Here is a 144,179-nt window from a genome sequence, read left to right as displayed (position 1 = left end):
ACTCGCAGGATCCGATCTGAAGCGCCGCGGCTTTGTTAGGTTTGTTACGCTAATGAGAGATATCGGCGGAGACGACCAATTTGGCGCGAGAAACAGGATTAATATAATATTATTCGATGTCAGTAAGCGCGGAGGTGTGTTATTGTTTTTAATTTGTTCATAAATTTATGACTTTAACTGTAGAGAAGAAGGTTTTTTAAACTTCCATTGTACTCTGATGAGTTTTAGCCAGCAATTCGTTGGAATCAGAATCACAGAGTGTAAAGATTTGATGTCATTTGCTACATCTTAACGCTCCCTCGAAAAAGCGAAGTCAATAAATATCGGTCAGATAGATAAATTTAATGATGTAAGTAAATATACGTGAATACATCTGTTTCCAACCGAAACTCCAATGGGTAATCAACGATATAGTCAAGATAAACAACATTTTGACTTCACGTACTTAAGCGTCAAAATGGTTGCTTCTATAAAATGTATTGTCTTTAGTGCGGCAATGTATATGAATAGGTATCCATCGTTTGATATTAAGTAGGAAGTTTATTTTTAGCTTAATATACCTATTTGGTCTTATTAAATTATACAACGGGACTTAATCGCGTATCTAAGTCCCGTTGTACAATTTAATAATGTGTAAAAATCGTGAAAGTTTAAATCAGTGTTATATTTGGTCTTAGTTTATAACTGGTATGTATTTTTTTCGAATAACACATGATTGATACAATCGATGACCACGCTTGGATGTCAAAATACTGACTTAGTTAGTTATAATATTTATATTGTGGCCACCGGGTCCGGCGCATGTCGCGCGTGCGACAGTTGGCGAGATCGCCCCCGCGGCAATTAACAGCTAATATACTCATTATCGACTTTTTGTTACACCTTTTTGCGATGTTTCAAACGCTCGCCATTTGTTTGCTATAGACGCGTGTTTTTTTATGGCATTAGATAAAATGTTTACATTCAACATTGGCTTGCATGTTTTACAATCATAATAAGTTTTTTAGGGTTCCGTACCCAAAGGGTAAAAACGGGACCCTATTACTAAGACTCCGCTGTCCGTCCGTCCGTCCGTCCGTCCGTCCGTCTGTCACCAGGCTGTATCTCACGAACCGTGATAGCTAGACAGTTGAAATTTTCACAGATGATGTATTTAGTTGCCGCTATAATAACAAATACTAAAAACAGAATAAAATAAAGATTTAAGTGGGGCTCCCATACAACAAACGTGATTTTTGACCGAAGTTAAGCAACGTCGGGCGGGGTCAGTACTTGGATGGGTGACCGTTTTTTTGCTTGTTTTTTTTTGTTTGTTTTGCTCTATTTTTTGTTGATGGTGCGGAACCCTCCGTGCGCGAGTCCGACTCGCATTTGGCCGGTTTTTTTTATATATAATTACTCAAGTGCGTGGAGATGTTTTTTACTCGTTTAAAAACGTACCAACTAATAAAAATACTCTTTTTTCGCCACTGGAGTAAACGATAAAAACTTATTTCTTGTAGCCAAACAGTGGTGAACTGCTTGGGAGTGAAAAAACTCAGATCGTCGAGGGCATATTACACATTACATTTTAACATCACAATGATATCTATATTGTCATTAAGTTATCATTCGCTCTTAAAGCTCAAGTCACGAGCGAAACGCAAGTACATATTTTTAGCAGAAAATACTTCGGTACACCGCGCTCGGTAGCTTTGCCGCAGGCTCTCCCACGCACCTGGTGTTAGCAGAGGAGCCCGCACGAGCCTTGGTACACTGCATGCCCCGAATGCCGATATTATAAGTGCAGCATTGTATAAAATATAGGTACCTATATATTATTACGAGTTATTACACGTGCCGTGCCACTATGGATAATGTCTTTGTTTTATTTCAACATTTATATTATTTATAGGCAAGTCTCCCGAGGTGAAGGTGACGTTCTTTTAAAAACCTGTAGGTAGATTAATGAGTTGAGTCACTTTTCTGGAGCACTTGGGCGCATGTGTTAACTTGATGAAGATAAAACACTATAAATAATTTATAATTTGGGTACTTGCAGATGGACTTATTTACGAATAAGTATTTCTGACTATCTCATCTGCAAATTACAGTCATAAAGCCTGAGTCGAATATAAATTAAGTACATTTAGATGCTTTAAGAAATAAAGTTAAGTGCCTCGGTCTTTCACTCATTCCTTAATCAACAGAGTTGAGTGGTATAATAATAAAACACTTATACTTGCTAATGCTGAATTTACATCCTTTCTCAATATACAATGTCTCAATCTTATCTTAAACTCGGTAGGTACAAAGTATGCTCTAATTATTTCATCGCTTTATAATAAGTTCAGAATTTACGAACCAGCATGACTTCACGTTTTCGTGTGCAGTATCCAAGTTTAAACCTTCACTTGTGAATACTAAACATTCTAATTTGAATATTAACTGTGTCGATTACACCCTTACACAAGCAGCTGGCGCGTCGGTATGTATAAATAAAGCAAATGTACCATCAAAAAGATTACAATCTATTGGTGCGAGCATGATGCATGAAGTGTATATCATATCAATATAAAAAAAATGTTTTTTTTTTTTAAATCTGAATACCAGTAGCTTTGCATTCAGCTTACGATTCCAGGGTGGTAATATGCGCGTTGCTGATTCAGAAACCAAAAATGTGCAGCTATATTAATGCGCAAGAAATATATTGCTATGTATTAAATAAATTGTTGTTCAATTTATTAAAATGGCTTAAAGCAGGTTCTTACCTTCAAATAGCATACTGATTTCTCACAAGAAACACAACACTGTATTTATGTACCCTTACCAAACTTTAGCAATAGTCCCATCCATTACCTCTACTAAAACTGATTCTATCTTTTTTAATAACAAGTTTTTTTTTATCAGCTGGAATAAACAAATAACCTTTCTTTCATAGTTTCACTAAGCATGGATGATCAGGTCATTGTGACCAGGGCGAACTTGCAAATTACAGTTAAACTAAAGGGCAGTGGTGAGACTGCGCCCGCGCCGCTATATAGCAAGGCTCTGTAATATTGGACTTAATTGCTCTTTTGTATACTACGCCGCGAAGGTGTTATAATTACTAACGACGAAAAGCGAAGGCGTTATATTTAAAAGGTTTGCGTGAGGTATCAAATGACATGTTATTATTAACCCTTTTTAGAACTTGTTGAACTATACTATAGTTTTACCTATAAGGGTTTATAGGTAATTTTAAGAACCTAGTACTTACAGCAAAGCCGTTTCTACATTGAATTATAATGATGATTTTTTTCGTTGACAAATAAACGCATAGTATTTTAAAACAACACGATTTAGTAATTTAATCAATATTTTGTTATCTGGTTTCAATTAAATTGTATTTTAGCTGACCCTTTAATTTTGTACTTGATTTTTGACCTATCTGTGTTCGTATGGAATTTTTCTCAGCTACGCTTGAATTATAGGTACTTACTTAGTTCTTTAATTAAAAGCTAGTAGCAAGATATACAAAACCTACTGGACAAACTTCTTCAATAAGACTCGGCGAGTGTAGGAATAAGCCACAAGACCGCGCGGGCCGCCAGTGTAGGGCTGCACTTACTGGCAATAAAAGTAATATGCGGTGCGCGTGCGCCGCCGCCGCCGTGAATCGTTTTACTGGAGATGCGCAGGGCTGCTACATATAGGTTAATTAATGTAAAGAAAAATATTCGGAAATTGTTTGCATATAACATTCCAAAATCTTTTTTTCGATGGTTGTGTTTTCGTAATGGGTAATGCTAAATCTAAGATTATTTACATACTCGTAATACGTATAATAGGACATTAAAAAACCACAGTTAAATTCTTAAGAAGGCTGTGTAGAGAATCAAAGCCAATATTTTTTAAGAAAAATTTAATCTGAGCAATCATAACATAATCAATTCATTTTAAAGAGCATCATGTAGCAATAAGCCCATTTATTCAAATTAGGTATTGCATATTACAGCAATAGGTAATACTTGACTCGCTACTTGCCAACGCTGACATAACGATACTTTTTGTACACACTAAACAGCAGTTTCTCACTGAACGTCAGCGAAGCTGGAACCAATGCTAAATCATATTTATTTCCAAGTGACAGCCCTGCTATTATCACGGACGGATCGAGATTTGAATATGCAGCGCTGGCGCAGCGAAAGAGGCCGCGGGGAGAGGAAGAAGGATAATCGAAGGGCACAGGTGCCGGGTCAGCCTGCGTGTGCCTTAGCACATTTGCATAATGGAAGTTCGAAGATTAATTTCGGGCGGTCCCGCAATTGATTGCTGTATAGGAATCTAAATATCGTCACTAACAGTACAACTTTGAACTTTACTTTCCTACTAATCTTTCCCTTTAATTTCATCTCTAACTTGTGGAATAATCTATGTATCGTAAACGAGGAAAAGGCTAATTGAGACTTTAGCTTCCAAAAATAACATCTGTTTACTTAAACGCCAAGAATGCCCCTTATTTTGTTTTTTTGTCTGATATTTTTACGGTTACGTCATTATCTAATAAAATGTCAGAGTCTTTGGACTTTCTTTGAGCTACAATAAACAGTAAAGAATTTGTTTTTATTATTTTAACAAACAACAGTTATTCAGAACAATGCAGAGAGTAATTCATTGTTGCGTCGAAAATAAATAAAAAATTAAAAAACATCTTTGATTCGGCGCTGTAACAACGACCGCGGTGAAAGCCTGGCCTTGAGACTGAGACTAACTGCAGTTAAACTGTTACCCATACTGTCGTATTCGAACTTCAAGATATTCACAAGAGACGACACATACTAGATCCATTCTAGATACGTTATAGTTTAGATTTCAACTAGTTCTCTTTTGCAGCGCAATTCGGGCAACCAATGTCACTTTTACGTTAGATAGAGTTAGATATCTATTAGATGTGAATTGGATCTCTAAGTCATATCTTTTGGAAATCGTTCAAGAGTATCTCCAGAATCGCGCAAATGTCAAATTTGACAGGTTAGATCTTAAACATATCGTTATCGCATCTTGGTGATGTCTAAAAGATATCTAATAGATGTCTATTTTAAAATCAGAACGGGCCCATAGTGTTATGTAGCTAAGCAATTGTAATTATCAGTTTAATATATTTGCATGGTTCTACTTAAATACGTAGCATCTTTGCATAACTAATTAGGTATAAGAACTTTTTTTATATGTACGCCTACATATTTAGTAGATCCAATATAGGTAGAAATAATATTAGCCAATTTAGAGGGAAAAAATAAAAATAATCATTTATGTCTATGAGACTGGAAATTGACAGCTGCTTTATGTTACGAAATACCTAGTTTAAATATAGCAGAATAAAATTACTACAAGTTTTAACAGTTTTAGACGCACTACTTTTTGAACGTGTCAAAGAACACCTAAGGCATAGTTTATTAATTAAAATTTGGCTAAAAATAATGACTAGACAGTCTTAAATCGAACGTGTAGGTATGAGTGGTCAGTAAACCCGGTTTTGTGGCGCCTGCGATTCGGTGGTTAACGAGTATGAACGCCATGCTCCAGCGCAATTAGCCACATTAATTTAAAACTTACTTTGAGTAGCAAATGACTAAAGAGTAAATACCGCACTGACTTATGGTTATTACGGTCTACCAAATTGAGTGGGTACGCTAAGGAGGACGGAGGATAAAATGCGAAACATAAATGAATTAACTACATAGGCACGCTTTAGAATATTAGGTAGGTAAGTACTTACTCACTTGAGTTTAAAATGGAGCAGTTTTGTATTTGAAAATTATAATTAATTATTTAATTTTCCACGGATTACAAAACATGAACCTAGTTTTAATTCCCTATTAAGATTAGGTTTATTGCAACAATACGTAATGCGTAGAATTTAATAGGGTGTTCGAAAAATCTAGGTAACTATCCTACCAACTATACGATAGTTAGCCAATATTGTAAACATAATAACAATTTTGATTGTTAAATAATGCACATAACAGTCCCTTCAGTTGATGTATACATACGTGTGGTACGTAAATGTATATATGAACTTATATCTCCATCTCCATTCAACTCTCAAAATATTTAGCTGCTGGCACGTTGCCACGTTTTCATATTCAATGCTCAAGAGGTGTTCAGCCAGTGGAAATATTTGTCTGCGACCTACAATTTCGTGCCAATTCTTAGTCTAGCAATAGAATATAATAAATATAATAAAGTAGAAATAAAATAAAATAGTGATAAAACAAATACAATAAAATTAAATAATATTTAAATGTTATAAAGGCTGAAATGTTCGCATTTTACCTGCATGTTGTTTAATGTTTATCCCTACATGCCTGCATGAAATCTTCAAATTTCGTTATGCTGCAGGCAGTTCAAATTTGGAGTCAAAATGTGAACCAGTCCTGAATGTTTTATGAAATCATGATACATAGTAGGTTACTGGAACGAATAAGCGCGAAGTGCAAGCGAATTAAGCGTCTCCGTTTCAGCTTGGGCAAAAATGCTTTTCTATGTCCGGCTGTTCCGCGCAAAAACAAGTAAGATAACGATATGAAATTATTGTGTCAATTCAGTTTTTTATTTCTTAATATGCAGCTCATATACCATACCCACCTGTAAGTAAATCAGTGTTGTATTGTATCGGTTTTAATAAATTAGAACACGTCTTGTTGAGTCGGCGGGGCTAGTGCCGGTCGAGGCGTTGCGCAATGTTTGACACATTTCGTGTGGTTTTTATCGCATCGCGGATGAATATTCATTCTCACGGGCCGAGAGGGCGGGAGGGGGGAGCGGGGCGTGGGAAGCTACCTGTCGCCCCTTAGGGCTGCCTCGAGTATGTTATTGACCAAATATTATACTTTCGATGTAAGTTGATAGCCTTTCCTTTTAGTGTACTCATGCACAGTTGGTTGGTACACTTATTTCGTTAATTCGTTCAAAAGTTAAGAATATTGGCAAAATAAATGTAAGCAATTCTGAAACAGGTTAAAACTACGTCGGGTCGGGAGCACTTTAGCAAAAGGCTCATGCAAGGAAGGCTCTAGAATGTCTTAACCCCCGGAAACAGATGAACCTTTACGATAATAAAGAGCTATTCAGTGAATCGAAAGGTAGGTACGTGTTCTTAAATAAATGGTATGATAATAATTAGCATAGCATCATACCGCGAAGTAGAGACCCATTTCCGATGTTTATTGACCTTCTTGTTTAAAAAGATTGTTTTAAAGTTTCCTTATAAATATTTTGTGTGGCACTATTTTTTGTTTAGTTAGCAAGTCCACGAAGAAATAAATAACAAACATTCACATAGACAGCCCTAACGTTAGCAGCTATCTGTCATCGCAACAGATCAACGTGTCGTCGGCGCGTCACATCAGCCACACATCTACATACCCAGCAATAACTGTGCTCTAGACACCTCCCTGGAATATGTAGAGCAGTAATATACTATCACGAGGTCAATTACCTGAATCACAGAAGTAAAACAAGCGTATTTTTTCTCGCGCCATCCGATTATCTATTCTGATAATTGAAACATAGAAGCAAGACTTTCTAGATGCCTTATTCGAGGATGTGTCTAAATTGTTTCATATTTTATCCCTCCTTAATTATCTAATCAATGGTAACGTTTACACAGTCATTGTCGATCTTTTAATACATACATATTTAAATAGCTATATTGGATGCATTGAAAGAACTCCCGTTATTACAGCGCAGCCTTGCCGCGGGCAATGTTGCCTCGCCGCGCCCGCGCCGGGATCATTTTGGCGATCATATTGCCCGGTCGTGTCCGCCCGTGATTTATCTGCGCGATACCGCCCTCCCCCATCTCCCTACGGCCGCGCGGTGCGTGTGCGCCGATCGCGCAGATATGATATAATTAAAATGCTCTGAGGTGCACGAGCGCGCGAAATATTACCATACTCGGGAGATCGGGATCGCGCGTCACTGAGCGCACGCACGGCGACGTGGGCGACGATCGATTAAGCGAAGATTATGCACTAATATGAAAATGTGCTCAAAATAAAACTTAGATCTTAATCTTTGGGTGATTTTAGAAGAAATAAAAGTAGCTAATGTATGTGTCATCGGTTAGGCCTTCTAAAGGCCCGACACACTTTTTTTAAACTGCTTTTGTTTCTTGGAACTATGTTTCAAGCTAATAATTACTGGAACTATTATAATATTGTAAGCTTCCAAATACTTAGTTTATACGACATGTGCTTCGATTTCGAGTATTAGCCTCGTGGCGCATACAAATCATCTATTCAGGGCTCCGGTCGTCCTAATTCGGCTAAATGGAGGCAATCACTGGACGCGCGATCACTTGGTATTCACGTCGGTCAACATTCGGCTCAGTTTATTCAACACCTGATCAAGAAAAAATATGTAAAGCAAGCGATCAATATTATCAATATTTTGTTGCGAATCCCCTCTAACACGAGAGCCTTATTTCAATGGGTTAGAGTTTAAATTTTACTGCGGTAAAGTGTAAGTAGTTGTGATGCGACGCGCGCGCAGCACACCTGCACGGGTCGTGCCGCGCATGCGCGGATACTACAGATTCGGGCTAAGTTTTATTATGTTCTGCTTAACTAGGCATCTAATGATCTTATTGTATCGATAAATCTTTATACTCGTCCCATCCCTCCTTCTATTCTGTTTCATTTAAAGGGTCACCAAACAATAAATTAGTAGCTGAATAAATAGATACACATGAAAGGTTAATCGATATAAAATATTATTTCAATAAATGATGACTTTGATGCTAGCAAGTCAAAAAGAGATATGTGTTGAAGAAAAGTAGTAAAGTACTAAATTTACTATTCTACATGAACTACCCAATTTCCACCTATTTAGGGGTTGAATTAAAAAAAGTTCTTAACGTTTGAGCTCTGTAAGAATTGAAGATTAGATATAGGTAGTTCCACGAGAGTTGAGGCCACGCAGGCCACGCACACAACAACACTGTCATGTAATGACATCGAGGATTTGAAATTACTGTTCTAATTTTGTACAGATAGCAAGTTCAACAGTGAAATGCAAGAAAGACCGAAAAGTTTCTTTAAACTCTTTTGTTAAGTATTATATATAGAACAATTTATCAACTACAAACAAAAAAGAAAAGAAAATATCATGACCGATTTTATTTAAATATGTGTGGTACCTCGACGATGGTACCATTGGTGGAGCGCCGGAAGCAGTAATCGAGGACCTGAAGAAGCTCATACCGGCTTTGGGGGAGATTGGTTTGGAGGTTAACCCAACAAAATGTGAGCTTTACTCGTGTGGTCTCATACCGGATTCCTCATTAAAGTCTTTGGAAGAGTTGCTACCTGGTATTGGGAAGGTGGATAAAGCTTCCTTATCTTTACTGGGGGCGCCAATATTTCCAGATGGTGTCAGTGCAGCTCTGAATACTAAGAGAGAGGCTCTTGAGGCAGTGCGAGGTCACTTGGGGTGCCTGTCGTCCCATGTTGCCCTAACTTTGTTGCGTAATTGTTTTGCCACGCCGCGGATGACATATCTTTTGAGGACCTCTCCGTCATGGCTTTATGTCAACGAAGCAAGGGAGTTGGATAGGCAGTTGAAGTTGACCTTGGAGCTGGTTTTGAACGTGGAGCTCAGTGAAACACAGTGGGTTCAGGCGGCACTCCCTGTTCGATACGGTGGCTTGGGGATTCGTCGCGTGGAGGATATGGGACTAGTGGCGTTTCTGGCGTCTTCATATGGAACTGAGGGTCTTGTCACTCGCATTTATTCTTTGGATGGTGGCAATTCCCCGGTGCCATTCGTAACCGAGGCGCTGGCAAGATGGTCGGTAACAGTCCCGGGCGATTTGCGGCCTCAGAACCCTACCGTACAACGGGAATGGGACGACGTGTGGAGTAAGCACGTGTACAGTTCTTTGGTGTCTGGTGCCTTGGGAGTAGATCTAGCGCGTCTCAAAGCCATCGTGGAGCCAGAATCAGGGGCGTGGCTCCATGCTTTGCCCTCACCTCAGCTAGGTACCATGCTAGATAATGACTCCCTGAGAATAGCTGTGGCACTCAGATTGGGAGCAAAAGTATGTGAGCCCCACCGCTGTGGCTGCGGGGCATGGGTGGCGGAGAACGGACATCATGGCCTGAGTTGTAGGCGGTGCGCTGGTCGTTTTCCGAGGCACCACTCTATCAATGAAATTGTGCGGCGGGCCATGGTTTCTGCGAACTTGCCCTGTGTTTTGGAGCCGCCGGGCCTCAGCCGCACGGATGGGAAGAGGCCGGACGGCCTGACGTTGGTTCCGTGGCGGAGAGGGCGCTGCCTCTTGTGGGATGCCACTTGCGTAAGCACCTTCGCTGCATCTCATTTGGGGCAGACCGTGCGTCGTGCTGGTGCAGCGGCGGAGACTGCTGCTAAGCAAAAACACGCTAAATACTCCGCACTGGCATCGGCGTACGATTTTGTGCCGGTGGCTGTAGAGACCACGGGGCCGTGGGGTAGGGAAGCCCGCCAATTATTTAGGGATTTAGGCCGGCGTTTGCGGGAGAGGGGTGGTGATCCTCGTTCTGGGTCGTACTTGGTCCAACAGGTCTCCATAGCAGTTCAGCGGGGGAATGCTGCAGGCATTATGGGGACCTTTGAGCCAGGTACGATGCAGGGGGGGTTATTTTAGGTTAAGTGTAGAATTAATATTTTTTTAATTAAATTGTGTTTTTTGTAATTAAATTTTTTTTTTTTTATTTAAGTAAATGGGTTATATTAATAAATAAAGGGCAGATATGCGTAATCAATCTTAACGAATCAGGTGAAGATATGCCAAGTGACGATGATTTATAAAAGGATTTATTTTTTTATTTTTTTGTGTTTTCATACCTAGTAAAAATATTATTAAGCGTTTTTATTTACATTCACTCACTCATTTCATTCATTCACTTTTTTGCAATCTGTACTTCATGTAGCTGTATGTGTAATCATTCACCTCAACTCTCGTGGAACTACCTATACCTATGTTTCCTATTTTCAACGGCCTTCAACTGTGACAGAATCATTCTTTTTTGTGTATAAAGGGTATTTTGTCACCATTTTGTTTGTATGTTGCGACCCCACCTGCGCGACCGGAAGGTGCCATTGAGTGGACTAATCTTTTACTTCCGGACTTATTTGACTTCGGACACTGCAAATTAATATTTTCTTTGATTCCATTTATTTGCTTCGTATGCAGCGTTCACTACTGACTAGGATCCATTAGCCGTTAATAAAATTAAATATTTATCCATAGCCCATTCTACTGGCTAACTAACGTGACTAAAGAACTCAAGATTTGCATGAAAGATTTGGAGGTAAGATGCCAGAGGATCAATTTTGGTTATTGATTTCAATGAAACAAAGCCTTTTCGAGCAGGTACGGTGAAAATACTTTTTTGTCATTCATTATACTACATACCTATAGTAAAATACTATAAGAAAAGGCACGGAAAGATGTATCTATGCTTCTAAAAAAATTGAACTAAAACTATACCGTACACCGGGGATTCACTAGATTAATGTCAGTTACAGTTACAAAATGATGACAAAATCAAAATGTCATTGACAATCAACACAACATGCCATCGAAAGCTAACAAACAAATACAAAGAACCGATGGACAAGCAGATTAGCCACATTACTATTAATGAGGGCTGATCACCATACAAAGCGTGCGTCATACGCAGGTGCTTCCTTCTCCGAAGTGTTCATAAGTAGGTATACTTTAACTTTACTTAAATAACCAAAAGGTCGTATGTTCAAATGAATGGTATAGTAACATATACGTTTTGGTTCAGCGTTGCTTAAGCAATGACAAACGCACGCACACTTTATACTTGATCAAGGGCTTGATGCTTTGGATATCATCAAGTGATTGATATGAGAGGTGTTCAGATTTTTATAATTTGTTAATCTTTTAATATTACTATGGTACGACCTTGATTGACCGAGCTTTAGCGAAGGTCTCGGTTTCGGCTTGGGCAAAAATGCTTTCGTACGTCCGGACGTTCTCCTCTACAGGTCACAATTTTCAACTGATAAGTACTCGTTAAATTTTGTGAGCAAGTTCGATGATTAAATAGGTAGTTTTTTTTTGTCGATTCTGTTTTTGGACAATTTTCAAAATGCCGGAGCCATACATTTATTACGTTTTAAGTTATGTTCGCGAGGTCTACAGCTCACAGAGCCACTAATATAGGTACTCATAAGTCTCAGTGCATCTCGTGCGCAACCATATGTGCAAGCAAGTAACTTTAAAAACATAAGGTTTGACTCTACCACCCTTGCTGGCCTACCACAATTCTCACTTCTACAGATAAAAGGCGGCCAGGTAGTAACAGTATGAGGGTTATGATCTGGGAGCCTAGCTGAAATGGCAATCGTACATCGACAAAAGCCAAACGAAAAGAACAAATGTATCGGGATAACACTTCTGTCGCGTGACTATTTCCATACATAATTTAAGTAAAGTTTTGATTTGAGTTTTCTATCAGCGTTTGTTATCTTTGCTAGCCAGATATTTTTTATGTAATTAATATATCTTATGATCCGCCTCCTAGACTGGGATTCGTCGAAGTCATTATATTATTGAAAGGAATGACACGTTCCCTTTGATTAAGAGTAAATTTAATAACTATGAAATATTGCAAGTAAGATCTCCCACGGGTTGTGCGTTAACGAGCGTAGTTAATGGCGAAAAAGACGATAAAATTCAAATATTTCGCGCACTCATAAAGCGCGCCGGCGCATCACAAACGCGCAATAACGTATCGGTAATAACGATATTAAAAAACTCATTCGATTGTTTACCCTGTTCTAATAAAATAAGGTACATAATTGAATAAGTTTTGAAATGCAGTTAGTTCACATGCGCCGAGCGCGACAGAGCAGACCCCCGCTCGCGGAGAGGGGTAATTAACCTCCGGTTAATAACTGCAACGCTATCAAAAGCACAGGCAAATTAAAGTTTAAGCCTTAAAGTGTGATTTTATGGCAGTAAAGCGGTGCAGCGCCAAATGAAGGACTGCACGTTTCCATTCGTACAGACTTTGAATTTGAACCAAAATGCAAAGGAAGTTTAAACTACGTATTTTAGGCATTTTTATATTCGCTTTATAATTTAAACGTAGGTGGTATGCGATAGACCTGAAATCGACGATCTCCTTTGGTACGTATTTGATAAAACCACTGGAATGAAACGAAAGTGGTGACACAGTGGTGAGACGAACAGTGCCGTTATCCGCGGGTCGCGGGAGTGGCGCGGGGGACGACCTTTTCGTGCGAGTAATCGTTCGGCCCGGCCTTGACCTCGACAGGTGCGCCTAATCGTATGCAACGCGTAATGAATGAAGTGCAAGCTGCAGCGCCATGAATGAGCTTAAATGTCACTTTGCTTGTGGCAGTCCATTGATCGCGAGGGATAGCGTCGGCGATGTCTATGAATAAGAACACTTTACAGGTGTCTCAAATAAAATGCTGTCTTTACGTTTAAGTTTCGCTATTCTATGGAGAGATCGACGATACTGTTGTGCCTGCTTTAAATAGTCATGGTCATAGTCATTTATTAACTGCACTACTTTTAATTTAAGGTAACTAAGTAGATATACCTATTGATTTAAATGGACACAATATTTACTCATTTAAAAAATAAATAAAACGGGACTGGATGTAAGCGTGAAAAAAATCCAGTCACAAACTAATCGAAGGTCGTAAATCTTGTGTGTAGGTAAAGTGACAAACTTATTGCGGGTAGTTCGCAAAACCCACGCAGCTATAGCTCGTGTTTTTTTAGCATTAGAAAGATCTTGCAAGAAGGTAAGCGATCTTGACATGTCTTTTAATTGAAAACGCTTTTTAAAAATCAAAAACTACCTATTATGTACTTATGAAAGCAAAAGAATATAAATGATCGTATTAGATTCATAATTGTTACATATTTGCCGTAACTTATTTTTAAAATGTGTTTTTCAATTAAAAGACACATCAAGATTGTTTACCTTATTTCTATTGCAAAAAAAAAGAACTATTGAAGATAAAATTCCTCGCCGGTCTGCCTATGGCCAACAACGTCATGTTCGAAAGCTCAGGAAAAATAATATATAACGGTAAGTGCATGCTATTAAGTCCTGTTTTTATTTATGTAATAAAAGTATCAGTATTGTTTAAGAGCAAGCTTTGTACCTACAAAAAAACCCTAGAATTGAACATAAGAATGCCCAACGCCTTTTTTAAATCCCAGTAAGTCCAGGTTCTTCTCAGTTCAGGCCCAGTAAGTCACTGATCGTAAGCGCGAGCGAGGTGGAAGTGCGTGCCCGGGAGCGCGGATATCATGTTTTTTTAATTTAATTTTCTTGTAGGTATGTAGGTACCTACGTTTAAATTAATAAAAAAGTAAATCAATATGTTCCCTCCAACATGATATTGCCGATTTTTAAAAGCAATTTTCCTATTTTTAGCGGTTGTGCATAATTTGTTACAAATTTTTAATGTTCATTTTAAACCTAATGGTCGTGATTTTTTTCTATCGAGCAAAAGTCAAAAACTCGAATCGATGCAGTCCCTCGAGAAAGGCCTCTTGCTAGTTAAATTTATGGCAGCCGTATTGTGATCTAAAAAATCGCTACGACTTTTTTAAAAATCCGTTTTCTGAACCTACTGCAGTCTTAAACACCTTGTGCAAATATGCATCCATTCCGGTTTGATAATCGTTCGCTCAACAATAGATACCTAGTGCGATACGATACGACAGTGTGACTGAAAATAAATCGAGCGAGGCAATCTGAGCGCGCATAACTCTTCAACCACTGGCAAGGGGATGAAAAAGATCGCACATGAACTACGAGTAATACATATAATAAAAGTACCAGTACCTATGAATTTATTTTATATTTAGTTACAGCAATTTTTGTCAATTCGGTAATTCATGTCATACACTAATGAAGATTTTATTCTATTTACTTAGTCTTTATTTAGTGTAATAAAATTCTCCATAAGAAAAATGTAATGCCCTTCAGGCCGCGACACTAATCCCACTCACACCTTAAGCTGTAACTGGCCCCAGGAGAGGCCAAACAGCGTAAATCATGCCAAAAAAAAAGCTTACATATTAAACGGCTGCACTGGGTGGATGCTGCACTGGGTTGATGCTACACTGGTCGGTGATCGCTTTAGCAGTCTTAAATTAAGTACCTGAGTCCATCATAATTTTATGTAACACATGATTGTCACAATACTAAAAGGACACTGGAAAACCGGCAAGGAGCCTGCTCAGAAATAAAGCACTATATCTTTACATATACGAATTGCTATTCAAAACGAATTTAATATTTCCAACAGCTTCCATCTAACACACTTCGATTTGACTGTCAGTGTCAATAACGTAGTGGTATATTCTCTTTGAGTGCATGTCAACCTTTATGTGAAATCATTAAAATGAAAAACCAAGTAGAAATAGGTCGTTTTAAAATATTAATGTTATAATTATAATTTATTATATTTATCTAAACTTTGACTGAAAAAAGTCAAGAATTATGACAATGTCAAAGTACCTTCAACCATGGTTCAACCAAATACAAGAAATATAATTAGAAAGTAAGAAAATAAGTTGTAAAAAATGTACAATGGATAAAACATTTAAAATAGGTAAGAAATAAAAATAGAAACATGCGTAAGTAAGTACCATTTAGCCAAATATACCGTGTGTTCCATGCCAGTTTCGTGATTATTGGTGTGGCGATGTGGCAGACACATTGTTACCGTCTTTGTGCCCTCCAGTTTGATTATTACGGTACTTGCACCTATTTATTGTCCAAGTACAGTACTGACCAGTCATCATCCTGTCCTAGCCGATTTCGGCCTCGGCGACTGGATATTCATTGGCTAGTGAGAGCGACGATCGCGCCCTGATAAACTATGGCTCTCTAGCTCTTAAACTCTTGTTTTTAAATTTGTTTTATTTGTGGTGCAATAAAGAAAATTTACTGAGTGACACAAAATGAGCAAAATGCGATTTTGCTCACTGTTTTTAAGTAGCAAAGTACCCTTGTTCGAGCTGCTGAGGTGAAAACTTAATTGTTGGTATATCTTAAGAAAACATAAGTGAATAGAGGTAAGTGATGAAGAAGGAATACATTTTTCGGGTTCTCTAATATGTTCTCACTGCTGAGGTGAAAAGTTTTGTGAACTACACGAGATCAAAGTTATTTACATCTCGTGCGCTTTTGAGTCCCTTACTACGCTCAAGATTCTAAATTAGATTCACTCGCTACGCTCGTGAATGTAGTATAGAATCTTTCGCTTGCACGGGACTCAAAATAAGCACTCGAAGAAATATCAAACTTTGATCTCTAGTTGTACAAATAACTATTTTCCATTATATTGGAGTGAATCAAGCTTTAACCTAATAGACTTAAATAAATAAAAATAAACTAACTTATCTATAAAATAATACATTTCTTAGACGTATAATAAAAATTATATCAACATTTATTCCTTACAATTTTGGTATTTTTACACCTATCTTGTAGGCATGCTCATTATTTTTGTGTAATATTTGTATGAAGTAAACTGAAAATTTTACCATGAGCCTACATGCATATTAATCGTATTATTGTGCCCATTAGGTAAATAGAAAACGTATAAGACTTCCTGATCAAATCCATTTGCTTATGTCGTGAAATATTTCTTCTCGAAGGGGTCTCATTATGAGTGAAAATTTGCTATAACAAAATAACTACTGCACCAATTGATAGTTATTATTATGATGTATTATTTAGCTTTATCATCGCCAAATAAAATTTCCCAGAACTGTTACGACAGGGTGCGTCACAGCACTGCAGCGTCACCATACTCGTAAAGTAACGACAATTTTAAACAAATGTCAGGAAATATGTGTGTTATTGTGGAGGTGGAGGTCGCAAAGGAGCGGGAGGGTGCAGCGCGGAAGCGGAGGCCTTATCGAGCTGGCCCCGCCGCCCGCACCCCTCGACCCCTCGCGCGAATTTACAATGTACGCAAACCCAGCCTCACACCACACCGCCGCCTGGCCCGTTCACTTCAATCTCCCAACAACGCTGAAATTGACACCCTGTCCGTAAATAGGTAAAGTATACTTTTCCGTGGCATTTTCTTTTATAGCTGTGTGCGTAAGATTTTCTCGCCTGGAAATTCTAATGCGCCGCGCGACTGCGATAAAAAATGAGTAGCTCGGGAAACGTGAATACATTACCGAGAGAGACGGCGGCGCCCCGCCCCGACCCCGCCGCTCCGCCCCAAGCTTATGTATTTTACACTACTTTATATTTTGATCCGATCTGAAGGGTGCTATGTAGTTGAAGGCTCGCAGGGTGGCGTTAGATAATGAGCCTGGCACGAGCGACGGCGTTAGACGCTAATTGCGCAGGAAAAAACCGACAGGGGACGGTTTTTCTACTGACACTTACTAATACTTAGAGTTCCTCAACCCAAATATATAAGTATACCCATTTTTAAATTTTTTCGAGGTTATTTACTATATTTAAGAATGCGTTAAGTATATAAAAAAAAATTGGGAAATGATACCGTACGTATGTACATCGAATACTGAAAATTGAGAAAACCAACTACCTGGGAGGCTTTTTCTTCAAAGAGAAATGTAATTTTTGACACTGAAAGATCATATTATCCAGAACAAATTCGTAACCTATTATTTCCATCAGAATAAGCCTCTACGGTAGAGGCTCTACCACTTTTTCCACAATACACTGATCTTATATTCGGATTGGATACAGGGGTTTACGAGCTTGTCCTTTCATTCAATATGTATATAAGCAAAAAAGATCTGCACCATTGGTAACATCCTGGGCATATAAACTTGAAGCCACAAAGTCTTATGGATAGATAGATATCCCTTAGATTTAATACATATTATAAATGCGACATTAACTCTACAGTCTACCTGTATGTTACCTCTTCACACTCAAACTGCTGCTGAACCGACTTAGAATAAATCTACGGCTACGTTCTATAGCTACGGAACCCGAAGGGTGTACGACACTTCGCGTCTGCTAGGATCTAACACCTGTGTTCTAACTCGCGCCCGCGCAGGGGTGGCTCCGCTAATAACTCTATTAGCGCACGCGGAACAGCTCCATCCACCCCAATTAATTTATTAACTTACCTAATAGACAATTATTCATGTTATGTTTATGTTATATACCAAGTGTAAATTAACTAAGTTATATTTATTGGCTATTGGAACACTGTTGTTGCGAACATTACTATTTATTACTTACTAGCAACCCGTCCCGGCTTCGCATGGGTTACACAAAACCTTAACAAATTAGTCAAATTACACACCTAAACCTTAACTTTCCCCAAAAATCTATTGATTGGTGAAAACCACATAAAAATCTGTTCAATCCTTTTCAAATTTATCGTGAAATATACATACACATACACTCAGACAGACGCGGCGGGGGACTTTGTTTTATAAGGTGTAGTGATTCATTCATTAGCATTTCTCTAAAAAACCGTAGGCGTAGTACCATGGTTCGTCAAATGATTATTTCGCTAAACCGAAGCTAATTTGTCCTTCATTTTATATACGACCTGTAAAATAACACTTTGTTAGCATAGACAACAAAACTTACATTTTATTTATAATTATCACCTCCTCCTTTTGCTACCTAACTGGTGTAAAATGAAATACTAAACAACTGTAATATCCGTTCATAGTATCAAATTATCAATCAAAGTTGTTAGCGCAATCCTTGTCGTGTGCGCTGCGCGGGCGCACGCGCCTTAAAGGGTTAACAATAGCGTAACCCTAACGTGTCTCGGGGTCACAAAAACTTGCCTCGGTTTGTATAGGGACCTTGAATGGCCACGTGGCTCGTCAGGTGGGTATCTAACGGTGTTAGACCGTTTTTTGCGGTTCTTAGTAAAGTCATTGGGCTTTGCTGGTAAGAAATAAAAAAGGATCGTGATAGCACCCCATTTAACACTTTCACTGTCAAGAACCCGTTGTGCAGTTTTATTAAAAAATTGAGGTATTTGAGACCGAAAAATGCATGTGAACGGCCGTTTTGTATTTAAAATGCAAGGCGCTTCTTTAAATGATTCTTCAGGTGTGGACTGTATCCGTATGGTCTTGTTGCAGAGAAGAACCGAGGGCACACGGCCATGGTTGGAGTACCCGGCGGCACGGCTGCGACGCCTGCTGACGGACGCCTGCGCACCGCGGCCGCAGCGCCACCAGCGCCCGCCGCGACACCATGCTCTCTTTACAGGTAAGAATAAACGATGGTCGGACAGCTACGTTATAACTGCCATATATTAGAACACAGTTCTTCGACCCTGTCTGCAGTGAGAAAGTTTAAGTTTAATTCAAATTTGGTAGGTTTCATATCTGTTTTAGGGTTCCGTAGTCCACTTAGGAACCCTTATAGTTTCGCCATGTCCGTCTGTCTGTCCGTCCGCGGCTGAACCTTGATCGTTAGTGCTAGAAAGCTGCAATTTGGCAGGGATACATAAATCATGCATAGCGACTGAACAATAAAATAAAAACTACTATTTTTTTGTTTCTAGGGTACAAAATAGGTTTGGTTTTTTTTTTACATTTTTTGTGCTTAAACCCAATGAGTATCGTTGGATAGGTCTTTCAAAACGAATAAGGGTCTCTAATAACCATTTTTTCATAATCTCAATACATACCTACATATTTTTGGACATAATCGCTCAGTAAGAAAAAATGCGTCCCCATTGTGGGTATCTATGAACCATGTATCCAAAAAACATGGAAAAAAATTGTAAAAAAGATCTCGATAATTACTTTCAACGGAAACTATAGCGAATATGATCGGCCCAGCCGTTTTTGAGTTATTGCAAGAAGTCTTCCCTTCATAAGTAGTAAAAAGACGTAAAAAGCTCTGCTAAGGTATGCTTGTAATGTACACAATACTTACTAATAGCCCCCGTTAAGCCTATTCTGACAGAATGGTAACAACCGAACCCTACAATGAGCATGGCCCAACACATGCTCTTGCCCGATTTATTTATTTATTTTGCAAATAAAAAATTATAATATTACATTATAATAATTATCAATATGCCTATTGTTTTAAATTTTTAAAATATCACCACGACGTCAACCAATCAATTTTTACTTGCGTTATAAAAGTCATAAACTCAATTATTGCAAAACTACTGACTGGTGTTTTAAAAAGTGGTTCATCTGGTAATACCCGCAATAACGGTTGGTAAACTACAACGATTTGGTTTGTAACTTAACTTAGTACGCAAACATTTGTTGATGGTTTCAGCACATCATCAGTTTTAGAGGTTGTTTTTGCACACCGTAGCCTCAACATTCAATAGAAACGCTTCAAACCTAACTAACTGTAATGCGTTAGGATAAATACAGTATGTACTTAGATTACTAGCAACGTCATTGGAACTTCAGGACTGCAATAACTAGTATGCAGGCGCAATATCTTAATCACAGTGATCAAACACCTCCGTGTTCTGAGAAGCAATCTCAGTACTGAGCTCGACCGTACTGGCTGCGTACGCGATGATCGTCATTGGCAAAAAGTGCCCGGAACAGTCCAGGAGCGAACGGGTTTGCCTCGCGTGGGACCCGCGACCCGCTGCTGCAAAAACTAGAACTTGCCATGTCGTGATTTGCGTGAGAACGGACAGTCCTGGGAAGCTGATGCAGGTCAAAATATGCAGCATAAGCAGGTACACATACCTTGAGAGTCGCAAAGGTGAACGATAAGACTTGTCACATTTGGCAGAACTGATACGTGGAAATCAAAAGTGTTTTGTTTTTCACCAATGTGCGTAAGTAGTTGAAATCTTAGATAGAGATATACACAGATGAATTACGTTAAAATAATATTTAAAGCAAAACACAGTACTCAAATAATATTCGGCTAACTAAATTCAATATCCTATAGTTCACAAAACCAGGTATTAAATTAAGGCCTTTGGTATTGTGGAGTTTTACTAAAGGTATCAGCAGCTTTCATTTACTAAGACCTGACGTTATAAAATGATACTTTAAATCTCCTGTCAGCCCAAAATATGCGAATATATGCTGGCCAAATTGTTAGCACAAAATTCTAAGTAATAACACTATTACACCATGTTTAGTGAGCTATGTTTAACACAACATAAACATGGAAAAATCTCGTGGTTAGAGGAGCTAACGAGAACGCACATTCGTTTCATAAAATACACCAGTCTGCAAGAACAGATGTGCAGCGTTTATCCCGTTTAAAATGGAAATAGATGGGCGCATTCAATTCATTCCATTGACTTCAAATTGGCTGGCATCAGCATCCAAACGAATCGTCATTATCCAATTAAGAGTTCAGACAACTAGCGGAGTATATACCGTATACGTTGCTCACTTCTTTATTGTATCGTATTGTGCAGAGAGCCACTATTAGGTAATCCTATTGATAATAGTATTGTTCGGGTTATATGAATATTTAGAGTAATTATACGAGTCGACAAAATTGTTTCAGAATTTTACGTTAGTGATTTGTACTAATATTTAAAGTAATTTAAGAATATACAGCGAAACCTCGATAGCACTAATCCGTAGAGAAATGACAAGGAAATAAATTATCATCATCATTCGAAACAGACGAAGTCGCGGGCAGAAGCTAATGAATGATATGATATTACTCTAGCTAGCACCCAGTGTATAAAATATTGTACATAGGTAGGTACATTAATTAGAAGTTTCACAGACACTTAGGAGCATAAAGGGCAGAGGTAAAATCTTATAAGACTTCGTATTCATAATGTAGTACAAATGTGAGTAAGTTGGAAAGGGAAACTGCATTTATAGTTATCGAGTTTCCACTGTATTATGATTTATGAAACTGAAATCATTTTTTTGAAGTGAAAACTTCTTTAGCGGCGCTGGGCAATTTTTGAGGTGGGGAAAAAATGATAAACTCGAGACAGCGTAAGGCGATCACGTGACCGTAAGCCCCGTAAGGTGGCCACTCATAATTTAAATGGCATTTAAATCAATAAAGAACAACTCAATGTTATTTGACATTTATGCTGCGGACTCCTTTTCAAGACTCTTTATAAAATAAAATAAAATAAAAATAAAAAAGCCTTTTATTTCAAGTCCAATTTGTTACACTCATTTCATTACAACAATATAAGTTAGCATTTATTTATAAGTATTTATTTTAGGTATAATGTCAATTAGAATTATTTATTGTTATTGTTAAGTCAATTTTCACATATTATAAATATACAAAGTATTAATTATTTGGACAAGAACCCCTCATCGGGTGAAGGCCTCCTCCAAGGACTTCCATCTATCCCTGTTTGTAGCTATATCTTTCCAGTTTATACCGGCTGTTTTATTTATGTCATCAGTCCAACGGCTGTTAGGTTTCCCGGAGCGTCGTTTGCCTGCAGGTCCTTTCCAGGTGGTAGCTTTCAAGGTCCAACGCGAGTCTGACAGCCTGGCAACATGTCCAGCCCATCTCCATTTTTGTGTTTTGGCGTGTTCGAGAGCGTCTATTAGTTTTGTTACAGCTCTTATATTTATATGTGGTATTTTTTGAACTCTTTTTATGTTTAGCAGGCTTCTCTCCATCGCTCTCTGGCATGTAGTTATTTTTGATTTGATTTTTGCAGTGAACAGCCAGGTTTGACTTGCATAAGTCAGTGAAGGTAAAATACATATATCCATAACTTTTTTCTTGATTTTCATATTCATATTACTTTTCAGGATTTCCTTTAGGCTCCAGTATTTATTCCAAGCTATTTTTACTCGTCGGTCTACTTCTTCTTCGTTTCGTTGACTACTGAATGATATCTGCTTACCCAGGTAAATATAGCTGTCTACGTACTCTAGTAGCGTTCCATCGACGGTTATGTCCTTTTGAGTGCTATTGGTCATAAGTTTTGTTTTTTGAAAGTTCATTCTTAGGCCGACTTTTGCACTAGCTTCATGTAGAGTTTGTATCATGTATTCTAGCTGGGCGCAGTGTTCTGTCATTAATATGATATCGTCCGCGAAACGCAGATGGTTCAGATACTTACCATTCATGTATATTCCTATATTGTTCCAGTTGAGACTATTGATTACTGATTCGAGTACCGCTAAGAATAATTTTGGAGACAGCGGGTCACCCTGCCTGACGCCTCTGTCTATTTGTATGTCTGGTCCTAGTCTGTCTAATTGAATTCTACTGGTGCAATTTTCATAAATGTGTCTTATTATTCTTATGTATGTTGGATGTACATTGCACTGGTTCAGAGCGTCCCATATAGAGGAATGTGATATAGTGTCGAACGCTTTAGCGTAATCAATGAATGCTGTGTACAACGGTCTTCGGTATTCTTGATATTTTTCTATTACCTGCTCCAGTGTGTGGATATGGTCCATGGTTGAGTACCCGCTCCTAAATCCAGCTTGTTCGCATGGTTGGCACCTGTCAATTGCTTCGCTTATTCGGGATAGTATGATTGAAGAAAATAGTTTGTATGTGCATGACATTAGACTGATGGGCCTGTAGTTTCCTATGTCCATTGGGTTTCCTTTTTTATACAAAAGTATTATATTTGACTGCGTCCATTGTTTGGGTGCTGTTCCTGTTTTTAGGATAAGACTTTTTACCTATGTTCAAATAATTTGAGGTTGTCATGGCAGTATGTAAATATACATGTCAATGAAAAAGTGTGATCTTATTTGAGAATGATAATAATATATAATAAATAAATAGAATACCTCCGCTAAACGTATGTATCGTGTTACCGGGCGTCGGTAACATAGTGAGGTGAGTTTTTACTTCTATCGGCACTCCCGGAGTGCAACCGTTGTTGCTTGTTTTAAATTTACCTTGCTAAACCTTGCAAAGTTGCAAACCATGGTACTATTAGTTAGCGATATAAGGTACCGTCCTAAGGAGGCACTCCATACATGTAATCTGTTGAGAAAATGTCTATTAAAATCCATACTCGTGTGTGTGTGGTAGGTACATCATTTCATAGTTTTTATTCTACAATATGCAGTCATGGAGGCCATAATAATTTGCTACCAATACCGAAGAGGTTTCTAGAAAACACAGTTTTTCAAAATTTTCCCACGAGGAAATTCATTTAAGTGGCTACATAGCCCATAAAGCCCCATATTGGATAGGAGCGCATTCCCGCCGGCGCGACGGCGTGCGCGGCTCCCACACTCGACTCGCGTATGAAGCGGTTACCCTCGGTAAGGAAGCCGAACCATTCCATCTCTCACTTTTTACTCCCCAACCAAATTAATGAATACTTATTCTCTTTCACCGGAATCGTTGTCCACTTTCTTGCCCCTGACGAATGAATATTTACGTCGTGCATAAATGCACGTGGCGGACCAAGGGACACAATACGCATTGTTAATGACGTTCGGATAGCCTAACCATACTAGCAAAAAATAACCACCTTATATTTCGTTATTGAACTGCAATATTTTAAAATCTCTCTTGCATTATGGTTTTAATACTCGTAAATGAGCATAAAATATGATTCATGACTCTGACGGTTCATGAGTCAAACGTAATTTATATACGTTAGGTGCCTATCATAATATCTAATACAGTCAGTACGTAAACCATAATCAGCGCTGGAAGTCGCCAGCTACATGCTGAGGTGAAACCATTTCGTGGCACTTTATCCTTTTATTCTCTGTTATATCTCTTGTTATATCTCTGTTATATCTGTTTCTATTTTGTGTTTGTGCTCACGAATAAAATTATTTCTATTCTATTCTATTCTATAATTAACAATCCTACTTTTAAAAGGTGTAAATAAAGTGACAATAATGTATTTACACAGTGATTTGAGTAACGATTGCAACAGCCTGCGGTGTTACTGCTGTAGCGTGCTTGGACGCAAGACATATCACTGTCAATTTCCATGATAAATTACGTTGATGTCGTTTTAGCATTATTGTCGCGATTAAGTAGAACGTTCAATCCGTCACTCATCTTATAAAGGAAATTGAATATAACATCTCCCACGTCCGCGCTGCAGCAGTAACGCCGCAACAGTATCGCTGTCACAGTCACCATCCAAATGGAACCTTGTTTAAATATACTCGTAACTGTCTCTTTTACACCAGTGAGTATAATAGGTAACTCTATAGGTACTCGTAATATATTTGGATAGGTATTTTTTTGCAGATAGGAACTCATTTTCAAAACCTAGATTGTTTTTATGACTTGGTTGGTTTATAATATATCTCTTTTTTTGTCAAGAGCTCGATCAGATCAAATCAAGTACAAAATGATTGCACACACAGCTTATGTGACAGCTTGAGTAACTGCCCTAGCTGGCAGTGTGGCACATGTCTCCGTGCTAATTGCAGAGTGGTGTCAGCCTCCGTTATCAGTATCTGTGCATTATGCGCCGGCGCAGCGGGTGCTCGGCGATAGAGCCGTCGTGCGCTCGCTCAGCGTGACATCTGACAGAAACCATACACATACACACAGGTACACTACTGGAAGTGACAGCAGTGTTGTTCGCATATTGTGACAAATTTACAATAATACATACTTACATGTATTTTTGACCTATGCTAATAAGATTGTCGAAACAGTTTTCCAAGGTTGCCCTTTTTTGCTGCTTGTCAACACAAACTTTTTAAGTTTCACTAACAGACGTATTCGAACACACGTATTTCGATGTACACGTCTAATATTTGACGTATCTTATTGTTCGAATACAGCTGTTATTATCTCCATCATAGAATTCTTAGACACAATATTTAACCGCTCCTGATGTCTACGTTTTATACGGAGTAGCTAATTTACCTGGTTAGAACATTACTCTACAGAGTCTACGGTCACATGCACGCTTCTGCCACATCGAGCTTCTTTAGCTCTTCGACTTGGCAATTCGGTTCTAACATAAATCTGCATGTCGTGCGGGAGCCGGGAACTGCGGGGTAAGCGGGCGGGGAAAGGGAGGCTGCCAGGTGCGGGGGCGGCAGATGGCGCTCTGACCCACATCTCAACAATGAGCATCAATGTGAACCTTCTGCCCTTGAAATAAGGCTGATAACCTGGAGTGGGGTCAACTGCTCGAGTAACAATGGCACACGCACGGTGTAAACAAAGGACACGCGTTTAATTCATCAATACAAATCGATATAAGAATTAAATAGTTTATTTTCGGTTATTTTAGTTTGTAAGGGTGTTGAACGGGGGTGGTAATAGATGCTGCTCACGATCTAAATATTTCGGGATCACAGTTATGAAGGACATTAAAAATAATAAATATTGCTGAGAGGTAGGTACTAGGTAATTTGACAATTGTTAAAAATGTTTTAAACGGTAAAAAAAAATATTTTTAATCATACCTAAACAAAAATATTAAATTATAAACGTCAGTATTTTAAAAGTAAAACTCATTTATACCTAAGTAGGGGAGCCGGGGGCTTAATGTAACAGGGGTAAGTAGTAACGCTTAATTTTGACGGGGAATTAAAAACATTTTAAATTTTTTTTGCTGAATGATTTTCTTATAACTCGAGGAATAACGTAAACACCGCCATTGCCCCGCCAGACATCGAAGCAAGTGGATGTGCATACGAGCTCTGTTACGACCAGGTATTGAAAAAAAATTACGGGGTAAGTTGTAACAACTCCCAGTTTTTCAAAAAGTGTCTGGTGTAAAAGATGCGTAAACATTTAAAATTATTTTGTAATCGGAATTAGTGCTTAGATAAATACTTTACAAAGCCTCATACTCAGAATCATAAATTTATACTATACATATTTTAGGCCTTTTTCCTAAAACTGTTACAACAAGCCCCCCGCTCCCCTACCCTTTGTTCGTATGGTTAGTGACACTTAACAATTAAAATAGCTATAACTCCCTACGGAGTTATAGTTTATTTCTCGGTATTCATAACTCCCGTGGGGACAATAGGTATAGGCCTTTGTCCTTCAGTACACCTGCATGAAATAAGATCTTTTTTGATCAAGTGTGATGAAATAGTTATTTTCGATATATCGAAAATAACTATTACTTATATACATATACCTACCTACATATTTGACTTCACATAAGAAATAAGAACTAAAGGGATTTTATAAAACAAGTCGTAAGACTTATTCAGAAACGTAAAATATGATAGTAATTGGATTTTTAGTATCATATTGTACTCATTCTTTCGAGTATCATTGCTCAAAGGAAGATATTGAGTGCGAAATACTGGAAGCGTTACTGGGGAAAATAGGGGCAGTTAATAGGTACGTAGGTGTCTTAACACGCATTTTTCCTGGGATTAAACTAAGCAGTCTACCGCCATAGCTACTCGATCAATCCCTGTTACTTCCAAAGAATAGCTATCCCAACATACTTACCATGTTGAGCTATTATATGGGAGAAGGACTTTTTGGACACAATGATAATGATCGGTAACAATGGTTTAATTGCATGGCAACGTCGTTGTGTTAAAGGAATCTATAAAGTATAATTCAGCTGAAATTATTAATTAAGGTTAATAAAATAACCTTCATATGAACCTTAATTAACCGTCTCCTTGAAAATTGTTACTTTCCTTTACTTTAAATCCATTGCTACCGATCACTGGTTAAAGGGTTCAGCTGTATTGATATAATTATGTTATACAGGGTGACCTTAGCAATTGGACAAACCCGGAATGCTCTAACGTCAGGAATGCTCTAACATTAATATTTTGTTAATTAGAACAAAAGATAAAAACATATACTTATTTTATACAAAAGTTATTTCCAATTAATTGACAACAAAAAGAAACCGGCCTTACCTATTGATTGGCAGTACTTTTGACAATTTGTTCGAAAATGTGCGGCAATGATGACATTTGTAAAAAGTCACAATCTTATTAGTGTCTTAAATAAAAAAGATAATCAAAAAGGTCGAAGAAGGTTTCATACTATTTATTTATTACCTCAGGACCTACTAACTCATACAGGCTGCTCCAAAGTAAACAATCGTAATTTGTTAATTTGTTCGTAACCGCTACACCGATTATATGATACTTTGTATACTGGTTCTAAATACCCTAATGCATATGTACATTTCGGCTTTGTCCAATGGCTATTCAGTACGTAAGATTATTTAGATACACTTTTTTTTCTTCCTCGCGTTGTCCCGGCATTTTGCCACGGCTCATAGGAGCCTGGGGTCCGCTTGGCAACTAATCCCAGTAATTGGCGTGGGCACTAGTTTTTACGAAAGCGACTGCCATCTGACCTTCCAACCCAGAGGGTAAACTAGGCCCGTATTGGGATTAGTCCGGTTTCCTCACGATGTTTTCCTTCACCGAAAAGCGACTGGTAAATATCAAATGATATTTCGTACATAAATTCCGAAAAACTCATCAGATACACTATTAAGACTAAATACCTACTTACATTCATGCAATAAAACTATTAAAACGGATTATATCGCGTACTTATATTGATTGCGTTTTTCATTTCATGAGTTATATCGCGGTAACCGAAGACAACATTACTTACATTCAATCTTATTTGCCAGAAAAAACCTCTACCTAGAATTGACTGACTAAGTATCAAATTATTTGTAGGTAAACACTGTTGAGATTTTGGATTTGTTTAATTGATCCTATCTAATGGAAAAAATTAGGTACGATCCTTTAGGTAGGTACTTACTATATTTATATTACTGAAACAGGCGATACAATGAATCGTAAATATTAATTCGTAACGTACCGTAAGTACTTAGAGATGATAGAGCCTTTTATCTATTTATTGTACCTACACGTATTTTGGCTCTAGCCTACGGCGCTGTCCTGATTGCATCGATCGCCGTGATATTCGTTAATGTGTAATGAGCATGTTAATTGTGAGCGGTCATGGGTTCAAGTTCAGAGGCAAAGGCTGTTGACCCCGCGCGCCGTGACGTCACGCCTCTCCGCCCGCCGCTCTCCTAATTTTCCAGCTTAACAAAAATAAATTACAAACAATAATCACCCGCAACGTCGAAATGATATCCCACCGAGTCATGGCCCGATAAACGAAAACACTCCATTCTTATATCGAAACGAACATGAATGAAAATTGTGAAGACTTTTTACTTCAGCACCGATTCTGGCGAGCAGTTTTTGCTGCGACACTTCTTGCTGAAGCATGATTGTATCTCGAGGAATGCGCTACCTACCGCAGCCTGGGTCCGGGTGCGGAACGGAGCGGGTCGGCGCGGGCGGGCGGACGCGTATGTAAAACTCCTCGCGAAGGAAAATCCATAACGGCACGCGGAAAACCCTTTTAATATACGGCACGTAAATAAGAGGCTCTTGCGGGGCGGCGCGGTGCGGCGGGGGAGTGGCGCGCCATTGGCCGGCGCCGCCCCGCCCCCGCCCGCGCGCGAAAAAAACCTCTGGAAAAAAGTGGATCGGCGCGGCAGTGTCTCACCGACGCGCTTAGTGGGCGGACGCTCGCTCCGGAGAGACGGCGCGACCCACGACCGGCGGCCGCGGCCGCGCCATGCCCGCGCTGGCTCTGCGCGATCAGCCGCTCGACTGCTCCATGCGCCTGCGTGACCTGCCTGCCTGGCCACCCGCGCCGCCGCGCGCGAGGGACCACGGTCAGTAGTGTGTGTCCAGTGCCCAGTGTTTTCAGTGAGACAGCCAGCCGCAGCCTGACCCGTGCACGGTAACCCGACCAGTATCGCGCAGCCACCCGACATAAACAAATAGTGCAACCCTACTCGCTTAACCGTCACTTTGACAGCGCGATTCTTTAGCGGCTTTGATCCCATTCTTCACGACCCCTGCCGCGAGTTGTATGTCTCTGGGGTCAGATTTGCGCGCTCCATTATTGTCATTCGCCCGACCCCATCGTTATACAAATTTAAACCGATATCAAATGTCTGACACAACATTAAACGTGCTGACCCTTGGCAGCAGGTTTACAGGTATGTCCAATTTTCAAAAGTGACCAAGGCGATTGCGAAGGAAATTCAGTGGCCGACAATGTAGTAAGTTATATAAAGTAGTTTTGTATTTAAATTGGCATTAAAGGATTTCAAAATTACTGTTTTTATTACATCTTATAAAACAAAGTCCACTGCCGCGTCTGTCAGTATGTATGTATGTCGCGATAAACTCAAAAACTACTGAACGGATTTTCATGCGGTTTTCACCTATCAATACAGTGATTCTTGAGGAAGGTTTAGGTGTATAATTTGTTTAGGGTACAGCCGGGGAGGGTCGCTCATTAAGATGTATTCCTTATTAAGGTGTAGGTACATAAGTATTTAGTAAGTATTAACACATATCCTTACATTTAAAACAAAAGTACACCGGTGTCGAAAGGATAATTCTTCAATATTATAAGATTTATAGGTGAATTAGATTCTCCATTAATATCCAACCTAAAACTATAAAATTGTATACCTAATATGAAACCTTTAAGTGCTTAAACTATGAACCGAGTTCATCTTAATTATCTTACATTTTGTATAGTAATAACACATTACATATAATACATACTTCAAATCAACGTACGCACCCAAATCTCGGAAGGTGTATTAACAGACCGGCGAGGGGCCATAATTAAACTCTGGCAACCCTTCCGACCCCGCGCAATATCAATATTGTGCGACAACAAATATCTGGACATAAAAAACGTCAACAAGTCGTTCGGACATAATCCTTTATCAGAAGTAACGCGGGTCAGGTGGCGCGCTGTAAGACGCGGTCCCCGGAGCCCCGGAGCCAGGGCTGCCACCCTCCGCAAATAATATTAACTCTCTCACTCCTTTGTCGCCTCAATTCGTGTGCAAAATGATTCCTTTGACACGCCCCGCATGCACTTTACCTTTTTATTGTGAACTGGAGTGTTGCTTTTCTATTTGGACAAGGAAGGGCTTCTAATAATAAAATTGGCTCCGTCTTATACGGTAAAAGCTTTAAACATTCACTCAGCCAGAGGGTGAAGGGATTTTTATTTGGTTTACTTATACTTGAATAACTTATTTATAATTACTTTGATATTATTTAAACATACGAATTACATTTTGAAAAATTATTGCAATTTGTGTTACCTATCCAAAAAATTTAAGTCTGATATCCTCTATTTTCATCTAATATGTTCATTTTTGTACCGCATACAACCAGCTGATGTTTAACAAATTGTATATGAATGAAGTTAATTAGATCCGAATGTAAACAAGTGACAAGTTGACTTTTCACTTATGTTTTTTTTGATAATGTTTCATATCCAAAAATATCACACTACTGAGGTCCGTCTGTCCGGATTGAGGTAGACATGAATGCCAAGAATCGACATACCGAGTGCCTATATTGCATAATTATGTATAAGCTGAGTTAAGCTCATAATACGAGTACAAATTTCTAAGAAGCGCCATACAGATTTTGAAAATCTGTTAGATATTGATTTCATATTTAATATCTTACGCTACTGATTTATTATTGCGAGTGTGCTGCTTCAGAGTGAATAGGTAACATACAGTGTGTGGCCTATAACGAGGGCGAAAAATTAAAACGTAGATTCTACTCCTCAAACAATAAAACTTTTGTTTACAACTTTTTGAAATTATGTAGTCTTAAAATTGTCCCTTTTTCAAACTAAATAATATTTTCAATGTACTTTAAATTCCGTCTAATTGACATTGCCCGTCAGTCTTGTCACCGTACAGGCATAATCAATTTCGTAATACATTGCGTGTTCGATTAAATTTAAAGTGTTTTAAAATACAAACCACAAGTTATTTTTAAAAGTCGCTGAACAAACATTGTCTAGTTTGAGGAGTAGAATCTACGTTTTAATTTTTCGCCCGCGTTATAGGCCACACACTGTATAATAATATGTAATTGGAATGTGGTGAAACTTTACCAAGAAATGGTTTAAAAGTGACTTTTCCAAACTAAGCAAAGCTAATATGTATTGAAAAATCGTTGGTATATGGTTGGTATATCGTATATGGCATAGGTATGATAGGTATATTTGAATATAATTTCTATACAACAGGCAATACCAGTATTATTGAACCTACCAGTTATCGATTATTAGGTTTGGACAGTACAGATACCTCTTGACGGTTTACTCGATTATTTTCAACTGAAGGGACACTAACATACAAACGTATGTGGAGGCCAACTCTAGTCATCATCTTCCTAGCGTTGTACCGGCTTTTTACCACGGCTCATGAACAGAGTCGAGGACAATTCTTAATTTAAAATCAAAATTTGCTGCAAAATTACTTTTTCACTTTAAATGATAATTCATATATATATGTATATGTACCTACTTACATACATTAGGGTAACTTCTCATAATCTAAGGAAGTAAGGAGTAAAAAAATGTGTAGTTAAAGTCTATTTTTTTATTCCGTAGACTGAAATGACATTTCTTAGTATGAACATCATGTGTCATCTCATACTATGAAATGTCATTTTAGTCTACCGAATAAAAAAATAGACTAGTAGTTAATACCGTTACATAAAAAAGAGTTCATCTTAGTTAGCTTTGAAGTAAGTAATGTTACAAACAATTAAAAGTAGGTGTTAGGCAAAACCACCCTCAAGATATTTTTAACCGACTTCAAATAAACGGGGGTTATCAAACCAATTTGGGATTTTTCTTTTAAATTTATAATATTGTTCCAATTTGGCCCCATTTTTGACAAGGTCCAGTTCTGATGATGAGGCAACTCCTAAAATTGTATAGCTATAATCAACAAACGAAGAATTTGCATTAAAAAAGTGATTGTTAATGAAGTAGAACTAACTGCTGATGAAAACCAGAACAGAATTCTTCAACAACGCGTAGTGTTTTGACGTTTGGCAATTTGTCTTCTTCGTTAAGTTTGTTGCAAGCATAGAGAAATATAGTAAGACAAGAGTGCTCATCAGTTCAGACTATTAATTTCAGTGTCTACAGCTATCATCGAGTAGCGGAACTATCAGTACTGCTACATCTATTGTCAAATAGCAGTAGGTACTGATAGTTCCGCTACTCGATGCTAGATGCTAATAGTCTTTTTTGTACTAAAACTGATGTATGGAGTGAGCACTCTATGTATTTTTTTCTCTATGGTTGCAAGTTAATGCGCAAAATTCTAACTTGATACCGTCATGTTAAACGCATCTTTAAGTATACCTAAGTACCTTTACCTATTACTTACTTGAGTTATATGTTTTGTACGTAAGTCAAAGTAGAAAAAGCGAGTGACAAGGAATAGAAATAGAGATATCTTGACGAACAATAGCTTTATTTTATAATGACGTTATCATCGCATTCACATTAAAATAACAATTGAATTGACGCTGACGATAATGTAAACGAAATGGTGGTGCTGTTTTCCATCAATTACGTGGTAATTTGGGGGTAATAATGTCATCAATGTGTGATGTCTTTGGCTGTTTGCCTTTACGCGTTATTACGCGTGGACGCCGCTCGCCGGCCTGCGCGCGCGCCTCCTCCTGGGAGCGTTGCGCTCTTTTGCCGCACACGCAACACACCTGCGTTAATATAATAGTAATTTGGCATTATTTCCCTATTAAACCGGACCTTTCAATTCCAGATTTTTTATTTTATTTTAGCCGCCACTTCCTGAAATGTTCTTTACCCGCCTTTTTATAAATGTCTCATTTATTAAGTTCAGTAATAGGTCATGCATGAGGTAAGCAGATATCTTGTCCTAGAGTAGCTACCTATACTCGTCGTAATGAATTAGAATAATTAGATCTACGACTAGTTGAATAAAAGGTAAGTGAATATAAATACAAAAACTTTTACGATATTAAAACACTCAGTAAAGTAGGTAATTTTGGTTACGGCGGCATCATTAATGTATTTTTTATTAAAATACTAAGCGAGATTATAAAGTGTCTAGCAAGGTAATTAAATTGTAAGCGTTATAATTAATAGTATTTTATAATTGTATGTCTGGGAATAAAAACTGTAAGCAAGTCATTGATAGGCACATAGTTACTAGTATGACATGAAAAATAAAATTGTAGATATCTAAGATTCTGCATAAGTACGTACTGCTGCGACTTATTTAAATAATTCTCGACCCAAATCAATTCAAGGTTGATACCATAATCACGCTATAACTTTCACAGCATAGTTCTCATAATTGTGAAATGCAAATGAAATTATAAGCGGATTGTTTCTAAAAAAACATTGTTACTTACTTCCGAATAATGCATCGAATATTTTATATGAACATGAGTTTGTTACAAGAATGTTTCAAAAGAAAACGTGCATTGATGTTTGTAAATTCACTCGATTGTTATAGGTAGCTACTTACTTACATAAAATATCACTAAGTAATGCCCGTTTTTCCGAGCTAGAATAGTTATAAGTATGGGTGCATCCATGCCACATTATAAAATAAACTTCTTGCTATATCGATTAATAATTGGTGTTTAACAAGTTACTGCCATCGTAATACCTACCATGTCTGTCTCCAGGCAAATACCCATTGAATTAGATATTTATATAAACTGACTGCTTAGTTTTTTAGTTCCCTTTTAATGATTATTAGATACTCGTACCTACTCGTAAAAAAATCATGTTCCTGACGGTTAATGAAACTAATACTGAAGAATGTCTTCAAATCGATGTGTATCATGCCTAAATAAAAATGTTGCCCTCAAAAAATGGTTCTGTAACCAAAATAGGTCTATCACCAAATAAATAGATGTGTAAGACTTATTGTTATGAACAAATAACTAAAAAGGTTAATTTAAACATATTGTTTATGGTTAGCGAAGTTCAAATCGACCCTTAACTCAAATATAAATTCCTAAAATTCCAAATTTATAAAATGGTGTTAATGTTACTGTGTCCACACTCCTCACGGATATTTATACTTGTATTGTTTTGCAGAATAACTCTATATAATTTTCCGAGTTTGTCGGTTACAGATATGTGCAATTGTGCATAACTGAATCAAACCAAACAAGTGAGATGTGTTTACTTGCTTTACCATGTAGTGTATATGTAGTACATATGAAATATAAATATTGACTATTTAAAATAATGCATGCACTCGGATTCTGACTGCTCTGGGATGATATCTGGTTCCTTTAATTTAAGACATGGATGGACACAAAAAGAATGCATTAATTTAATGTTGTTCTGTAATATTTCCGTTGTACTTTTGATGTAAATGGTGATCACTTACAATCTAAAATCAGCACTTAGTCGGTTGCCACGCTTGCCACGCTTGCGTCGACTTATGCGTTTCTGGCAAGATGTGTAGACGCAGCTTGGAGGCGTGCGTGTGCGCGTCGGCCCGCTCGCTCGGCGCTCTTAATGTCTCATTATACGTGTCTAATTAATTTCATGCTTATGCAGATTCGCCGCGATACACATCGGCCGGCTTCGTTCTCTGCCGTGTTATTAATGTTGACTACATTAAAAGCCTAATTATGATTTCTGTTTGTTTATTCAATTGTCATGCGGGATTTTTAATAGTTTACGACGTTTCAACATTATGGGGCCAATATATATAGAAATAATGGCTTATTAAAATAAAAGAGCTTACCTACTCAGGGAAGTCCCGAAGACGCGCCGCGCGACGAGCCGTGTCATGCGGCAAACTACTCGTTACTGACGTGTTTAATTTTATTACTTGTAGTCTGATTTTAAATAATAGATTAATGAGCATATTTTATTTCAGGTAATAAACTCATATTAAATCTAAATGCTTAGGTATTTAGATGTATTTAATCTAACTCCACACATTGGTTTGACTCCGAGAATAAAACCGAAATAAAGGTTTGTTCTTGATTTAACCTAATATAGAATAGTAGTAGGCTACTATCAGGTGACTTTCTTGCACTCCACCAGCCCAAGCCGATAACGTCACCTGATGTTAGCAAATATTTACCACTTCCCTAAAGTTAACTACTCTATAAAGCTCCAGTATCGAAGAAGTAAGTAAAATAAAACCTTAAGGGACATATGTATATTCTCTCTACAAAACCTCTTTTGAGTGTTAATCAATCAACAAGATACCTTAATAATATTCCTTTCAAAAGAAACACCGATAAGTAGGCTTTCAGAAAAACGGATGCCTATCGCCACCCCTTCACTCGAGTAGACTTAGTTTTGCACGTACATACTCGTACCGAAATGCTGAAATCTCTTCAAGCAGGCCTCAGTTTTGCGGGTAGACAACGTTGTTATTACCCTTCGGGCGTGCAGCAGCGTCCTGTGACGCGGGTCGAGGCGAGACAAGTGTTAACATTGAACGTGCTCCCGTTACGGCCGTATCGATTTTCGTATATGGGGCAATGTTTGTGTCCGCTACGAGCCATGTGCGTGAGCCGAGGGCGGGTGCGGGGGTGAAACATATCGGGGGGCGCGGGGGCGCCTAATTAACCACCGCCGGTCAACGACACCGACAGATTCTCGTCTCGAGAATCCGCGACACCAAAATAGAAACCTGTAATTCTGCGAAGCGATCTGTTGCTCGGTTAATCGCGAGAAAATCCCGAGGTGTTTTTATTGAAAATGTTTCTAATAGAGTCGTCAGTCTCGTCCGATTAGCATATCGTTAGGAATGCGGCTCACGCGATTTCGTGTTAACACAAATTATTGTAACTGATAACGCGTCACCGCTTCGCAAAAACACTCGTTGAAGAGAAAACAGTGTTCGCCTCGATCAGTAGCCACGCCTTGCGTGTTAGACCTGTGGCCAAATTTGGCTCGTTTCGTTTTCATCTGCATATTTTATGTAATTAATATTTCTATTTCTTTCCTTGCGTACAAGTCTAGGTAAAAACATGTAAAATGTCGTGTATTGAATGTATTGGCCACTCGAGAACTCATAATAAGCGACAATGTAGCGACACAACGACAATAAATGGTTTGTCGACGACGCTGCCCCTGATTTACATTCCTGCCGCGCATCAGCGAGCGGGGGAAGGGCGCCCTCGTTCTTTCTTTTCTCAAATTGGATTTAAACATTGTGAATTACCTTTCTTTGATTCGCGGGTTAGCCAAATGGGGACGATTTATGGAGTAGCGAGCAGGTCGGGTCCCGCGGGACCAGCGCGTTGCTCGCTGGCCGGCACTATTTCACGCGCGCGATTTACTGAGGGGGGCACCTGACCCCACTTTAAATAGAAACTATCCGCTCGTTTATTTCCCTAAGTCTAATGCGATGCCTACTAAGATAAGCTGAGGTCCGCCTTACATCAACAAAACACTGCCATGGAGCGTTGTGTTGTGCTTCTGTATTTTCTGCGCGACAGCGGTTACCAATCGGCTCCGCTTTAGTTTTTGTTGTGGATACCTCCGTCACACTTCAAGTGGCCCTCCCAAGACGCCTAATTCCCTTTCGTCAAGGTTATTTTTACAGATTTAAAGCTCGACAATATTCCCACAAAACTTGTATAGAGTACCTACTAATATGATTCCGTTTAAAGTAACTACTTAAACCAACTTAGCTGAAATGTGTTCTGACATAAATTCACATACCTAATTAATAAAAATGACAAAATTTTGCACAACTATCAAGTGGCTGGTTGCAATTTTGCAGACTAGTTGTCTATACTACATAATTCCATTTCGATGTAGAAAGCTTAGGTAAATAATGACCCCAAAAGTTCGCCAATACGTCGCCGACCAAACCGTCCCTTGGGTGACGTGACCCTTTAATTTTTCATCCGTTCGAGGGCAGACGGTGCATATCTTTGAGTTGGTGCGGCTGCTTAGTCGGTAGGTACTTGCGACACGCGATACACAACATGTTGCAAGGAAACACAACACAGGTTACACTTGTAACAATAGCACATTGTGCAACGAGGGGGGTAAGCGAGATTTTGTAAACGAGGTCTATTATTCACGACAGCCGCAGGCTGGGGTGAATTAAAGACTCGAGTTTACTATATTCTACACACAATGTTTTTCATCTTTCATCACACTAAGAACTAAATTTTATGCGAAATAATGATTAACCTTTTGGACGCCAATGACCGATATATATCCGCAGTGCGGATTCCGCACCGTAGGTTCAACGCCAAAGACCGATTAATCGGTCACAGACCACAGAGCAACATCGACCTACGTGCATATACATAAAGTTCAACTTCAGTTTTGACACTTCAATGATGTGGTGTCTGAGTAACAGCTTTTGTGTTTGGCCCGGCGAAAAGGTTAAATACGGTGACATTTCAAACTTTCGTCCGCCATATTTTAGGCATCGAAGGCACAGATTGAAAATTGTGTAAAAATATTTTAAACGGCTATTCAATTACATATTTTTAAACAGAAATGAAATGAAAGTATTAAACTATAAACGTCAGTTAAAAGTAAAACTCCCTTATACCTTGACTTGAAACAAAGTATTTTACTTACATTACAACCTACTTGGTTCGTATGAATTAAAGTCTATTTTTTAATTCGGTAGACTAAAATTACATTTCTTAGTATGAAATGACATTTTATGTTCATACTATGAATAAAAAAATAGATTTTAGTGACATAATTAAAAAAAAAACTAAAGCTATAACTCCCTAGGGACTCCCTAGGTTTTATTTTCTACAAACCATATTCCATCCCGAGGGAACAATATAGGGCTTTACCCTTCAGTACACCTGCATGAAACAAGATCTTTTTCGAGCAAGCCTGATGAAAATAAATAAATTAAGTAACAAGTAGGTATTTATGAAATAGCACGTTGCTATATTTACCTATTCAGAATAGGCAGACATGTTCTTGATCAGTAATTTTTACTCGAATTTTGGGCAAGATACGAGTAAGTCTAGATGCAGTTAAACATCTTGTACATTATGAAATGGACTAGGTACTCTTGCAATGAATCTATGTAGTAGAGAAATATTGTACAGATTTTTAATTACACCGGTATGTATAAATAATTTGAATCATACTGCGCACTCATAAACATGTTTATTAAAGTAAATTAATGAATATTATATGGTCACTCATTTGTTGAATTACCTTATGCTCATTACCTTCTGTCTCACTGCGCACACTGCCCGGCGCAAGCGCCACGTTTGTCCCTAATGACCATGACCATGGTGTAGGATAATTTATGGTCACCTTTGGATTATTCTATTAACTTTGAATACAGAATGGTCCGCCCCCGCATTTGACGATATGTGGCGATCGTTGAATTTGGCAAGCAACGGTCATCGGCAACGGCGCAGCTGCTGGACCACGCGTTGAGAGGTCATTGTGTCCGCACACTCCGCTTATTGCACCTTCACTAAATAGATGAAATCTATCACATTCGCACATTCAATGTTGGATTGTCAAAGTTTTTACATTAATATTGTGCCAATTGACACTTAATAGCGCTGAGTGTTTTTTTTACTGTCCCGTACCTAATGGTTTGGTTAAAAGCATGGTTAAAACAGGCATAGCGATAAAGTAGTTAGTAGATAAAGATGATTTTGCCTATTCTCGTTAGGTATCTCTGCCAGGTAATTTTCCAAGTTATTTTCATACAACGCGAGCTGAACATCATAGTCACACTGAACAACTTTCCTATGGGATCAATCCCATAAAGCTAGTGGTGGTTGCTTCGAAATCACATAATAAATGCTTTTCTGTACTATTTACAAGGTGTTTTTTATCAACGATTTCTTTTTTTTGATTCGATAGCTATTGTATCCTAGTTCTCTAATAGTCATATTTTGTTGCAGTGTCGGCGCGCGGTGACGTTACCAGCTACTTCAACACACAAATGGTGCTCGACCTTAACGGTAAGCGTATAGATTATATATTAGCACTTTCGCGGCCCATTTAGATGTCGCGAGCATTATCTAATTATGTTTTTGTGACTGCTCGCAGTCGGTGCTAGTTCCTGGGGTCAAGTCGATGCCGCTAGCTTTAGTGACACTTAGGTTTTAAAATAACTTGACTGATAATATACTTGTACTTATGTGTCAAATATTACCTTATCCTAATTGTACCTAAGTAACTTCTTTGTGTTTTTGTATGAATAATAATGAGTTTACTGCTGCTAATCTATAAGTAACAAGAGATAAAATATTCATGAATCATGGTAAAAGCACATATCTATAGTTGAATAAAGATTCAAGGGGTAACGAACCAGGAACAAGTGATAGTTTACTTGATTGACCCAGACATCGAATAAATTGTGTTCATCGTTATTGTAGCCAAGGTCTGACGTGCCAAGAAACAAACAAAAAATTATGACTACGAAATGTTCAAGACGCGATGAATCATACTTATACTGTGGATTGCCGCTATGTAGGCATACCTAATCAACTTGCACATTAAGTTAAGAAACACTAGACTCCGAAAAGATGTAAAAAAACCTGTCAATGGAACTCCTGTCTTTGTTCAAAGCGACCCATAAATGAAATGTTGATACTTATTATTTAACTGACTTTGAATGTACAAATATTTTTATTGGCCACTGTAGATACACGTACATACATTAGAAGCAATCGAAGAAAGCAATACCTATTGCTGTTACTGTTCCGGACGCTAATCCGCCTTCACGGAGACAACACGGCACATTTAAATTAATACCATTTCACAGTCAAAGCCATGGTCTAATAAAACATGGTCTTCTCTTCCCAGAGTGTCACTTGCCTACGTCACAATAACATTGCCACTTTATTTCAACATAACATGTTACATGGGTACATTATATCTATGGTTAATAAGTTAATTTATTTCTTTATAATTTAATAATTTTCATTTATATGTATTTTATCTTAAATTTTACAATAACACGTCATTTTTAATTATTCGTTAGCAATATCTTCCGATTCACGAAAGAAATTTCAGACGTTCGGGTAATTCTGTTTACACTACTGGCAACACAGGATAGCGCTGTCACATTTGACAATCCGCCATTTTGTCCCTGACCGACCGTCCTTGTCGAACGCGTGTTAATTGTTATTTCCTTCTCGCTCAGTGTCAGCAGTCGCAGTGTTTTCCAAACTTTTCACGTCGTAAGCTTCGTAATTAATGTTTTGTTACGAAAATGGTTGGCTGCTCTATTCGGAACTGTAAGAGTAGGAGTGAAAAGTGCAGTATATATTTATTTTATTTTACTATGTTTCTACATGAATAACTTAAAATTAATGCCGTTAAAATAATTTTCACCGTTGGTTAAAATTCTCCCACATTTTAAAGTTTGAGAACCTGTAAACAGCATGATGACGTAGGCAAGTGACAGTTAGGTCATTCGCGAATCTCGGAAGAGAGTACCAGGCGGAGTATATTATTATACCATGGTCAAAGCTTTTTGTACCGGCACATTTCTAATTTTCGTCAGGCGCGTTTTTATACGCGTTAATTACGCGCTGAATAGGCGGTGCGGCGCGGCGCAGTGCAACGCGGCTGCGCGTGCGTCACGCCGCGCTTTGTGCGCGACTCTTATTCAAATGCTGCGACAAAAAACTAGCCGCGATCGGTCACATCGCTGTAATGCCCTAATAACCATGTAACTCGACTTTTACTCTATTTTGACGACATCAAATCAACGCTTGCAATGCTAATGAGATTCCATGAGGTTGAATCGCCTATGTATGCCACTGGATTTTTTAATGATGACGGCTTTATTAGTAAAAACATATAAGTTAACTACACTTACTAAAAAAGGTCTAGGTAGGTAAAGGTAAGCACGTGCACACGTGTTGCCATTCAAGACAATATAATTACATGATCAAACGAACTTACCTTAAGTGAAGTTCGATCATGATTATACGAAGCTCCTTGTCCGAGTCGGATTTACAAGTAGTAACGCTGTCGTACAGCGCCTTAGTCACTATTTCAAAGCTAAAAAAAAAAAAAAACAAAACACCGTCGTTTTGACAGGTCTGAGGTACGTCATTTAGTTTAAAGCTATTCACGAACAACCCTTCTATGTGGGAATAAAGCCGCTAGGCTTATGGGGGGGTACGGGACTGCCGACTCGGACAAGGAGCTTCGTATAATCATGATCGAACTTCACTTAAGGTAAGTTCGTTTGATCATGTAATTATACTCCCTCCTTGTCCGAGTCGGATTTACAAGTAGATGTTTAAAGTTGGGTTGTGAATGAATAAACGGTATTAAATCGAGTAACATAAACATTTATTTTACTTAACGTACAATTAGTACAACAATATTAAACTTAAGAAAACATTAACTTCTTCATATTATTAATCAGTCTGCTTCTATTATCTTACTATTATAACTTATTAGTAAATAACATGGCACACCAGTATTTCTAATACTACACTAAAATACTTAATTAGAACGCCTACGATGAGGCGGTGTTCAAAACTGCATGACTAAAAGACGCTATAGAACCCGTGGTTGGTCTATTATAGTGTCTTGCGAAAGTTTCTGAACTTCCAGACCATCCTGCAGTTTTTTGTATTTGATCAACGGATATGCCGGATCTAAGGGCGGCAGAAGTCGAAGCATGTCTTGTAGAGTGCGCTGTAAATATGTTCACGTCAATACCGGCTTCGTGTAAAGTATTTTTTATCCAACGACTTAGGCTTTGTGTAGACGCCGGATGGTGCGGTCTTTTAAAGGTAAGTATAAGTTGATCGTAAGTATTCCTAATAGCCTTTGTTACATCAATATAAGTCCTTAGAGTTCTAACAGGGCAAATTTCTAAATTATTCTCATATGCTTTTAACTGTAACAATGGTTGTGTGCCACCTCTTCTAGTAGTTTTTATTATGTCCGGTATGAAAATATTGACTGAATTACTAGAGAACTTTATATTATCTAACAAGATTAATGATAAGGTTTGTACCCTATGTCCTGTAGTTAAAGCTAAAAGTGTAACTAATTTTTTTGTAAGTTGTTCTAAAGAAATATCTGCTGTAGGTAAACTAGTTAGATAGTTTAACACAATTTCAGGGTCCCAAGTTATATTATATTTGGGCTTAGTAGGTTTTGATCGAAATACACCTCTCATAAATCTCTTTATCCTATCATCTATTCCAATTCTGGGTCCCATAATTAGGGATAAGGCCGATCTGGTTGAATTTAAGGTTCCATAAGACGCTCCTGTATCAAAACATTCACTCAAAAATTTAAGGGTGTATGGGATGGATGCATTATAAGTGTCTAGGTTATATTTAGTACAGTAAGACCACCAAAGTTTTAGTGGTGAATCATATTGTCTAATTGTATTAGCTGACAATGAGTTTAACATTATTTGGAGTGCTGACGTGGGGGCACCGCGTCTCACGTACGCTTCCCTGATAGCAAGCCTGCAGCCAGGGTAAGCTGTTGATGCAGAGGATGAACTTGTCTGTAAGGAGACGATAATAGATTTCGGTTAGGGTTAAACATCAAGAGGTTGCCAACCACAAGGGTTGTAATAAGTGGGAACCATGGTTGGGATGGCCAATATGGGAACACAAGAATACCAGTAGCTTTATCCGTCTGAATTTTATGAACACATTTTAATACAAGTGAAAAAGGTGGAAAGGCGTAGAAGAAGTATTGACTCCAATTAAGGGTAAAAGCGTCTACTGCGAATGCCTCTGGGTCACATTTCCATGATATAAACTTTTTACACTTAGCGTTGATTCTAGAGGCGAAGAGATCAATATCTGGTTTACCTAATCTGTTTACGATTTTGGAATATGCTGTATCTGAAAGTTCCCATTCTATATTAATTCTTCTAGATTCTCTATCTGCTTCAAAATTATCTTTGGTATTGATGTAAGATGTATAGACCCAGATATTTCTCTCTTCACAGTATTGCCATATTTCTCTGGTTATTCTGTTAAGATGTGGAAATTGAATCCCTCCAAATTTGTTAATATAAGCTACAGCTGTAGTATTGTCAATTCTTAACAGTATTTCACAATTGGTTTTATTTTTTGTAAAACATTTAAGACCTAACAACGCTGCTTTTAACTCCAAAAAATTTATATGTTTTTCTTTTTCCAATTGTGACCAGGAGCCTGACGCTTTATTGCCTTGGCACACTGCACCCCAGCCCGTAAGGGAGGCGTCTGTATGTATCTCTAGACTAAAAATGTGCTGTTTAATTAAGTTACAGTTATTAATATTTCTGCACCACCAATTGAGTTCTGGGGTTATAGTTCTAGGAATTGCCATTACTGCATCATAATCTTCATTGTTTTTGAGTAACGCCAGATATTTTTCCCTTTCCAATAACTTGGTGTAAACCCAGCCATACGGTATAGCCGGAGCAATAGAGCTAAGTGACCCCAATAGTTGAGAAAAATCTCTTATACTGCAATGGCTTCTTTTTTGAAAGTCATATATTTTTCCTAATATCGAACACTGCTTTTGTTCAGGCACTGCGATTGACATATTTGACGAATTTAATTGAAAACCTAAGTACTTACACACTTTGTGTGGTGATAGTACGCTCTTTTCAAAGTTAATCACAAATCCTAAATCTTGTAGTAATTTACAAGTTAGAGAAACATTGTTTTTACAAATTGTCTCTGATTCACCAAAAACTAGAATGTCATCTAAATAACAGGTTAATATTACATTATTTTGTCTGAGGTAAGTACTTAAGGGTCTCAATAACTTGGTGAACACATATGGGGCGCTACAGAGACCATAAGGCAATGCATTAAATTGGTACAATTGTCCGTTAAATTGAAATCTCAAATATTTCTTGAATTTTTCTGAGATAGGTACAGAAAAATAAGCCTCTCGTAGATCTAAGTTTGACATGTAACAATCCTTGGTCATTAATTTACATGCTGTTCTTATGTCTTCTAATTTGAAATGCTCTGTAGTTATGTATTGATTTAAGTGTTTTAAGTTTAAAATAAATCTGTATGAACCATTACTTTTGGGAACTAAAAATATTGGAGATGTAAATTGATCCTCACTATAAGAACATACTGAAATTGCACCCAGGCCTTTAAGTTTATCTATTTCTTTATTTATTAAGAAAATTTCTTTTTTAGACCAAACTTGTTGGGCTGACTGGAATGGCGGTGGTGTGTGGCTAAACGGAATTTCATAACCCTGGACCCAATCTAGTATTACTTGGTCTTCAGTGAGTTCATGCCAATTATTTAAAAAATGTTTCAGCCTACCCGCATGTACCTGTTGGTCTAACGGCGATGGGTGTGACGAGACCGGTGACCCCTCTTTTGATCCCGCTGGTGTTGATGGTACTTCCGTGTTGGATGTGGACGATGCCCGCCACGTGCCCGCTGGTGGAATTGTTGTGGCGGGCCCCGCCAGTTTCCCTGCTTTTTGCTTGTAGGCTGTTGTTTAGAGGGTTTTGTATTTGTAGCACTATGCTGTGGTGTAGAATCGGCAGCCTTTATTTGGGATCCAGTTTTTTTAATAGCTTGTGCAGCCTTAATGTTCTCTGCACAATTAATTCCAAAAAGGAATTTATCTGGTTTAGAGTCACGAACAGCATCTTTGATGGTTTGGTCTGCTCCTGCGAGGGCAAAAAACTTCCTTGATGAAGAATCTTGATAGTAAATTTCGGCACATAATTTTGCTGCATCGTTAACCTGCTCTATAATGAGCTTAGAATTTATATCGCCCTTCAGAACGCTTGTAAGCGTTTTGCCTAAGGCACACATTACTTTTCCAGTCAAATTCTGCCGATGTACAATTCTCATATCTCTTTTGACTGTTATCTGTGAGAGAGATGCCAAAATTTCTGGATTAACCTTGGGGGCCTCTGCACTGTCAAAGTTTGATGGTGTTGGATATTTTTTGAAAATGGCTTCTTGTGCATCTTTTCCCAGTCCATTACTCATTAATTTAATCCAACGATTTGCCAGTTCTGGTCGGATTTCATCTCCCCGAACCTCTTTCTCTGCGCCCTCACTGCCGAGGGCAAGAAGAAATTCCTCTGGTAACTGGTTGTCCTCTATTAACACATTGTCCTCTGGCAACTCATTGTCCTCCTCTGAAAATTCATAGTACACCATTAAACTTGTGAATAAGGTCTATCCGCTGAGTGATAGCGCATAATTAATATTTTTGAGTTATGGGTCTATCCGTGTAATGATAACACTTCATGATGTAATTAATATACTTGTGTTAGTCTATCCGCTAAGTGATAGCGCTAATATATAGAAAACTAATATAAACAATCTTTTGCAAGGTCTACCCACATGTGGTAGCGCTAACTTGCAGTGTAAGCTGGCTGTCTGGCATTTAGTAGCTTACGTAAGTCACACCTTAACCCAAACGTTCAAAGTATAATGAGGAAATTTACATTTGCGTACCTGCAACAATTTCTTTTTCGGCGACATGTGGTTGTTTCTCGACGTCATCTTTCATAGAGAGCTCCTCCAATTTCTTCTTATAACGCTTCATTTTGCGTTTTAAATAATCTTCTTCACTTTCTTCGTTCCTTCGTTTCGGCATTTTGAATAATAATACAAACGCAATGGAGATTTTCACGAGAAAGAAAAAACCGACGCCTTAGTTTAAACTTCGAACAGATTAAACACGGATGTCAATAAAAAAGTCGTAAGATTGGCGCGCGCAGTGAAAAATAAATAAATAACACTACCAACATAACGGAAATACTGGAGAGAAGATTAAACGTCAGTAACGTCAAGAGGTTAGTTCCTGACCGATGATTTTTCATGTCTTATCTGTGCCCAAACACAAACGAAACAAGGGATTTGCTATTTCATATAAATGAACTTGAATACAACCAAAAACACGTAAAATTATTTACCGCAGAGTACACTCCTGGTGGAAACATAGTTATAAGCTTTTCTTACATACCTCTATTGTCTCCTAGTCGTCTTAACCAACGAAACAAACCTTATTGAAACTTTCATTCCAATCTTGAATATTACTTTAACGAAAACATGAATATGAAAAACAACACCAAAATATCACAAGATGGGTCATATTTATCGAAATCACAGAACATAGTACACAAATATTTGATAAATCGCGAGTTTTACGAAAAAACACAGTGACTCGGCGCATGCACTGAGAACGCAATGACGTACCTCAGACCTGTCAAAACGACGGTGTTTTGTTTTTTTTTTTTTTTAGCTTTGAAATAGTGACTAAGGCGCTGTACGACAGCGTTACTACTTGTAAATCCGACTCGGACAAGGAGGGAGTATAATAATACATCACGGACAGTCCCTTCACTACACCCTCACACTCAACCACTCTATTTACCTTATGTTTTAATTTGTACAGTACCCCTTTCACACATGACACACATACAATGCCCGTCGATATCTCATTCAGCAGCACACATCTGTCGATTAACACAAAACATCCAGACAATCTGCAGTACCAAGTTGACCGTAGAGGGAATATATAGGTAGGTACATGTAAATAGTAATACATATTATATCATGTTATGGTGGACATGTCTTGCGCACGGGCGCGTTGCGATGGGACCCGTCCCGGCGTTGCATCGTAACAACAGCAATAAAAGGATTAAATTTTACGCGACGTACCCTAAACGAAACTGTACATTTTGGTAAACAATGAAATATATAGATTAGATATATTATATATATGTAGTACCTATTTATGTAGAAATTTTACTTGGCTCAAAAGTTACGTTTTTTTTCTGTTTATTTCTCACTGCACCCACCTTGACGCTTTTCTGTTTGGCCCTATGGTTGACTGATAGAGAATGCCTATAGCGGCATTAAGCGTCCGCCTGTTGTACTCTTTTTTTATGTGCAATAAAGTTTAAAATAAATGAATAAAGATAGACGAAGCGCAGTCAAGAGGCGATTGGACGAGCACGGAGCTGCGGTCAACAAATTGCGTAAAAGAGATTGTTCACAATAAAATCAGTAATTTAATAAGAAAATTACGTTTAGATATTCGGTTGATTGGTCGGAATTAGTGACGGGTTGATAATTTAGCTTTCTACGGCACAAAGAGATCCATCTATCGATACCGTTTCAGTCAAATAGAACTGTTTCCAATTTCAGATAGGTATCTCGTTAATCGCGGCGAGTCGTCGCGTCGCCTAATATCTGATCATTTAACATTCTGACGCTCGTGCGCCGTAAGATCCGACCCGGACCGCGGGTCCTTATCTTCGCATCGACGTCTAATTCTATAGTAGAGCGTAAACAAGCTGATCCTTTTCTATTATGTATTTATAAAGCTCTGAAGTATAATTTGATAACTGCTTCAAAGCTCTCGACAAAAAGTTCTTCAAAGACAAAACGAAGCAAAATTTGAAATTAGATAAACAACGGTCAAGGTTAACCTTTTTTTTATAAAACAGCTCTTATGAATATTAATAGAGATAAGTTTTAAAGCCAGAAGAAAGAAACTTGTAAGTCATCGGGCGATTAGATCTCCGCCATGAGCGATGTCCACCGGTGCACGCGCTGTGGTCTGTAACGAATGGTCTGGAGAGTCTCTTTGTCCCAAACTGTACAATTAAGTCAAAATTTTTATGCAACTTTCCGCGTGTTATCTTCATCAATTACTTATACGTATAATAACTTAAAAGCAAGAGAAAAACCTTCACTGAACTACAAAGTATAGCGTATTGGCGCGAAACTTGACGGTACTAAATCATTACCCAATTTAACAATTAGTCGGTGCAATAACATATTACATTATTGTCGAGAAGGGTAATGTAGCGATTTGCAGGCTTGATTTCTTATTCTCTTCGGTCAACCTTGGGAGTACGTTTATTTGAATATGCTATTACAGCTAATTCATGCATAGAGCTTTTTTCAAAAATGGTACAAAAATAAAAAACGAGAAAGATTTTTTTTTTGAAATTTTTGTCTGACCATAAACTATGCATTTCGCCACAGCCTAAGTTTTTAAACTTTTAATCAACCTTTGCCAGCCGCTTTAAAAAAAAATAAAGTTGCTACAACGAGAATCCGCGAAGTGTCTACACGTACTACACTAAGAGCATGCATGCACATAATTATGTAGGTAGTTAAATATCTGCGTATAGGCATTAATAAGAACGTTACCAATGTTACCATGACTACATGTTAAAGCTGTAAGTCCTAGTAAAAAAAAATAACAGTTTACTTTGTTCAGTGTCGCCTCGTTTCGAAGCCTAGTTTGAAAGACTAAAAACGTCTTAAAAATATCTGTAACATAATTATAACAATTGCAGGAAAAATAAAACATCACGATCATACCACAAGGAACAAAAACCGGCCAAGTGCGAGTCGGACTCGCGCAATGAGGGTTCCACACCATCAACAAAAAATAGAGCAAAACAACCAAAAAAATAAGCAAAAAACGGTCACCCATCCAAGTACTTAACTTCGGTCAAAACTCACGTTTGTTGTATGGGAGCCCCACTTAAATCTTTCTTTTATTCTGTTTTTAGTATTTGTTGTTATAGCGGCAACAGAAATACATCATCTGTGAAAATTTCAACTGTCTAGCTATCACGGTTCGTGAGATACAGCCTGGTGACAGACGGACGGACGGACGGACAGCGGAGTCTTAGTAATAGGGTTCCGTTTTTACCCTTTGGGTACGGAACCCTAAAAACGATGATTAAGTATATTTACGGCGAGGCGAGGGCGTACATTGAATCTTGAACTCAGAAAAGGAGAACGCGCAAAGAGAATCCCGAGCGTTGCGAGGAAATCTACAGAGAATTCTGGCTGTAGAGATGGATTTAAGTGGATTTAACGCCCAGAATGAACATATTTTTTCTATCATGTGACACATACTTGGTGATCATACCTCTATCATAATATTCATAATCGATTACCACCGCCCCTATCATACGATACTAAAAACTCGAGGTAGCTTTTTTCCATACCGAACCAAATATTCAAATAAAATAACAAAGATTTGCAAATTTTGCGATGCTTCTAATTTTAATTGGACTTAATTGTCCTTTTATTTAGTAGGTATGTACGCAAACTACGCAAAGAAGGTAGTGCATGCACGCGGGAAAGTAGCGCGGATCCCAGAGTTCGAGCGTCAACGTGCGCACACACACACACACACACACACCTCGTGTGTGGCTTTATTGTTCAAGTGTTTACACTGACCATTCGGAACAACTACTCACTCCGCAACTCCGCCTGTAAAATATGAATTTGATAGTAATATGAAAATCTTAAATTGATTACATACATGTATGATTTTCTGATGAAAACAAATGTAAATACACAATATTACAATTCAGATTATACATACAAAAAAGTCCCTCGAATTGTCGATTGAGTTCCTCAACTCTATGTATACTTCTCTAGTAGGGTGATCTCATCTAATTGGGTGATAAAATTGAAATTTGAATAAAAGTCCATGTTATTATCAATCAATGTCTTTACTTTTAATAGGAACTGCAGACAGTCTTACTATTGGCATATTCAGACATTTAAATCTTAATTATAACAAATAATACTGTGCATAATCTTCTTTTTTTTATGCAGCCTGAACTTCGCTAATTTGGTGACAATAACCTTAAGTCGGTGATACGTACTACTCTAATTAGACTATAACCAAATTACACAAGTTTTTATTTTTTTTATCACATAATTAGGGATAACGAAATTTTATTATAATATATTTAGAAAACAATATTAATTATAAGGTATTAAAATAAATTGCTTGTTTAGATAAAACGTCTTGAGAATACAATCCACTACAAGAACGACACCTCCAGTCATTTTCAGTCTTTTCCTTCATTTTCTGCTTTTTTTTTTGTTTTTTCTGCATTCGATTCACCTTTATTTGAACTTTTCCTTCCTTTTTTTGGATCTAATGTTCTGAGAATAAAAAAATTACAATAATAAGTAAAAAAAATAACTCATGTAATTTGGTGATACAGACCCCCAAAATAATATGCTAACGTTACTTATGTATCGCCAATTTATTAATTATAGACTTTTCAATAATTAAATAATTAAAATACCGCATTGTAACTACATTTCACTCATTTATTTATTTCACACTTAACTTATGTACCTTGTTTTATTTGGTGATACCGTTGCGGCGTCAAACGTTTGAAAATGATAAATTTTTGACCGGCTTTCACAACATACTGTGAAAAAACTATGCAAGTTGTATTAAAAATAATAATTGGATATACCAAAAATAATATCCTTTTACTACTCTGTGCACTTTTTGTACAAATTAAGGCACTTTTAGTATTTAAAAACGAATTATAAACGGAGAACCAGTTTGTACAAGTCCGCGCGGCGCCGAAATGAGGTCTAGCGCGAGAAATTTGCAAATATTAACTATCTCGCTCTCTCAATTTGACCCACAAGAATGCAAACGGAATTCTACCTTAATACTTTGCCGTAAAGTCACATTTAAAAGGCCCTAAATCACTAGCTTTACTGGGTGTCATGCTTCAAAACTTGTATCACCGAATTAGGCGTGTCACCAAATAATGCGAGTTTACCCTACCTATACACCTTGTAGTCTAGTATGCGCTAATTCCTAGAGACACTCATCTCAGCGCATTTGCATGCGGCCTCCCCCGCGCCCGCCGCCCCCCGCCGCTACCTGCTCACGCGCATCTGCCATTTTTTTGCCTCACCTCGATCTCTCGATCGCCGAACAATCACTCGCTTGCATATTTCTTTCTATTTCCATTAGTTTTTGTCGCCGACTGCGTCTGCGTCCGACGTGAATAAGATTTTTTACTTTTTTCCAAATTTATTACTAAACGTGCGACGGATCACAATGACGCCATGCTAATGATAATGTTGATGTGCGCATTGTGCGGCCAGCGGACGCGCAGAGCGAAGGGCCTTGTTGGACATAATCGCTGGAGACAGGAGCTCCGCCCGCAGATTACAGTACTACTCTCGCCCTATATCTTTCCTATAATTGCAATGAAAGCTGCACTTTCGAGCAATCGATAGATTTAGTTTTAACAACACATTATTAATGCTTTCTAAATTTACCCTATTTGGTGCGCCGTCGTCGTGACGCGTCGTACGACAAAAACTCGTTGCACCATAATGCGCGCTTTATACTAATAGCATCAGCGACGTGACCCATTGATCCACCTTAACGGACAACAATAACCAAATTTAAATTCGTTTTTTACGTTGGCTATCGATCTTATTTCAATTTACACCGAGATGTGGGAGTTCCAGGTTTAAGGGCCCACAAACAAAACATTAACAGTATGCACGCTCCACGTATCTACGGCACACGCGCACGTGTAATCCCTCTAGTATTGATATGCTCAACATAACTGAATTCATAATTTCGAATTTAGATCGTTCTGATGGAATAAATAGGTTGTAATTAGGGTAATTGTTATACTCTTTATAGACTTCATTAATATCCAGAATATTTTTATAATGCAGAAGGTATCCACGCGGCTTTTTGCGGTCGATTAAGATCTTGGGTTAATTAGTAATTACATATGCGTGGGGTGCGTGTTTCATCTCCTGAACGATAGCTGACATTTGTTCTAATTGTGGACGGCTGGGGTATCCGCATCTGCTCAGATATTGGGACTAGGAAACATTACTGGTGTCTTTATGATTGAATACCTTCAAAGGATTTATAAAGAAATCACAAAAAGCCTTATTTATTGAAGTCTGCAAGAGAGATGACAATCACTTACATTTTCTTGACACTACTAATTACTTTCTATGTTTGGCAACTCACAACAATGCTGACCTTTCATAATGGAGGCAATAAGCGTATCTCGCCATGCGTGTTGCAGTATGCGAGCGGCGCGTCATGCGTGATTACGATCGCTGCACGCTGCGCGGCTACCGCCGTGAGGGCGCGGGCGCAGGTAGCTCTACCAGCTACCTGACCGAAAAAAATCGCACTGACCTCCATCAACCACACGTTGGCCAAATTTTTGTTCGAAGCTTTAATACTCGCAGTAACGTCCTATTTTACATAAGTACTGGAACATTCCTGAGACGAATACTTCTATGTATAAACAAAACATACATAGATATGTAATTGGATATTCTGTTTAGGCACTACTATTTATTTTGTCGACCATATTTCTATACGACTACTTTTACTAGTATTTTTACTTTAACTCTATGGGTAGAGTGACATGTGTCATCTCCATATGATTTATAACCTAAAACGCAAAATCTCGCAAAATTGTATTATTATTTTTTTATTAAATTTTAATTTGCCTAATGCATGATAGCTCAGATTTCCGCTAAAAAGTAAATCTAGAAAATGGCCGCACAAATCAACAAGTAGGTATACTTAGGAAATGTATGTAAGTGTTGTTCACATCGCTCTGTGTGGGGCCTGTTGAAGAGCACCATTTCCATAAAAATGCGTTTAGCGCATGCAAAGTACGTGGCAGGGAAATGCAGACTCACTAGCTTGTCGGCCTGGCGTTACTCATTGCATTTAAGTAGTCGTCCTTTTTACAGGCTTTTATTTAACTTGTCCTGTTAGTACCTATGTATGAATGTTATGTAATTTGCTAGTGTGGGTTTAGACCCACTTGGAAGCTAATTTTGTCCCATTTCCCGATTGCTGATTGAGCCGAAATTTTGCATAGGCACATATGTAATATTATGATGACATAGACCTGATCTGATGATGGAGACCGGAGGTGGCCATTGGAAACTCTGTGATAAAACAACGCAAACGAATTGTGTTTGAGGTTGTTAGAATTGTCTCGATGAGTATTATAGTTGGCTGTGGAAAGAAAAGTACAGTCAGCGATAAAATCTTGTAGATATGTACAAAAAATGATTTATTGTCAAAAACTTATTTACAAATTAATAATAGCCTCCTTAAGTAACTACTATCGTCATGTTTCCTCATGGATTGTAGTACCTACCTATAGATATGTACTTTTCTTTTTTCAAATAACCGTCAAACGGACATACGCAACGACATCGTCTATTCTAATATGTATCTGAAAAAAACCTAACGATTTGTGAACTATTCTCATTTCTGCGACACGCAGCTATTGTGTCCTTTTTAGCGGCATTCATTTCCATAACGTGCGTTTTATTCAAAACCACGTAATTTACGGTCTTTCGTGGCATTCGTTGCTTGATACAGCTCTGAGGGCCTACCGCGAACCACGTTCGATGTGTTGCCTCCCTGTCACACTTACGTACGAATTTACAAGTGCGACAGAGAGACAACACGTCGAACGTGGTTCGCGGTAGGCCCTCTGTGCAGAATTTGTCCTGCGCGTGCACAAAAAATATCGGGCGAAAATACTCGTAGTGCCGAATTGTGCGTATATGCAAATCCTTTGTTACTGATAAGTTTAAGCTAAATCCATCTCTTTGCCACTGTGGTTAAGGAATATAATTCATTGATTAGCATCGTACAACGGTGCGCAAAACATTCCTTCTCGATAGATTACCGCATGCGTTTATATGATTTCTTATGGTTCTAAGAAAGGTACGATGAACGAGCGAGCGGAGAGAACGATTTATTGCACACTATCCGGAACGTATTCTTTAAAATGTCCAAGTCCGTTTGTTAGAAACAAATATAGTACTTCTAGGTGATAGCATTTTATTTTGCAGCTGCATGTTTAACATGGCTAATGGCATTAAAATATAAACAATGTAACGGATTGACGAATGCCACGCATGGCGGCGCCCGGAGTATCAATTGCAATTAACAGCGATAACATCGACTTGCTATGACTATGGGCTTTGACTCGACAGCTGGATGATTCCGTCGTCATCGCAGTGAGGATTGGCTTCCATGGAATAAATACACCGTGAACCTCCACGAAGCTCGGTCAAACTGTTGTGACAATTACATACATATTTATCAACCAGCAGAAATGCCGGGGCAGCGGCGGACGCCCGAGAGCGAGCTAAGGCCTATAAATACAGTATATTGTTACCCATTTATCGAAATATTTTTGATTTAGTTTATTACAAAACAACGGATTTTAAAGACACGTAGTTTCAGGTAGATAGCCCCGACATAAATTTGTACATTGATTAGTGTTAAGTGCGATTTCAAACATTTGCTACATGCATTTTTTAGCAAAAATAAACTCTCACTTAAGACGAAAGTGGACGACCGCACAAAATTCATCTACCTATCTTCTTTGGATATTAAAATTATCGAAAATCATAGCTATGGTTCATATATGTACATAAAAATTACCTGATGTATAAATATTTTCTATAATGACAATATCCATAGAGGATAATGGGGATTATGTTTGTATGGAGAAGCGGTCGTCCCCTTTCCTCTTTACACTAATCAATGTGTTAATCTGGCCCTAAAAGCAAGTGATAAACAATAGGCAGTGTTGGTAGTTCTAGTTAATGATTAGTTAGTAGAATACAACTTTGTAGTGCTGGCTTATAAGCTAACTATAAAACCACTAGACCAACCCACTGTTTTAATATGAATAAAAAATAATGAAAGTGAAGAATATGAATAAACATCGAAGAAAGTCAAGGAAAAAAACTTCTGCGAACGAACCCAATCAACAACTTGACGTGCCTATTGAAAAAACCCTTCCCCTCCTGACCTTAGAATGGATACTAAAAATAGCCCTCAGTATAGAAGCTCTAACCCGTTAGTCAGCGTCGGGGTGCCAGCCGCTAATTACCGCAGTTAGCGGCCGAGGAGCGGGGGCTGTGCGGGCGCGGGGCTAAAGGTCCCGCGACCCTACACTCCAGTTACCGTGGTCCCGTTACTCGCCATTCACTGACATTTCGTTTTTGCGTTAATCGGGGGTGAATAATGCAGGCTAGACCTAGGGCATGGGGTCGAGTGGGGGTAGCGGCGCGGGCGCAGTGTGCCCGCGACCCTTGATGACGACTGATGGCCTCAGGTGAGATCTATCTTATTTATTGTTATTTCTTAAATTTTTCTTGATACGGAGAGGTACGGATGTTGGATCTTGGACTTGTGTCTGTCCGCAGCTCGCTGGGGCCACAAGTCTCTAACCAAATGTCATACTTAAAAAGGTATACAGCCGTTATGGTATTTAAGATTTCTGCACTAACTCTATGATTGCAGTTGACTTCGATTAGTAAATTCACGCAGTTTGATCATCGTCTGTGACATATAGGTATCTATATTGCGCGCTCTTGGTGTGGATTCTGATGCCAATTTCGGTTTCAGAACTCGTAAGGCTCCGAAGGCTCGCGTGAGGTAGTCCCGTAGAATTTACCGACGCCTACCCCCACTCCACCCTTCGCTGAATTTTTACGAGCGTATTCACGGTAACTCGGTAATTAAGTTTTAATTTTTTATTGCTTTCACCGAACACTATAATACCGAGGTCCTCCACGGTTCAGGGTACGTTTTACGGTTATTAATTGATGCGGCACTGCGGCGGGACAGGCGCGCATTTACAAGAATGCTTATTGTTTTTTTAACTTTTTAACGAATTAGGGATGCCCGCTAGAGGCAATTCGAGTCGGAGAAAGCACGCCGCAAAAAACTCGCGACAAAAGAAGAAACAGCTTTCTAATTTATTGACGGAGATTAACAAAACAAGGAAACAATTGGAATGCGAAAATTGCACAACCCCAGTTTTACGACGGACAATGCGTATCGTAAAAGACAGTCGGATGCGCGAGGGTTTTCCGTCGAGCCCGGGTTTTACAACGGACATAACGAGCGGACCGACACCGCTAGCGGGCCGGGCAGCGTCGCCTACAGCTAGCTGTCCCGGCATAACGGGACTAAGCTGCAAGTGTATAATTACCACATAAATGATTTTTAATGTCAATGCGATTGTAAGAACCATTAAAAACCTTTAATGATGACCAGTTTGGTATTGTTTTTTGCATCAGAATAAAACTTCTTGTGAATAAAATTATGCCTCGGGCTTAGCGAGATATAGCGTGTTCGGTCGATGTGATAGCATATACGATGTGTTGGATGCAGCGCAGGCCGTGATTGGATGGAGTCGTCTAGACACCGGACCCTCCCCGCTCCTCCCCAGTCGGGTCAAAGCTCTTACTTAAAAATATCAGCAATTTAAATAGCTGACGGTCACTCTCTGAACTTTGATCTGATCATACATAGTACGTAACTCTTAATTTATCGCAACAAGGCGAAAATATTCATAAGCATCATGATCATAATATTTTTATTCAAAATAGATTCTTACAGAACACTTTTTGAAAGTCAAAAATTGCCGTAAATGGTGCACAGATATACCAACAGCTTTATCTCCTCCTCTTGACTTTATAATCATTAATTGCCACTGTAAACCATCTACCCAGTTATTAAAATTCAGTAAATTATGAAATTGTATTATTCAATACATATGAAACGATCGCAGTCAAAAGCCGATGACTGAGTTGTCCAAAGTTGTGACTAAATTTATCGAATGTTCAATTGCTTTTCTTGTACCTTTTGGTAACCTCTTGTCCTTACACCACACTTGGAAAACTCATTTGGTTGCGCTAAAAATGGTAGCAATTAAACAAATCGCTTTTTGTCATCCTTAAATCAACGTGCTGCATTATCACAGCAACTCGACCGTAAAATGGTTGTTTTTGTGAATATAATAAGTGTCGCTATACATACCTACGGGTTTTAAAATAAATTATGTTTCTTTTCCCTTTATAAAAGGGTTGTCGTCTTCGCGCCACTTGCCAAGATGTTGAGTGTTGCTTAATCTCCGTAGATACTCCTATATCGGAACACATTAAATTTGTCGCGGCGAGCTCGCGTGTTGTGCCGCGACATGTGCGAGACCTTTCACTTCACTTGGGGAGAGTTTAGGGTTGCTAATATTCCGACATTTCTGGTTTTCGTACGGCTGCATATATAAAAAAAATATAGGTCAACCTATTCCGGTTTTAGGGTCTGTTATCATTGAACGGAATTATTTGATTCGCATGAGATCCGTGTGTTATCTAATCACTTAGTGGTTTTTTTTCACATATGCAAATAACGATCACTATTGAACGACACCAATTTATATTTTGTGTCATACCTACTTATAAATCCATTTACTCACACTAAGTAGCTGTCACTAGAAACAAGTGGTAACCCTGGAGGCCGAGCTGACCTTTCCCGGTCCCGTTAGAGGCACCTGCAGCACGTTACGGTCCCGCTATCGCCCTCTCCCTGCGCCCCCGCCCTAACTGTCGCCGCCGATACATATACATTATCACCTTTAACACTTTCGCTATCCGAAACTACAGAACCCCGGTCGCTGCCCGGTGCGATGTATGCTCTTCTATAGATGGTAAACTCGCTCTGAATGCTAGATGTTCCATACGCCTACCTATACAGTTTGCCTGCTCAATGCTTAGGTAATATACGCTGAAACATGTGCGTCCCTCGTAAAGTATGTAATTAATTGTCTCAGGGTCAGAGTCGTTAGTTAGTAAGACATAGTTTAGTGTTATTCCTATTTCTTTTCAGTGCACATACATACTTAATAGCCTGTATAGTTCTTGTTTTACTATTATTTATTATCGGCCCAGCTTTTTAGCGCATCTTTTCACAATTATTATGATTTATGACTTACTTTGTCTTATGAGGAAAACAATTCAATCGACTAACAGTGAGTTATACCTATTATACATAATTTGAATGGAACGAGTAACGGGTGCAGTAACGAGCTGCGCTGCGGTGCGCTGATTGCTCTCGTTCTGTTTTGGTGTTCATCACTGAGGCCTGTAGTTTGGGCGCCGCGCGCAGCCGCTGAGGTGTTCTAATGATATCACGCGCATGGTAATGCGTTGCTTATGGTTAGAGATGGGTAACTACCCGGGTAAATACCCGAGAGCGGGTATTTACCCGGTATATACCCGATATTTACCTACCCGCGGGTAAATACGCGGGTATTTTCGTTTTTCTTCTAAATTTGATGTGTTTAATGGTATGTGAGTATAAATAAGATTAATTTAAGTAACTTTTTATAATGTTACATAAAATGTATGCTCAAACTAATTACGAAAAGGTTGCTATGAGGTGAAGTTCGATTTTAACATATAATTCAAATTATGAATAACGTGTAAAATCATTCCCTGGCTTCCGGAAATGTTTTATAACGCTTTTAATATACATTAGAAAGATGAAAATAAAAACTACTTATGAATGATAAGAAAAAAAAATTGTGCAGTGTCACAACTTGGGAAGCTCATAAGTCAAATACAGTTAGTTTTAGGACAAAAATGTATATAACCTTTTTTGTAGGAAATTCTGTGTACTTTAGTTTGTACATACAACACTTTTCAATATTAATGACAGATTCCAAGAAATATGAAAAAGTTCACTTTTACCCCCCCTCCCCCCAACCATACCCCCCGCCGACTGAAGTTCGAATGTGTATTATCAACGTATAAGTATGATAATTTACTAAAATCTAAAAAAAATACTCTTATGACGGTCTTTTTTTAATATTTATCATAAGTGTACTAAAAAATCCTTAGTTACAACTGCAGGTTTCACTAAACCTTTTCATTTTAAATTAAACCATTAACTCGGTTTATATCTCCACTTTAACACAACTCGACATGTGCAATAAGAAATGAATCTACCCGTCCATTTGGGTAGATACGGGTAAATACCGGGTAGATGGGTATTTACCGGGTATTTACCTGGGTGGGTAAATTGGGTAAATACCCACGACCCATCTCTACTTATGGTACAGCCGCTGCCTACACTGATTGTTGACGAGTTATTAAACAAAATGGCCGGTCTGATTTAAAACATTTTTTTGGCTGATAAGTAGATATGTACTTATCAGAAAGAGATCTTTAACAGAGTTATGAACTCATAAAATATCGTGCGTGTCTCGGCATATGTCTAAATAGAATGACATTCAAACTACCATCAACATAATCTGGGTATGGTTAAATTACACCTATCAGTTTTATGATTCACATATTGGAATGATGACATTCGAACACGTACGCATCGTATGACTTCTGACGGCGAGCGTCCGCGCCATTACGCGGGGCGGCACGGGAACCGCTGCTGCCTCCTACATATTCCCGCGCAGAGTAGCAAAACTCAAACCTATGGCTAGTGCATATGGTCCAAATTACACTGCACGTAAATGTAATCTCTGCGAAGGTGTTACCGCATACGATAGAAATCAATTGGCGGCATATTGCTCGGCTTGGATATTAGAATACATTCAAATGCAGCGCGCACGCGCACACCCGCTCGCGCAGCCGCTGACGGCTCCCACGCGCCGTGCGAACCGCGCAGCGGCAGGCATGCGCGATCGCGCCTTGTCAATTTAAATTCATATTCCATCACGATGATCTGATTGGCGTGCGACCGCCCCGACCGCTACGAATTTCAATCGATTTTTGCGTTTCAGCCGGCGAGCCTTTAAAGGTTTTCGAAGCCTAATCCTTTAAGCAGCTTTCGGGACTTTGCATATTTTGCGCGTCAACGAGCTAACGGTTCCGTTGTCGCGGATTAGCGCGCGGGCGACTGACATGGGGAGATGTATACATGCGCGACGCGCGCGCACCTGCCGAGGGTCAAGGCCGCAGCGCAGCACAAGTGGGGCGTGATTCCATTAACTTTATGTGACATGTTACGAGTAAATATGCTATGCCTATTACCTATAGGTATAGTAATAATATCAAGATACATAGAACGTAAATATGTAATATCGGCGAGGCAGAAGAGCATCTCCGGTCATTATTTTCCAGGCCATGCCAGGCTGCGATCGAAAGTAATTTGGATTCTTCTTAAGGGTGCCAGTGAACTGTGAAACAATAAGATGCCAATGGACGAGTGCATTATTCCATTTGCTATTCGCGAGGGGCGCTGAGTGTGGGTCAGCGTTGCGCCGGGGGCGCTGTTGACACTGCAAACATCTTCTTCACATGTATCTAAATTAGATACTGTTATTTGCCTGAGAAGCCTTTATGTTTCTCTTTTATTTTCTGTATTAAGAAATCGATGAAGATAAAGATGTAATGCAGAAATTTATATGTCAATAAAATTTAAAAAAAATATATCTATTGCTTGTTTTCAAAACGTCGGTGAACCTTATTTTGTTTGCAACATCATTTAACAAATTAACTATCGGTTAACAGTGTATACGCTATAGTATGCAGCTGCAAAAGTACACGGCCACTTATGAATTCCATTCAAGAAGTGTTTAAGCGGTAGTAATCCAATGTTATAGGTAGTACCTATGCAATGTAATATACCTACGTAAGTACTTAACATCCAGATCTATCTAACCTATGTAGTTTTGGGTTCGACAGAGTACTCTTAATGACTTGTTAATGACTACCTATGCTATGCCAAAAAATTACGACAGCCGTGTACCCTTAACAAAAAGTTTTTTTTATTAAGACTTGTTATCCCATGGGACGGTCAACATTCGGGCGGAACTTATGTATGTAATGCAAAGCGATATTAGACCCACGAGGACTTCCGGAGTAGCGGGACATTCGTCATCCCTCCCCGCTGTCGTTTCCTCACACCCGCGAACCCCCCGGCGTCTCCCGCGTCATGTTGTTTTAAATCCATCCGTCTTGTCTCGAGAGCCCCTCTGCCCTAAACGTTGCAAGCAAACTTAAGTATACCGTCCCAGTAAAACTAGAACATGAGCAGCTTTTACCTTCTGTATTATCAGCGTTTTTCCAACGGTACCGATTCCAACGGCAAATAAAAGCTTGCACAAATGGACACCGGCCGTTTTCTCTCCAAAAGAGATTTATGGAAACACGTGAATATAAGATGTTATAGCTATTTGAAAATGCTTAAGCAATAGACAATTGAGAAATGGTGTGTCGCCGGGTAAACAATAAATCACTAATGGTTTTATACAGTTTACATAATTGAGTATTTCCTTTGATGACTACCACTGATTTCATCTACATGTGCGGTGACTGGGTAATTGTTGCAATCGCCTCTAATTGCGACCTTCCCGCCACCCCGCCCCCCGGGTCTCTGTATGCTAATCTGCTAATGGGGCGCGCGTGCCTTGCGCCTCATGCCACCTGTGATCCGTCGACACCAACTCACACCGAACCAAGAGCGATAATCTATGCACACATTCTCACATTCTGACACCGCTGACAATATAAAATATTTCCGAGCATGTATAACGTGAATATTATATTACAGGTGGCACACGCATAGATCGCATTGCATTTGTAACTGCCTGCGCAATATCGATTATCTAAATGCCAGTCGGGATGCGTGCCGACCGCGAGCCACCGGGCTTATAGCACTATGTCCGTTCCGCTACTACGAGATAAATACAAATTACTTTTATTCCCTTATATCGAGCGTGCATAAATTATAAATACGAACTAGTGCTTAGTTTCATATAAGTACAATATATATACACACTGCAGTGTCGCACGGCTTTTCTTTAGATAAGATCTAAAGAAAAGTGGATACACTGCTGTGTCTCTTTTTAGGGTTCCGTAGCCAAATGGCAAAAAACGGAACCCTTATAGATTCGTCATGTCTGTCTGTCTGTCTGTCCGTCTGTCCGTCCGTATGTCACAGTCACTTTTCTCCGAAACTATAAGAACTATACTGTTGAAACTTGGTAAGTAGATGTATTCTGTGAACCGCATTAAGATTTTCACACAAAAATAGAAAAAAAAACAATAAATTTTTGGGGTTCCCCATACTTAGAACTGAAACTCAATTTTTTTTTTCATCAAACCCATACGTGTGGGATATCTATGGATAGGTCTTCAAAAATGATATTGAGGTTTCTAATATCATTTTTTTCTAAACTGAATAGTTTGCGCGAGAGACACTTCCAAAGTGGTAAAATGTGTGTGTCCCTCCCTGTAACTTCTAAAATAACAGAATGATAAAACTAAAAAAAAATATATGATGTACATTACCATGTAAACTTCCACCGAAAATTGGTTTGAACGAGATCTAGTAAGTAGTTTTTTTTAATACGTCATAAATCGCCTAAATACGGAACCCTTCATGGGCGAGTCCGACTCGCACTTGGCCGCTTTTTTTATTTACAATAACATGTACAATGTAGATACTCGTACAGATTCAGGAGCTGTTTGTACATGTGAGGTGTCACAATGCGCGAGGTGGTAAGAGCGCCGGCGGCGCAGCCCCGCGGCCGCGGGTCGATCAGACAGACGGCTGACAGTTTTAGCACCGTATTAGCATAATCGCATGCATAATGAGCCCGCAGTTACACGCCGCACGTTTTTATATCTTTACAAGCAAAAAATATGATTTAAGCAACAAACCAACTCATTTTAATAAGGTAAATTAGTCTAGACGCGAATCTTTTTTCCTTAAGAACTGTTGCGGGATCTATGGATCATTTAGTAGGATGATTATACGATACAAAATTTTGTTTAAATCTCAGCAGTAAAGTCAATTGGATATTCGTAATAAAGCGGTTATACATACGCGCGGTTATACCGTGCGGTCACATACGCGCATATACAAAGATATATAGGTACCGTACGCAGCACAAACACCTCGTTTAAGCTGGAAACAAATTATCGGACGCGGCTGACGCGCGCGACATAAAAGTGTGCACAGTCAGGAACATCCAGCGCGCCAGATTTCTGTCGGATGTTACGTCCACGGCTTACCTCCGATAGTTTGCACAGTTCAGTGTATATTCATTATCTAGATACCTATAAGTCGCGGCTAGTGATGGGTAGGACATCAATTTAAAATGAGTTTGTATGAGTACCTCATTTTCTAAAATGAGGTGTTACAATGTCTTACTTCAAATGAGGTGAGGTACTAGCATATTTTCAGCGTCAACTATTCCATTCATTCCAACAGCGACAATTTTTTTAAGATGTATGAAAGCTTGCAGCGCTTACGCTTGTTGTCTCTCGTGTTTAATTGTTAACGTATTTTCGGTGGTGACGCGAAGCGATATTGAAGTACGTCGCGTGTCGGTCTCACTCCCTCTTTGGGTATTTCTAATTCATTGTTTCATTTTGAAAGGATTTTTGAGGGGTTCATGTCACAGAGAGGCGGTGAGTGGACCTTTTGTCGTTGCAATAAGGTTTGTAGTTCGGCAGTTGACAGTGTGGATCATTACTCGTTTCTTCATTTGAGACATTTGAGTTTTGAGTGTCGGCGAGCAGGCGAGCACCTAGCGCCTCGAGCGATCCAGGGACTCTGTTGCGAGTTGTGAGGAGTGTATGAGTTTTGAGGGTCGCGAGACTCGCGAGTGAATTTGAACGGATAAGAGTTTTTTGAAAGTTGAAGTGTGTGAATGATTTGTGTGGCAAGAGGTGTTTGTGATGCGCGCGAGTAAATGAGTAAAATGAATAGAGGAGTGAAGTAAGACATTTTTGCGGTACGAAGTACTGCGACAAATTAACAAAATGAGTGGTACAAATGAGGTGCCTCACGAGTGAGCGACTCAACACTAGTCGCGGCAGTGAGCCGCGTCCGTCAGCCGCGTCCGATAATTTGTTTCCAGCTTTACAGTGCACAACTTCATGTGTAAAAAAACCTACCAGCTTTCTTTGGTGTATTTGTTTGAGTTTAATTCTATTAAACGTACGAGTATATATAATTATGTTTATTATTATCACCTCAATTTATTTGTAACCTAACTAACAGTATCTAGATAATGCCGAGTAAGTATTGCACCATTTATGTTAAATATACGTATTTAATATGTACCTAAGTAGGTCTTTGTTTTAATATGCACTGTTTTTTATGATGATTTAGGGTTAAAAATCGCAAGTAAAATATTGTCAAGTATTTTACAGTATACATTTACATATGGTGCTACTTTTCCTAACTAGTGCGGGAAATAGCACTTTCCGTGCGTATTTCGAAAGTTTAAAGTGCCGTATGTACTGTAAAACGTTGTACGATACACGTGCGAATAGGTAATTCGCAACTCGTGTTGATTTAAAACACTCCCTACGGTCGTGTTTTAATTTATCGCCACTCGGTTCGAATTTCCTCTTTTCCGCACTTGTATCGTAAATAACTATTGTATTTCAAATGCTATTCTATTACATACTCAAATCTTTCATTGTACCAAGTACCAACGAGTACCAAGCTAATTAAGCTAATTAAAATGCAAAAATCTTATAATGCAAAATTACTAGGTACCTATTATAAAATAAGAATGAAATGTCACCTACTTCCACATTGCAAAAAAAATGTCTATATCAAAAGCTTTAATTAATATACGTGCACATAAGGCAACTTAGTTCACTTTGGTGTATAACTTGTTAGCCTTAACCTTAACCAGCTATTTGTTAACCTTAGGGTGATGACTGAACCTTCACTCTTTATATTTGAGATAGGCAAATATGTAAGTAATAACCCCGATGAGTTTCCTATAAGCAGGACCTACTCAGCGAAAAGAAAACCTGCGCTGTCGGTACCCATGCATAGACTTCAGAAATCAGGGATGTATTTAAGGGTAATAGGTGCCAAAATTTATAATAAACTACCTGAGGCAGCCATCGCACGGCTGCATAATGACAAAAGGATCATCGTCACCTATTAAAAATAATTCTAATTGAACATAACGCTAGCGCTAATTGCAGTTTGAGCATTACACATATTTACGAGTACGGTACGAGTAAAGCATTATGTGCGATTGCCAAGTCATTATATGTATTACAAATTAAAGATATCTTATTGATACGGTTTTAACACCCCCTGGCACTGATTAAAATAACCGACTTGGTTTCACATTACATCTCAAAACTTTTTTTGTAGTAGAAGCGTTGCGAGACTTGCACCTTTTTACATGTAATGTTTTTGATGGGATCTCATCTCTTTTTGTAGACAGTCCTTCTTTTCGGGTACTCATACCCATACTATGTATACACATATCATAACTAAACATATCTTCATTTATACTCACATCGTACATCGTAGTGTACCTTTACCTACTATTTGTAGGAACTGCAACAGTAACTTTGTAATATCATATATTTATATGGGATTACAAACTTACTTATGCAGTTCTTAGATCTTTAAAACGTGACTGATATTGCAATATTTTTAGGTTTTCCCTTTATGTGGCCATTAAACCCTAACTCTGTACCAAATTTCAGCTCTCTGAGTTTATGGGAAGTACTAAGTTCTATTCTGATGATCATGAGTGAGTGAATGTCATAAATTCGAAACTTTGCTTTCGCTTAACTTCGGAACTAAATGACCTACAGACTTGAAATTTTGGATTTTAAGTATGTGATTATAGCTTACTGGATGACGAAAATTTCTGCGTTCTGGTCTTATCCAGAGGTTCTCAAATAGGGGCCTGAAAATGCGGCGAAATGGTTCCAGTAAAGGATGGTACGGCAGTTTGCTTCGCGCTCGACTTGGCGGGGGCACTGCCGTGCCCCCAGATTCTATTCTATGTATATGTACATGTGTAGTTGTAGAGGTAATAAGTTGGAATCCGCGCATGATAATGAGTGATTATGACGCGCTTAAATCATAATAATTAGGAGTAGCGATCCGGCGGCGCGGTACGTAAGTCGTGAACACAGCGGTTAGGGCTGAGAACAACAAAAATGGCCCTCCAAAATATCTCCTTCCGGTGATAAAACCACATCCAATTAGCAAATAGACTAAATCAATTCGATGGGCAAGTTCTAGTCTTCTAAGTGTTAGTAGTGTTTTCATTTTTACATAAAATAATTTGTCAACCGCAACACTATTGTCACAATATAATGAGATTAAATATTGTCTATAAATATGCTGTTTTGTCGTGAGAACAATAGAATTTAATGGAATGGATGTAAATTTTTGTCCAAAATATGGCTGTTATAATCTAATTTATGGCCATGCGTCCTTCATATGAAATCGTATCGTTTACATTCTCGTTTATTTGGAAAGGCTGTGTTACCTACAAAAAATCAAACTCAACCTCAACATTCATTCGTTTTGCCTACTGATAAATCCTACTTATTTTGCGCAAACCGCTTGAACCTACGCAATACGCAGTTGTCGTATTGTTGTTTTGTTTTACCTTCTGACCAAACTGTAGGTCCAACCTCATAAAAAATGTAACGTATACATAAATATGCCTAATGACTGATACAATCTATGACAAAACAATATATGTACTAGTAAGCCAATAATCGCTACCCACATTTTGATAACAAACAACACCATTACAGGTGAAACAAAATAAAAGCTTGTAACTAAAAAGTGAACTCACCCAAAGCAATGAAACGCGTTCCGCTCTACTCACATTAAACTTATTTTTAGAATATGCTAATGTTAACTAATAAGAAATAATACTACGAGTATTTAATTACACGGCCGAGTCGCCTTACCCGACACACTGCGATTTAACAGTTCTTCACGATGTACATATGTAATTGATAAAGTATGTATAGGTATACATTCAGCTTGCTCTGTAGTTGGATTTGATTAAATTTCTGCAGCTGTAACTTCTGTGGGAACACTTCAGTAACTGTTGGTGTATACTGATAGCGAAGGTGGTTTTTCCTTGGCGCAGCTAAATTTAGGCCAGGCAACGAATACTCAAAAATAGAGGGAAATGCTTGTAACACAATTTTCGGTTCATTCAACTCACCCTGAAACTAGAGTATGTAGTGTATTCCGTGGCGTAGTGTCACTCGGTGCCACGACAGCGTCACGCACCAGCGCCGAACCGCGGCCACTTCATTTATGGCTATCACTTACTAACCAATTGCCTGCACCTCTAATGCACTTATAATGAGAAGCCGTGACAAAAACGACCTTATAGTGCAGTGTATACGACTCGGCGGTTATTTGTACGGAGTAATGAGACGTGTTGCCGGTGACACGTTCCCAGATACCCTAGTACAATAATATAAATCGAATACTTGCTTACAAAGTAAGTAAATATAGCATCATGTTATTCTTTATCTCTAGATAGTTTGAGAAGCAATGCAAACAGCAAGATTATTTAACTGACAATTGGTGGACCTTACATCTTTGCGATAAGATTTACAATTACGTTACGGTCCAGAAATGTAACTTTTTACAGCTTACAGATAACAGTTTCAGAACAAGAAATTAAATTCAGAATCCGGCTCCATTATCGGCTGTAAGTTTTTTAATTTGATATGTATTGCCGTGTATATATAATATATTTAGAGAATTTAAGTTGTTAGTGCATCCGTTTAAACAGTTGCAATGGAACAGGTTATTTATTTAAGTGTTGGCTCCTGCGAATCCTGCACGTAGTTTAGATGTTTAGGTTAGACAAATAGATATTTTATAACAAAATGGTAGTTTATCAAAAGGAACTTCCGTTTGATACGAAATTCCAGCAGTATTTGAATGGAGCTTGTGAATGTTGATCATTTTGTTTCCATCTTCGCCATTTCGTGTCGTATAAAATGCACCCACTTAGGTCGCCTTTGTTTTTAAAACATTCATTTCCAAGTCCATCGCAAGCAGCCCCCATTTGGCATTCATGAACGCATTTAGCATTTATATTGACCGAGCACTCGGCCGGCGAGTGTTGACTATCGAAATCAAACACCGGCATTATCGGTGCATTACGGCGGCAATATCCGTCCCTGGAGCCCCGTGGGGCCTGGCCCGGGGCGGGGGCCCGTTTGCGTTACATTTACATGTTTGTGAAGTCCGGCGCCCGTGGCCCGCGTGTTGGTTTATCTCCGCGCGCCAGCCGACCCTTGCCCATGCAGCCAGAAAAATTGCTATCGATATTCCGTTGCCGACCACGCACGCTCCACCAGACATCGCGTAAAGAGCCCTAACTGCCGTGCGCAGGATGCCCGGCAGACAACTCGAACTCATTTCGGAGTTTATCTACGGATCTAGTTTAAAATTCAATTCGCGATGAAGCTTAAACTGCCGATACATGTCTGGAATTGGCTCTCGATCCCGCGCATTCCGGCGGCGAACGTTTATTCCGCTTATCTGAATTTTAAATTCGCTCCCTGTCTCCCCACCAGCCCACCACACCCCCGGCGTCCCAATCACCGCGGCAGCAACGCACGGCTGCGGCGTTTTCCGAGCGAGTGACCGACGCCCTCACTGGTCGCTCATGCTAGGCCGCACTTTGTCTACTCCATGCTCTGTCTGTACCAGTGCTCATGCTAGGATGCACTCGACTCGCTCGACCAAGCTAAACATGCCCAAGCTTCTGCATCACTAAAGTAGCGATCTCCCGGAGTTCTTATTTGCAGTTTGCAAACCTTGCTGTACAAGTGTACAGTGTAATTTATTTCCAAACGATGCCACATCTACCTAAACCCAAGCAGTCGGTCACTCGCTATCTCTTACTGAACAATTAGGTAAGTTAACTCGTTGATTTCACATTTTACTTATTGTAGCTAATGTTAATACATCTTTTATAAAATATTTTCACACAATTTCGATAATGTCGATGACAACATTGCCAAGAATTCGTGTGTACTTAGTGTAATAGAGTGTTTTAAAAGTCGACGTCGGTAGCGCTGGTCACGAGATTTAATACCGGCGTGGGAACACCGGGAGCCGCCCGGTAGCTTACAGCGCGCTTATTACGTTAACCCATATTTTCGATTCCGGGACAATTTGTAGCGATGGCCGCCGGCGCCGGGCGCCCTTTGATCCTGCCCGCGGCTCCTGTCGGAATATTAGCATAAGGTGACGCAGCACGGGCTTGACGGGCTTCTGAGATGACCAGCTAATGCGAGTCTTAATAAATTTATCGGTTGAAGAAACGTATTAACCCAAATTTATGAATAAAATATAAGGCAAACGTGTAGTGGCGATGCAAACGTGTAGTGGAGGTTGCGGGTTCAAATTCCAACCCCAGCTCGTACTACTAAGTTTTTCGAAACTTATGTATGAAATATCTTCGGTGAAGGAAAACGTGAGGAAACCGGACTAATCCGAATAAGGCCTAGTTTCCCCTCTGGGTTGGAAGGTCAGATAGTCGCTTTCGTAAAAACTAGTGACCACGCCAATCCCTGGGATTAGTTGCCAAGCGGACCCCAGGCTCCCATGAGCCGGGACAACGCGAGGAAGATGATGATGTAGTGACGATGCCAACATCTTGGTGGCCCCCATTGGAAAAAACAAAGAATAAGTCTATGAGAACATGTGTTAGACACAAGGTGCTTAATATAGGTACTAGGGACTCATATTTCATGTACCTACATGTGGCCACCAAGTTAATAAGATCACAATGACATGCCTACATAGAACAGGTATCGCTGGTGACTTCACAATATGGATTGGCGTGACATCGCGCATACGAAAAGTAATTTGGTGAACGCAAATGAAGCGCGTGGGAGCGGATGCTACGTGACACGCACGTCTCTCCTCACAGAAGCAAATGTAATCTTACTTAATATATGCCTTTAATTCACTCTCACTTCCCATGCCAACTTAAATGTTACATCATTTAATATTTCGTTTAACTTTTTTGTTACCTTTGGTACTTTTGGTAGTTATATCTATTGGATGCATGCCTACATACATTGATAATTTATTTTATTATGCTATTTTGAATGTGTGTCTGTTTTTATCTCGCATTTATGGTGGCATTTGTTGCTTTCACAAGTCGCATCTAGTTATAGATCTTGTCGGTGCAGCCGGGCGGAACATGCAAAACGAGCGTGCCCTCGCATGATTACTTTGTAAATTAATTTAGGTGTCGGTTCTCAAGGCGCTGCTATCGGAACAATAACTCGAAATCCGGAGCTGGCGTGCGGGCAGCGCGGGTAATTGAATGGTTGCGTGCGCGCCGCCCCGTCCCGCGCCTCGCGATTCGCCCCACGCGGCGACAGCTTGAGCAATGGCGCAAATTTGCATGCACGTCCCGCGGCTGCGCTGGCGAAGACCAAGCAACCCGCCGCGGCTCCCCGCCGGGATCGGCCCCTAATGGACCGTCTACCAGCTATAACATCTACAGGCTTACTGCACTAATTATTAACCAAGGTAATTGAATTTTATGACATTTCGGACTGTGTAACCCTATTTGTATACGATGCGGAAGCTCGTGGCACGCACTACGCTCATTTGTGAAGACTCTATTATGTAGGTATCAATTCATAATTTGTATCAGTATGCTAGCCACTCGTCGACGGTTCGCCCAAACAGTGTATCAATTATACAGTTCCGGACACCTGCGTCACTTTTAGGGTTGTCACAGTGGGTATACAAAGCTTATTTTTGGAAATGTAATATAATTAATTAAATGGGAATGTAATATGGCCAGCGTGAGGACTAGCCCAAGCCCTCTCACGCATGAGAGGAGGCTTGTGCCCAGCAGTGGGACGTAGGTATAAAGGCTGAATTATTAATATAAATAAATATTTATGACAATACTTATGAATTATACGTAAATTTATTCTAGACTTTATGTTGGTGGTTGCCCTGCGTGAGTAACTTTGCAATAGTTACGTTGACATTTAAAAACTAATTCGATTATCCATTAATGCTACCGTGTTCTCATATAACACGACACGTCTTTTTAGGGTTCCGTAGCCAAATGGCAAAAAACGGAACCCTTATAGATTCGTCATGTCTGTCTGTCTGTCTGTCCGTCTGTCCGTCTGTCTGTCCGTCCGTATGTCACAGCCACTTTTCTCCGAAACTATAAGAACTATACTGTTGAAACTTGGTAAGTAGATGTATTCTGTGAACCGCATTAAGATTTTCACACAAAAATAGAAAAAAAACAATAAATTTTTGGGGTTCCCCATACTTCGAACTGAAACTCAAAAATTTTTTTTTCATCAAACCCATACGTGTGGGGTATCTATGGATAGGTCTTCAAAAATGATATTGAGGTTTCTAATATCATTTTTTTCTAAACTGAATAGTTTGCGCGAGAGACACTTCCAAAGTGGTAAAATGTGTGTCCCCCCCCCCTGTAACTTCTAAAATAAGAGAATGATAAAACTAAAAAAAATATATGATGTAGATTACCATGTAAACTTCCACCAAAAATTGGTTTGAGCGAGATCTAGTAAGTAGTTTTTTTTTTATACGTCATAAATCGCCTAAATACGGAACCCTTCATGGGCGAGTCCGACTCGCACTTGGCCGCTTTTATTTAGGGTTCCGTACCCATAGGGTAAAAACGGGACCCTATTACTAAGACTCCGCTGTCCGTCCGTCCGTCCGTCCGTCTGTCACCAGGCTGTATCTCACGAACCGTGATAGCTAGACAGTCGAAATTTTCACAGATGATGTATTTCTGTTGCCGCTATAATAACAAATACTAAAAACAGAATAAAATAAAGATTTAAGTGGGGCTCCCATACAACAAACATGATTTTTGACCGAAGTTAAGCAACGTCGGGCGGGGTCAGTACTTGGATGGGTGACCGTTTTTTTGCTTGTTTTGCTCTATTTTTTGTTGATGGTGCGGAACCCTCCGTGCGCGAGTCCGACTCGCACTTGGCCGGTTTTTAGACTCAGGACATTAATCTGTTTTATTTCTAAATCCATCCACCCATCAAGAGTTCAATTAAACAACCGTATAGAGTCTAAGAGAATGACATCGTTTTCATAATTTATTTATTGTTTTTTAATATTTGTTTTTCCCGTACCTACACGGTGCATGACCTGTAGGTAGGGAGATGGTACTCGTAGCAGGAAGGCGGAGGCACGGAGCTGAAACCAACACATAAAGGTCCTTTTGACAATTTATTTATTGAAGGAACAACAGTCGAATATCAAGGAATACATGCAGAGGCAGCACCCGCAAGGGAGTATTTCCATTAAGAACGTGTTCTCTTTCTTCCGATTTAGTTTCTAGGTTTCACACCCATACATCAAAATTGGTCTAAACACTCGTCGATATGAATCATTCAGGAAAACTCGATGGTACTCTTTGGACTAGAACATACTTAAATAACTTTCTCTGGAATGTCGTGGCTCACGAAATTACTTCCACAGATTCAGGATAAATAATCACAAATAACATAAACGTCACTTTTGACACTGACAGATCATATCCACAACAAATACAGATCAAATTTATAACCTATTATGAATTTCAGAATACGCATCCTGGACCGCAGCATATTTTTAGGGTTCCGTAGCCAAATGGCAAAAAACGGAACCCTTATAGATTCGTCATGTCTGTCTGTCTGTCCGTCTGTCCGTCTGTCTGTCCGTCCGTATGTCACAGCCACTTTTCTCCGAAACTATAAGAACTATACTGTTGAAACTTGGTAAGTAGATGTATTCTGTGAACCGCATTAAGATTTTCACACAAAAATAGAAAAAAAACAATAAATTTTTGGGGTTCTCCATACTTCGAACTGAAACTCAAAAAATGTTTTTTCATCAAACCCATACGTGTGGAGTATCTATGGATAGGTCTTCAAAAATGATATTGAAGTTTCTAATATCATTTTTTTCTAAACTGAATAGTTTGCGCGAGAGACACTTCCAAAGTGGTAAAATGTGTGTCCCCCCCCCCTGTAACTTCTAAAATAAGAGAATGATAAAACTAAAAAAAATATATGATGTACATTACCATGTAAACTTCCACCGAAAATTGGTTTGAACGAGATCTAGTAAGTAGTTTTTTTTTAATACGTCATAAATCGCCTAAATACGGAACCCTTCATGGGCGAGTCCGACTCGCACTTGGCCGCTTTTTTTTTACAATGTTACAACACTAAACGCTATATCGTTCATATTTCGTTAAATATTATTCGTAGTTTCTGAGAAATCGTATGAGTATGCTAGCCACTCGTAAAATTCGTATGATTTATCAACAAAAAGAAGAGGAAATATTTCTTTTTTACAATACGTTATATCTAATTCGAAGTACATGCTTGTAAGAAACCAAAAGTGTGCATTAAGTATATTTGGGTTCTTACAAGTATGTACTTCGAATTAGAAAAAAAATCTCGAATTGAAATCTCGATTGAAAAATCTCGAATCTTCGAATTGTATGTGAAACGCTGGCTGAAGTGATCTGTTTGCCATTACTTAAGAACAGCTTAATCTATACCATTGCACCCTACAGAATTCCGGTAAACGTTTACTCCAAATAAGTAGTATATAGTAACATTCATTTTTAATTAACAGCATGTGTAACAAGCTCCGTTTGTAGCGGGCTCGACGGCGAACATTCCTAACAACATAATAAACTTAATTATCGATTTCTTATTCATAACCAGTTTCCATTGAATAAGGACAGACGTAGATTGATAATTCGTCTTAGAATTTGTTTACATCTCCATCGCGCCAGGCGTGACGCGCCGCCATTGTCTCTCGGTGCCGCAAACAGATCTCAACTGTATTGTCTGGATCTTATAAAGTATTTTCTTTGGTAGTGTTTGAATCTCGGCAATACAGGTTGTAATGAAATTGAAACCTTATTACTTGGCGTCAGAGCGTAAAGTTCGGTTTGCGACGGTTTGTTTGTCTATTGAAGTTAGTAATTGTAGCTGCAGCTAATTAAACGCGGTGACTGTTGTAACACAAACAGGCATACGTCACTGTTCCCTCCCTCGCCCATCTCCGTCCCGTCATTAGCCTGTGTCGGTGCACAATTACTACGGATCATATGTGATCGCCGTCCGCGGTACCTACCCATGGTGCCTATTGTCCAGAACACTGGCCTTCATCAACCTGGGCCAATATCTCGATAACGAAGCGGCTTCCATTTTTCATTCCATGCGTAATTCGCCTGTTTTGTCGAAAGTGTCCGAAAGTGTTATATCATCTGTTACTGTTACGATACTTACGATAACTCGTTTCATTTTTTTCACATTGAAACATGTCGAGTAAAATTTTTCAAAGTTGGCATTATATCATCCTTATATAAAATCTGTTCTGATCAAAAGAAATTAAAATAATATGATGCCAGGTAACATCTCATATTTTTTCAGTGTTTGTTGGAAATGTGCTAGTTCATGTTCATACATTTATTTAATAACCGCACAATAAGGCATCTTTGTTTAGTTAGTGACATCTAAATATTACGGCTGACACAACGGGCCACTGTTTGCGAATTAAAGCTTACTGGTTCAACTTTGACATGAATCACGAATTGAATGTGTTATGCAGAGCTAATTCGTCATCTACCTATGTTAATTATATCGCTGGTATCGTAATAACGTTTGGAGGCAAACAAATTTCGCGATAGGCCCGTTACATGCAATATAATATATGATCAAATAGAGAAAGTTTTTAATTATATATTGTAATGTGTAATATATAACACATGCATGATCAGTAGTGCGAGTTGCATGTCTAGTTACATTTTGCCTATACACTGAATATAGATATCGTGCTAATCAAATCGTCCCTCAATTATTATTTTCACTGCGTAAAATTTTTGTAAGCTAAATCACATCGTAATTTATTCCTTGTACAACGCTAAGTATACCCAAGTGATGATTAGTTCATTTGTTTGCTTTGTTCACTGCGCCAGATTACGGCAGATAAAATATTTTGAGTTTTGTGGTTGAATGGCGTAGGAAGCGCACTAAACTGGGTGAGTTTTTTTGCGTCAGTCACAGCGTGTCTTAAAGCTCATATTCCCATTGGGTATTTTAATAATAAAAATGCAATCTCTCGTAAACCTTGAGCGCTAGCGTTCAGGATGACAACTCTGGAAGCAAAACTTGCAACAATTAAGCCCCGGGGGCACACTGGTGCTATCAGCTATCAGTCACAGGCTGCGCGCGTTAATATCACCATTATAATAATTGCGCCACGCAATTAAAAGCGTTTGCATGTGACGTCGCACTATATGCGTGAGTGCAGAGCGATATCTGTGCCTGTGTAATTAGGCGATAAGCGACCGGTGGTCCTCGCATCTTACAGACAAAATATTTAAAATATCAAATGCAATGAAAGTGAAATCAGTAAGTATAGTTTGTAGCTTTCTAATAGACCCCGAAGGCTAATCCTATTGTCTATTGTTAAGAAAAACCGCTCGTGCCACGTGCCACAACCACCTGCATAAAAAATCGGTACTTCGGTTACTGAGTGCCGGCGAGTCGAAGGCTACAGAACCAGTCTAAAATGTGTCATCGAGATGCGTAACAAAGGCGCGTTATCGGAGAGCGCACCTACACTGGTTTTTTGAGCGTTGGACTAGCCCGCGCTCAGGTGCCAAATAGAATAATTAGGACCCTTTTTTGCAGGTAAGTAGCACGTGCGGTTTTACTGAACAATAGACAATAGGATAAGCCTTCGGGGTCTACTAGAAAGCTACAAACTATACTTAACAAAGTATGTAACGTCACTATTGTTTTTAACCGGTTATCAAAATTATTACAAGTAGTGGGTAGTGGCTTAAGTACTTGGATTTCTTCCATATGTTATATGATGAAAGACTGTTTCTTTAGTAATTTGTCACTCAGTAGTTAACTAGTTAAGTCAGGGGACGGCGAATATTTATAAAAAAAAACTAAATAGGTATTACCAATCTTTTAAAGACACGTTTCTTCAGCTCTCCACAATATTGATAACAGATCTTGGGTCCGATTCGGATTTTGTAATAGACATCTAATAGACATCACCAAGATACGATAACGATATGTTTAAGATCTAACCTGTCAAATTTGACATTTCGGCGATTCTGGAGATACTTTTGAACGATTTCCACAAGATATTACTTAGAGATCTAATTCACATCTAATACATATCTAACACGATCTATCGTAAAAGTGACATTAGTTGCCCGAATTGCGTTGCAAAAGAGAACTAGTTGAAATCTAAACTATAACGTATCTAGAATAGATCTAGTACGTGTCGTCTCTTGTGAATATCTTGAAGTTCGAATACGGCAGTTAGGCTTTAACCACATCTAGGTATCGTGAGCACACGGGGTAGTAAAAGTAAAAGAATGGGCCAGTCTCCGACAGCCTCGGTCGCGGTGCGCATCGTGCGGCGGCGCGCTTTGAGGCTTTATTAATTACCCCCCTCCCCGCCCAGCGCGCCGACGCCCCGCTGAGCAGGAGCTCCTAATTATTCAGCAGCAGCGAGGGGCCGTTGTGCAGACATTAGCATCGCGGAGGCGCTGGATAATCGCCGATTAGCGACAAAGATGGCCTGGGCTGGTTAAGGTTCACATCCTGGCGTGCTAACTGGAATAGTCAATACAGTTGTGACTAATTACGGTCAGTTTAACGAGTATACGTGCATTATATTTACGCTATAAAAAACAAAAATAGATGAGACAAGCAGTTTAAAGTACATACCTATTCGCAAAGGATCAATAATAGTTCCAACTAGATTTTTTATTGAAAGTCTAATAAGACATTAACTTCATTAGTCAAACACTATAATTACATACTTACTCGTTTTAGTTAAGTAGAAAATATCAAAAACCTTTTTTTGTATATTATCGCCATAAGCAATATGATGATTCAGGAAAGTTAGTTGACATGTTAGTTTATGGGCCCGATTCAGATTTTGTAATAGACATCTATTAGATATCTTTTAGATATGCCCAAGATACGATAACGATATGTTTAAGATCTAACCTGTCAAATTTGACATTTCTGCGATTCTGGAGATACTCTTGAACGATTTCCACAAGATATTACTTAGAGATCTAATTCACATCTAATAGATATCTAACACGATCTATCGTAAAAGTGACCTTGGTTGCCCGAATTGCGCTGCAAAAGAGAACTAGTTGAAATCTAAACTATAACGTATCTAGAATGGATCTAGTACGTGTCGTCTCTTGTGAATATCGTGAAGTTCGAATACGGCAGTATATTTCTTTACTAGGTAAATTAAATGACTCATAAATGAGTGTTAGAAACCCGGTTGGTGTACCTATTTTCAAGACTGAATTCGATAGGAAATATAAATTAAATTAGCTAATCACAACATCAGTATAAAATTAAAATCAGTATTCAAATACGACCCAAATCCATAAAACATAATAGGATAGTTGTTCCGTTATCCCCGATCTCACGGGGTGCCGTGAACTAACAACTACTTATAGCTGCACTAGAACCGACACATTCGGATATTAATTATAATAATTATTCCAACACTAATTTGAATGAAGGAGATTTAATTAGCGGTGGCTACGCGCGGGCACAGGCTAATTAGCGCTAATCACTCACTTGTGATGAGGTTCACAGTTCTCGGCGGTGCTACACTCACTTGAGACTAAGGCGTCACAAAATTTTAGGAAAATCGTATTTGATTTCTTCTTAATAAGATTAATATATTCATATTTATGAATGGGCTACTTAACCTATTAAGTAGATCTATATGTTTAATTGTATGTATACAAAAAAAGGAAAAAGAAGTACTTTTTGGTGAGCATAACTAACGGTTACAATGAAGCTGAGTATGCAGCCGGAATAAACATGGATGCAATAGGATAGGATTAACGAAATCTAGATTATACAGATGTTGATTCAATTGGTATGAAACTCAATCCGGAAACAACAATAATATGTATATCTAATATTGAGTAAATAAACTGCAATCGGACATCCATGTGGACGGATCAAATCCATTGCAGTTTCAGAACAAGAAATTAAAATCGAATAAGAATTAGAATCGGGTTTCTTATTATTACTCTCACCTCTAAGTAATATTGCCATCCTTATTGTGAGTCTCGGTCAAAATATAAATATGTATAAAATTTTCTGCGAAAGTGTCCTACCAGAGCAACGCGCAACGCATGCGCAACTTTGCAAACGACATCAACGCGCCGTGGCCATTACACACTGACACACGTTAACGTATGGATAAACTTATTACATATTTTCTTTTTTTTTACTGAACAGTAAAAAGGTATCCTCTGCTCGGTAATATATGTCATCTCATTAACTTTTGACAGTAGCCGTCACGACACGTAACAATTTAGTCGTAATTTCTCGCGAAAGTGCAAATTAGAGTGAAAATGCCGTGTCACTTGTTAACCCTTAACACGGCAAGACATGAAATAATGTATCCACCTATCTCATGGAATGTTTTTAGGGATAGTAATGAGTTAAAAAGTACTATAATTTGCGAAAAAAAAAATTAAAAAATTCTGAAAGTAGAGTTTTTAGGATGTCCGTTAAAACAGACATGGCCATGAACCTTATAAATTGATTGCTCACAAGGGTGTCCTAAAAAACGGACAACGCTGTCATACAGTTTCAAAAAATTAAAATGAATAAAGTATTACAGGGCAAGAAAATTGTAAATTCTTTAAATAACACACTAGTAAATGTTTTGAAAAAACGTTTAATTACAATATGAAATAGAAAAAACTTATGTGAAACATAATAATACTATATTTACTTCCAATGTTAATGTATAGAATGACCCACATACCGAAATATTAAACCAAAACTATAAATTTCAAGGCTACTTATACATGCAAAATAGGCTCATAAAGCTAGTTACACATTACAATTATTTTAAGTAACATTGCTATACTAAAATGACCAAACCATTTAACACTATGATCTCACAGTTCTATGTCTTGCTTGTTTCCTTATCACACGGACTATCTGGAACCTAAGCTGGTGGTAGAGAAAAGCTGTCGTCCCTGTTAAAGTTTAGATGTTTTTCAGTCCCAATGGCATCTCGAAACATTCTGGGATTATATCGCTCCTCCTTGGTAAGAATCAGAGGCTAATGCATATCATTCTCCCAGACTGCAGACTTTGGTTGGCGGTCCTTGACAACAACTATATATATGTTCCTGTACCCAAGTAGAAATGCTTTCGTCTCCTTCCCATCCTTTACTACGTCTGCTCCACATACAACTCGATTCAAATTTAGGTATTTACTTGCCTGAATTCTGAAGGGATTACGTTTTACAGGCCTCAGGAATTGTAACATCTTCTTCATCGACTTGAAATAGGTTTTAACCATAGCACATTTCAAGACGTGCCATTCATTTGGATACTGAAGCGAATTATTGCGTTTGCTGACGTGGAATTAAGTTTTGTAGATGGAGTACTAGGGGACAGGTCGTGTTCAGGTCGAGTTATTATATTTTTAACAACGTTTTTCACACAAGGACGTTTGACTTCGAAATCATCTATAAGTACAGATTCACGATGTGGTGCACTAAACTTTAATAGCATGGCAATAAGAATAATAGTACGCGTCTTCGTAAATGAACCGATCTATATTTGTCCATCATATCTGACATCTCCGGAGAAACTGACTTGGCTGAAAGAGAGTCGGATTGGGGAAAGGTACGTACAAGCTGTCTCTAGCAGTAAAATTTCGTCATCGTCATTTTTTTATTATCTCACTCCTCTGAGTCAGATGGTGGAACCACCTGAAACTAAAATACAATAAAATGTATACATATAATTATGTATCACACAATCCCAACGCAACGTCAGCATATAAAATGACAATAAATGAAAAAATACATATAACCAAAGTATGGCAATGTCCGTTTTCTGTCACAATCGTGTCTGCGCACAAGGCGGCACGGTCCGTTTTTTAGGACGTGCATGCATGGTACTTGGTTACCAGTACTATCGACAGTGTCACAAAAATGGGACAAGATTAGTTTCACAATTTTTGACTTATAATTAATCTATGATTTAATGAACTTTATATATAATAACAATGTTTAACTCACCTAGTAATAATATAAACACAAAGAAAGCACTTTAGCTTGTTACTTTATATTCTATGACGTCAGGAACACACTCCGTCGCAAATTCAGAAAATTTCATATTTCAATTGCCGGTTGCGCATAAACCGAATGTTGCCTGATATTGCCATAAACTAGAAAAAAAAGTACAATACTTGCACTTTCTTCAATGTACTTCCTTTTCTACCCCGCACATAGTGTTTAAACTTGGCGCCGCATTTAGTACCTGTACTAAAAAAGGGACATAAACGTTTTAAGGGTTAAGCTCATTACTGCGTCGTTCGTGGGACGGGACCGGCCCGAGAGCAACGGGCCAGATCCGTCTCTTTCCGGAAACTTCGGATAAATTAGCATATCGTTGAATTTTGATGATAAATGATGTCGGTTTGTTATTATTTGTCTGTCAGTCTCGCTTGCACCAATATATTAGGTACATAGGAACATGTACGAGCGAAATGCACGCGCGAATATTTAAAAATGACATTTACAAAATGTGCGTTTGAATTTGACTTCACAATTGCTTTGCACTCGCACACATTTGGGTAAACGTAAAATAGTAGAAGAACCTACATATATGTGTTGTTGACCCAATTTCGAGACGTATAAAACACCTTTAAAAATGACTTCCTGAATAAAATCATTTGGTGTAGATACATTTCATAGACTCTAGACATATGCCTATATACGTATAGATATTTGTTGATTAAGTACATGTATAAAAAACAAGTTAGGTGCACATTGATTAAATTATTTTATAGTAAAAACCATTTCACCACTTGTCTACTTAAGTTTCTACTCGCCTATAGATGTCGCTGTAAATACAAACCAGGGATGTTGCGAACATCCGCATCCGCAACCGCGGAACTTCCGCATTATTTTCAACATCCGCATCTGCATCCGCATTCGCATCAAATCGATGCGGAGCTTATGCGGATGCGGATGTCGAACAAGCCGGTACAGGAACGTCTTAACGGCGGCGTAAGTGCTAGATAATTTCGTCATTACCTATAATTAAATCGTCTAGATCCAGAAAAGTTGGCGAAGTTACTGTTTATTAAATATAACGCACCTATATTCTTGCTTAAATACTAAACGTTTCGTTTTTTTAAATAAAAAAATGCTTAAAATGTAATATTTGATGTTTTCCAAGTACCTAATCTTGACATCCGCATCTGCATCCGCATCCGCATCCGCGGATGTGGGCCTTTAAATATCCGCATCCGCGGATGTCAAAAAATCTGCATCCGCAACATCCCTGATACAAACCAAATTGGAACATATTCTTATGCCATATTTACGAATAAGATTTAGCAATCTTATTGGATACTAACAGGCTGCTAAAACAAGTTTAGTGCCAATTCAACTAAAAAATAATAATTGTTAGATTAGTTAATTAACAGTGGTTAAATTACTTTCAGGCTCTTTAATTGTTAATTTAATAATAATGGAATTATTTAATGTAGCATGGTCAATACTTATAATGATTTGGAATGACAAGCTGTTTTCTTCATTGTTACATATTTTCTACTCATTTCCTCAAAGGTTCTATCACTTTAATTAATCCACAAATGGGTAATTCTTATTCTTATGTCTTTTTTGTGTAACACGTAAGAATAGCATATATTTTTAAGAAAGTAAGTAAACTCTATATCAATATACTTAGCAATTTACCTCTAGTTTTAGGTGAACCTAAATTTATTGTCCTAAGAGTATTAAAAACATATTAAAAAAAATTACAAGTTCGAAATGTCACGGACCGTGTAGTGTGACTTCCCCGGATTTTGTGATATTTTAATTGTTTTTGAAAAAATATGAAGTGATTTTGCAAGAATTTATATCAAACATAAAACACTAATCTCTGTTCTACAACATGGTTTAAAAATTGTATGGATATATAATTACTTTATACAATTTTAAACAACATACATTTTGTGCTCAGTTTTCGTGTCACCGCCGCGCGTGGTAATAGAGTCAGACCAAGAAAAGTCTGCAGCGGATTTGATAGCTCACGCAGTGCAAGTGTTATTTTAAACGTCAAACTTCTATGAAATTATGACGTATAAACAACATTTGCACTGCGTGGGCTATCAAATCCGCTGCAGACTTTTTTTGGTCCGACTCTATAAACATGCGGTACTCGGTAGAAAATTATCTTTAATACTGGCAGCCTATTTAAAGTTTTTTAAGAACAGCAACACTGTGTTGTTGTCAGATTTGCAAATGGCTGATGGGAGAAGTTTTGCCGAAAATTATTTATTTGTATTAATTTGTAAAAATGGTCAACCTTAACGCGTCACCGCCGTGTTTGAAATTTAAAAATAAGTAGCAGTTTCACGTTATTGTTTGTAACATAAGATATACGTCATACATTGAAGATTAAGCTAGTTATTTAATATTTGCAAAGTAGAAGGTAATTTTTATGTAATACCGAACATGTTCCAAATTATCACGACCGTGGCCTAAAAAATCTGTCACCGCCACGGACTTTTGAGTCCACGTTTGTGACATATAGACACGTGGTCGTGAAATTCTTAATTCATTTGATTAATTTAGAGATTTTAGAGGCATATATACTCTTTAGAAATGGTATTTTATTAGCTATAGATCATTTGCTATTATTGCCCCTTTACCAAAGAAGAAAAATGTTTTTCGCGTGTATGTATGTATGATGTGTATCCACTTCTTTGTCACACTCTACAGCATTTATAGTTTGACATATTTCATTGTATAAGCTGTCATTAGGTTTGTCGTAGTCATGGTAGTAACGTAGGCTATGTTAAAATAATTGTATAAATCAAAATAGTGGAATTGGCCGCCAAAATGCCGAAATGTCACGACTGAGGGACACTTTGTCACAACCGTGTTTATGTACTAAATTTATTTACCTATCCTGAGAGTATTAAGCTTGACCATATACATTAAAAATTGCTTTTTGTATATTCTTTTGATATACATATGTAACAATATGTGAAAAATAAAAACTTTTGTGAAAAAAAATATTTCTGGACACAATTTAAGAATCACCCAAATATGTTTTTATGACTCTTCTCATAATAATAAAAGAGGTATGTTTTCATTTACAATAATAACTCTTTTTTTTTTAAATAATAACTCAATTTTTTTTAAATAAGAACTCTTTTTTTTTAATAATAACTTTTTTTTTTTTTTTGCTGCAGCTGTCATAGAAAAAGTAATGTATGCAACAGCTAATAATTGGTTCTTAAAATTCTCGGGTCTTTTTTTACAAAACTCGACTACGTCTCGTTTTGTAACTTCGACCCTTGAATTTTAAGAACCAATTATTAGCTGTTGCATACATTACTTTTTCTATGACAGCTGCAGCAAAAAAAAAAAAAAGTTATTATTAAAAAAAAAGAGTTCTTATTTAAAAAAAATTGAGTTATTATTTAAAAAAAAAAGAGTTATTATTGTAAATGAAAACATACCTCTTTCAATCAAGATGATCGGAACTTGTATCTTTAAAAAAAATATAGCAGTTGTATTATACTCATAAGATGACTGCTAGCAGTCATCTTATGAGCCTATAGACAAATCATTCAAATGACATTGCTTTAGATATCACTGTCAGTCATTTAATTGACACATTTAAGTGCTGGAGTAGAAAAAAATATTTATAAACTACACGGGTCCTATCTTCGAAAGGTGGGTACCGTAAAATGGCGTGAGTAGCCTCAAAACTGAAATTTAAACCTCGATAACATTTTATTTTTACATATGAAAACTGAATGGTGTATATAATAAGTGTTCCGGACGTTTGTATTTTAGTTTATTTATTTATTTTGGGTAGTTCCATTTCATAACTTTTACGATAAAGAGGAAAATCCACCTCACCCCGTAGTGCCTCGTATTTGGGGTGAGAGGGGTTTTCATACAAAGGTGATTTTGGAAGATTGTTGGATCGATTTTTTTTTATTATGCGTATTACTATAGCTCCATTTTAAATTGGAATGCATTATTTTTGTAGCAGTAGTCTTAAAATCCCTTCTCACCTCCCTCTCAAACCTTCTCTCCCCATTCATAACCCACCTCTCCCCGCGAAACCTACTGACCCCGTTTTACGGTAGTACTTTCTGTAATTTATTACTACGTCTATATTACTTATTAAGTAGCAGTGAATATCTGTATAAGGAATCCTCAATTTACTGATTTACATACACGCGTCCTCTTGCTTTTACATAAACATTGATATGATAGATAATGTAATACACTTATCCTTTGTTTTGGTCGTCCAAGTACATAAAGTACTGAGGCCGACTGAAGTATTATGACAAGTAAAACGTTTCCAAGAAAATACGATGGGTAAGGATTATTCACTACTTACATCTGTACTAAGATTTAATATTTTATTACTCATTGTCACGTTTGCATAATTTACTCAGTGTAATCGTAACTGTCCGTCGCGTTGTCTAGATTGCCTATATAAATGGTACCTAATACAATGTAGTAGATAAAGATCGCGGGTTTTACATAATGTGATTATCCAGACAACGATTCAGATTCATTCACTTTCGTAGCATTCTGCTCGTATTACAAAAATAACAATCTACCAATGTAACTATTTATTATGTACCTTTGGAATTGGGCACGAAATATTTGTGGGCTTTGTTTATAAACACAATGAAGTAAAGTTTCAGCCTAGATAGCCGCGAACTTAACCTTTAAGCACTTAATGTCTCAGATTACCAACGTCCAAAGGGATCCAGCATCTTAGTGAGCAGGTAGGGTTAGTACCTGTTGCTCGGATAACATTCCCGGTGTTCCGTACTGCACGCGCGATAAGATCTGTAGGTCGCGGCGCGGGAGTTGCGCAACTGGGCACGGGAGAGGGAGTAAAGGGTCACTGACCTCGTGTCGATTAATAAATGAAGATAACAAATGAAGCGCGCGCGGACAATGCGCGCCGCGCGGGCGCAGCGGCCGCCGCGGAGAGGAGGGGACTTAAAAGCACCGATCTCATAATTAATCACAACGTTTAGCTTTGTTGTTCTAGTTAGAGCAGTGACCAATCGGTCGGAGGTTCAAGGAATAGCGACTTTGCTGCGTTGCTATTTGCGTCATTACAAAAAAATAATATTAGGCTAATGAGATACCTTGTTAAAATTAGGACGTTCAGATAAATTATCTTATAAGCAAAAATTACACGGCCATCTTTATTGTTTTGTCGGGGGATCGTTGAACAATTGTGTTATTTGCACACCCATGCGGGACTTGTTATATGACAAGTCCTTCAATTAGTCCCAAAGTCTAAGTAAAGCATCGGGAGCCGGGCGGCGGCGCGGGTCCTCTCAAAGGCCGTATCGCTACGAATCGATATTTCCGCCGCTAATAAAGCGATATTAATTATCTAGTATTCAAATCTGAGCGCGCTCGTGACCGCCCCCCTCCCGCGTCCTCCGCCGGCGCACCCCCGCGCGGGTTCGTCATTAATATTGCCGGTCGACGCTCCGGAGGCTGCTCACGACTTGAGCCCCAGTAGAGTAGCCAGAACCTAACTGTTTCAGCAAATGATTTGCGCAAACTGCCGCTTCACGGTATGGTGACTGGATGCGTCACTTCCGCAGGTAATTTACGCACTGGCTCGTGGTAGGTATGCCTGCAAAAAAGTGTGACGTACTTTTTTCAAACAATTTTTGAACTCTGACATAGACTGACCCACACTAGACTAACAAGACTATGTACCTACTGTATCCCAATCTGAACTTCCTTGTTCTTCATTTTCCTTAACCATCCTTGTCCGATTTAAATACGATGACATTCAATATAATAATAAGTAGTACCTACAGCAAAATCCTAACCATCTGACAACATGATAACAGTTCAGATCACTACGAATAAGGTTCTCGTACGGGCTTGAAGTACTCGCACTAACATATATGACGGTCTTGTAAGAACGAGACATGCATCATATTGGCAGCGTATTATATTAGAAAATGAATTTATTAGTCACTGCGTCTAATAGTCTGTGCGTAATAGATTTTGGGAGGAGAAATTCGTGCAACCGAATTTACAATCACCAAAAACTAAATTAATTTTCTTTCTAGATACGTATAACATGTATTGTTATAATATTCAAAAGTATAAAACCTATATTACTAGACATTTTATTGTATGCTGTATTTCCAATTAATAATACAAATTTCGGTAAAGTTACTGTAACTGTTACCGATAGTAACTGTTAGCGAGGGGTGCATTTTAACGAAAATACCCCGATCAACTATTCGGAATTAGAAATCGCAGTTATAACGCTTGACTGGTTTTAAAATAACAAACGGAGTATCGAGCGGGAGTCGGGAGCACAGGGGCGCGCGCGCAGTCAGCTACGGGATGATTTGCACATCCATCCCACTCATTGCTCGTCGTCAGCGTCGGCTCGACCATTATGATAACGTCAATGATGGTATCATTCGTCAAAAAGTAAAAGCGAGTGAGCGAGTTATGAATTCATTTTGAGTTTCTGCTAATATGGTTGCTCACTAATTATACCATGAAATATCCGATGTAAAATAAACTCTGGATGGGCTGGACTATAGTTATATTTGCGTATATTACGAGTATGTATACAGGGTGATTCAAGAGACGTGAGCAGGATCAAGCCTAGGCATACAGTAAGTTATAAACAACTGTTTCGTACCAGTATTTATGAGATTAACTTTAATTTATTTTAATACTGTTAAAAAAATGTTTTAATTGATTTACGACATTTATGGTCACCCTCTTTGTTTAATCCAAAACAAGTGCCAAATTGAATGTCATCGGAGTCTGGTTACTTTGGAAAATCGTATATCACTCAAGTGTGACATTTTATTTTCTTCATATTCAAAGTGCTGTCATAATGGTTAAAAAGGTTTTATCTTTGTTAATTAAATGTTGTAGGGTATCCATGATTGTAGATAATGAAATTTGTCGTTACCAAAAAGTATAATAACAGAAAAAAAAGCATGATTGTTTTACTTAAATTTTGTGGTGAACGATTCTTTTACATTTACTGATTGTGGAGGCTTAGTCCTCACGTCTCATGAATCACCCTGTATATACATAAGTAAAATAAATTATGTCATTTACATGGATATTCTTTCGTTCTTACGCATAGCTTTTTACTCGTCAGAAACTGTCGCATTATGAAGAGAAACTAATTTATTTTCATACATTTTTAAATATTTTTTAGATTGATTTAATTGACCCGTGTATATTAGATTTCCGATTAGTAGAAACTTGAAAATAATATAGAGGTGGACCCAACTAACTAGGGCTTGCATTTCGAAATTCCGGAATCTCGGACAAATTTTCCGATAGTACAATTCCGGAATTGAGACCACTGAATATCGAAAATTCCGTAATTGGATTTAAGTACTTTTATTCGATTTTTTATACGTATACTACTGTAAATTTCCAAGAAACTACACTATGCCGGTGTTATTAGCCATCACTGATAAAACCCTGAAGTCTAGCACCATGCATTAACATGCCCCGTTAACGTAACCATCATTTTTAGGGTTCCGTAGCCAAATGGCAAAAAACGGAACCCTTATGGATTCGTCATGTCTGTCTGTCTGTCTGTCCGTCTGTCCGTCTGTCTGTCCGTCCGTATGTCACAGCCACTTTATTCCGAAACTATAAGAACTATACTGTTGAAACTTGGTAGGTAGATGTATTCTGTGAACCGCATTAAGATTTGTACACAAAAATAGAAAAAAAAAACAATAAATTTTTGGGGTTCCCCATACTTAGAACTAAAACTCAAAAAAATTTTTTTCAATAAACCCATACGTGTGGGGTATCTATGGATAGGTCTTCAAAAATGATACTGAGGTTTCTAATATCATTTTTTTCTAAACTGAATAGTTTGCGCGAGAGACACTTCCAAAGTGGTAAAATGTGTGTGTCCCTCCCCTGTAACTTCTAAAATAAAAGAATGATAAAACTAAAAAAAATATATGATGTACATTACCATGCAAACTTCCACCGAAAATTGGTTTGAACGAGATCTAGTTAGTAGTTTTTTTTAATACGTCATAAATCCCCTAAATACGGAACCCTTCATGGGCGAGTCCGACTCGCACTTGCTTTTTTTTTACTTTTGATAAGCCATGCATTTACTTACCCAGAATCCTACCAACACGAAACTTTTGATTTAAAATGTATTCCTCAATGAAAGAAGTTTCCTCTATGCATTGAATTACGGATCCTGTAGAAGCTTATATTATATTCTGAATTAGGAACTAGTAAGGAAAAAAACAAATTTAAAAAGCGTAACGTTTAAGAATGTAAAGCACTGTTTTGTATTAAGTTTATGAGAGATTACAGTTATTATTTTACACTTCATTAGAAAAAACAATCAGGGAATTTACTTAATGCTTCTTTTTCTCATCTGTAATGAAATCTTTTTTTTATCATTTAGTCCATTTTGTTGAATATAAATAAGGCTTATTGCATTTTTGGCACAAGTCGGCAATGCATAAAGGTAATAGGTATAGCGTGGTATAGCTGAATACCTACTTTAATGCATAGAAAACAACCTTAACTTAGGAACAAATGTTCTTCATAACACAATAAACCCCAGGACCTTAATCTTCGTAAACAGAGCCACTATACCTACCTACCTACCAGGCTACGAAGCCGTTATATTTAGTTATGGCTCCTCTACACGATGGGCCAACGCCGGCCACTCCAAGGGACGCGGCCATGCGGTAGAATGAGATAGTAATATCACTTGCTTCCTCTAACGCATAAATGCGTCCCTTGGAGTGGCCGGCGTTGGCCCATCGTGTAGAGGAGCCATTAGACATTATATAAAATTGGACATATAACCGATTGGTAGCATCCGTAGTTTCCCCAAATAAATACACCGTAGCATTGAAGTGAATAAAAGTGACCATAATAATAAGGTGCTAAAATAAGAGGTGCAATGACGGCACTACTCAATTTATTGATATTTCTCGATTATAATACTTCAGATTAAATTCCTCTAAAACAATACTTTCTTTAATAAACGTAAAGTATCAGAATTTCATATTTTTTGTTGTTTTTTACAAAAAAAACTAAAAAATACATGATAAACCCTAATTCCGGAACCAGTTCCGGAATTCCGGAATTGGGACCCAATATCGAAAATCAGTTCCGGAATTGGAAACCTTCCGATATTGCAAGCCCTACAACTAACTCTCCGTGACCAATGACAAAGTGTGAGAGTATCCTCATTAATGTCATATTTCTATGATAATAGTGACGGTTACAATAACATGCCACAATTTGTTTCGTCAAAGTTGATGCAGAGTTAGCTTAGACGGACTGTAATTAGGTTTGTATTAAATGACTGGGAATCTCAAGGTACCTACTATGCACTTTTATAATACCAATGTTTTAGGTTAGGTTAAGGTTACCTATATCACCTACATATATGTATTGCTGGAACATAGCCATGTTGCCTCATTCATTCAGTTTGATCGCCACTATTATGTTTCCAAGCGATAGGAATGATCCGAGATACAAACTAAAATGTTATGTTATTCACATATAGGAAGTTGATTTTTAATATTACCTGTTTAATTCCTGTAACTTGAGTTACCGGATCGTTACTGAATTTATAATCTCAATGCATAGAAATGCCAAAGAATTACATTGGTATTTTATGTCGCATTTCAATATTGTAATAAAAATGCTGTTACCATAATAAGCCCGTTAGCCTTCATCTTAGACAATGATAAATTAGTAGAGAAAATATTTAGTAACAAATGTTTCTTGTGTTGCACATTTGGTAATTGTTAGATCCCGTTAAAGTAAAACGACGTAGATAGACTTTTTTTTTTAGGTTTTAATTAGCTGTATAATTCATGAACATTTTTTCAGTGATAGTGAAATTTTTACAGAATGCCCTTTTTTTCTAGATAATCATTATAATAAATACCTACTTATTAATTAACCTTTTTTTTAAGTATTTTTCGTTATTACGTTCATATCGGATTTTATGATGAATACGTTTAAATTATTACTAAAAACTAAATATGTCAGCCTTTGATGTAAATTTTGTCTTTAATTTGACACCTTTTTCTTTAATATTGCTTGAAAATTGGAAAAGTTATTGACGAAGAAGCCAAACATGTGGAGTGATTCCGTTTCTTTGCACGTGAGTGTATAGGTACTAAAAATTTTTGTCCAGCGCTCTTATATTTACAATTTTGTACGTAAGTAGCTAAAGTTACTCATAGGTATTTGGCAATAAACCTCTGTAACACGAAGAAAATAATAAAGACCGTACTTTATCTCTAATACGAATTTTTCATTCATTTTACCTCTGTAGCTCAAAACCTCTAAAAGACGATTTTTTTTTCGTCATCAAAAATCGTAAGTTAGGCATAATAAGACGAAACACGAACTTTTTGGCTTTCTCTTCAGATTCGTGCTATCGAGTTTCCACTCTATTTCATTTTTCAACATAGCAATGCCGACCATTTCTATCGGTCGCGTTAGGCGACTCAGTGTCAATAGTACATCAAATTGCCCTTGCAAATATGCAGCTCGACGCATCAGCGTAATTCGGTTAAGTGCAGGAATGTAGCGTCCTGCGAATTGACGAGGTGGAGATCGGACGATAGTGTCGCGCGTCACGCGCTGGCGCCCTTGCCCATGCAGTCTAAACTCAGTTTTTAGGTGATCGTGATAAAGTCCAGTTTACGTTATGGGGAGATGCGTGCGTAATTCCAATTAGCCAGTGATAGCATCCTCACTGCGGTGTCGCCGCCGCGCCGCGACACTCCGCTGCGCCCGCGCGCTCGGCGCGGTGACGCGACAGTTTCCGCCAGTCTTTATATGCATTCAACTTTGATTGATGTTTAGGCATAATTTTTTGTATGAGTATTAAAATATGAAATATTGACTATAATAATCGAACAATAGTGCATTTGACGCTTCCGTTTATGAGTGAGACAAAAGCTACTCTCTCCGTTTTGTTCTATTCGGCAGCGGAGGAAACATGATCGGTTCTAGGACAATAAGACATGTCGGGGATGAGCAGCTGTGGTTGTAATTAGAATCGACAATAACGGTTTTCCTTTCGAGACCATCTTACATATTATTTCACAATGTTGATATACAATTTTTCCATATATTTTCACGAATAATTGCATACTGTACAGTTATTAACCGACTGCAAATAGCAAACTCCAACTCCATTTAGACGTTAGCCTGTACTGACTGTATAAATACTTACTAAAATTGAATATCTCCTGCCTACCTAGACACAAAATTTGCCTACAAAATTTGTAAGGTGTATTGAAATAATTCCCGAAGGTTATTGATGAATTTGAGTAATTGAGTAATCCGACTTGAAAGTCACAATTTATGATTTCCATCTTAAGATGGATTTCGTTATTGTTAAATTGGATACCTACGTACCTATTAATCAAATAATTACTAGATACGTAGGTATCCAATTAAATATGTAGGTATCTGGGGGCACGGTAGTGCCCCCGCCAAGACGACCAAAGCGAAGCGCAAGGGCACTACCTACCTTTTCTCGAAGCGCTTCGTCGTTTTTTTGAACCCTCTTAACTTGGATTTGGATTATACCAGATAAACAAAACTCTCGGGATATGATGTCAATAGTGGATAAGCATAAAAAATTTCAATTGCATAGCTCTTATATTTAAAATTTTATTAATGTCTAAAAAACCCCGATTTCGTCACTGACTCACTCACTCACTGTTGATCATCAAAACCTCTAAGGTACTTCCTGAAGTCCTAGGAAGCTGAAATTTGGTATGTGAGATAGTATTAGTCCACAAACAACAAAATAATTCAAAAACTTTAAATTATTAGCCCCTAAGGGGGTGAAAAGGGGGGTGGAATTTTGTATGGGAAATCAATAGGTAACCGCGGAACCAATTTAGTTGAAATTTGGTATGTAGATAGTTATTGTTATGGAGAAGGATATAAAATAGTTTCAACCCCAAAATCACCCCGTAAGGGTGAAAAGGGGTGGAAAAAGGCGTTAGGGGAAAAAGGGGGTTGAAGTTTGTATGGGGAATCAGTAAAAAGCAGATTGTATATAAAATATGCCCCCTGGTACGTATTTCAGGTTTATTAATAGTAAATCACCCGCAACCCTTTAAATCAGAAGATTATCTTAAGCAACTTACAAAAATATGTGAAATCCCACCAAAAACATTTTCATGTAAAATGTTGCCAAGACGAAACCATAAGGCTCCCACTGACAAAAAGTTATCAGATCTCTTGTAGAGCCAAGCTTCTAACTCTACAGGCCCTACCTTCACAGACTCTACACCTTAGTCAAAATATGTGGCTTGGCCGTTTCATTATTACAAGAACTATATTATAATAAAAAATAATGAATTGTGAATACATTTTTCACCAAACCCCCATGTGACGAAACGGTCAAGCCACATATTTGGACTAAGGTGTAGAGTCTGTGAAGGTAGGGCCTGTAGAGTTAGAAGCTTGGCTCTACAAGAGATCTGATAACTTTTTGTCAGTGGGAGCCTTATGGTTTCGTCTTGGCAACATTTTACATGAAAATGTTTTTGGTGGGATCTACTTTTCTAAAATATATGTACAACTAAATTTAGACAGTTTTCGTGTTTATACAGGTGTTGCCTGTAACACGAGCAAATAATTAAAACATATATTATAACCCTCAAACTATAAAACTTTTGTTAAACAACTTTTAATAATTATGAATCCTTTAGACGTCCTCTTTTTCATACAAAATAAATATTGCCTTCAATGTACGCTGACATCCGTGTGTTTGATTGACGTTGCCTGTCACGCTTTTAACATAACACAATTTGCAATAAGTACATTGCGTCTTATAATAAACTTTTAAGTGTAATAAAAATCATAACATAAGTTATTTTTAAAAGTTGCTGAACAAATGTTGGTCAGTTTGAGGAGTATCAGTTTAATTTATTGCTCCTGTTACAGGAAACATCCTGTATAGTTTAGTTTTGTATTTATTTTCCGCAAACAACGAAAATATGAGTTAAGGTAGGTACCCACATGTAACGAAAAAATTATTACAGCAGAAATACACCCACTGCTCGCGACTGAACAACTGCGGGAAGTCAGATTTACGTGATGTCTAAACTAATTTTGCCAGTGTATCAGAAGGTATCGCTTATTATATTATATTTTTTACAATCCCGGAATAATCTAACAAGTCAATACACACAACTTTTCCAAAGTTTTGGACTAGACAAGTAAATATTATGCAACTGTTTTACATTTTAGGGCTATATGCTCTAGTTAGTTTTTGTTGTAAATAGTTCAACCTTATTTTGGCTTAAAATTCCTCTACTCGTCCCAACAAATAACCTAAACAAATTGTGTAATGAGAGTGTGAGGCTTCCAACACCTTTTCAATTTCGTCTATAATCAGAAGAATCTTCCTGCTCCAATTGGCACTGAGCGGTCGACGCCTAAGTTAATTTGGGCAGCACTTGGACCGTCGGTGGTCAAGCTTTGTGCCCGGTAGGTGAGGACAACCTCGTTAAGGAATATGCACTTCAATCTGCGAACCCTCCTTCCTCCGCCGCTCGCCCGTCCGGGACGAGATGTTGATGGATTATTTGTGAAGTGCCTTTCAACTCGTTCGCGCGTTAAAACGGAGGCAATCCCTCCGCCGCCGCGGCCTGTGTTTACCTAATCAGTTTATTGGCCCCCGCACCGCCCCGTGCCTCCAGCTACGTTAAATTTATTTCCACAGCAGCCCCGGCCTGCAGCCCCGCGGCTCGTCTCGCTCGGCCCTCGCCTCGGGAACCCTTCTGCCTCCTGCGCGCTGTACTACACGACCGAACACTGATATTACATTTATTGAAAAAAATCTAAAACTCCTGAGAAAACTTCCTTGCAAGCTGTGCGTAGCTTTTACATTTTTTACCCTAAAAAAGTGTGTCAGAGGGGTGCTCTAGGCGCCCGGGGTGCGGAGAGAGAGGACAGGTCGCAGAAAACAGTTTTTTAGCGAAAAAACGAAGGAGCGACACAATGGGTGACCCACTTCCCGCCGTGGGAAGGAATAACGACCGCTTCTGCGTTAAAACTCACGAATTTGTGCAATAAAAAATGCATTACCCCATATTTTTTAAATTCGCGGAGAATAAAAAGCATCGCGGCTTTGTGCGCGGAAGAAGGGTGAGATTTATGTCGGAAATAACGGTTTTCGCAAAAAACTCAGCTGCGACAAACACAGGCGCGCCTACTGACACACATCGAGCTATTATTTCAGTGTTAGTACAATAGTTTATCACCGCGAACATTCCTGAAGAGCGCGACGCAGCTCTTCCAGTCCCCGGCCTCGTGCAACGGCCGCTGTGACGGTTAAGACGGTTAACGATTTCATAAAAAAAAAATCTTCTAAAAAATTGCGAGACTATGACGTGGTTACTGGTTACATTGGCTAAATATATACCCTTCATACCAGGGATGTTGCGGATGCTGATTTTTTGACATCCGCGGATGCGGATGCGGATGCGGATATTTAAAGGCTCACATCCGCGGATGCGGATGCGGATGCGGATGTCAAGATTAGGTACTTAGAAAATGTCAAATATTACATTTTTAGTATTTTTTTATTTAAAAAAAACGAAACGTTATGTATTTGAGAAAGAATATAGGTACGTTATATTTAATAAACAGTAACTTGGCCGACTTTTCTGGATCTAGACGATTTCGTTATAGTTAATGACGAAATCACCTAGCACTTACGCCGCCGCTAAGACGTTCCTGTACCCACTTGTTCGACATCCGCATCCGCATAAGCTCCGCATCGATTTTATGCGGATGCGGATGCGGATGCGGATGTTGAAAATAATGCGGAAGTTCCGCGGTTGCGGATGCGGATGCGGATGTTCGCAACATCCCTGCTTCATACATATAAACATTTTGAATATATATAAATATTTTGAATGTTTTGATGAACCTACTATGTATACATATACATAGTAGGTTCATCAAAACATTCAAAATCGCCATGTTGGTCATAAACTGTAAACTTATCCTATTTTTACATGGGAAATTGGGAATTCAAATCTACCTAATATATGAATTGCATTACCTACATAGATTACTACATAACTTAGTATACACCAGTCAGATAAAGGAGTAGGTAATTAGTTATATACAAACTTACTTTTTTATTAAATTAAGCTCTAAGTTTTGGAGAATTAATGGCCCTAAATTAAATTTTATGCTTGCAATTTTTTGATGTAAGTTTTTTTGCCTCATTTAAAGTCGACTAACTTTAGCATCAATTTATGACGTGTTAAAAATGTTCCTTAGCTTTTCGCACTCAGTTTCACTCGCGAGTTTTTTAATTAAGTAGTTGTCTTTTGAATGACTTGAAATTTGCAAGATTATATCAGCGAGCGGCGCGAGTAATTACGGGTATCACTCATGTTAATGGGGTCTGAATGGCAGTGTTTGCGATTAGAGCGGAAGTGGTTATTGGTGTAGCCACATAGTCGTCGGCGCATTGTCTTATCCATACGGCTGAGCTCGCACGCACTTCATCGGGTATCGTATTTTGTGCGAAAGATACGGTGTCCCGGCAAATAGAGGGGGTGATTAATGGAACACCATTTGAATCCGCGTTTACCGTAAAAAATGCATATTTCCGATCCCGCATTCATAGCCGTTTTTTATGCAAACGGTTAGTTTAAAATATGTTTTTATTCGACGTTAGCGTGAGATACTTACTCGGCCCGTTTGATCCGAATTTTTTTACTACAGTAATAGTTTTTGTTGTGAATGCGTTAACGGATGTAAATGAGACGTTGCGCAAATTCAAAGAAGTGATTATTACCTTTATCAATTCACTAACAGCGTTCGTGAAAGCATTCAGGTTAGAACGGTGAGTTATTGGTTGTGCGAGTGGTGCAGTGCAATATGTAAATAAGGGAAAGAGTTGCGCTGTGATTGTGCGCGTCGCGTGCGGAGGAGGAGGCGTATGCAAACGAGGCGAGGCGGGGCCTGTCCTCCCCTCCCGGCGTCGCCTCACGCGCTCACCTGCGTTTTCTACAACGAACAATCTGTTCTACGCGAGATGAAAAGTGAAACCCCGAGGGGCACAGAGCAAGGGTTGTTGCGCACACGCACTGCGCCCCCCGCGCGCCGTGCACCCCTCCGTCGCCCGACAACCCTTCCCGCACGTGCCCCGCCGGTACCTACCTAGCTAGCGCGCGCTATGTAATGTATGACGCAGGCACGACAATGGGACCGATTCACTTTCCGGCGAGATTATTATTATAGGCAGATGAATTGATAATGGTGTAGCACGCGATACGTTCATATGACTGGTGCCAACATTTAACTGCATTTTATCTTAGCGACTATGAGGTCATTGAAAATAAGAAAACTACATATTACTTATTGTTTATAGTTTATGTATGTAAACATGCAGAAACGAGTAGCTAAATTGAATATTTACATTTACTCGTATCATTCATTATTTCATTACACAATGTAACCACTTTGACACATTATATTTAGGGAATGCCATCTCGAATCAAATCTGAATTGAGATTGGGTGTTCGGAGATCTCGACCGTCAGACTTTCGAGATCGAGATTAGATAAAGTAATTAAAAATGAGTTATTTTGATCATAAATCTCTAAGAATTCAGTATATACTATACCTACTTAGGTACTTGCTCTTATATTTGCAATATTAAATAGCAACTTATAAAAAAATAGGGTATGCGAGCAGTAATCATATTTAAGTAGGTAATTGTGGCTACGCTAAGTTCACCCAATAAAGCGGGCTGCACACAGTAGCACTGCCTAAATAATATGAATCTAAGCCAAAAAGTATTACTCAAATCAAAGTTATTTTCAGGTTTCAATCTCGCTCGAGATCTCAAAAATATTACCTAATCGAGATCTCGACCAAGTTTGCAAAATCGAAATTTCCTGGCAACGAGATTAAATCTCGAAAAATCGCTCGAGATCTCTCAGTTTCGAGATCTCGCGAGATCGAAATTGCAGTCTCTAATTATATTCGTACTTCAATCAGGAATCAGGATTGTCGATAACTTACAAATAGGCGTTATGAGGTACATCTCAAAATATCGCAATCTGTCTTGTAAAAAGCGGCCAAGTGCGAGTCGGATTCGCCCATGAAGGGTTCCGTATTTAGGGGATTTATGACGTACTAAAACAAAACTACTTACTAGATCTTGTTCAAACCAATTTTCGGTGGAAGTTTGCATGGTAATGTACATCATATATTTTTTTTAGTTTTATCATTCTCTTATTTTAGAAGTTACAGGGGGGGGGGGACATACATTTTACCACTTTGGAAGTGTCTCTCGCGCAAACTATTCAGTTTAGAAGAAAATGATATTAGAAACCTCAATATCATTTTTGAAGACCTATCCATAGATACCCCACACGTATGGGTTTAATGAAAAAAAAAATTTTGAGTTTCAGATCTAAGTATGGGGAACCCCCAAAATTTATTGTTTTTTTTCTATTTTTGTGTGAAAATCTTAATCGGTTCTTATAGTTTCAGAAAAAAGTGGCTGTGACATACGGACGGACAGACAGACGGACAGACGGACAGACAGACAGACAGACAGACATGACGAATCCATAAGGATTCCGTGTTTTGCCATTTGGCAACGGAACCCTAAAAAAGGTCCGCGCATTCGAAATCACAAGTCACAGTTCCTTATCACAGTAATGTGTATAATTAAATGTGAAAAAGTTTTCTGGATAGTATCCTACTGTCCATTTTATACGGGAACATTTTACCTTTTATAAAGGATTTTCTTATTGTAAAACATGTTCCTTAGAGAAGTCTGAGGGCCTACCCCGAACCACGTTCGACGTGTTGCCTCCCTGTCACACTTACGTACGAATTTACAAGTGCAACAGAGAGGCAACACGTCGAACGTGGTTCGCGGTAGGCCCTCAGAACTCTGTAAGAATTTTAAAATGTATTTCCTAAATCCCTGCGAAATGGCGACGTCATTGAAATAGTTTAGGTTGCGGAATGCCACGAGGGCACCGGAGCGCGAGAGTTTGTTTAAAGCGCATCGCAGGGCCGGAGGGCAGCGCAGGGCGGCCCGAGGGCGGCCGGAGGGCGCGCTTTGATGTCGCCGTCAGCCGCTTAACGCTCCGCTAAACGCTTTTCATCTATTCACTTCGGGCCCGTAGCCTCACATGTATATATCATCATAATATAGGTACTAGATAGATTACATATTTAAGTTACAAGTCTTCCAAAAATTAACTAACCTACGACAGTGAGTAATCGTAATCCTTAGTTAAGATTAAATCATTGCTTTAAACTAACACGATTCTCACTCATACTTTTATAACTACCACGGGACTTAATCGCGTAAGACTTACGTTTATTTATGGCCTGATGTTTCGAACGTGACGTTACGTTCGTGGTCACGTCACAGGCAGACTGGCGAGGAATTGTATCAACATCTTGCTGCGCGGGGTTGGCGAACTACCCGCACTTGATCTTGATTATCTAGACACGCGGTAGCGTGTCCAGCCAAGTTCAAAGAAAAAGGAACTGGCGACGCAGCAACCGTGTGTAATATTACACGAACCATTTCGAGCTACTTTTGACCCCTTCACAACTTGAAATTGAAACCTACTTAACCTACACACATGAAATTTGGCACATGTGTTGAAGTCCCTTAGCTTGTACAAAATACAAAATTTCATAAACATAGCTCAAACTGTTATTGATAAATTAACGTTTAAAAACCGACATTTTTGTGACTGACTGACATATAGATCAAAAACCTAACCCACTTCTAGATGACTTAGAAACTTGATATTTGGCATCAAGGTAGACTATTAGGTGCATATAGAGGGAAAAATCTGAAAACTGGAAATTATTGATATTTCGATGGAAAAAAAATAATTAATACTTATAGACCAAAACCTAACCCACTTCTAGATCACTTACAAACCTGATATTTGGCATGAAGGTAGACTATTAGGCGTATACAAAAGAAAAAATCTGAAAATTCAAACTTTTTGACAATTAACCGCGCGTTAGTTTAGTTTTCAGCTTAGGCAAACTGCTTTCATGATGAATACTATAGTAATTTCTGTACAAAAAGTAATGATATCAACAAAAACATAAATGTGAAATGAGAGCCAAGTTCAATATTAAGAATATGTGTCGTTGTTGACTCGCCGACAAAAGAATTGAGATCTATATGGGCGCCAAGTTCTGTGCTGTGTAGAAAATCCTGAAATTATAAAGGATTTGTCTTGGCTAGTTTTTAACAACAAGCCAAATTTTTGAAAAAGTAACATAGATAAATATATATTACCTATATGCCTATACGTAAAAGCTAGCCAAGACAAATCCTTTATAATTTCAGGATTTTCTACACAGCACAGAACTTGGCGCCCATATATATAGATCTCAATTCTTTTGTCGGCGAGTCAACAACGACACATATTCTTAATATTGAACTTAGCTCTCATTTCACATTTATGTTTTTGTTGGGATTCACTTGTACGCTAAGGTTGTAGTCACTTTGCCTACACACAACATTCACGACATCCGATGGTATGAGATGGGATGTTTTTTCACCACGAACGTAACGTCACGTTTGAAACGTCAGGCCATAAATAAACGTAAGACTTACGCGATTAAGTCCCGTTATAAAAGTATGAATTATTGCTATATAAAAATCTTACCCTTGAGTGGCAGAGTAGCCGTCAATGGGATATTGGTTAAAAGATGTTTATGATACCTACTTGGATAAGCAAATATTTGTTTACAAAAGCGAGACAGGTATAAACGCTTCAATAACGATTCCTTTAGATCAGCAACAAACCACTGACAGCTAAAATTTAATTAAGTACGGAACATGGCCCTACACAGCACAGAACTTGGCGCCCATATATATAGATCTCAATTCTTTTATCGGCGAGTCAACAACGCCACATATTCTTAATATTGAACTTGGCTCTCATTTCACATTTATGTTTTTGTTGGGATTCACTTGTACGCTAAGGTTGTAGTCACTTTGCCTACACACAACACTCACGACATCCGATATGGTATGAGATGGGATGTTTTTTCACCACGAACGTAACGTCACGTTTGAAACGTCAGGCCATAAATAAACGTAAGACTTACGCGATTAAGTCCCGTTATAAAAATATGAATTATTGCTATATAAAAATCTTACCCTTGAGTGGCAGAGTAGCCCTAGCCGTCAATGGGATATTGGTTAAAAAATGTTTATGATACCTACTTGGATAAGCAAATATTTGTTTACAAAAGCGAGACAGGTAAAAACGCTTCAATAACGATTCCTTTAGATCAGCAACAAACCACTGACAGCTAAAATTTAATTAAGTACGGAACATGGCCACAGGAATTTATATGGCTAAAATAAAAGCATATGTATATATAAATATCCATTTTGAATTTTTGCACGCTTTTTACACATATTTGTTTGTTTATTTGTAAATTTAAATTCATATTTAGTTTTATTCGTGCGTTTTCGATAGATGGCAGTACCAACATTTACTGCGACTACAAAATTTACTGTGACAATAACATTCTATACTATCTATTCTCTTTGCTATCAGGATAAGGTTTTACGCAAGCAAGCCTGTATCTAGAAAAACATACAGCGGTCAATTATTTATTCTAAAAAAACTGTTTTAATGCGAGTTAATCGTTATACCAATTAAACGCAGCTTGATTATGCAGGTTTACATGTGAATTTAAGTTGCATCTATAATATCGTGTGTGCCTAATCGTGTAATCGTCGTCAAATTTTAATTATTTAGTAGATAAGAGAGTAGTTAGGTTGCATTAATTAGAACTTAATGCAATCAAAACAAAATGTGTTAACTGGTGGAATTTCCGGCGAATAACCCGCGCCATCGTAGCCCTCCTGCAGCGGGTCGCAAAAAAAACCTGAATGGTGTAAATTGAGCCGCACAATGCCCCGCGCGGCCCGGTGTCATTCCAATGTTACTGCAAGAGTTGACATTCTATGCGAGCACCTCAATACAATTAATAGGTCCTAATAGATTTGCAAAGTTTTATAAATTATTCATTGATATCGTATGACTGAAGGTATAAGGATAGTTACCAAAACTCGGCCGGATTTTGATATTCCATTCAAGCTGCATCAGTTATGCTATCGCAATGTGGCCATATGACAACTCTTTTTGATAGTAGCCGTCCTAATTCGTCCTCGTGTGATGCGTTGCGCATTCTTTGTGTGATGTGCGTGGCCGCAATAGTTCATAAATAATTGATGAGCGAGCCGAACTAGTTATTGAGATGATGGTAATGCGTGGAGCCATTACTTCTGAAATATGACTATCAGTGGCGACCATTAAACGTGATTAAAGCAATTTATAATGTTTATTCGGCCGCTCGCGGCCCGCATGCGGCACGCGCCGCCCCCGCGACCCAGGATCAAACGCTTAAATAAAATAGAGTTAACAGCAGCTAAAGGGTTGACGCGTGCCTTCCCCCGCGGCCCGCGCTTTGGCAGCTGCGCGCGCGCCGTTGTGACGCAGCCTTTATTTTTTGTTCCGAATTCGATTTCAGTATCGCATTATCGGCGAGACATCGGCACTGAGTGCTATTTGATTATGTCTCCCCGTCCTACCCCCGCACCTATTCCACATGCATCCTTTCGCTAACGAAAGTGACATTGTTATACCGAACGTTAAGATACACAATAGCAAAAGGTGACATTGGCAAAAGTTTATCTGAATAGAATGTAACTAGATAAATACCATCCACAAAGCTAAAAAATTATGAAAGTAGTATAAATAATCGGAATAACAGCACGGCGACAATATATTTTTATTTTTTATCCAACTTCTGAGAAGAGTGAGTTCTACTTCTGAGTGAGTCTGTGCGAAAAGAGAGAGTTAGATCATATTGGTTCCCTTTAATTCACAACTCCTTTCTAACCGCACAGACTCTTCTCGTTCTCATGCATTAGATAATAAAAGTAGGTACTCCCTGTAGGTACTACGACAAAAATAATATGTCCAAGTGTTTTTGCAGTAATAAGACGTTTTTCAGGTTAATAAGTTTTGAATTTAACAAGCTAATGTTGTGCCGAGGATGGCCTCATCCTAAAGTTTTCGATCCACACAACAGCAACAGGACTGCAAACACATTATAGGTATTGCATTGCACTATTGTCGCATTATCAAGTACTTACCTATAGCTTATTGTAACTATGTATTAGCTTTAAAGGAATTTAATTTGGACTAATGTCGTTTCTCTCCCCTCCCCGTCCCCCGCAGCACAAACAATCAGCGCGTGTTTGCCGCCGGTGTGTACACTCATACTCTGATTACGGCCGCCCCCGGCCCGGCCGGACTGCGGACCGCGTCTGGAGACCGCCGCCTGATTACCTCGCAATGTCACCTCCGGTCACTCCACCCACACTTCAAATTGCACTCCATTTTCAATTTATCATATATGAAATTATGTTAGCTAGCAAATACTTCAAGCTGTATTCTGAGTAAAGTTAAAAACCTAATCGTTTGTGTATACTGAAAGTAACACTGTATTTTTTCTTTATTTAATAATCTTTATATTAGGGTCTAATTTCTGGATTTTAATAAGTCGCCATATGCGTCAAACTAGTTAACACCCTTCCCTTCCGCGTAAATTAATCGCGTCACCGATATCATCGCGGGCCGCGCGTAAATCACAACCCTTTTACCCCTCGCGACCTATGCCCTGCGGGTTTGCATACCGGTGAAGGGTTGCCCAATCGCGACACTGATTTCCATACGACCTGCGCCCCGCCACGCCGGTGACGCCCCGCGATCTACATATGCATAGACAGCTAGAAAGGGGCGCTACTTTACATACATTTACATAGTTTAAAGTCGCGCCTGCGTGCGGGGATAGACCTAATGTATGTACATACGTACACTGTGGGTTGCATAACATTGTAGGTACCTAAGTATAGTGTAGTGAAAATTGCAGTAAGTTTTATTTTATTTTTGCGTTCTGTTCAGTAATGAGTTTCTTCATAATCAATGAAAGCAAAGAGTAGAAATTCAGAATTCAAAATGTGGAATTTTGCATAGTTTTTTATATGATTTAATGTAGGTTGTAGAAAACAACACAACAAACCAAAGCGATCCTTTGAATTGAAATCTACTAAAACATTTTTAGGAAATTTCGCACCCGATTGCAGCCCTCCCTTTCAATCTTATTAATACGAATTGCCCTCCGCTAATACACAATTGAACTGAATAATCTATGATCTGCTCCCTGCCCCGCGCCCTCACCCCCGCCGCCGTCTGCCGGTCCGTCTGTCCGCGATAGCATTGTGGAGCACATAAACAGGCGCGATAATGGACCCTCCAACCCATTTCCCAAGAAATTCTAAAACTCAATGGAAATTCCATTTGGTATTCCGCGTGCGAGGGGCCCCCTCTAACTAATTTCGGAAAATCTGTTAGCGATTCACTATGAATACGCTCCTTGTGGCGTCTTGTGCTGACATGGTATTTCATTCTTAATAGAAAACTTTTAATTTATCTCGAGCAAGCCGTATTCATAAAAAGCTTGAGCATATGTAGATCAACAGTCATTGATAACCGCATGTAAAATACATGATTTATTAACGCTAAACAGTTGAGTAAAAGCTCGGAAAGTTACGAAGGCTCTAAGAATATAAAGTACAAGAGATAGGTAGGTGATAACTTAATTTCGACATCAATTCTCCTTAATTCGGGTCGTGTTTAGTTTTAGGTAGGTACCTTTATTTCCAAAAGCGTTGTTCGGCTCATATTGCATTAGCTTTATGTAAACTTGTAAAGTTATTTTATGTGTATGAGAAGAGGTCAATGCGGTCAGAGGTTTAATAAATATGAATCTATTCGCCAACACAACGTAAATGTACTAATTCGCAGGTCATCTATTGTTCCGCGTCAGGTGCCCATGCCAACTATACGTGTGTGTCGTGCATGTGTGCAGCTGCAGTGGCTATTGATTAGCGCCGCATCTCGCAATCAGCGCCTCCGCCCCCCGCATCCCGCACCCTTTCCCTGCACCGCGCGACACCACTGTTCGAGTATCCCTCATTAACGACTAGTCGGAGCTACTGAACGACTCATTATGTTTTTCATTGGCTATGTCTGACTGCTGTAAGATAACTCTTGAGTTCGATAGTGAATACCTATAATAAGTAGCTATTAGTAGGTTGGAAATGATAATTCGTACTAACGAAATTGAGAAACTAAGCCAATTCCATCTATACAAAATTACGTAAATGTTAGACGGATAAAGAGCGCTTATATACATATTACTTATGTAACTGTTCATAATCATATTTATGTTATAAACTTTTAATAAATGTCATATACTAAGAAAAAGTGACCAAGGCCTCCAGTGCCCCAGGCTGGAATCCACCTGCACCTGGACAGGCACCTGCCGCAATAGCAGAGGACGCTGGTTCGATTCCAGCCTGGGGCACTGGAGGCCTTGGTCACTCTTCCTTAGTATATGACATTTATTTAAAGTTTATAACTTATATAGTAGTACTAGTGTGTCTACTTGATATAAAAACAAATTAAAATATTTTCTGACAATAATTTTATTTGTTCTAATACATATTTATGTTGTTATATTAAAATTGATAAAGCATTCGCTGCCATAAACTACGCTACATCTTATACAATTTATACTTTGGGAAAGTTTATGTAGAACTGAAAATGATGAGTATATTTACAAGTACGTATTAATATTATAATATCATTTTAGTATTCTATAAAACAAACGTCAAAAGATATAACGTTATTTATTTAAACACAAATGGCGATTGGACAATTTATCCCCTAAATTCACATTAGATTTTAAATTAATCTCAACTAAAAATCACATTAAGTTTGGCACGAGTCATAAAAGTCGTAAATCATCTATATTAAATGTCGCGGCTGATGCGTAATTTCACGGGCAGCCTGCGCGCGGGCAACCCTTCCTCGGGGATGCAAATGATCGGGCAAGATGGCGGCCGCGCTGGCGATAATCTCGCGGGTTAAATAGGGCGCGGCGCGCGGCATGTGACGCGGGTCCCAAGCGGAGTTGCAGGTTTAGCTAACATTGTTTTGTGTGGACGGTACGATTAGATAAAAACATGTTGAACATTTTACATAATATCTTATAACCCATGGCTTTATAATTATGTATTACTTATTTACCATATATTTTAGATTCTAAGAATAAGTACCACAGTGCCCTATAGGCTAAATTTAAAGCAATTAACTATGTACTTAACTAAGTATGAAAACACTGATTTAAACTCACGATTTTTACACATTATTAAATTATACAACGCGATTAAGTCCCGTTGTATAATTTAATAATAAGTATGAAAAGTTCCTCTATAGTCTATGTGATCAGAATAGTAGTTTGTGTTACGAGGGATCAAAATGATATATTTCCGTCAAAGGCGTACATTGAATCCTGAATGAAGCGATGGATTCTACAATAAAGTGCAGAAAAAAGTGAAAACAGTGTGCTAGAACAGAAAAGTGTTACTTTGATCCCTCCTACCAGGGAGGAAAAGTGCCCCTTTGATACCTCCTAGCAGGGAAGAAAAAGCTCTTTTCCGAATAGGAGGTGTGAAAAGAGTATTTTTTATTACTGTTTTATATTCAGCACGGTCTTGATATACTTTTTAAATGACGTTTTTACTAAAGCTAAAAGCTGCGACAAAATAAGTACCTATTTATTCGATTTTCGCAAAGATTATAATAGATACTCGTAGGAAAAGTTTACTTTTTGTGTAATTTTACCCGACTTGAGAGTTGAAATTAGACAATTTTACTATTTTTTGCCCTAATTTATCTAGAAGTTGTTTTTCTTTTCAGAACTTTTATATATAAAAACGCAATAAATATGACTAGGTAGGTAGTAGGTACTCGTAGTACCTTTAAATTAGTCAACAATTTTTACAAAATAACCAAGTAAGGACTGTATCGTTAGTTATAAATACAGATAAAACCTGCTCTAACTGTTGACGTGTGTATTATTTTGTTTTACTATGTTCTTAAGGTATAATCTGGGGGTATTTTTAAGCCACATCTGATATAAGAAGGTTTTACATTTATTTTATTTTAGGGACTTTATGATGATTTCAATAACGTCTAGCAAATATAATTTGGACAAGCCTATCGAGCTTAATTTGAGACTATTTCACCGATTCCTTACGTACGATTTAAAGAAACAAAAGTTTAATATGCTGCCAAAATATGTCATCTAAGTGTCCTTTTCATGATTGCTCAATTGAACATCCACAGAATAAATCTGTGGAATTTTAAAATTTACATGAAAACGACTTTTTATGCAACATTTTGGATTCCCGTCAATTTCTAAAAGCGAAATGAGGGAAGCAGCTAAAAGAATCTACCGAAATCCAAAGCCTAACGGACATTCATGGCGTTGAACCATGGCTAGAACAGGTCGATAGAAACGCTCCATGATGGTTATATTGTATACCAAAGTCGGGGTTGTCGTAAGTAACATACCATATTCTCTAAAAGGCCACCATGCACGGATCCAAAACTATTATTCCAACTAAAAGAAACGATTAGACTATGCCCAGATGTTTCGCTTTACGAATTATGTGTAATTGCTGTTTACATACTTAGTACGATATTTTTTTGGGTAATATCTCGTCTTGTTCGCAAACCGCAAATTTTCTTGTAGTATTTGTCCACAATCGTTGTTGTTACTCGGGAGGATTAGGTAAATATTGTCCAAACCATATGCCATATGCTTTACGTCGATCTCCCAGGACGAAATGTTACTTATTATTAAAGCACTAATTAAACTATATGTGTAATTTTTAAATAAAAATATAATACCAGAAAAAAACGGCTAAGTAAAGTTGTATTTATAATAAACGATACGGTCTTTAATAATCAGTAATATATGACGACAGAAAACTAAAACCACCCACTTGTTGAAAACAATTTCCAAGCTAATACATTAAATAATAATGAAGAGTGTTGAATCACAGCGGTCGTTCAGCGCCCCCGCACAAATATGATGCACTTTTTATGACCCCGTGTAAACAGCGCATTTGTGACCCCCTCCCACCCCTGGGGTGACCCCGCGGACACGCAATAAGGTGCGCAAATATAGAAATCAGCGTTCGCTCAAGCCGCCCTCAACGCGCTACGGCGAATGGCTACGTTGCGTTGACCGCCCGCTACGACGCTACGCCGTAGTAGCTCCTACCTAAACAAGCTATAACGTTTAATTACGGGTTAGCTTAAAATTAAGTTTTAGTATAGACTTATAGGCTAATTAGGCTAATTAGTCAATTTGTGTAAATATGTCCTATAATACTTATTTATTTATTAATGACAGTGGTATAATTAGTGTACTGTTTGATAGCCGTGGCAAAATGCCGGGACGACGCGAGGAAGATGATAGAATAATTTGTATAGTCGCAACTGGTCAAGATAGTCTTTATTTAATATGTTCTTAAACGCTTTTAAAATAATGTACATAATTTCGAGCTAATTCTAAAGTACAATTTCCTAAAATTTAATTTTAAAGCTACCCATATCAGCATAAAATAATACATATTATGGTTAAATTCCAAACACCCCAAAAACGTAATTCATAACTATTTTGTGCCATTGGTGTCATTGTTTCATGTAGCAAGGCACTTTTTTATTATGTACATTGCCTATACAATGAGCTGTATTATAATCTGTAATGATTCATAATACGCGAACGGCTCGAGTACACTTTCTTTTATACCTAACTAAAGTGTCAGGAGTAAGCCACTTATTTACATAGGTAGTTGTTCTCCGAATGCAAGAGCGAGACTCGCTAAGTCAACCTAAGTGTCTGCTTAACTCCTTCGTACGTCTCTGTTGCGCAAAATTAACAAATCGAAGAACATTCGGGAACTCATTAAAAGCTTGTTCTACCATAACCATGCGCGAGAGCAGCCGCCGAGTTTTTTCCTCCCGACTCGAACCCGATATCGGAATTCGCGCATCGCCGCAACCCGCCGTCTCCCCTTTTCCAAAAAAATTAAACAGCTTTTAAACGCGGATCGCTCGATCCGTTCGGCGAAAGCGAAAAAAATCATCTCAGGTAATCGAAATAATGGCGAGGACGCGCGAAAAAAATTCACTAAGGGCGGAAAAAAAGAAACGGATTCTAACAAAAAAGTTCAATTTTTAATTCGACGGTTGCGAGTTGAGGGGTGAGAGGTGCGCGGCGGGGGGTAGTGGTGCGCGCTGCGCTGCGCTCGGCTCAGACGCCGCCCGACCCGCGCCGCGCTCGCTTGGCCGCGCTCGTGCCTTACTCGCTGGAACCCGCTGTTGACGGTACTCGCTACGCTCGGTTGTCGACTTTTCCCGCTGCGCGCTGTTGTTTCACCACTGCTCGGCCATGGTGCTGTCAGCCTGCGTGCGCGCCGCGTCGCGCGGATACTGCTCCTACCGTGAGTACTGTACCACACACACGAGAAAATTTCGCACCAAAGAAGTTATGGCATATTAAAATAATATATGTAATGATATGTGTGCAAAATATTCTTATCATCATTTTCCTCGCGTTGTCCCGGCATTTTGCCACGGCTTATGGGAGCCCGGGGTCCGCTTGGCAACTAATCCCAATAATTGGCGTAGGCACTAGTTTTTACGAAAGCGACTGCCACCTGACCTTCCAACCCAGAGGGTAAACTATCCTTAATATGCAAAACATCCCTTAATTGACACTCGCCACATATTGATTATTATTATCTAACTAAATAATCATGCAACTATCCTATTTGAAATACTATCACTAAGTAATGAGCAGTGATCCGTCCATGATTCACCTCCATAATGTAAGTAAACATCCAGCTCATACGTTACTAGCAACAGATGGATTTGTAATTTCAAGGTAAGTTTAGTTCAGGGATGTTGCGGATGCCGATTTTTTGACATCCGCGGATGCGGATGCGGATGCGGATTTTTTAAGGCTCACATCCGCGGATGCGGATGCGGATGTCAAGATAGCACCATAAAAAACGTCAAATATTACATTTTAGTAATTTTTATTTCAAAAAACCTGCCAAGTGCGAGTCGGACTCCCGTTCCAAGGGTTCCGTACATTAAGTCCCACTCACGCTTGACTGCTGATTTCTAATAGGTTTTTTTTGGTTAATGACTAAATTACCTAGCAGTCTAGCACTTACGCCGATACTAAGGCGTTTCTGTATCGACCTGTTCACATCCGCATCCGCATTAAATCCGCATCGATTTTATGCGGATGCGGATGCGGATGTTGAAAATAATGCGGAAGTTCCGCGGTTGCGGATGCGGATGCGGATGTTCGCAACATCCCTGGTTTAGTTCATGAGTTTTACTCTTTCTGTTTATTTTGTAGATCATATTGGTTTTGTTCTTGTTTTTATCAGTATCAGTAGTCTGTTTCTCCTTTAACTGTTAATTTTAGGAAAACCTAATTGTAAACTACTTATTTAATCAGTAAACGATGGTAAAAGTAAAGGATGGTACAAGTAAAAATAATTATTAAAAATACATATTTTGACATAAGTACATACATAATTAACTCTCATTAAATCAGATTAATATGTTTTTCTACTTTTATAAACCGCCAACATAATTATACTTCTTATATACTATTTAGGTATAATAGGTGTTTAATTGGTCTCTCGATTTGGATTGAAATTTAGCAATTCAAATGATTCTTAAAGTTAAATATGACGTTTACATCCCACATTTACATAAGTGGAACGTTGACATATAAGCAAACCTCGCAACCGAGCTAGCAAATCTGTAGCAGTTGTACGTCAGGGTTATCACTACTACGTATAAACTAAAGTGCAAAAAATATTTTTTCTTTGTTTTCAAACAAACCAATATTTTCAAGCAATGAAAATTCCATGTTAATATTTGAAAGAAATACGAAAAAAAAAACGGAATTTTATAAACAAAATAACAGATAAGTACATTGAAACGACCTGTTAATTTATATTATTTGTAAGTAAATTAAACCGGGTTATATCGGAAGAGGGTCACCATGTTCTCGATCAATTTTATTAATCTTACATACAATAAAGTTAAAGCAAAATGGTTCATCATAATCGCCAACCCTGACACAAAACTGTCATATGCTACAGTTTTGCTAGCTCCGTTGCGGGGTATGCATATAAGTGATATAAGGTATCGTTTATGTTTTCTAATTTAAATAGGTATGAAAAATTTCCCGGTTTAAAAGCTAAAAATAATCAAGTACGACTATTACTATCTAATAGCATTTCTATGCTCCAGTTATCTAAGTATGTATTTATGTATATAGATATAATGTATATCATCGCCTTATACCCATAGCACAACTGTGTAAGATTGTCCCCAAATATTGATTTATATTTTACTATTACAACTAGGTACTAACATATAATAATAATCATTTATTTACAAACAAGATATATACAGTGGTATTACTAGAAGAAATTAAAAACTAGCTTAAATCTAAAATAGGTCCTTGAGGCATTGTACCAAGAGTGCTGGCGACATTTCCTTGCTGTATCGCAATGCTGATACGTTGTGCGAGGTAGCCGCCAGCTCTTCGGCCACCAGTTACGTCAACCAGACGCTTCGCGATTTCTGCGAACAACTTCTGCGCGCTGGGACCCCATGGACCTAGAGTTTCAACTCCAAATGGTACAAAATGGTACTCTCTACCGAGGCTCTTATATTTACATAAATATAATTACATAAATATTGATACATTAATTCTTACAATGCTGAACGTGTTCGATGCTGACACGGAATCACATTAAAGGCCACTTCCGCGACGGAGGTAATGGATAAAACCGCTATATGTCATCAACGCTGACTCAATCGACGATTAAACCTTAATTAATTGTTGTCAAAACAATACAATGCTAATTGACGTATTTACCTGCCGTATTATACAACAACTTATTTCTTCTTCTTCTACACTTGTTATTATACTTACTATACCTAGTCAAAAGTATTTTCCATACAAATTGGTCCGTTTGCTCCTGAGAGTAGGTTCATTAACACATTTGAATTATGTACTTTTAGAAGAGTAGTTTTAATAGTGTAGGTAAGTGATGAATATCAGAAAGCACATACACTTACTTATAAGTAAATTCATCCGGCTCTACTTTTTCCGGTAGATAATGTCTGTACATAATGTATTAATTCTTTATTCTAAAAAAACACATAATACATAGAATACGATAATGAGATATAAATCAATCCTTTAACTTTACTCGTATTAAATAATTTATCAGTCAGTCATCTCAGCTAAGGGTCTTGCCTTGAATACAATTGCATATATGTAGGTACTTAGCTTTACATCTATAATTTCACGTTCATAAGGACCGTTGGTTCTTAGCAGGCAATACAGGGTGTTGCCTGTTACATGAGCAAATAATTAAAACATATATTATACTCCTCAAACTATAAAAATTTTGTTAAACAACTTTTAAAAATTATGAATCCTTTAGACTTCCTCTTGTTCATACAAAATAAATATTGCCTTCAATGTACGCTGACATCAGTGCGATTTACGTTACTTGTCACGCTTTAAACATAACACAATTTGCAATACATTGCGTCTTAGAATAAATTTTAAAGTGTAATAAAAATCAAAACATAAGTTACCTAGTTTAAAAAGTTGCTGAACAAATGTTGGTCAGTTTGAGGAGTACAGCCTACAGTTTAATTTATTGCTCCTGTTACAGGAAACTCCCTATATATATACATAGTATTAATTTATATTTAAACCCAGGTAATGCTGTTGAAGTGACTAATAATAAAGACTGATGCAATAACAGTTTATTTAGGTAGACGTTTAAAATGGCAATACAACAACTCAATAACTTGCCAGAAGTTGACTGGTCCGGAGGACAGGTAGTTTATGGAATGGCCTTTACCGAACAGTACGGTTACCATCAGTTTGTCACTGACATAAACGCCGTCGAGAACGTAATTTACTTTCTATACATCTCGCTCGCACTCGCATATTAGTGCAAACGGGATGTATAGAAAGTAAATTACGTTTTCGACGGCGTTTATGTCAGTGACAAACTGATGGTAACCGTACTGTACTGATATAGTTACTTTACTTATTGTAGTATCCACCTTCAACTGTGAAAAAAAGACAAATCTTAACACAGTAGATTATATTATATAGTATTGTAAAACATGAGTAAATGCTCAGTGTGACTACCACCAGTTTGGTATTGGCATAAAACGCTATTCAGAACGTAACTTACTTTCAATGCATCTCGCTCGTACTCACATATTAGTGCGAGCGAGATTTATATTACCTAGACGTTAGCATGTATGTCAGTTTTGACACTGTCAGTGACTCGGGTGGTACGGGTACTGGACAGAGATGTACAAAATGGTTTTAAAAAAGAATTTAAATACAAAATGCAAAATACTTTTCAGATTTACTATTTCAAATGCAAAATACCAAATAGTTTTGCGTTTTGTATTTCAAATGCTAAATGCAAAATAGGTATTTTCAAAATACTTTTTCAAAATAAAATACCTTTTGACCAAATCTCAGATATTTTTATTTATTTTAGGTATTTATCATGAGAAATAGAGACACAATGCCGAGCCGAACAAAAACGTCTAATAACATGGCACCTTATGCATGACATTTTGGTCATATTTATCAGTACGCGTATCAATGGGCTCGCGGCTCGTCTCGTGGCTCGCAAGCTCGTCGAGCTAATATAATTTAGACACTAACGGCACGGCATAAGGTTTATAACCGAATGACAAGCCGAACGCGAGTGTGTCGAGGCGAGCCACGAGACGCGCCACGAGCCGAGCCGCGAGTCTAAACCGCCTATAAGGCGCGCACTCTGACCAAAGAAGAAATAAGTTTTTGGCAAAAATTTAATTTTTGGTACAAGCTTTTATCGCAGACTGTACTTTTCTTACGACAGACAACTAATACTCATAGAGACAATTCTAAAAACCCCTAACACAATTAGGTTGCGTTATTTCATCACAGAGTTCCTATGGCCCCCTCCTGTCTCCATCATCAGATCAGTTCGACAGTCAGTACCATATTATTGTATTGTCATCAGAAGTATCAGATCTACATACAGCTGCCAATTTTCATGACGCTACGATCCTTGGAAGATGGTTAAATTAGTTACCTTAGATTCCATTACATGTTAGTTACATACAGGTCGAGAGTTCCTATGGCCACCTGTCTCCATCATCAGATCAGTTCGATAGTACCATATTGTTGTATTGTCATCAGAACTACATACAGCTGCCAATTTTCATGACGCTACGATCCTTGGAAGATGGTTGAATTAGTTACCTTAGATTCCATTACATAGTTAGTTACATACAGGTCGACCTAATAAAAGCTTGTTAAAAAAGGGCGCGCATGGCTAGCAGGCCCCTCTATCGGTCAAATTCGGCAATACAAGCATCATTCGTTCATTTCATTTTGTTTGAATGGTAATGTTGACTAAACTTAATCACAAAGTATTTTGCATTTTGAAATTAATATTAAAAATGCAAAATACATCTCTAAAAGTATTTCAAATAAAATACAAAATGTTTTTTACTAAAAGGCATTTAAATGCAAAATACAAAATAGGTATTTTGCATTTTGTATTTGCATTTTAAATAGAAGTATTTCAAATAAATCGCATCTCTGGTACTGGAGCATAGAGAGGAACATAATGTGTTCTTATTCTCATATTAATTTATTATACTTTTAAGTTGCTGACATTTTTATTCGCACAAACTCAAAAACATCAGTGTCTGCCAGTCATGACAACTGTAACGACACATCATATTATCTTAAAATAAACCTTAATCGACTCAGTGGATTAATATTGTTGATAATTAAGTTGGTGATTATTGAATTAATAATTAAGAACCGGGCTATTTGGTTATTTAATTGTGCAATCAACTGTAACTGCGGGCAACGATGTTTAAAGAAAGCATTATTATATATAATTATGTAAAAACTCCTTTAACATTGAATTTACCCAGATTTACTTTACCATTTTATTTAAGACTATAAAACCGGACAGAGTTGCGGAAACAGATATGCAGACAATGGGTATAATCCTAACAAGACGTTTGATAGACGTCGGTTCATTTTTTGCAAATAAACGTACAATACTTGAAAAAACAAGCCAACATAGAATTAGTTCCGCAACATTCTCATTGTATTACTATATACGAATGTATGAAAAAGGATTCCTAATCCGCGCCATAAAAAACAGACATTTGTCGTTTTTACGCAAAAAAACTAAGAGTTGACCTGCGAGACGTCTGTATCTAGTTTCTGTGTCTACCCTTTTGTTACCGGGCAATGTCTTGATGTAGTTCGCAAATCCCTTCGCCGACATCCCCCGCGCCCTGCTCTATAAAGTGCGCGGCGCGGCGGGATCATCCCTCGCAGGTACGGCTCCCACGCAGTTCATCCCTGCACTACTTAATGCATGCATTATAATCGCTTCATAAAAAATATTGCATGACATTCAATCCAGTAATAAAAAGTTACGATTGAATTTTATTCTTTGTGTTTCATACATTTCGGTGCTTCCATTTTTTGCCATGCTTAAAAACATGAAGTAACCTTACAAAAATGTCCAAATGTATTTCGACATCGGATGACAACCAGTACAAAATCATGTAGGTACTCGTAAAGTTACGAGTACCAACACACAGAAAAAAAGAAAATCGTAAGTCTAATCGCGATAGACTTGCTGATACATAAAATGTTTAAAATTACAAATTAATTGTTTTAAAACACATAACACATTTAACACATATTTAAATAATTAACTTAACAAACCCTATGCTACGTTTTCGTAGCTTTTTCCTCTTAGCGTAGCATTTTCGTAGCTACGACAAGGACTAGTCATACTTCCACGAGATTTGCATTTGATTGAGTCGTTAATAGTTAATTACGCTTTAATACCCACTAGTGAAGTAGCCTCGAGTGTTAATCAAGTTTTAGTTGGTTTAATTAGATTGTGGTGACACCCGATACCCGAATGTGCTGCGTTATAGAGTCGGACTCGGCATTAGAATGGCAATGATCCGGCCCTCGCGCCTCTACAGCTTCAGCTGAGCCGATTAATCCAGCTAATTACTTAATTCCCCTTACGGAAGTAAGATAAACCACGCTGATCGACTGTTAGTTAGTCGCAATAGATGACCTTCTACTAAACCGCTCGGTAATACCGAGTGTTCGACGCTAGAGCTTTTGATGAGCGACTTCAATTTTATCTGAAAGCAATTTGAAGTACAAATCGTCATTTAATCGGCTTAATGTGATCCGAGGCGTCGTGGGTGCCGGTGCGGTGTAATTGGAGTCGTGTGGCTTCGGCTGATGCGGACCCCGCGGGGGAGCCGCGCGGGCGGCGCGGTCAGGTGGAGGCCGCCACCATGCACCCGCCTCCAGGTGCCTCCAGTCAGACTCTCCGTCTATATATTACCCACGAAAATAATTTAAAATATGAAAATCTTTAGAGTAGCAACGAATTGAATAATATATGTTTTTATTTTTGTTGTTTCAGAAGAGTCGGGCGAGCTCATCAAATCGCCCTCCCCGCCACCCAGCCACGGTATGTACTTACTCGTATAATTATTAATGACTTACGCTTATAATATATATCGCCTCATCATTTATACTGAGACGCCGACAGAAAATTTCCAAAATAACGAAACTTTTCACGTGTAAACAAATTGGAAAGTTCTCATACTTTTGCGTGGAGAAAAAGTTTAGTGAGATATTTTCCAATATTTGCCTATTTTTTGCACATGCCTATATACCATTTAGGTAATTGTTTTTGTTAAATATTTGATTTGACATACTTGCCTCCCATTCAGACTTGATAAAAAACGGTTAAAGCGCACTGACACTATAAGTACAATGCCAGAGCTTTGATAGCAATTTATCTTAGTGAACATCATCTTAGCGGCGTCTTTGTTGCGCGACACGCGCGGGGCGGATAAGCGCGCGCGCACTCGCGACAAAAAAACTCACCCCTTTCGCACGCGCCTCGTCTCAACCCTTTCGCTTTCTTTACGGTCACGTCCTGGACTTATGAGATTTTTATGATCACATAGTTATTTTTTAACTGACATGATGTATTGACTGATTTATTCAGACAAGATTTTTTATGTGCGCGGGGTGTTCAATTATCAATGAATTTATTTTATTTAACAAAGTACCTACCTATAGTTTGAAAGAGTTTTATTAAACTTGTTTTATTAATAATTGAAGTACTCAACTAAATCTGGTAAATTTAAGTATAAATATTGAATGATTTCCCTCCCATAGCAACAACTATAATATTCTAACGATATTGCATACGTTAAACTCCATTAAACAAAAGCAGCAACATTTCACATCAAGAAAAACTTAAGACGTTGTACCTAAATTCTTACGTAACAAGAACAAACTTTACGGTGACATAATTTTAGCGACGCACTGACTTCGGCTTCGTCTCACGCTTAAAGTGCGTAATCCTTGCGAGGGTTCACATTTGCATTCAATTTCCGGATGCGGCCGTGCGACGCGCGCCGCCCGCCCTAGTGACAGCCACTCAGCATCGTACATATTCATGAGGACGAGAATTTGGTAGCTGCTACCCTACGAGCGATGGTTGGGTCAATTATTGTTCCTGACTTGAGTGAAACAGAGTGATTATACTTTCAGTTCTATAGGCCTTAGTAGAGGCCTTCCCATGGGAAAAGTTGGCATTACAATTAAAGTTCCGAAACAAATGGCATTTTTAGGGTTTCGTAGTCAACTCGAAACCCTTATAGTTTCGCCATGTCCGTCTGTCCGTCCGTCATCGGCTTTGCTCCGTAAATAATCATTAAGTGCTAGAAAGCTGTAATTTGGCATGGTTACATAACACAGAACGGTAAAATAAAAAGTACGAAAAAATTTTTTAGGGTATTTTAGGGTACGTCTCATGATCTTAAACCCAAGGATAGGTCTTTCAAAACTATTTTTGTTTTTTAATAACGTGGATATTTTCGAAAATAATCGCTCCGAAAAAAAAGTGTCCCCCCCCCTCTAACCATGGGTCTACAAAATATGAAAATAATCGTAAAAAAAAGATTGTCATTTTTCCATGAAATCTACAGCGAATATGATTGCCAGCCGTTTTTGAATTATTGTTCTTTTCTTACAGGGAACCCAACTGTAAGGCTCAGATTTGATTTATTTTTATATATGTTATAGAGTAGTCTAAAATAACATAAACGTATTTTTTTTAGCTGCCCAAACTCACTACTGAAAATTGACCAAAACCTGTAACTTCTGTAGAGAGTTTTGTTCAAATAAATTTCTTGAGTTAACCAAGAAAATTCTGCAATGATTTTGATAGCACACGCAGTGCAAGGGTTATTTATGTATACGTTATAATTTCATAGAAGTTTGACGTTTAAAATAACACACGCACTGCGAGTGCTAACAAAATCATTGCAGACTTGTCTTGGTCTAACTCTAATTAATTACTGGTTTAATTATGTTGGAGAACATGAAAAAGTTACGTACACACACGTTATTTCGGCTAAACGCATTTTTTCCACAAAAAAAAAACCTCTTCAAATTTAAGTTTCATACTTCTCATCGTTTCATTCACTTAAGAGCCACATATGACATAGTTTCGCGCGCTTCTTTGTGCAAGATATATTTTAGGCGGTGATTAAGCCATGGTCTCTTGAGAATGTTCTTATTTTGGGTTGCAGATGGGTCGGCGAGCGGCGAGGGCGAAGGCGAGGGCGAGGCGAGCGGTGACGAGCGGCCACCGTCGCCGCCGCGCGCGCCGTCCGCGCCCCTCCCGCACCCCTCGCACCCTCACCACCCCGCGCACGCCCATCACCACGCGCACGCGCTGCCGCTGCCGCTGCACGCGCCGCAGCCGCCGAATGTCTTCGTGAGTGTTTAGTAGAAACTATTTCTCAATTTTTAGCTTTACTTAATACTTATTCCCGTCGTTTACTCGTCGCTCGAAATGCCTCACTTGATTTGACTAACGACGAAGTTTAAAACACTAGACAAATATTAAATGATTAACAAGAAAATATCCCTTAAACCTTTGGAACTCCAGCATTTAAATATGTATATTGCTTATATCGACGATATGACTCTCCGATAAACTGACATGATTATCTCACTGGGAGCAATACGTATGAAAAGGTTAAAGGGATAAATCTGTCTTTGTACCTACTACTTGATATTGACATAATGGTAGGGTATGTCGTTGACATGTATCAAATCCTCTTATGATGAGGTTTGTAATTTACCTCTATCGCAAGATCGCAACCATGACACTCTTATATAGTTTAAAAGTATCCCGGTTTTCAGGAAGTTCTACCGCCGCCATATGTGTCGATGGCATAAAGAAGAACTTATTTACCCGAATCGAAAAGCAATATTGTCTAAAATCATTAACACAGGTGAATATGTTGACAGGGTGGCAGCGGCGCGGGCTCGGCGCTGGCGCAGCTCCAGCACCTCCTCCTCACACAGCACGGCGCGCATTCGCTACTGTTACACACACAGGTATGTACATTAGTCTTACATACATAAATATTTACCTATTTAGCACTTATTTTAGATGCTTGGTAAAGAAGTTGCTCACTGATTTTCTTACTTAACATACTACAAATCAGCTTCATGTAGCCAAGCTTTCAACCAGCCCGCAGCTGACAATTATAACTTCTTACCAAACTTCTAAGTTAAATGGAACACCTACCTATAGTAAAACAATAGTAAAACGCTAAATAAACATAAATTGATTTTTTGAAGGCAGTTTTGAAACCAACAATATAGCTACTTCAGCTACGTTCTTGTCACTATCAACATCTATGATGAAATGAATGACGAATTGTACACCGAGCTGCCAAAATTACATGGAGACACTATGAATGGATTCATTCTTAAAGTAGTTATCCAATTTAGTGGCCGAGTATACATTCAAATTGCGTCAACGGCAACAACAGTAACGCAATGTACTAATAAAAGTACCTAAGTACATACATCACCTGCATCAATAAAACTTCTTGCAGTAATGCTGCAAGAGCGACGATACTATATTCGCCATCGTTCGCCATCGAAATGTACATAACCTTAAGCTTCTAAGGTCACTGCGGGCAAGACCGTCTACAAGGCAAGTCCGTCTACACGTTATAACTTTTGAATCTGAAGGCGTATGCCGCTTTGGAGTCTAGTCGATTAATCAGTTTTGCGCGTTCGTTCCTTCACTCTAAAACAGATGGCGCTGTGACAACCAATTTCAGAGCAATCCGCCTAAATAAGTCATTTCGTGTTTTGAACTCGAAGTCATAGTTCGACAGCCGTTCGAAAAAAATTGTTAAAAATAGTTTTTCAAAAGATTGTGGATCAGAAAGTACCTACGTAAGTAGCATAAGAACCAGTTATCTGTATTCTGTGTTTAAAATATCAGAAATTGGCTTAGTTTTGTAATTATACGTTCCACCATTTATCACATTAAAATTTGACTAAGTTCGGAAGTCCGTCTATTATGTACAAGGCAAGTCCGTCCGTCCGTCACTTTCGTTAAATCAGAGATTACCAACTGTTTTTGCGACTTTAATATTATAACGATTAGATAAGGTATCGACAAATCCTCCTGACATTGCGCATGATGTTAGTTTCCTAAATTTTCATCTCAGTAAATTAAAAGAAACGAATAAAGTACATTTTAAGATATCTATAGGTCTTTTATTTCGGAAATCCAAAAAAATAATTACGTGTAATTATTAGCCAAAAAAGGTTTACCACCCCATTTTCGTAGTATATGGCGACTTGCCTTTATATTAGAAAAATGGCGTTTATTTCGAATCTGGACCCTATATTAACAAGTTGAAAGTACACTTTTCATTGTCTTGATTCATTCTTTTTAGGAATTCGACTACGAACATATACGCATGCACCCATAGATTGGCTGATATCATTACTAGACGGACTTCCCTTAAACTACAAGGGAAGTCCGTCTACTCGCCGATTTTTTAAAACTACGATTGTTTTTGCTTAATTTGTGATTAAAATGATCTGTCACTATGGCTAAGCTATTAATTATTAAATTCTTCATCGTATGCGATTACAAACGGTAACGTAGGTGAATAATTAACGCAACTAGATCACTCCAAAGTAAAAAAATAATAATAAAGTATGCGTCTTGGCCACAGTGACCTCGTATATATATATTTTTTCTTTTTTTGCAAGTATCAAATTAGTATTGCTGCAAAATATAATGGTGGTGATCATAGATTATAATAATATGTATATTATGTATTATACGTTGTATTGCAGGTACAGCAAGCGGTGGCGCAGGCGGCGGCGCAGCAGCTGCAGCAGCTGCAGGCGCGTGCGGCGGCCGGCGCGCACGCCGCGCACGCGCACCTCGCGCCCGACCGCACCATCGACCTGCACGGTAACACTCCCGTCTTTCTAGACCAGAAACAGACAGGTGCGACATCGCTCGCTTTTCTTACCATATATCATGGCATGGCGAACTTCTACTTATAAGCACGTATACATTGAAAAACCTATATCGTTCGTTTAATAATATACATGACCTATTTCTTGATAAACTTTTCCCAAGGTAACTTTTCTTAACTAAATCAAATTAAAATTAAATAGTTCTTGTTATTTACGTTAGAGATTTGTTTAAGGGGAAATGAGGCAAATAAATGTAAAATTACTGATAGTCATGAAGTTAAATATAAAATACTGACGCATAGTTTTCCCATGTTTCTACACCAGTAAATTGTTTACCTCACAAGCCAGAATATGACAATTCGTGTTTATTTCACCAGAGGGTCGGTCGCCAAGTCCTCGGCGCACGCCTCCCGGCGCAGGCGCATTCCTAACGCCGATGACGCCGGGCTCAGGTCGCGCGCGCTCTCCGCTCCACGCGCACGCGCACGCACACACGCCCTTGCACGCGCATGCTCACAAGCCGCGAGCGCTCGAGCCCGCCGCCGACGACACTGCTGACCTTGAGGAGCTGGAACACTTCGCGAAGACGTTTAAACAGCGCCGAATCAAGCTCGGTGAGTTCACATAATTATTATATAGGTAGTAGGTAGTAATCACTTTATGATACACGACATAGGTTTACATACTATCTACAGAAATTAATGTACAAATTACAGAAATCCTTTATAGGTGAACTTGTAAAGGTTTTCTTCGAGCTAACTAACATATATATATTGCGCACCTACAAGCAGCTAAAACACAAAACACTCTTGTTTTTAAAACAATTGAATACAGATACCTATTCTATTATTGTCAACAGGATTCACTCAAGGTGACGTGGGTCTAGCAATGGGCAAGCTTTACGGGAACGACTTTTCCCAAACGACGATCTCGCGCTTTGAGGCGCTGAACCTGAGCTTCAAAAACATGTGCAAGCTGAAACCGCTTTTGCAAAAGTGGTTGGAAGACGCAGACTCGTCGCTGGCGGGCGGCGGAGGCGGCGGCGCGCCCGGGCCCGGCGCGCTAGCTGAGGCCGTGGGCCGCCGCCGCAAGAAGCGCACCAGTATCGAGTCGGGCGTGCGCGTCGCGCTCGAGAAGGCCTTCCTGCACAACCCCAAACCCACTAGCGAGGAGATCTCCGCGCTGGCAGACGCGCTAGGCATGGAGAAGGAGGTGGTCCGCGTCTGGTTCTGCAACCGCCGCCAGAAGGTAAAGCGCACGCGCCACGAATCCGACGTGATGGCCGGCGTCGCGCCGCCGCTCACTAACGCCGCTTGTTGGGGTGTGCAGGAGAAGCGCATCAACCCGCCGCCGGGAGAGAGCGCGGGCCCCGGCGCGCTGTCGCTGTCGCTGCCGAGCGCGCTGCACGCCGCCGCGCTGCAGCCCCTGGCGCTGCTGGCGCGGCGTCCGGCGCCCGGCGACTGACCCGGCGCGCAGATGTTCGCGCTGCCCTCACATATCCCGTCGCTGTAAATAGGCGCCGCTGCCCCCCGCACTGTACATACGCATATTAGCGGGTGGGCGCGCAGCGCCGGCTAGTCCGTAAGTCTATCTTATAATGTGAATTCTATTTATGTTTAGTGGAGCTGCGGCTCGGAGTGTAGGCCCTCGAGCGATGCGCGCCCGCGGCCCCGGTGCCGCGGTCATATCAGTAGCGCGCCGCGCGTGCGTGTATGTACGGTGGATGTGTAGAAAACTATCTATATGTTACAATAAAAGATGATAGAGACTATTACTCTGAGTTTTATTTATTTTCCTGAAAAACACGGCCCCGCCAGATGGTAAACGGACACCGTAGACGATGGATGTTTATATATACAGTTGCCATCAGATATATCAGAACGTGATACCCAAGAGACGGGAAAAGGAACGACGATGGACAAAAAATGAGATGGGAAGACGAGTTCAGGCAGGTGGCTGGAGCCTTGTGGAGAAGACCAACAGGCCAAAATCTCAAAACGAAAAAGTTTCAAAATGCCGGAAAACCAGAATGTCTATTGTTTTTTCTTAAAAAATGCTATTATGACACCACGTCGATTAGAGTTGTTTTATAATTTAGGACAAATAAAGACAATGACATTATGATATTTAGGTGCAAATTTGAAACCAAAGCTACGTATCTGAAGGCCACTGTAACACAAAAGGCGTCAGACGTTCACAGTCAGCTTATAGGTACACCCCTGCATTCTGTTGCTTTATAGGGTTCGAAACGTCTGGTTGTATTTATTAAACTAATTATACGCGATAATCTGTTTCCATAGTTTTTATTTCATAACCACATCAACTATTGCGGTAACCGAAGACAAAAATTAAAATTTCTCGTAACTAAAATAGTCGTGCGCGCCGCCATACATACGCGCCGCCGCCGCCGGCTCGTCCACTCGGCGCGCCGCGGCGCGACCCGGTTATTGATAAGGACTGTAAAATCAGGTCCAGCATCAGAAACAAGCGATCTAAGCTCTTGCAGTGTTCGAGTAGTTACGAGCGTAGTACGAGTTCGGTAGAGTAAAACATGTGCCTACCATTAAAACATCTTCTCCAACACGCTGGCAAACTTCTTCTTCTTCAGTCGGTCCCCCAATACTGAGGATCGTGACATCATGTCCTTCTGTTGAAGACCAGGTTCCTCCATAGGGTTCTGTTCCCCGCCAAGCGCATGGCCTCGTGCAGTTTTGTTTGCATAGGTGCCGTGATTTGAGAACACCATTTAGTAGGAGGAGGTCTGAGGTCTCGGGCCTTCAACTTGGCCCGTCATTATTACTCTTTCCAGGCTATCCGGAGAGCGACGTGAGAGGTGTCCGAAGTATGAAAGCATTTGGTCCTGGCATATCGTTGACAACCGGCGTTTAATGCGTAGCTCCTCCAGTATGGACCGATTGGTACGCATTGCCGTCCACGGTATTCGTAGAAGCCGGCGCCAACACCAAATCTCAAACGTGTTAATACGTTTGGTCAGAATGGCTCGGTTAGTCCATGTCTCCGAACCATACATAAATAATGGGAAAACCTGAGAACGCACAAGTCTAACCTTCGTCCTTCTTAATATGCTACGATCCTTCCAAATCTTATCAAGCCGAGCCATAGCTCCCTTCGCTATTTGAATCCTCCGGATAATCTCTCCGTCACAGCTACCATCGCTAGATATAGTAGATATAAGTGAGCCAAGGTAGGTGAAGGCCCTAACACAATCGAGATCCTTTAGTTCTAAGCTTCGTGGAGGAGGCAGGCGCGGATCCAGCCCTCAAAAAAGGTTGTGGTCACAGGAACCCAAAAATCTTCAAGTACGAGTCAGAGTATTAGGTGTCGTACTCGCTCATGAACAATCATGACTCTTGAACGACCATCCCGATCTCAATAGACCGTGATGACGTCACAAGTCTTTTAGGGGGGTACCTTATGATTCTCCGAGCAATTTTTCGCAGATTATCGATTCACAGACGACATTTTCTAGTTTTGGTTCACATACCGTTCAATTCGCTTATCTATCTAATACCTTTAAACGAGCAATTCTTGCTCGTTTAAAGGTATTAGATACGGCTCTAACGATTTCGATGAAATTTGGTATATAGGGGTTTTCGGGGGCGAAAAATCGATCTAGCTAGGTCTTATCTCTGGGAAAACGCGCATTTCCGAGTTATTATATGTTTTCCGAGCGAAGCTCGGTCACCCAGATATTTGTGTTAATTAGCAGAACAATTATTGTACTAAGGATTTCATTTGGCAGAGTAATCTTCTCGTTTAAGGAACTTTTAGTCGTCATTTTTTTGCCGTTTCTTGCGTAATGGTACAGAACCCTTCGTGCGCGAGTGCGACTCGCACTTGGCCCGTTTTTTTAAAGATTTCGTTAAGTAGATAGTCTAGTCGACGAGTTCAGGGTGGTGGAAAGTAGAGATACTGCTTGCTCCTAGAGATACGTGTGATGCCTCATTGAATTCAGAATAATGTCTAGAAATTTCTAACAGTAGTACATGTATTGACATGTTTAAAATACACCATACCTACACCATTATTTTTTTCCAAATGTTTTAATGAATATTTAATACCTTTAAAACATTTTACCTTTTCACGCCAATTAGTTTATGAGATATGTACTGGCCAAAAACGAAATACCATACCTATGTATTTTTTAATGTTAATAATTATAACTTTAGCAATTTTTGATGTGCGCTCCGAATACATTTTCTAGACATTATTCCGAATCGAATCAGGTATCACAGTGGATATCACACGTATTTTTGGGTGCAGTATCTCTATTTTTCATCATTTTGAGCTTGTAGAGTAGACTACTAAAAGTACTAAAGTTACAGGTAAATTAGTGATTTAGCAATTGCGTTACTTACAACATTGATTCATTGATGCACAGATAACACTTTTTATACATAGATAAATATAAAAATAAATGCAACGCATCAACGCGGAAAAAAAAAACTCCTAAATACACCAGTAAATTAAAAGCTGGCATTATTAATTTAGGAAATTGTACTAATATTTGTGAATGTTTAAGATTTCTAAGACCCCATAAGCTAAAAATAAGTGCCCCTGTTAGTAAATAATCCTTATGCTTGCAAATAATTAGGACTCTGTTGTCAGCTGATATTAACTTACGAGAATTTCTAATTCATAGGTACCAGTTGATCACACTACCTACTGTGTTTCAACACTTTCAACCAATGGTTACTAAGGTAATCGTGACAGTTTTAAAAGCTGGCATTATTAATTTAGGAAATTGTACTAATATTTGTGAATGTTTAAGATTTCTAAGACCCCATAAGCTAAAAATAATTGCCCCTGTTAGTAAATAATCTTTATGCTTGCAAATAATTAGAACTCTGTGTCAGCTGATATTAAATTACGAGAATTTCTAATTCATAGGTACCAGACTACCAGTTGATCACACTACCTACTGTGTTTCAACACTTTCAACCATCTTTCAACCAATGGTTACTCGGGTAATCGTGACAGTTATAATTAGGTACTTATTATAGGTACCAAACGATCAGTCTAGTAAAATTAACTCGCATATCAATAGGTTAATTCGCAATGAAATTCTGCGAAAGGTTCCTCTGCCAAAGCGTCTGTAAAAAAATCGGCTAGTCAGGGAATCGATAGGACATACTATTTAGGGTTGTGGGCATGCCCACCGTGCCCACAACGGTGGATCCGCGCCTGGGAGGAGGTTTTTTGCGATACACAAACATCAGCTTGGTCTTTGCATGGTTGACGTGAAGTCTTAATTTGATGCTTTCGGCTTCTATTCGGCTGAAGAGTGTCGTCAGCATAGCGCAGGTTGCATATCGTCTTCCCGTCAATCGATATGCCGCCGTCCCAGTTCTCGGTGGCCTTGCGTACAATGTATTCGCCGTAGATATTGTAGAGCTTAGGCGACAATATACAGCCCTGCCTCACTTTTCTTTCCGGCTTGAACTGACCTGACAGCGTACTCTCGATGCGGACTCTGGCAGTACTTGCGGCGTATAGATTTTCTATGAGATGTGCCTTATGAGCGGAGACACCATCTCAGAGAGCACGTTCAGCATGTTTCCCCATCTGACACAGTCAAATGTTTTGGCATAGTCTATGAAGCATAAGACTAGCGGTTTGTTCCATTCACGGCATCTCCCGATGATCTGGCGCACGTTAAAGATCTGCTCCCGTGTCCCCCGCCCAGGTACGAAACCAGCTTGCTCAGTAGGTATTTGCCGGTCCAAGAACCACGCTGGCATAGCGTGCTTGTTATGCTGGAAAGCCTTGCTCACTTTTGCAATAGAAATCCGGTCAATAATCGCAGTTTTTAAGGTTCCGTAGCCAAATGGCAAAAAACGGAACCCTTATAGATTCGTCATGTCTGTCTGTCTGTCTGTCTGTCTGTCTGTCCGTCTGTCTGTCCGTCCGTATGTCACAGCCACTTTTCTCCGAAACTATAAGAACTATACTGTTGAAACTTGGTAAGTAGATGTATTCTGTGAATCGCATTAAGATTTTCACACAAAAATAGAAAAAAACAATAATTTTTTGGGGTTCCCCATACTTCGAACTGAAACTCAAAAATTTTTTTTTCATCAAACCCATACGTGTGGGGTATCTATGGATAGGTCTTCAAAAATGATATTGAGGTTTCTAATATCATTTTTTTCTAAACTGAATAGTTTGCGCGAGAGACACTTCCAAAGTGGTAAAATGTGTGTCCCCCCCCCCCCCCTGTAACTTCTAAAATAAGAGAATGATAAAACTAAAAAAAATATATGATGTACATTACCATGATTAGATTAGATTAGATATATTTATTTCTTAAAGAAAAAGACACAGTATTTTACACAACAGGATAAAACAAAGGCTTTCATTAAAAGATCGTCAATTTAACATTAAAAACAGAAAGAAAAAAAAATATATATAAGAATATAAAATTTACAAATAAAACAATGTCATAATAAAAAGAAATGTTAATGTATACATAGCTAGGGCCAACCTAGGTATTGTCGAATGTCAAGAACAAAAAAAAACAAAAATATTACAAAAAAAAAACACTCAGTTGTAAATAACTTCATCAGATTATTTAAATAAAATAAAAATATATTAAATGTCAACGATCTTAATAGGTAACGAAAAAATAATAATAATAATATCAATGGAAATGTCAAAATTCATATAAAATTAAATTAAATGTTACAATAATAAAGTAGGTATAAAATCAATATAAAATTATTTCATAATAAATTATTTTTCGCTATATTCTTTAACTGAATATAGTGACATTTCTATTAAAAGTTCTTTCAGTTTATGTGCAAACTTGTCATTCGAGGATTCGTTTTTGAGGTTGGCGGGTAGTCGCTCATACAGCGACGGGCCGATCACTCGCGGAGACTTATCTAACAATGCGAGCCGCCGCGGCACTGGTAGTAATCTCCCCGTCTGGCGGGTAATTCTACCGGGCATATTTGCACGTTTAAACGAGTTTATATTTAGACGCGTGAACATAATTACCTCGTATATGTAAAGCGAGTAATACGTCAATAGATGGTACTTTTTGAACAACTCTCGACATGAGTACCTCGGATTCACACCTGCCAGGATACGTACGGCTCGTTTTTGAAGTTTAAATACACTGTCTGAATTTGTTGAGTTACCATACAAAATTATACCGTACGACATTATTGAGTAAAAATATGCATAATAAATCTGAAGTAATGCATCACTAGAAACAATTGGTTTCAGTTTGCGCAGTGCAAATAAAGCACTGCACAGCCTTTCACACAACTGGTCTACGTGTGCTTTCCAGTTCAGTTTGGCGTCAATTATGAATCCGAGGAACCTGGTTGAGTCACAGCGTGGCATCGGACTCTGTATCAGTGGGATATTTGCGTTGTTTCCGGTTGAAAACAAAATCACGTTGGATTTCGTGACATTGAGGATGAGACCGTTTGCCGAGAACCACTCATGTAGTTGGCTGCATATCAGTGACAGTTTTTGTTCAAGCAGTGGGTATGTGGACGCATTTACTATCACAGTGGTGTCATCAGCAAACAGCACCATCGTACCATCAGCAAGGGAAATAGGAAGATCATTGATGAACATCAAGAACAAGGTGTTTCCGAGCGACGAACCTTGAGGTATTCCTAGTTCTAGTTTACCCGCCATGGATTTGAGGTTTTTACCCTCAATTTTGACCTCAACTGTCTGTTTTCTGTTATCTAGGAATGATGTGAATAGCCTATGAACGTTATTCTTTATATGTAAACTTCCACCGAAAATTGGTTTGAACGAGATCTAGTAAGTAGTTTTTTTTTATACGTCATAAATCGCCTAAATATGGAACCCTTCATGGGCGAGTCCGACTCGCACTTGGCCGCTTTTAGTACGTAATACCTAAATGAAAGAAAAATTGCTACACGCCGGCGCCGGCGCGCCGCCGTCGGCAAATTTAGGGTCGGCGCGCATGTCTAAACTAAAAACCGGCCAAGTGCGAGTCGGACTCGCGCACGGAGGGTTCCGCACCATCAACAAAAAAATAGAACAAAACAAGCAAAAAAACGGTCACCCATCCAAGTACTGACGCCGCCCGACGTTGCTTAACTTTGGTCAAAAATCACGTTTGTTGTATGGGAGCCCCACTTAAATCTTTATTTTATTCTGTTTTTAGTATTTGTTGTTATAGCGGCAACAGAAACTGTCTAGCTATCACGGTTCGTGAGATACAGCCTGGTGACAGACGGACAGCGGAGTCTTAGTAATAGGGTCCCGTTTATACCCTTTGGGTACGGAACCCTAATAAAAACGGAAAATATTGTGGTTGACGTGTCACTTAAATACGACGCCGACGGTGAATGCCTCCTGAATCACCTATCCAATGTCCAAGAACTAAGTCGCATATCTAGTGAGTAGACTGCAACATAGGCAATTAATATGGGAACCGCACACAAACTGCACGCCAACTGCACAGTTTCCATACAAATTACAGCCGGGTTGCAGTACTTGCAGTCCGTCTGTACCGGCACTAAAGGCAAACAGGTACATAGCAGCGCCATCTGTCGGCCGAGCGTCAAACCACTTGCTCGACAGGCACTCTTAGCTAGGTTGAATAAAAGAAATACCGCTCCACAATCATGAACATTTTAGTTACCGAGGTTGCCGATAGATGACATACCGAAATAAATCAGGGTTCAGAAATCGATTAAACTCATACAACTGACCTGTCAAGGTGAAGTAGGCAAGGTTAGCCTAGGAAGATTTGATTTATATTTTCATTTATAGTTTGTCAAAGAACTGTCTCATTTCAAACATAGACAGAGATAATCATACTAGCTTTGGGCCTGATTCGGATTTTGTAATAGACATCTATTAGATATCTTTTAGACATCGCCAAGATACGATAACGATATGTTTAAGATCTAACCTGTCAAATTTGACATTTCCACACGATTTCCACAAGATATTACTTAGAGACCTAATTCACATCTAATAGATATCTAACACAGATCGATCGATCTTAAAAGTGACATTGGTTGCCCGAATTGCGCTGCAAAAGAGAACTAGTTGAAATCTAAACTATAACGTACCTATCTAGAATGGATCTAGTACGTGTCGTCTCTTGTGAATATCTTGAAGTTCGAATACGGCAATTTGTCTTACACTAGTACTAGCACTGAAAGGAAAAGGATGAGTATGGATTTTTATTTTTTTTGTTCTTATTTACTGCCAGTTTGGTTTGACCAACTATAATATGGATCTTTTTTATGGTAATGGTGTAGGCAAGTGTAACCATATAGCTCTACGTCACTAATTCAGTAAATAAACTTAGTGACATGGTGACATTGCTAATTTGGGCATCAAAATGTTTTAAAGAAACCTAGAACTCTATTTTACGCCTGAAAAGGTAGAGTCTGGTGAGACTACTAGAGTAGCAATTAATTTAAGCTTAATATGTAACCCATTCTCAACAAACATTAATAAATTTAATTTCATTAAGATTTAATCTCCAATAATCATAATTTTTTTAGATGTGGCCGTATGGCAGGGGACGAAGTATTACCTATGAAAACACATTTGCTTATATAATAGCATATAAAAGGATATAGGTAGGTATAGGTATACATAAATATTTTTACCTACATAGAAAACAGCCATGACCCATTAACGTTAGGTATAAGCAGTAAGCACACTAATAAATGCACTCACTGGGAATCAAACCCGGGACCTTAATTTGATTCACAACATACTATTAGGTTACAAGGGTGTTATAACTGGCGTAGGTAACAACTAACAATCTACTTTGACCAAACCTGAACAATACAGGATCAGAAATCCAAAAGCAGTGAGTAGGTATAGTACATCCAAAAATCACGGGATACATGACGACGATTTTCGAAATAAGTAAAATAAAATTCTACTTGTACATGTTTTTTTTCTACGCCCCTTTTTTGGGAAAGGGATAAGAGGTAAACGCGGTAAAGCTCTGACATTTGACCGCACGACCGTCAGGCGTCAGACCGAACTAACAGGCGTATTCTGATTTTAATAGCAGGTCATGAATTAGATCCATAACTAATCCAGATCTAATTCATAACCTATTAATAAAATCAGAATACGCCTGTACCTAAATCCGTAGGTCGTGGATACAAATCTTGGCTTATGTGCCAATATAATATGTTTGAAGTTCCGAATCATTCCATTCCCTAATACATAATCCTCTATAAGTAGGTACCTAACCTTATAGGTATACAGGTGTAACAAAATTAGCGGGGATCCGTTTAAGCCCCGGTTAATATTCGGTGTCGCATTCTGTTCTGATTAGGAAAATGACGATTTTTTTTAATGAGTACTTAAAGGTTAATGGTATATACCCTTTAGACCAGAAACAAGTCGGTTTGCTGCATCGAATAAGTACCTAAATGTATTAAGGGGCCCACTGACCAGTCTGCCGGACGGTATAAGCCTGTCAGTTGTTAGGAACTGTCAAATTTTGGTTCTAACTGACAGGCCGATACTGTTAATAAGTGGGCCCCTTCACCTTTTGCGTTAACTAGTTCTCTTTTGCAGCGCAATTCGAGCAACCAACTTACGTTAGATAGAGTTAGATATATATTAGATGTGAATTGGATCTCTAAGCCATATCTTGTGGAAATCGTTCAAGAGTATCTCCAGAATCGCGCAAATGTCAAATTTGACAGGTTAGATCTTAAACATGTCGTTATCGTATCTTGGCGATGTCTAAAAGATATCTAACAGATGTCTATTTCAAAATCCGAATCAGGCCCTCCGGGCCGGGTTTATTTTATTATTATGTCACCATAGCCATGAACAATACTTGTAAACCGCTTATGACGTCTGTTTAGGTAAATGGTCAATGCCATACTAATTGAATACAGAAACAAACTCTTATGAAATTTATTTTTATGAAAACAACGAACAAGTCGACATAAACTTGTTTTTATATCCCATATCCCAGATACTAAAATGTAATTTTTTTAATTTTAGTTATTTATTACTTATTAGGTACACAAAAATTACAACTTTTTTGTTAAGGACCAAGCTCCACAAAACTACATTTGTTTGACTGTGGAGTCGCACTATTCTATACTTAATTAAATTTATATGATAAGTATACCATAGAGTAACTTATACATACTGTACCTTATACTGTTTTTTGACAAGTTTTCACAGACAATCAAATATGACATTGGTATATACATCAAGGCGGTTTGTTTACAAAGGGCCTACCGGGAAACGCGAAATCGAAACTGAGCTATCTGCCTCTTTACTGTCCGAATATGCAAGAGTGATAGAGAGGTTAGATAACAAAATTTCGACTCTCTCGCTTGCGGTAGATAGACCCTTAGATTGTGACTTATTGTGGGAGTGGCGCCCCCTACGCAAACTTTCGCGTAATATTCCCTATTCGATAGGCCATTTTACTACCCAATCATCCTTGTTATAATATGTATATGTAGGTACCGATTTTGTACCTACCTACTAAAATTACATGTCAGTTGGACAATTTTACCTTTCTGGGATCTGGCTATCAGAGATGCCTAGATGTAGAAACTAGGTATAAATTACCAAATTTATAGTCATAGAAACTTGTTTGCTAGGGGTCAGTTATTTCTGCAGCTATAGTCAAACCACTGCATTTATTTACACCATTAAAGTTAGCTCCCATATTCTAAGTACCTAGGTAAATTTATTGTGATGTAATCCTTTGTATTCTTCGGGCTTTATTTTTCACAAGTATACGTGGGTCAGTTCAGTTGCCTCCAAAAATTGCATACCATTTAATCAAACATTTTGATGGTATATCTCATTGACTTAAAATTTGATGCAGACAATTAAATACTTGTTGTTACTCATTTCTGTTTTTTTTAGTGTTTCATTTTTAAAATGTTGAAATTTAGTTTGCACCTATCTTTTGAACAACTTATACATGAACAATACAGTCCCCGATAAAACCAAATATTATTTTTGTCAAAAAACACACTGACTTCACGATTTACCTACTTTGCTACTGCTACATTGGCACCTCTGCTCCAAATTACTTATTTAAGGACTTTAAAGCTAAATACTGAATATCTTTGTAGTTTTAAAGTTAACTTATTAAGCCCTAATTAATTTACTTTACTATGTCAATAAAAACCGGATGTGGGCTACGTGAGATCTGTGTAGGTACGTAAAGTGGAGTCAACATCCGGTTCAGTGGGAATTTCCAATCCAGATCAGGGATCTTTATTTAAGTAATATGCGCTCAACATACTACTAAGAGATTGCTTAATATATTTATGTAGCAAGGTACGTTAAACAGAAGATATAGGGCCCGATTCGGATTTTGTAATAGACATCTATTAGATATCTTTTAGACATAGCCAAGATACGATAACGATATGTTTAAGATCTAACCTGTCAAATTTGACATTTCCGCGATTCTGGAGATAGGTACTCTTGAACGATTTCCACAAGATATTACTTAGAGATCTAATTCACATCTAAGAGATATCTAACACGATCTATCGTAAAAGTGACATTGGTTGCCCGAATTGCGCTGCAAAAGAGAACTAGTTGAAATCTAAACTATACGTATCTAGAATGGATCTAGTACGTGTCGTCTCTTGTGAATATCTTGAAGTTCGAATACGGCAGATAGAATAGTTACTTTATAGATGTAAATTCGCAATATTGAAGTCGTATCGATTTGGCGAGGTTCATGGAAGTTTTACCGAAATAAACACGTAAGTAGGTACCTAAATTCTATGCAAATAGATGAACGACACAGTTTTCCATACAAACAATGGCTCATTATGTATAAGATTTGCGGTTACTGGGGTCAGCGCCGGCGCTCCTAATACAACCTATACTACCTACAGCTGCCACGTCTCATTAACGTTCTTATAACCAATTTAAAATTTGTAAAATACTTATTTCTAAATAAGTTTATTAGACGCTAGTGCACGCTGTGGTCCAAGTTATGGTATTCTAGTGACTTCAGTCTTTGATACCATTTGCGTGACTCGTGAAGATATAACCTTAAAAACTTTCTTTTTTATTTTAAATATTTTTTCAGTACTGAAGGGACAAGAAGCGCTGGCTGGACGTCGTGATAACGGACATGGAAGAGAACAATCTCACACCTGAGGATGCCTAAGACCGGGCAAAGTGGAGAAGACTGAGCAGGAAAGCGGACCCTGACGCTAGGCCGGGAAAACGCTATTAGGTTGAAGAAGACTGAAGGGGCCCGCTGATTACCAGTCCGCCGGACGAATTCAGCCTGTCAGTTGTTCGGAGCAATCACCTTTTGCGTTTAACTGACAGACTGATATCGTCCGGCGAACTGGTAATCAGGGGGCCCCTTTAGATTAAGTATGGTTTAATATCAGAAGCTTCAGTTCAACGTCGTTGCGCGAGCGGCGCGGCGGTGCGGACGCTGACCCGCTCGCTAATGAGTCCGGCACACGCGCTCGCGCTCGATCGAGCAGCGCCGCTCAGTGCTGCGCAACCCCGCGGCGAGTGCCGCTGCTGACGGCTGAGTATCGCGATATCAGGTGTTATCAGTGTGATAAGATAGTGCGTCACCTCGCGCCGCACCGCGCAGGACGCAGTCCGCGACGCGCCCGCGCCTAACCGGCCGCTATCTCGCCATGCGGAGCAAGGACCGCCTCGCCGAGCTGCTGCAGGTCAGTAGCGTAATCATCAGTATCTCACTATGTTTACTTGCTCACAAACACCTGTGTAACACTTTGCTAAACGTGACATCATAATAAAGCCGAGCAAATATTGAGATAGACTTTACGGAGCCGTTGTTGACATGGAAAGTGCCTGTAATAGCCGTTCTTTTGTGAATCTCGGTGTCTTAATCCGTGGGCGCGGGCAATGTAACAGGTTAACAAGAGCTTCCGCTCCGAAGCCGCCCGTTGTCGTCGTCAGCCGTCTTCGTCATACATGTTTCTGAATAGGTATAAGTATGATATTTATTTTCCTTCAGTGGTTATTATGCAGTTCTGGTTAGTCAAGATTCTACCGATTTAATCACGCGTAAGTACTGCTACGCTATGAGAAATATGTATACAGCTATTAAGCCAAGCAAATACAATGCAGTTTAAATTTTACAACTTCTTATGATTGACAAAATATACGTTATATATAATCGTTGCATTGTATGTTCCAGCGAGCAGAGGCGTCGGGTGGCGTTTACAAGGACACGGTATTACCAGTGGAGGAAGATGAGGGCTCGGCGGCGAGAAGCCTGCCGCCAGATATGGAAGCAATGCTGCAAGAGGTACCTATGTTTTATCACAAATAGGTTTATGTTAGTTATGTACGTATTACAGCCAACTATATCACATCATTGTTACCACTGAGTCGGTGGGTAGTTATTATAAATAGAAAAATGAATGTAGCAATTAAAATTACATACAAAACGAGCAAATTTTTAAAATTTTTGTTGCGACAGAACTAATTAAAGCTAAACTTATTATTACTGCATAGGTACATAGTTTCTCAATACAACTTCAGGCAGGCAAACATTAATTCGAGGGTGTGTTGTCATCGAATGTACCTAAATGAAATAAAGTAATAGGCATGTAAATAAAATTTATCTCTATTCAGCACTGTCATTAACACGGTTATAAAAACGTGCGGCTTTGTGTTGGTGCGGAGTCAACAATTTTATTTGACGTAATAAATATTTACCCTAATCATAATAATATTTTTGTTAATAAATAGGCTAGGTTAATTACCACTAATGATTATCTAATCTAATTACAGTAATTACCTTATGGAGAAGGATGGGAATTGTCAATATTTAATCATTTTAATATCAGACTGTCTGTAGAAAACTGTTTAATAATAAGTCAGATTTTTTTGTACTAAGTACTGTTTTGTTACAATGTATTCAAACAATTCAATCAAATTTTCCTAACCTACCTATATCTTTATGGGTTTTACGTTAACCTCAAATTGAGATTTTGACTTATCTCGCTTAACATTTCCGAATAATACTTTGTACTACCGGATGTTTCATCAAAATTCCGCTCAAATATGTAATTTGAATTGAAATTGGTGGCTAGGACGAATCGCGCCACGCGCACCAATTGCTGTTCATCGCGCCGTTCATTAGCGAGTTAATTAATTGTTTACACGACGCGTTCATTAACAACAACACACTGTATCTACACGACCTCATGTGAGTGACATTAAATATAGTGCACAATGCTTACGCGAAAAGGGACTACAGCTGCATTTAGTAAGTAAGTTACGTACCTACTCAAACGTATGAAAGACATATAAGATATGTAGACATACGTTTGAAAGAGTAAGGTACGTAAGATCACTGCCGATATTAGTAATATTATAACAATACCTACGCGTCTGCGTTGACATCACCATTATCTGCTGCACTTGACCCCCGATGCACATTATCTTACACCTTGCATTTATGGATGTGAACTAATCGATACTGCATACTGTTAAACTGTTTGATACATAGGTACTCTTGAATCACCTTACATTAAATATATTGCTGTTTTATGCGTACGATGTGGTAAATCGTGATAATATTAATTCACTATATTATATCAATAGGTACCTACCATACATATGATTAAAAAAAATACAAACCATCCATATATCTAAACAAAGCTAACTTGTAAATTTTCATGGTACCTAAATGGTTTTCTACATTTGTACCCCTGGGCCTAGTTCACGCAGGGGCATTCCCGCACTGAACTGCGATGGCCAATATTTGCACGGGACCGCCCACGCGAGAATCACCATCACCATTAAATGCTTCTTGCTTTTTAATTGTCTGATTGTTGAAGGAGCAATCGGAAATCATTGTGGAAATCTTGCAATAAATATCACATACTTAATTCTCTCTCATCTTTATAAATATTAATTAAATCTGTATGTATGTATTCTAGTAATGCTATTAGAATCACATAAATTGATTTTCATAATGTCGTTTCAGTGCGGAAGTCGTTATGTATGTCATTGAATGAAATGTGTTATTGAATGAAATGACACATTTTTCCATCTAACTACACGGAACAGAAGATTTCGTTTTAAAACTGAAATAAAACACTGTTAAGAAAGGCATCCACTTGTCGCAAAATTACAACAATAAAGTTTTACGGATCATATGCATTTTTAATGCTTTTTTGTTTGAGTGACATAAAAAGTGGTTACAATTCAAAATAGATGAGCCCAAATTTTGGAATATCAGCTTAATCGTCATCCATCGTCGTCGTTATCCATTAATTTCCTAATACGTCTACGTCAAATTTTCAATTTACATTTTACGCCTTATTGCAAAAGAGTCGACGACGGCGACTTTGACGTCGACTGTACCGTGCAAATAAAATAAAAACTTCTTTCACTTTCCAGGCGGAGTCGGCTGTGCGATGGGCGGGCGAGCTGGCGGCGCTGACGGCGCGGCTGCGTGCGCTGCATGCCCATCCTACCTTCCACACCAGCCCCGGTATGCCCCAAATATAGTCAAAAACTATGTACTCGGAATATGGCGCTTGCATTAGTGCCTAAATGTCGAGAATTCATAATTGTCGTTATACGATGGTGTAGTTGGCATGCAATCTAGTTGAATCGTGTCGTCACGTTTCAGAGATGCAGGAGCAAGCTGACAGCGTGGTGACACAGGCGCACGCACTGGGGCTGAAGGCCAGCGGAGCGCTGCGGCAGCTGGAGCAGCGCGCAACCACCGCTGCTGCAGGCGTGGGTGGAGCGGCGGCGCGCGCGGCGCGGCTGCAGGCGGCCTGCTGCCGCCGGCGCTACGCAGCAGCGCTAGAGCACCATCATAGTGCGTTATCGGAATTGCGTGCTGCGCGGCGGCGATTGCTTGCGGATCAACTGGCTCTTAGTGAGTAGTACACCTTCCGAAAATCAAAATAACTGGCCGCGACTTGGCTCAGAAATCGTTAGTACCTATTAGGCACTAATAATTCTTCAATCATGATGACATGTTCAACCACACGAAATTAAAGCAAAAATGTGAAATCTGCAATTTTATGCAACAAATTGATAAAGACAAAAACGGTTTAAAACGTAACGTAAAATTTTATTTATTTTTCATAATTCTTTCCGGCGGTCAACTTTCTGGCGCAGCCGTGCGGCCTGTAACGATTGCCTACGTTAATATTAACATATACAATATAGGTACTGATTTTATTGTATGTTTCAGCTAATTCAGAGATTACAGAGGAGGAGTGCGAGAGACTGTTGGACGACAACCGTCTCCAAGTTTTCGTCGATAATGTGAGTCCAAACACAATTAAGGTTTTCCAATGTGTCCTTATAATAGTTATATACTTACATAATAATATGTAGTTTTGTTAAGACTGAGTCGACCGTCCAGCTCTCTAACTCTAACAGATCATACGTTTGCAGGGGTACCTATATTGTCAACACTCACGTAGGTAAGTAACTGATTAATGACAAAAGTTTAAGCAATGCTTGGCAGGGCAGGCAGTGTTGGCTGAACGTTAATTGCAATTGACCATCACCCAGTACAAATTGAACCTTAATCCGTAACGGAGGATTACAGTTTACGGTTCAATTTATAATGGTCAAAAATAGTCAATTGCATTAACGTTTCGGCCAACACTGAGGGCAGGCCATATCGAGCAAGTTTACAACATTGCAATTTGTTGGTTTCTTCAGATCGAAGCGGAAACGCGCGAGGCGAGGCGAGGCCTGCGCGAGGCAGAGGCACGTCGCGCGGAGCTGGCAAAAGTGGAAGCAGCCCTCGTGGATGTCCGAGACTTGTTCGGACAGCTGCATCATCTCGTGGCCGCGCAGCAGGATCAGTTAGACAGCGTCGAGTACTTCGCGCTGCAAGCCACGGAGCACGTCGGGGTTGGTGGACACGAACTGCTGCAGGGGAACGTGTTCCGCAAGAAGACTAAGCAGGTGAGCACGTAACATGTACCTACTATGTTTGGTGGTCATAAATATTATGTTGTCGAATATAGGCTGATATCTAAATGAGATTTTCTCAAAAATGGACGGCAAAGTCGACGTTGCCGGTTAAAAAATAGGTCGCGAAGTGCGTAGTTTATGGTCATTCAAAAAATTAAAAAGTTAAAAACATTGCAGTCTCGATTTCGGGACTGCAATGTCGCATACAAATTCCATTATTTAACGAGTTCATAATTTTTTAAAACTTTAAATGGCCATATCAAATGAAGGCATAGGTCCCTTAAACAGCCAAACAGATGATCAGCACTTATTATTATAAAGCCTATAACAGACTAATGACTACTATGAATGAAGACTAGGCTTAATGTTGGTACCGCGACTATTTAGGTGTCTCAAATAGGTTGGCGTATTTTCAGCAGAAAAATACACTTCTTTTTTTTTTAAAGGCGGCAAGCAAATTTTTTTAATGGTTGTATTTTTTTCTGTGAAAATTATAACGTTGCTTCTGTAAAATATTTCTATTTCTTGCACCATTTTTGAGAAAAGCACTATATATGACTCGGCCGGAAGGCTACTTGCTGGCTTCGGATTCAATTAAACGGACTCCCAAGGTCGTCCGTTTAAAACGAATCCTCAGCCTGCAAGTGGCATTACATGTACGTTTAAATTGGCCTGTTAGTCAATGTTTGGCTCCATTTTTTCTTATTTCAATAAAACACATAGATACTTGTACATGTTCAGTCAACAATTTTGATTCCTAGGCCACTGTAGAACCATGTCATAATTAATCAATTTGTTGATCTTCTACGACAGTGCTTATTGAGTGATGTATGTCATACCTATGCCAAATAGTTAAGGCGACAAGGTTCTACAGTGGCCTACGAATCAAATTGGTGGACTGTACATTATATAGGCCGGGTATGGCAACTCGTGGATGAAATTCGATTTTGTCGGACGATGCGAAGCTGAGTCGACAAAGATGACGAATCCTCGAATTGCTATTCCTGCCGAGGCATATATATGTATTGTGCTTTTCTCCAAACGTTTCAGCATATCTATCTTATTTATCTATCTATCTAATACCTTTAAACGAGCAATTCTTGTTTATTTATATATTTATTTATTTAATATCTGGGAGGCCGAGCTTGGCTCGGAAAACATAATATATAAAAACTCAAAAATGCGCGTTTCCCCAGAGATAAGACCTAGCTAGATCGATTTTTCGCCCCCAAAAACCCCTATATAGTAAATTTCATCGAAATCGTTAGAGCCGTTTCCGAGATCCCCGAAATATATATACTTACATATAAATAAATAAATAAACAAGAATTGCTCGTTTAAAGGTATTAGATAGATATATATATATATTTCGGGGATCTCGGAAACGGCTCTAACGATTTCGATGAAATTTACCATATGGGGGTTTTCGGGGGCGAGAAATCGATCTAGCTGGGTCTTATCTCTGGGAAAAAGCGCATTTTCGAGTTTTTATATGTTTTCCGAGCGAAGCTCGGTCACCCAGATATTACTTATATTAAATCTGAAATAAAAGTAATTCGTCTTTTGTTTCAGAAAAAAATCGGTTTGATTATATGCATCTCAGTGGGTGTATTCATAGTCCTTCTGGTGCTCATCTACACGTAGGCTCGCCCTATGGCGGCTATAGCGGAGAGAGCTATAGACATGCGTAGCTCTGTCTCGCTCACACACCGTGCTGTTGTCCGGCTGCATGGTATAATGAGCGTATGCGATGCGCCGCACCGCGCCGGTTGGCGCATTAAACTAGTCACTCCAGTTTCAACGACGCGACACTTTAGTCAATTTCGACAATATTAAAAATATTTACTAATTTAATTTATTTACTAAGTCATATAAAATAAATAATAAAAATAAACTATTGTATTAACTTCAAAGACCTTTGTTGAGAGCTTCTTTTTGGATTTTCAGATTGGCGAATAGACACTCGTAGTTAGGTACCTTACCTTATGAAAAGCTATATGTACCTATTATAGCAATGTATTGTATGTATTACATTGACATACTTATATCTAAAGACGGGCCTTACGGGCACTAAGAATAGTAAGAATAGATTGGATTGGATGTCACTCACGAATTCGAGACAATCGTGCAGTCTAACGCCACAACGCGATTGGTTGATGAGTTTTCCAGGGCCGAATCAACCTACAAGGTTTTCCATAAAATCAAAATACATTCAAAATAAACCAACTTAATAAATTATTTGAAGTTGAACCTATGTAATATTTCCAGAGGCGGCTGGTAGCTATGTATTATGGGTGTTCACTCACAATAAAAAACAAAAAACCGGCCAAGTGCGAGTCGGACTCGCGCACGGAGGGTTCCGCACCATCAACAAAAAATAGAGCAAAACAAGCAAAAAAACGGTCACCCATCCAAGTACTGACCCCGTCCGACGTTGCTTAACTTCGGTCAAAATTCACGTTTGTTGTATGGGAGCCCCACTTAAATCTTAATTTTATTCTGTTTTTAGTATTTGTTGTTATAGCGGCAACAGAAATACATCATCTGTGAAAATTTCAACTGTCTAGCTATCACGGTTCGTGAGATACAGCCTGGTGACAGACGGCCGGACGGACGGACAGCGGAGTCTTAGTAATAGGGTCCCGTTTTTACCCTTTGGGTACGGAACCCTAAAAACTAAACCTACACATTCAATTAACCGTCGCAAAGTACCTAGATGTCGGTTTCCGTCCACCGGGTCATTGAACTCTCTCATAGATTTTCGGTATTACGAATATCTTGACGACCGATAGACGCCAACTGCAGTTCATTTTACAAATGGATATAATGTTTTTATTTAAATTTTATGGAAAGATGTGCTAAATTGTTAACACACCTGTTTCGGTCCAAACAAACTCACCGCACAGCCATGGCCCGCGCCCGCGCCCGCGCCAAACACAAAACATATAGGTAACACGAAAAACAAAATAAGCTAGTTACTTTTATCACATTCACACAACACAACCACGGTGTTTTTGCTTATTAATCTGATTTAAAAAATATATAAGTTTTTGCTTTTGACTAACATGTAACATTGCTACGAAAGTTCAAGGTCGTCCATAATTTAACTCGAGTCGATTTTGTAAACTTTTTCACATTCTCACGTTAAATTCATTCATTTTGAAACACCTCACAACAAACAAATTATGTGCTTTAACTGTTTAAACTCTTGTTTCATTATTTAGAATGAAAAAAAGCCAAAATTGCATTCCCGCACATACTTTAAAATTGACTAAGGTCTGTTTAGAAACAAGTGACAACAATCTCAACATGGCGCGCGGGATGCGCGCGCAGATCAACCGGGCTTGGAGCGCCGCACCGATTTTGCCTCTTCCCTCATAGAAAATATTCCGTTTCACGCGCAGAGCTCTGTCGAAACTTCTCTTTCGATCTTATTGAATTTCCTATTGATCGAATGTACTAAATCTTTTTCCATAGGAGCGCAATCCAAAGCGTTAGCGTAGCTTCGCGCGTTACGTTTGATTTCTATGAAATTATAGGAGTACGCCGTGTAGGTAGTGGTGAGCTGTCTATAAACTTAAGTATAATGAATAAAGGTTATTATTTAATTGGTATTGAGTTTTTTACGATAGATCTTAAATAGTAACAGATTAAATAAGTACCATAATTTCATTTTGATTATTTATGGGAGTGCACCGCACAAGCGCTCCTTAAGGCGGGCCGCGCCTGAATATTTCCCGAAAGTTCAATTTAATTCGAACCATAAATCGGATCGCTAAGGTTTAAATTCTATTGCCGCGTATGTGGTCAATAAATCGTACTACCTAAGTACCTGCCTGGAAAAGGGTTAATGTACAATACTTTCAACTAATGTCTACATACGTAAATAAATGTAAACATGAACTGTCATATAGGGACCATCATTAGACGCAAGAGGTTATGAGGTTAAAGAAAAAACTTATCGTAAAAAGCAAAATAGATGGCGTTCTCAAAGCACCATTTCTAGCCTTACCGTCATCTATCGGTAGCACTTGAAATCGCGGGGTGCTATGAAGTCAGGTTTGGAAACCATCTCGCGCTTTTAGCAAACGCAAGGCATGCTATGTCTACATATACGTAGTCTCACATGCAACCGATAGGTGGCGCTACAATGGTATCCAGGACAGAATATATACTTACTGATTGCATCAACCAAAGATATTTATTATGTAACTCCATATAAGATAAGTAAAGTATAATAAAAAAACGTGACTCAGAAAATCAATATATATGTATAAGGTAACTAATAAGGTACAGTTACTTTAATAGGGAGTATTACTGCAATGTTTTGCCGCCAGAGTGCAGCACTAGTGACTTAAGTATACCATAGAGTAACTTATACATACTGTACCTTAAACTGTTTTTTGACAAGTTTTCACAGACAATCAAATATGACATTGATACATCAAGACGGTTTGTTTACAAAGGGCGTACCGGGAAACGCGAAATCGAAACTCAGCTATCTGCCTCTTTATCGCTCGAATATGCGGGTTATTCCCACTAGTTACCACCAAGTTGTTACTACTGGGAATTCTTTTCCCACCTTTTACCACTGGTAACTACTGGGAAAAAAAATCCAGTAGTTACCACTAACTCGGTTTGGTGGTAACTACTGGGAATTTTTATTCCCAGTAGTTACCACCAAAATTTTGTTACAGTTAAATACTAATAAAAACAGTATAAAATAGTATAGTATAAATATAGAGTTTTTGAATGACCGAATAAAATCACTTAAAAATAATCTAAATGGTTTATTAAATTTATCCTTGCATATATTATAGTTTTTGTACTAGTACCGCTTAAACTGTTTCAATATTTTTTCGTCACTTTTAAGGCAGTTTGCTAAAACACTAATCGACTTAATAATGATTTATTAAATCACTATATTAATTTTTTATTTTTTTATACTGTTTTTATTAGTATTTAACTCTAACAAAATTTTGGTGGTAACTACTGGGAATAAAAATTCCCACTAGTTACCACCAAACCGAGTTGGTGGTAACTACTGGGAATTATTTTTCCCAGTAGTTACCAGTGGTAAAAGGTGGGAAAAAAATTCCCAGTAGTTACCACTGGTAAGAACTTGGTGGTAACTAGTGGAAATAACCCGAATATGCAAGAGTGATAGAGAGGTAAGATAACAAGATTTCGACTCTCTCGTTTGCGGTAGACCTTTAGATTGTCACTTATTGTGGGAGTGGCGCCCCCTACGTAGACTTTCGCGTAATATTCCCTATTGAGTAAATTAAATATTTTATACTAATAATTCATTTTTTGTTTTTTATAATGCCATGATTTGCCATGTTATCTACCTAGGCATTGGATGTTGTAATTATGAATGTAGCTATGTAATATATGTGTGTACCCATGTAT

At 38.6% G+C, this 144,179-nt stretch overlaps 2 protein-coding genes across 7 annotated transcripts; both read left to right on the top strand.

Moving 5' to 3' along the window:
* Positions 1-29,406: 29,406 nt before the first annotated feature.
* LOC134648346 (protein nubbin-like) lies at positions 29,407-122,589 on the top strand. Of its 6 annotated transcripts, XM_063502890.1 has the most exons (9): positions 29,714-29,931; positions 39,668-39,727; positions 115,912-115,959; positions 118,100-118,287; positions 118,827-118,916; positions 120,690-120,846; positions 121,196-121,432; positions 121,678-122,066; positions 122,148-122,589. In XM_063502890.1, exons 1-9 carry the CDS (start codon positions 29,802-29,804, stop codon positions 122,280-122,282), a joined length of 1,434 nt encoding a protein of 477 aa, XP_063358960.1. In that variant the 5' UTR covers positions 29,714-29,801; the 3' UTR covers positions 122,283-122,589. The 6 variants fall into 6 exon arrangements, with proteins under 6 accessions (XP_063358942.1, XP_063358960.1, XP_063358935.1 ...); XM_063502872.1 differs by lacking the exon at positions 29,714-29,931 and adding an exon at positions 29,407-29,601 and having other exon boundaries at positions 121,678-122,589; XM_063502865.1 differs by having other exon boundaries at positions 29,715-29,931; positions 121,678-122,589.
* Positions 122,590-134,248: 11,659 nt separating this feature from the next.
* Positions 134,249-140,511, top strand: LOC134653317 (syntaxin-like). The gene is made up of 7 exons (XM_063508646.1): positions 134,249-134,512; positions 135,004-135,114; positions 137,220-137,313; positions 137,455-137,709; positions 138,031-138,104; positions 138,510-138,758; positions 140,340-140,511. The coding sequence occupies exons 1-7, from the start codon at positions 134,477-134,479 to the stop codon at positions 140,409-140,411; spliced, it is 891 nt and encodes a 296-aa protein (XP_063364716.1). The 5' UTR covers positions 134,249-134,476; the 3' UTR covers positions 140,412-140,511.
* The last annotated feature ends 3,668 nt before the right edge of the window (positions 140,512-144,179 follow it).

This window comes from Cydia amplana, chromosome 1 (assembly GCF_948474715.1).
Source record: "Cydia amplana chromosome 1, ilCydAmpl1.1, whole genome shotgun sequence".
Lineage (NCBI taxonomy): Eukaryota > Metazoa > Arthropoda > Insecta > Lepidoptera > Tortricidae > Cydia > Cydia amplana.
The sequence above is the reverse complement of the archived record's forward strand: the minus strand, read 5'-3'. Positions and strand labels throughout refer to the sequence as shown.

What these genes read in the sequence shown, in the direction of transcription:
- LOC134653317 (XM_063508646.1), top strand. Translation starts at nt 134,477, where the DNA reads ATGCGGAGCAAGGACCGCCTCGCCGAGCTGCTGCAG. An exon ending in TCCAAGTTTTCGTCGATAAT is followed by an intron (nt 138,105 to 138,509) that starts GTGAGTCCAAAC and finishes TGGTTTCTTCAG; the next exon opens with ATCGAAGCGGAAACGCGCGA. An exon ending in TCCGCAAGAAGACTAAGCAG is followed by an intron (nt 138,759 to 140,339) that starts GTGAGCACGTAA and finishes CTTTTGTTTCAG; the next exon opens with AAAAAAATCGGTTTGATTAT.
- LOC134648346 (XM_063502865.1), top strand. Translation starts at nt 29,802, where the DNA reads ATGTCTCTGGGGTCAGATTTGCGCGCTCCATTATTGTCATTCGCCCGA. An exon ending in AATGGTGCTCGACCTTAACG is followed by an intron (nt 39,728 to 115,911) that starts GTAAGCGTATAG and finishes TTGTTGTTTCAG; the next exon opens with AAGAGTCGGGCGAGCTCATC. An exon ending in CTCCCCGCCACCCAGCCACG is followed by an intron (nt 115,960 to 118,099) that starts GTATGTACTTAC and finishes TTTGGGTTGCAG; the next exon opens with ATGGGTCGGCGAGCGGCGAG.